At 37.4% G+C, this 115783-nt stretch overlaps 14 protein-coding genes and 1 pseudogene across 22 annotated transcripts; 6 read left to right on the top strand and 9 right to left on the bottom strand.

The window, feature by feature from the left end:
• Positions 1-846: 846 nt before the first annotated feature.
• Positions 847-2557, bottom strand: LOC126604206 (non-specific lipid transfer protein GPI-anchored 11-like). Its single transcript, XM_050271363.1, has 3 exons — positions 2041-2557; positions 1897-1923; positions 847-1287 (listed from the first exon to the last, which is right to left on the bottom strand). Exons 1-3 carry the CDS (start codon positions 2366-2368, stop codon positions 1091-1093), a joined length of 552 nt encoding a protein of 183 aa, XP_050127320.1. The 5' UTR covers positions 2369-2557; the 3' UTR covers positions 847-1090.
• Positions 2558-8482: 5925 nt separating this feature from the next.
• Positions 8483-16191, bottom strand: LOC126604198 (probable protein phosphatase 2C 62). Of its 2 annotated transcripts, XM_050271352.1 has the most exons (10): positions 15958-16191; positions 14928-15827; positions 13606-14492; positions 12010-12137; positions 11572-11638; positions 10800-10887; positions 10028-10197; positions 9491-9634; positions 9127-9255; positions 8483-8790 (listed from the first exon to the last, which is right to left on the bottom strand). In XM_050271352.1, the coding sequence occupies exons 1-10, from the start codon at positions 16142-16144 to the stop codon at positions 8608-8610; spliced, it is 2883 nt and encodes a 960-aa protein (XP_050127309.1). In that variant the 5' UTR covers positions 16145-16191; the 3' UTR covers positions 8483-8607. The 2 variants fall into 2 exon arrangements, with proteins under 2 accessions (XP_050127309.1, XP_050127308.1); XM_050271351.1 differs by having other exon boundaries at positions 13606-15827; positions 15958-16190.
• A 1186-nt stretch (positions 16192-17377) lies between these two features.
• LOC126604204 (chlorophyll a-b binding protein CP24 10A, chloroplastic-like) lies at positions 17378-18407 on the top strand. The gene is made up of 2 exons (XM_050271361.1): positions 17378-17715; positions 17801-18407. The coding sequence occupies exons 1-2, from the start codon at positions 17492-17494 to the stop codon at positions 18348-18350; spliced, it is 774 nt and encodes a 257-aa protein (XP_050127318.1). The 5' UTR covers positions 17378-17491; the 3' UTR covers positions 18351-18407.
• A 62-nt stretch (positions 18408-18469) lies between these two features.
• Positions 18470-22349, bottom strand: LOC126604205 (uncharacterized). The gene is made up of 4 exons (XM_050271362.1): positions 21981-22349; positions 21834-21894; positions 21577-21721; positions 18470-18910 (listed from the first exon to the last, which is right to left on the bottom strand). The coding sequence occupies exons 1-4, from the start codon at positions 22186-22188 to the stop codon at positions 18653-18655; spliced, it is 672 nt and encodes a 223-aa protein (XP_050127319.1). The 5' UTR covers positions 22189-22349; the 3' UTR covers positions 18470-18652.
• Positions 22350-24488: 2139 nt separating this feature from the next.
• On the bottom strand, positions 24489-28508 carry LOC126604201 (protein disulfide-isomerase 5-2-like). The gene is made up of 5 exons (XM_050271357.1): positions 28157-28508; positions 27900-28003; positions 27434-27804; positions 26426-26733; positions 24489-25127 (listed from the first exon to the last, which is right to left on the bottom strand). Exons 1-5 carry the CDS (start codon positions 28373-28375, stop codon positions 24810-24812), a joined length of 1320 nt encoding a protein of 439 aa, XP_050127314.1. The 5' UTR covers positions 28376-28508; the 3' UTR covers positions 24489-24809.
• Positions 28509-33787: 5279 nt separating this feature from the next.
• Positions 33788-39785, top strand: LOC126604202 (alpha-(1,4)-fucosyltransferase-like). The gene is made up of 3 exons (XM_050271358.1): positions 33788-34385; positions 38789-38962; positions 39099-39785. Exons 1-3 carry the CDS (start codon positions 33924-33926, stop codon positions 39663-39665), a joined length of 1203 nt encoding a protein of 400 aa, XP_050127315.1. The 5' UTR covers positions 33788-33923; the 3' UTR covers positions 39666-39785.
• Positions 39786-51885: 12100 nt separating this feature from the next.
• On the bottom strand, positions 51886-53424 carry LOC126604203 (transcription repressor MYB6-like). Its single transcript, XM_050271359.1, has 3 exons — positions 53035-53424; positions 52800-52929; positions 51886-52716 (listed from the first exon to the last, which is right to left on the bottom strand). The coding sequence occupies exons 1-3, from the start codon at positions 53165-53167 to the stop codon at positions 52047-52049; spliced, it is 933 nt and encodes a 310-aa protein (XP_050127316.1). The 5' UTR covers positions 53168-53424; the 3' UTR covers positions 51886-52046.
• Positions 53425-55695: 2271 nt separating this feature from the next.
• LOC126604199 (O-fucosyltransferase 9-like) lies at positions 55696-63502 on the bottom strand. 4 transcript variants are annotated; one of them, XM_050271354.1, is made up of 11 exons: positions 63265-63498; positions 62879-63216; positions 62391-62463; positions 61734-61801; positions 61070-61158; positions 59572-59769; positions 59185-59389; positions 58910-59077; positions 57091-57258; positions 56703-56893; positions 55696-56161 (listed from the first exon to the last, which is right to left on the bottom strand). In XM_050271354.1, exons 2-11 carry the CDS (start codon positions 63041-63043, stop codon positions 56008-56010), a joined length of 1479 nt encoding a protein of 492 aa, XP_050127311.1. In that variant the 5' UTR covers positions 63044-63216; positions 63265-63498; the 3' UTR covers positions 55696-56007. The 4 variants fall into 4 exon arrangements, with proteins under 4 accessions (XP_050127311.1, XP_050127310.1, XP_050127313.1 ...); XM_050271353.1 differs by having other exon boundaries at positions 62879-63499; XM_050271356.1 differs by lacking the exon at positions 63265-63498 and having other exon boundaries at positions 62391-62504; positions 62879-63017.
• Positions 63503-64471: 969 nt separating this feature from the next.
• Positions 64472-67259, top strand: LOC126602259 (transcription factor IIIA-like). 4 transcript variants are annotated; one of them, XM_050269087.1, is made up of 7 exons: positions 64521-64669; positions 64853-64987; positions 65325-65487; positions 65574-65862; positions 66029-66264; positions 66467-66610; positions 66749-67259. In XM_050269087.1, the coding sequence occupies exons 2-7, from the start codon at positions 64878-64880 to the stop codon at positions 66923-66925; spliced, it is 1119 nt and encodes a 372-aa protein (XP_050125044.1). In that variant the 5' UTR covers positions 64521-64669; positions 64853-64877; the 3' UTR covers positions 66926-67259. The 4 variants fall into 4 exon arrangements, with proteins under 4 accessions (XP_050125045.1, XP_050125044.1, XP_050125046.1 ...); XM_050269088.1 differs by lacking the exon at positions 65325-65487 and having other exon boundaries at positions 64472-64669; XM_050269089.1 differs by lacking the exon at positions 64521-64669 and having other exon boundaries at positions 65333-65487.
• A 1074-nt stretch (positions 67260-68333) lies between these two features.
• On the top strand, positions 68334-69986 carry LOC126602264 (uncharacterized). Its single transcript, XM_050269094.1, has 2 exons — positions 68334-68564; positions 69482-69986. The coding sequence occupies exons 1-2, from the start codon at positions 68394-68396 to the stop codon at positions 69875-69877; spliced, it is 567 nt and encodes a 188-aa protein (XP_050125051.1). The 5' UTR covers positions 68334-68393; the 3' UTR covers positions 69878-69986.
• Positions 69987-71016: 1030 nt separating this feature from the next.
• LOC126602263 (NAD(P)H-quinone oxidoreductase subunit T, chloroplastic) lies at positions 71017-72559 on the bottom strand. Its single transcript, XM_050269093.1, has 2 exons — positions 72145-72559; positions 71017-71502 (listed from the first exon to the last, which is right to left on the bottom strand). The coding sequence occupies exons 1-2, from the start codon at positions 72501-72503 to the stop codon at positions 71079-71081; spliced, it is 783 nt and encodes a 260-aa protein (XP_050125050.1). The 5' UTR covers positions 72504-72559; the 3' UTR covers positions 71017-71078.
• Positions 72560-73439: 880 nt separating this feature from the next.
• Positions 73440-82891, bottom strand: LOC126602269 (uncharacterized; annotated as a pseudogene).
• A 4861-nt stretch (positions 82892-87752) lies between these two features.
• Positions 87753-92059, top strand: LOC126602248 (uncharacterized). 2 transcript variants are annotated; one of them, XM_050269075.1, is made up of 5 exons: positions 87753-88075; positions 88371-88946; positions 89448-90704; positions 90855-90925; positions 91485-92059. In XM_050269075.1, exons 1-5 carry the CDS (start codon positions 87953-87955, stop codon positions 91864-91866), a joined length of 2409 nt encoding a protein of 802 aa, XP_050125032.1. In that variant the 5' UTR covers positions 87753-87952; the 3' UTR covers positions 91867-92059. The 2 variants fall into 2 exon arrangements, with proteins under 2 accessions (XP_050125032.1, XP_050125033.1); XM_050269076.1 differs by having other exon boundaries at positions 87760-88075; positions 88386-88946.
• Positions 92001-93719, bottom strand: LOC126602252 (phloretin 4'-O-glucosyltransferase-like). Its single transcript, XM_050269082.1, has one exon. It carries the CDS (start codon positions 93603-93605, stop codon positions 92217-92219), a length of 1389 nt encoding a protein of 462 aa, XP_050125039.1. The 5' UTR covers positions 93606-93719; the 3' UTR covers positions 92001-92216.
• Positions 93720-95966: 2247 nt separating this feature from the next.
• On the top strand, positions 95967-104291 carry LOC126602253 (ran-binding protein M homolog). The gene is made up of 10 exons (XM_050269083.1): positions 95967-96532; positions 97364-97510; positions 97599-97685; positions 97831-97876; positions 99066-99142; positions 100172-100334; positions 101656-101724; positions 102463-102522; positions 103309-103395; positions 103726-104291. Exons 1-10 carry the CDS (start codon positions 96156-96158, stop codon positions 103993-103995), a joined length of 1383 nt encoding a protein of 460 aa, XP_050125040.1. The 5' UTR covers positions 95967-96155; the 3' UTR covers positions 103996-104291.
• The last annotated feature ends 11492 nt before the right edge of the window (positions 104292-115783 follow it).

Below are 115783 nucleotides of genomic sequence, written 5' to 3'. Positions count from 1 at the left end.
TGACGCGCCCCCACGCGCACGTGAACGGCACATGCCTAACACAAATTTTTTTAAATCGTGACTAACGTCAGCCTGATGTTAGCCTGGCATCACCTGGCCCTCAGGCTCTCGGGCTACTGATTCAAGCCGGGCCTCTCACTTGGGCCCCCCCTCAACCTACACGCTCGCATGGGCTAGAGGAAGCAATTTGGGCTATTGGGTAGGAAAAATCAAAGGTCCATCGGGCTATTGGTCCTGGTGGAGTTGTTCTTAAATTTACTCTCCCACCGCTCACCCTTGTTTTTCAGGATTTTCGACAAAAGTTGATATAAGAGATTATTTTCAGTAGCATAATTTTTATTTTCTTTTACTGTACTTTACTATGCTCTACCATCATATGTGAAATGAGTTCAATCTCGCTCACACGCACTCTTGTATTTAGTCACTTTTAAAATTTTATTTGATCTATATTTTTTACATCATTACACTTTAATACTTCGTCATCTTCTTAATGTCGACCATGATGGCTCAATTTCCAAGTCGGGATGTGTCAGTTTGATTCTCCTCTCTCAAATGCATACTACATCATGCATCTTACATTTCCTCTCCCAACCTGCTTTGGGCGGGGACATTGCAAACAGAATGATAAGAGGCTGACTTGCTAAAAGCTGACGAGAACCGCGGGCGTGTTCTTAAGAAGATTGAAACTGGGACATGGTTGTCAAGTGGAACCACAACCTAATGATTCTCAACATCTACAACATCATGCATCTTACATTTACCCTGCACCCTACGTTGCCCTCTCCTAATGCCGCGTTTGCGCAAAATGCGGCCACAACACGAGAAATGTTTCGTTCAAACGTCAAATTCAATGGGAAAGGGAGCACAAATGTACATAAATACTGAAATAGGATAGAGATTAATACATTAGGAAAACGTCGTCCAACCAACTAAGCCATCGAAACAGGTTTCGAGTGACCCCGAAAACAATGTTAAAACCTAGCTTAGTCACCCCTCAGAATGAACTAACTCCAATGGTAAAATAAACATAAGTGCCATATATCACATCATCCCTCTCTACTCACAAAAATGGCACCACCAAACTCGGCTCTCAGAAACAAGGGAATGATGCAATTACAAGACCAACAAGTAGGGATCCAACCGAACTAGCGAGCATAAAAGAACCTGAGCTTCCCTGAGGAGATGCAGCGGGTGTTTGCTCATTCCCTCCAGTAGTCGACGACGCTGGTGCACCACCAATGTCAGCACCTGACATTGGAGAAGGTGCCGGCGAGGTAGGTGCTCCACCTATATACATACAATTCATTAATCTCAAGGGACAAATCCACCAAAAGTTGAAATTAAAACAAGCATACGCACTTGTATAATATATAGTGAATTTGGACACTTCGGAGTTTGCAGTAATATGAATTCATCGAAGGAAAGTAATTTTCGCACACCGTTGATCTCTTCGCAATAAAAGAGACAGAAATAAAGAACCATGTGCAGAAATTGCTTTCCTTCATTAAATTATTATTCAAGATTAACACATGCGTTTAATTCTAAACAGTATCCTATAGTGTATAGATCAAGCAAAGTCCAGAAAGATAAAGAATGAGGATCATTCGTCAGATACGGTTTATATTCAATTTTAAATAAAAAAATTACAATAATTTCTGAACGTCCGATGAACGAATGTGATTGGCCGATCGGAAAATCCTCAAAAAGAAACCGTCGAAGAAAAATGCCCCAAAACAAATCAGCCAAAATAATAAATAATTAAATATAATATAAACTAAATACTTTAAATATTCTTGAGTGCTGTCCAGATCTAGGTATAATTAATAAAATAATTAAACAACAAACAAATAATTAAACAAATAGCAGAGCAGCATTAAGATAATAATATGAACATACCCGGAGCACCAGCAGGACTGAGAGATACTGAAAAAAAACAACAAAACAAATGTTAAAAAGGGGTTTACTCGTCAATCTTAATTCCCAAAAAAATCTAAAAAAAAATAAAAATAGATAAAAAGAGAAAAGAGAAGGAAGACAGACATCCACAGTTGGAGGCAGACGGAGCGGAGACTTTGCAAGCGGCGGGGAGGGAGATGGCCTTGGTGATGTTCAAAACGACGCCGAGTTGAGCACTGCTTTTGAAGGCCTCACAGAGGCAGGAAGCGTCGGCTTTGAGAACAGTCTTGAGGCCACTGCAGCAAGTCCCTGCAGGCTTCGTGTCCGTGCTCCCATTCGACACAAACGACAAGCAGTCCGCCATGTTCAAGATCAGGCTCGAGCAGTCCACCGCAGGAGCCGGCGCCGCGCAGTCCCCAAGTCCAAACAGCAGCACCGCCATCACCACCACCAGAGTCGTTGCTGCTCCCATTTTTACTTGTGGGATTGTGAAAACTCAAGAAGGAATGATGGCACAAAGTAGGAAGTGGGTTGGTGAGGGATGGGATTTTGTAGGATTAATATATAAGGGAGGGGATTAAGTGGCGAGGTGGGAAGGAATGATGGCACCAAGTGAAGAACTCTAACTCCCAACAAAAGATAATGGACTTTATCTCTCATCAAGGTAAAGTATATAGAGAGAGAGAGAGAGAGTGAGAGGACAGTGGGCGCAATCGGTAGTCGGTGCTATGAAGTGGGGCTCTATACGTGTATCGCATCGCGTGCTCCTTGTTTCATGCCATTAAATTTCAAAGGCCTCTTTTTCTATTTGAAATGATTTCTACGCATCTTTTTTTTTCTCTTGACCTAAATAAGTTAGGAAAGTTAATGAAGTAAATAGTATTATAATTAATTTTTTAATATAAAAATATAATTTTTCGTTAAAATAAACAGTACTAAAAATTTTTCGTTAAAATTCTCAAATAAGTTTTATTTTCTCAATGATTAAAAGTATATAGTCACTTATAGATTTGACATCAAATTCAACGGAAAGCGAGGGTGGCGATTATTATAGTATCAAAAAGAAATTATGTTTATCATTTTTAAATAAAAGATTAATTGGTAGTTTCATTTAAAAATAGAAAAGACTTACATAAGTATTTTTATTTTTCACTAAACAATGAAAATAGTTATGTTTATAAATCTTAGTATATGTTCCATTCTCACTAAACTACTTCTCCTCTTAAAAACTAATTATTTAATGGAGAGTGATCAAATTCTTTAATCATCATGTGAGCAAAGAAACATTTATGTGCCCTTTACACATTTTCTCTATTTTCTTGTGGTTCGATTGAATAAAATTAAAAATTAAAAAAATAGAATTATTATTGGCACTCCAAAAATCTTATTTTGCGCTTCTCATAAGTGTATATTCTTTCTAAATTTTGAAAATTTGGAGTATAAATTGAAAATTTTAGAATGCTAATAACAATAATTTAACAAGTTGACAAATTAAATGAAAAAAAAATCGTCAAATATTACTAATTAACCTTTTCATTTTATACTAATATTTCAGATCATTCAAAATTGAGATGCTTTAAACTTGAATTTCGTGGATAACAAGTTCATCCAAATTTATCATGATTGACCAATAACGTGGATGAGCTTAAATTCCTCCTAACACCTTAATGTAAATATACCCTTGTATTAAAAAGTAAAATGAAATTCATCCATCGAATTTCTCTTTCACTTACAAATGAAGAAAAGTACTACTAAACAATAGTAGTTCAGACAAATTTAAACTAAATATTAATTTTAATAAATGTTTTAAGAAAACTATCCTTTCCCATTCTATTTGAATAAGCCACAAATTGTGAGCAAATACGTATGTGAACGTTTATATTTTTGTTCTATTACACATGATCCACATGCCACCGGTGTAAATGCAACAAATTGTCGCCGGTCACCGTCATTGTGACTGATTTTTTTTCAACAGTCGGAAAATTTCAAATCAATGACTTTTATTTTTACAAATGATAGCGTTAACGGATTAAACTGTTCAACATTGAGTTAAAAAATAAGGATATTGATATCTACACACCCATTTTAGTTCCACACACCTCTCTCAATTTTTGGCAATCGAATCAAATGAAAATTTTTAACAAGGATGAGTGAGAGATAAAAATAAGTATGGAATAGCACCATCCAAAAATAATGCATGCAACTTTTTCATTTTATTATATTTTGATGTGTGAGTTAATTGTTCCTTTACACGTATACACAATAAAATTAGTAAAATTCATTATCAATATTCACATAATTGTTTGGTTGATTCTTTTTTCTTGAACAAACGATATTATCGACGGAAAAAATACGCTTAGCCTCACTAAAAGACAGAAAGAAAAAAATCTGATTTTGAGAAAGTTCATCACGGAAAAGCATATATCTCAAACGTAATATTATTGTCGTCATGTCATATGGGTCTCGTCCGTCATTCCACGTTCACAACTCCCATGTGTGGAGAAGTACCCAATTTAATTTCTCAGAGGGACCACAATTTTAATTTGTCCCCATCGATCGATCAAGCTAGGAATTCTCCAAGGAGAGGTTTCTTCACATGCCCACCAATTTACTTCACCACGATCTAGGTGTTCACACGGACCACGTTCGAGATTATATTTTAGAGAGTTTTAACAAAATATTTTCGGTATTGTTCAATTTTAACGAAAAATCACATTTATACATTTCTTTGGTACTATTCACTATACCTTTAAAAATGACTTTTCATTCAAAATGAAGTTTTTTTAGACTTTTCGTTAGTTTTCCTTATAATTTATACATCACATCTAAATCATTTATGTAATAGAGATGGAATCTAAATTCATATTTTTATTAGAGAGATGGTTTGTATATGGTTTGCAAAATTTAATGTTCTTAGCATCATAATTTTTCAAATTCTGCCTCTTTCGACATATGCCTCAATGTGTACATTATGGATGCAAATTTCGTCCAAGGGTAATTGATAAAATTACACCTATAAAACAATTAACATTGTTAGCCTAATTGACAAACACATGAGAAAATGGGAGAGCTTGTCAACCAAAGAGCCTCTGATGCCTAAGTAGGAAAATAGGAGAAGTCTTTGGTGGCAGGCCTATGGCAAGTGTATAGGGGTGGGTTCAAAAAACCGAAAACCGAAAAAAACCGAAAACCAAACCGAACCGAAACCGAAAAAACCGAACCGAACAAAAAAACCGAACCGAATTGAAAAAACCGAACCGAACCGAATTCTTTTGGTTCGGTTCGGTTTTAGTGATCTAGAAACCGAACCAAACCGAACCGAACCGAATTAATTAAATTAATTTTTTTATTTAATTATTTGTTTTGGATATTATTTTCTAAACCCAATTTGTAAGTTAAAATGTGCTAAACCCAATGTGTTGCCAAACTTTAAGCTCAAAATATTAAAAAAAAATCCTATAAAAACTCTAAACCCTAACCTATTATTTATCCCCCATATAAGGTTCCGGAGCCAAACCTCGTCCTGAAGTACCTACATCCATCTCCATAGCACTGTCTACTTCTGTCTCAGCTTTCTTTTCCAAATCTACTCTCATATAACATGTAACAGAATCCATAAACATTTATTTCGGGTAGATTACTCAGGGAATTTGTGATGGAAAAGAATCCAACACACACTAAATAAATCCACCCACGCATTTCTTTTACTAATCAAGTTGTCAACATGCAGTTACAAGCAAACAACCCTGATCTTTGAACAACATCATACAATTTAACTTTTCTAAGTCATTTGTACGATTTTTGTGTTGTGAGGTTGTTAGTTTGGACTTTGGAAGACTTGATTGATGATTTTAGTTCAACTTTAAATGTTTATTTTCATTGTCTTTGATTATAGTTAGAATGCTTATGTTATGATTGTGTTGGATACGTTAAAATTTAAAATTTCAATGTTTTTCATTTTTTGAAAGAAAAAATAAATAAAAAACCGAAACCGAACCGAAAAAACAGAAAAAAAAAAGAACCGAACCGATCTGAACCGAATTAAACCGAACCCACCCCTACAAGTGTATGCCTTGGAGAGCATGGCACTCAATAAAGACTTCGAATAGTTGACCTTTGCGGCCTTATTGAGTCGGGAAAGGCACGATGGCAGGAGAGGAATATCTTGGGTCCGAAGGGCGCTTTGATATGTGTATGAGTCCGCAGGCAAGCAGATGCTTAGCCCTTTAAGGTTTGGTGTGGTATGCTCGCAACTTCAATAATAAATCCGTCATATTAAGCTAAAAGTCTATATGTTGGTTTTTTATTTAATATAATTAATTTATGCCTTCATTACATTATAACCGTGTATTTGATGAAATACTTTCTTTTTTTTTTCAAGAAATGCTAAGGAGGCGATTTGTTGTATCCAGATCTAATCTCCCAAACCTCTTTTTTTTTCTTTTGGTTCTCCAATAAAACTTGGTTAAATACTTTTTAATCCTCTCAGTTGTGGGCGGGTGAACCCTAAGATTTAATGCTTTTATTATGCATATTAAATGAATAACAACGACTCCCGTTTGACCGACTTTTGTTTCCGTCCAAACTCAACTGTCGACAGTTGTACAAGAGTTTGACTCCGGATCTCGAGTACTAATTTGAAAAAAAAGAAAAGAAAAAGAGGAACTTATATAAAACAAATCTATCGTTATATAACGTTTTAATTTACCAAAATAATGATATGTGTTTAAAAATGTACTCAACTGCTAAAAATTTTACAAGACCTTGACTTTGAATCTTGACTATTACTTTGAAAAAAGAAAAGAGAGAGATAGTGATCAACCAACACAACTTATATAAAACGGGTCTATCGCAATATAACGTCTTAATTCACTAAAACAATGATATGTGTTTAAAAACGTGCTCAACTGGTAAAAAAATTTATAAGACTTTTGACTTTGAATCTCAACTACTATTTTGAAAAAAGAAAATAGAGAGAACTAAACATGAATGATACACAAGAACAATTTATATGAAACGAGTTTATTGTTACATACTTTCTCGACGTGCTAAAACAATGATCTGTTAAAAAACGTACACATACCAAGGTTTTATTAGAATGGAACGCTACAGTAGTGCTAAACCCGTTTCATATAAGCTCCATGAGAAGGATACTTAATGTTGTTCTGAACATCAAATATATGTTGGCATTGAATGTATACAATTACTCAAGAAAATCGGTGCAGATGGAGATGATGAGTTGTGAAAGAAAGCCAGCAATATCATAGGAAAAAAGGTGTTGCCATTTGCCAAATGATGATCTTCATAGGCTGCCGTTGTTTATAAAGTTGGGCATAAAATCATGAGCTTCCTTCCTTTTTCCTTTTCATCTTTTTGCCTGGCAAGCATGGCGCTTTCCGGCATAATTGCGCTTGATTGAGAGCTCCTAAGAAAATCACCCTACACACTTTTTAATCACAATCATCGCAGTCAATCAAATGTTCAAACAGCCGAGAACCGCCAAGAAAGGCCGCTTTTGTACGTTCAACTCCAAATTCAAAGAAACGGTGTAAAAAAACTGAAAGCTAATGAGCCGTTGTGATGATCATTTTATTTTCGGTTTTTTATTTTTTATTTTTTTTAAAATCAAAATTTTTGGGATGGTTATCGAACGAGTTTTCAGTTTTCAAAATAATGAAAACTAAATACTAACCCAAAAAAACTAAAAATTGAACTAAAAACAAAATAATTATCAAACAGTCTCTAAATTAACCGAGCGCTAAAATAACTTTTGGAGTCCAATACTAGCTATTTGTTCTAGTAGTGGCAAGCTTACCCACTTCCGTCGTAAGATTTACTCAACTTTGTTGAACCTGACTTCTGAAGAGGGCAGATTTTGGGCAAACATGACAATAACACCATCCGCCGACCCTTAGGCCAAACACCAATATTTCAATTTTCGTTTACATTCTATTTTTCTCTCTCCTTCACAGATTCTACGACAAGAAACGTATTTCACACTCTAGTCTCAATACTACGTCATAAAATGAGTGTGCAAAAATCATTTTCTTTTAGAAATCAAATGCGTGGAATACTTTCCCGCTCTACATGCATATATACACACAAGCCGTAGATTTTCATTTAAAAGAGAAATTCAAAGCTTCCACATTAGCTACTCACTGACATAATCAAGGGCCAAAACTTTGACATCACAATTGCTTTAGATATACTATTTTATTCAAATTTTACTAGCATATGAGCACACACAAAGTGTGAGAAAAATTTTTATTTTTGTTTTTTAAATAGAAGGAGAGAGGAAGAGAGTGATAGAAAATGTGGGAGTGGAAAGTTTTTTTTTATTTTTTTTATTTTTTTTAATTAGAGATATGTTAGAATTACATGTAGATGAGGCTTTGGAAAAAAAAACAAAATTTGATAAAAAAATAATGTTACGGAAACCAAATTTGCCCTCCCGATACTTCGCAATTGAAACAAATGATAAAAAATAAAAAATAAATAAATACACGAGCGTGAGGTCACAAGCACACATATATATATGAATAATGTTACGGAAACCAAATTTGCAAACCAAATAATGTGTCACAAATAAGAAATAAGCACGTTAATCAACATTTAAGTAATAATCTAATTATCAACATCCTTATCATTTAGTTTATAAAATTTAATTTAAAATTTTAGTATCCCTAGCATTACTCTATATACATGGACATATTACTTACGTAAGTTACCGACGGGTTTCTTTTCTACATATGACAGGATAACGACCACGTCGTCAAGCTTGCCGCCGCTATATCCGGCATACCCAGATGCCTTGGCTGCATCAGCAAATGGGCTCCTTGTAGATTTAGATCGCCCCAGCTCTTGTGCACTAGTGGCCAAAAACTCTGCTATGTCCTTTGAATAGTTGCACACACAGACAACCAAAAGAAAATGCATATAAGAAACCACTACAAAGTACTTAAAAACTAAAGCTGTCTGTTTTACCAGCAATCATGGTTTTCCTAGCTCAAGTATTTTGCCAATAAAATCGGAAATTATAAGTATGAAAGTCATTGAACGAAAAGATATGGCACCACCACCATCGAGCCATGTATGTTTCGTCGAAATGCCCTTTTCTGCAATGTCTACGGCACCTTTAAGCGAATGCATGACAGTTTTTCTTGTTCGGTTTCCTTTTCAAAGAAAGCTTACGGGAAAGAAATATATCAAGAAAACATTGAGACTATGCACCTGTAGTTCCAATCCCGTTTGCAGTGACTTCAATACAATTGAGGTGATCTCTTGCTCGTACAAGTTATCGAAGAGGCCATCTGTTGCAGTAACAACCACATCTCCCTCATCCAAATCAATTCGGTATTTCTGAAAACAGATTATTCTTGTTAGCATGATCTCTCTCATTGTGTAAAACAAGCAAGTTGCAAGAAAGAGTTGGTAAAATAAAAATAAAAATATACTGTTTCTGCCATCATCTTCCACGGATAAGGGAGGTAAAAAGTTCAAATCTACTTCTTACGAATGATAATATGTCAGGAGCTAGCATTATGGAAAATTTGTTTGGGCACACGATATGGTGATAAATTTATAATACACGTACCTCTATAAGTTCTGAGGGATCATCACCTCTTTCAACCCGTACTGGAAAATTGAATTCGTGAACCATTGGTGATGATTTTTTAAAGACAGCACCATTTCTAATAACGATAAATCCCGAGTTTCCAATGTTGGCCACATGAAGAGCCTGCAAAAGCAAATTTTCATTACCCTTGAACTTGAAATCAAAATTTTCAAACATTACATTTTAAGGTTGTCATATGCAATAACCAAACCATGGTTCACGAAAGAACACTCCGTAATGCTATATGAGGAAGAAAAAAATGAGATAATTAGTAATACCACCCTCATGGGATTAAAAAAATAAGTAGAACTGCATGAATGTTAATATATAACACGAAATAAAATCCGTCTCTAACCTTTGTATACTTGGGCACATATAAAAGTAAACCAGCACTTGTTTAAGGTATTAGCACGTTAATTTTGGATTCAACCAACTCTCCCCTCTAGTTCCTTTCTTGTGGGTACTTCTTTTACGGAAGACCAGAAATAATAATCTTAGTTAAGGAAAACTTCATACCTGACCATCAAAATAAGCAACCAGAACCGTGGATGATCCAGGAGATTTTGTATATGATGAACCTTTAATAAGGACTTCTTCTGGTTCAGTCAATGGTAAACCTTTGCAATTGGATATGAACCTTTCACAATTCTCCATGAGTTCACGAGCATATAGTCCAGGATTAACCCCTGAATATATCAGGAGCAAAGTATAACAAATTTAGCCTAGATTTTGTCTAAACAGAGGGTTTAGGGTTTAAGGCATATTGCACAAATAAGAAGAAACATTTGACTTTTGCCGTTGCCCATGGAAAAAAGATTATTTAACAAATGGAGATTGAGATATAAGTATGGCTATCAGGCTATAAATTATTCCAGTTCAACTTCCATGCTACGTAGCATTATATGCTATGACCATCGGATGGTCTGGATTCACAGGACCACAATAAAAACAATAATCCAAACCAATTTAGGCCATCCAATACTCGTAGCATAGAAGAATTTTCCCAAATATTTAACAATTATGGGAACACTAAACCAAAAACGTGTACACAAAAAAGACACAAGGATGCACCCACATACAAACAAGTTTAACTTCATATTGCGTAATCAGAAGTGAATAATTTAACGGATAAATATGTAAAATATTTTGGCTTCACCGTTGAAATAAGTGGGTTAACTATAGCATTTGGAAAATAATCTGGTAGTCTATGATGCTGAGATATAGGTATGGCCATCCCATATTCCTAACAGTATTTATCGTGCAAAATTAAACTTCAAGGTGGCGATACCTTCTAGTGACCACTGACCTACTCCATCGGCCACACCTAACCAATTTTGGCAACCAACAAAGTAAGCATCCTCCCCACCTGTCAATGCCTGGAATTTATTAATTCGTAAATTATTTACAGTTATGCTAAATGCAACCGTAAGGTCAAGTAAGTATGGTGTGTGTGCACACAGGTTTGTATGCATGTGTGTGTGTGTGTGTGTGTGTGTGTGTCTACCTGCGTATAAACAAACAAGAGAGAATTCAAGACCAACCGAACATAAAGCTCGTTTATGCAAATGTGCATCTGTGGGTTAGATGTGTGTATCTGTCTACCTACATACAATTGAATGCATTGATAGATGCCAAACTGCTATTAGGCAATACGAGTTATGTCCACTTCAAAAGGATAAATTTTGGTACTCTGCTAGCAATTTTAGCTAAAAAATTTAGAATTTTTCTACGTTTTTTACTTCAAATGGGGCATAATGAAAGTTAATAGGGCATGTATCATATAATTTTGAAAGGGAATTCATGAGACCAAAGTCAGACTGAAACTTTGTTTTCTTGTAAAAGTATAACATATTGAATACAAAACAAACTTGTTTGTCAACATTACATGCAAAAATGTTGGCAGATGAGTTAGTGTAGCATTCAGTATGTCCCCCCTCACCGTTTTGAGTTTCTTATCAAAAAAGAAAATAAACGTTTACAATATTAGGCACCACTCTAAATTATCCAAAAGTTATATAAAGTGTGTACTAAAACATTACATTGTAAACTTGAGAAGATACCTTTGAGGGATGGGGTAATAAAGCAGCACTAGAAGATAGTTGAAGAACGGCAGCAGATACGTCCTCCCTGTGGAAGAAAGAACGGGTAAGCTGTCCTAGTGCGCTTTATTGACGAAAAATCCTCAGCAATAGACAAACAACATGGTGTAGGAAAACAAAGCATGAACGAAAACATCAACCAGGCTTTTCCCGAAATCTAATCCTTTCACCACCATTACCAAGAACCGATTTTGTATAACAAATAAACTCATGCCATCCTTGTCCGTGCACCTATTGTACACAGACAGCTGCACCATTTTTTAACTCCTCAGGTGAATTCTATTGTCCTTTCATTTTTCAAACAGAAAATTATATCTTAGAAGAAGATGGACTTCAAAAGCAGAAAAAGTATATTATTTATTAGAGGTATATCAAGATTCAAGAGAAAAACTAGCATACCCATCAGAAGCGCCTTCAACTGTATTGAATTCCACTATCCTAGAAGTTGATATTCCTGAAACATCTGTTGTAGCTTTACCCTCTGTGAATTCATCTTCTGGATTTGTGTAAGGGGCATTCTCAGCTAACTATGTACAATACAAAACAAAAGCATGTGACCCTTAATATTAAAGAACTGTGTGATGTGCCAGACTGAAAAATAAAAGTAACTGTATGCCCAAGGAGCCAGCTGCCAAGTTTAGTTAAAGGTCAAGCTATAAATTAAGAAGACATGTAAAACATGTGTGCAGGAGTGCGGGTGTGCACGTATGTGCAGATTCAAATTCAAGACTTTTGGAAATTTAATCTAGTTGTCTCTTGGGGTCTTATAAAACAAAATACAGATCCCCCACTGCTAAGTTATCATGTATCTGCTAGTGCAATGGACACGTTTCTAGTAATAACTAATTCATAAAAAGGCACCAAGCAGGATTGCGGGTGTGTAATGTACACCATTGGTAGTTGGTACAAATCTCCGTAAGAGCTTAACTGCTAACACATTGGACCTTCATATTTCAATCATAAAGAGGAAAGGAACAGCCATCCAGATCATCAGGATATATAAATTATCATCCAATTTGCAGGGGCTTCGGTTGTAACCCCTCTAATTGATGCAGAAGTCCCAGTGACAAAGTTAATAAACATAATATAAAAATGAACCTCGAGTGCAATTCCGCCTTTCTTAAACTTCCAACTCTTCCACCATGTTTACTATTAAGTCCGAAAAATCAGTAGCTTTATTTAAAATTTAGAACAAAACAATAAAGAACCAAACACATATCTATTATTCATGTCCATTAGTAGCCTCTATCATTGCATCTTTAAATTCTTGTAATTATTGTGTATTCCAGACAAAAATGAGAAGAAAGAAGTGGTAAACCCTTGTAGGGTGTTGAAAGCATACTGAACACAAAATCCAAATTAGAACTAGCTCCATGCCCTCAATCGCTTTAACTGGTCTATTTCAAGTTATACCTTGTAGGTTTGAGAACAGTACGGAAAATACAGCCAAATAACCATCTGAAATATTTGAAATTGATCTCAGCAAAACAATGCTGCACTTGTAAAAATGCCTCCTCTCAACCACCAAAGACGAAAAAGGAAAAAGGGAGCAGCCCCGGAAACCTTACTAGTAAGTAGTAACTAGCATATTTCTTGACAAAAGTCCCATGCTAACCAGCCTTAGACACTCCTTGCACTAGATTCCACAAGTCCCATCTAGAAAACTGAAAGACTCTCAGTTGTTGAAATATTCACATATAGCATCTCTAACCCCATTCAAGCATCCTTTCTAGTCATTAGACATTTTTTTTTTTTTTTTGAGAAAAAACAATAACAATTTATTAAAACAATATCATGAATTACAAAATAGTGGATAATCATGATATGATATCTATCTATGTATCTATCTATCCACGATACGAATCCATGTGTGCCTGTGTTGGTGTGGGTGTAGTAGTCTAAATTTCGACTAGGATTGCGAAATAGCTGACCAATTCAAAATTTCTTAAAAAGGTGAGGCAAGGCAAGAATCAAGACTTAATTAGCTTTACTAACCACTGGTGAGACTTGAGTTTCATCTGATGTTGTGGTTGTTGTGGCCGTGGTTGTGATTGTAGTTGTGGTTTCTTCACCGCCACCACTAGTTGCATTGTTGGAGATCGTCACTGAAACCGCATCAACAGCATTCTCCTCAGCCTGAACATGAATGTCATTACTGACTTGAGTTTTATCTGTTGTGGTTGTGGTTGTAGTTATGGTTTCTTGGCCACCACCGCTACTGCCACCAGTCACAATGTTGGTGCTCGCCACTGAAACCGCATCAACAGCATTCTCCTCGGCCTCCACGCCGCTAATTGCTGGAAAAGCAAAAATTTCATTGCTGACTTGAGTTTCATCTGTTGTGGTTCTGGTTGTAGTTGTGGTTTCTTCACCTCCACCACTACCGCCACCAGTCGCAATGCCCGTGCTCATCACTGAAACCGCATCAACAGCATTCTCCTCGGCCTTGGCGCCGCCATTTGCTGGAAAAGCATGAATGTCATTGCTGACTTGAGTTTCTTCTGTTGTGGTTGTGGTTGCAGTTGTGGTTTCTTCACCACTACCACTACCGCCACCCTTCTCAATGCCCGTGCTCGTCGCTGAAACCGCATCAACAGCATTCTCCTCGGCCCCGGCGCTGCTAATTGCTGGGAAAACATCAATTTCATTGCTGACTTGAGTTTCTTCTGTTGTGGTTGTGGTTGTAGTTGTGGTTTCTTCAGCACCACCTCTACCGCCACCAGTCGCAATGCTCGTGCTCGTCACTGAAACCGCGTCAACAGCATTCTCCTCGGTCTCAGCATGAATGTCATTGGTGACTTGAGTTTCATATGTTGTGGTTGTAATTGTGGTTGTGGTTTCTTCCCCACCACCACTACCGCCACCAGTACTGGTGCTCGTCACTGAAACCGCATCAACAGCATTCTCCTCGGCCTCGGCGCCACCAATATCTGGAAAAGCATGAATTTCATTGCTAACTTGAGTTTCATCTGTTGTGGTTGTGGTTGTGGTTTCTTCACCACCACCAGTCGCAATGCCCGTGCTCATCACTGAAACCGCATCAACAGCATTCTCCTCGGCCTTGGCGCCGCCATTTGCTGGAAAAGCATGAATTTCATTGCTGACTTGAGTTTCTTCAGTTGTGGTTGTAGTTGTGGTTTCTTCGCCACCAGTCGCCATGGTGGTGCTTGTCACTGAAACCGCATCAGCAGCATTCTCCTCGCCCTCAGCATGAATGTCATTGCTGACTTGAGTTTCAACTGTTGTGGTTGTTCTTGTTCTTGTAGTTGTGGTTTCTTCACCACCACCACTACCGCCACCAGTGACAATGTCAGTACTCGTCACTGAAACCGCATCAACAGCATTCTCCTCAGCCTCGGCGCCGCCAATTGCTGGAAAAGCATGAATTTCATCGCTGACTTGAGTTTCATCTGTTATGGTTGCGGTTGTAATTGTGGTTGTAGTTGTGGTTTCTTCACCACCGCCACTACCACCACCACCAATCGCAATGTTGGTGCTCGTCACTGAAACTGCATCAACAACATTCTCCTTGGCCTCAGCGGCAGCTGTGCCAATTGCCGGAAAAGCACGAATTTCTTTGCTGACTTGAGTTTCATTTGTTCTGGTTGTGGTTTCTTCACCACCACCACTGCCGCCACCAGTCGCAATGCCCGTGCCCGTCAACGAAACCGCATCAACAGCATTCTCCTCAGCCTCGGTGCCGCCAATTGATGGAAAAACAGGAATTTCATTGCTGATTTCAGTTCCATCCGCTGTGGTGGTGGTTGTGGTTTTTTCACCACCATCACCGCGGCCAGTCGCACTGCTGGTGCTCGTCATTGAAACCACATCAACAGCATTCTCCTTGGCCTCAGCGGCGGCGGTGCCAATCGCTGGAAAAGCATGAATTTCATTGCTGAGTTGAGTTTTATCTTCTGTGGTTGTGGTTATGGTTGTGATTGTGGTTATGGACCTTGTGGTTGTGGTTTCTTCGCCACCGCCGCCAGTGGCACTGTCGGTGGTCGTCGCTGAATGCGCATCAACAGTCTCATCGGCCTCAGCGGCAGCACCACCACCACCGCCACCACCACTCCCTCTTCTTCCCAACAATGTTTGGCTCAGTTTTGAATCTTGCACGGGATCCTCCAGATGACTTTGAGCATCAGTTGCTGTTTCAGTGGTAACAGATTTCTCGCTCTCGTCCCCAAAGCGGAAGAGAAGGCTGCCATCCCACGACTCTGTCACACACAAGTCAAAAGCAATCAAATAAATAATGCTAGTAACTGATACTCGCACTCACACATACACTCTGTTTGTTTCCTCAGAAAATTGTGTTTATTTCCTGAGAAAATTGGGGGCCAAACATACCGGTTGTGGAAATGATGTCAAAGTTTGAGGAGGAGGAGGATGAGTGCGGCGGAAGCGTCCGGCGGTGCTTCGGAAATCCAATCGGAATCCTAGTGAGGAGTGTTTCGTGCAGGGGGGGTTTAAGTGGCGGAAGAATGCTGGTTGGAAAGGAGAAGCTCAATCCGCTTCTCGCGAACGGATTACCCATTTTCCTGATTTTTATTATTATTACGTCATCGTATAAGGCAATCTACACATGCAATTGCCTTTTTTTTCCCTTTATATTGGTTTTTTCGTGAATTAGAGAGAGAGATTTAGCGACTGAAAGACGTTAAAGATATTACAGTTTATTTTTAACGAAAAATCATATTTTTATCTTTTTTTTATATTATTTACTATATCTTTATTTATTATTTTTTATTAAAACTAAACTTTTTTTCTAACTTTTTATTAGTTTTCTTTTGACAATATCAATACAGGTAGAAATATCAATAAATATATTATTAGTGATATCAATTGACTTTAATGGAAATTATAGATATTTTCAATCGGAGGTTATCAACTTATTCAGATTAATTGATTGATATTAGAGAAAAAAAATTCAAAATTTTAAAATCTGCAATGGGTTTTGACAAATTGAAGTTTTCATTTCACCTTATCTCCATAGCGATCACTGATTTTTTTTGGATATTTCAACGAAAATATCGAAATCTTCTTGAATATTTTAAACAAATCGGGGCAAGAATGTTTAATGGAGAAAGATTTACATGGTATATACCGTCAAAGCTGTATTTTGTGCAAATAAATAAAAGTATGTGTAAGTTTTAAACTCAAATATGTACAGTGGAACGGATGGTATAATTCTAAAGAAAACTAATGAAAATGGTTTGAAAATTTTGAGTTTTAACAAATAAAGACAAAATAAAGGATAAAATGAATAGTACTATAATTGACTTTTTAGTGTAAAAATGTAGTTTTTCGTTAAAATAAACAGTACCAGAAACTTTTCATTAAAGTTCCCATAATTCTATCGTTGTACAACGACCTGAATGAGGAACCTCTTCGGATCCTCTTTGTGAGGATCCTCTCCGAATACTCTTTGATTCCGGAAATTCATGTTTATTCATGATACATCGTATGGCCAATTTGTCAGATACTATTTATATTCAATTTTAAATAAAATAATTTTTAATCACACGAGTAGATACAATTAAAAGATAAATCTGGGGAGGATCCTCATTCCAAGGGCCTCGATGATATTTTGTACCCTTAGCCTATATGGCTAGTCCACGTGGTTGGAGGGAATATATGGATGCGGATGGAGGTCCAGTTCCCATTGGTCCGAAATCTATCTAATACAACCAAGTCGGATTTCATTATCCTAGTTGGCTACTCCCAACGCCACCCTTTAGATTCTCTCTCTCCAACTCAATGCTGATAAAACACCACCCAAACAAACAACTCTCAACCTCAAACATTCATTGCCACCAGAAACACTCTCTGAGTCTCTGTTTTTGCTCGTTCTAGAGAGGAGAGAGAGAGAGGAGAGAGAGAGATGGCGGCAACCACCGGTGCAGTGCTCCACGGGTTGAACTCGGCAGCTTTCTTATGCGGAGGCAAGAGAAGTCAGGCCTTGCTCTCCGCTGCCACTGTCGGAAGCAGGGCTGGAGGTCCTGCTCCTAAGAGGTTAATTGTGGTTGCTGCTGCCGCAAAGAAGTCTTGGATCCCGGGGGTTAAAGCCGGCGGCAACTTCACCAATCCCGAGTGGCTCGATGGCTCGTGAGTTTCATATATTATCAACCATATTGTAATTCTAAGTTTGTCACACATACACATATGAATCTGATCCGATATATGCGTGCAGGCTTCCAGGGGACTACGGCTTTGACCCACTAGGACTCGGCAGGGACCCGGCGTTCCTCAAGTGGTACAGAGAGGCGGAGCTCATCCACGGCCGGTGGGCAATGACCGCGGTCGTCGGCATCCTTGTTGGCCAGGCCTGGAGCGGTGTCCCATGGTTCCAAGCCGGAGCTGACCCTGGCGCCATAGCACCCTTCTCCTTCGGCACACTGCTGGGCACTCAGCTCTTGCTCATGGGTTGGGTGGAAAGCAAAAGATGGGTGGACTTCTACAACCCCGAGTCCCAGTCCGTCGAGTGGGCGACACCTTGGTCCAAGACTGCGGAGAACTTTGCCAACGCCACCGGAGAGCAAGGCTACCCGGGAGGCAAGTTCTTCGACCCCTTGGGGCTTGCCGGCTCCATCCAGGACGGGGTGTACGTTCCCGATAGCGAAAAGTTGGAGAGACTGAAACTGGCTGAGATTAAGCATGCAAGGATTGCTATGTTGGCTATGCTTATATTCTACTTTGAAGCTGGACAAGGAAAGACACCCCTTGGTGCTCTTGGCTTGTAAACCATTTGGCATTTACTTTTTAATATGTAGATATAATTAATTACCCAATTTTTTTTATCCTTTCCAGCACAAGGACTAGCAATCTGTTTATAACCAATCCGATAGTTCAATTTAATCGCTACTTAAGTGTCGTTACCGACATCTTGTCTTCATAATCATGGCAAGAATTAACCATAAAAATCTCTTTAACAAACTCTTAACTGCCAAAAAACGCTTACACGAAAGAGAGGATCAAAATGAAAGAGAAGAAAAAATAGTACACGAAACCAACTTTAGCAATGAGATTACCGAAGAAAATGTGATCAGTCGCCACCGGTACCAGTAGCCATCAAAAACTCCCCCTCACATACGACTTCACCTCCAACGTAGGCCTTGCCTTCCATCTTCGCAATTCCAAAGCGTTTCTGCAACTTAATAAGCGTCATTCTCATCACTAACGTGTCGCCGGCAATCACTGGTTTCCTGAATCGAACTTTGTCGATTCCAGCGAAAAAGAAAGTGTCACGAGAGCCTCCCACTTCTGGTTGCAGCATAACCAAGCCACCGACCTGTGCCATTGCCTAGATACAACAAGCATTGACATATATCATTACTAATCCAAACAGAACGGCCAAGTGTTAACGGGAAATTTAGTCGACTGCAGCAATATGCATTATCTTGTTGTGAAGCATACATTTGCTCTGAACTTTTCTTAAGAAGCATCAATCAAAGATATGATTAGGTGCTCGGGAATGATATAACAAATGACTACACAAAAACCACTGAAGAATGGATCGACAAATGGTGCGTCAGGTACAACCAAATCCCAAAAACTAAACTAAGCGAAAAACAGAACCCTTAACCCACAAAATTGGACCATGGAATGAGGCAAGCATAGCAAAATTCCAGAGTATAGCACTTTTTTTTATCTCCTTTCCCCAGGCCAAATTCAGTCAGAAAATAATAGTGGTTCCTTGAAGCTACCTGGTCCAAACCAAAGGCCCTAACTTACCTGTTCCAAATCAATATCATGAAGGCGCATTGCAAAAATGTGTTCAGAAGATTCAGCCATACCTTTTCAGAGTAGACATCAATTACGATATAATTTAGCATAGGGCCTCGTCTTCCGAAGCATATCACATGAATTGATATTGCAATGAAGTATCAGCCAAAGAAAAACAACTATAATGGGAACCCAGACTTCCAAATAAACTTGTCAGGACCAAAGATGGATGGTTTGGGTTATCGAGTAAAGAAAGACAGAAAGACTTGCAAGAAAAAACCCAGAATCTTGGATAGCCCAGACACTTCAATCAAGAAGAGAGGATGCAAGACAACATTAATAATCCACCCAAACCAGACTCGTTGACCGGAAAGAAGTCGTTGACATTGAGGTTCATTAGGAATCAAATTATATAGGTCAAACTAGTACAATAATCGTCGACTCTACTGCACAGACTCTGGGAAAAATGTCGAGATCTTCCATAACCACTTCCCTGCAATTCTTAAAAACCGCCAAATAGATGCTGTCCAGTCCAAATGATTTCTTATGGCCACACTCAAAAATTGCACTAGCAAACTCTTCCTTCAAATGATCGTTCTGACCAAGCTTCCTTCTCAATTATAGGACTCCAATCTACATGCTCTAGTTTAGAAACTCGCTCCAAATTCTTTCAAAAAAGCCAAAATGCCAACTCAAGGATGTTGCAGCAGAGTTCATAAGACTAGAAATAGTGTTATATGAAAGTTGAAACCTTAGATATATTGTAAAGCCTGGGAAATAGATAGTGTAAACGTTTTTCACCCAGCCACCCTAAATTCAATTTCATCGTCCCCTCCAAGTATAAAATGACAACACCCCAAAGCAGAATAGAACCCTGATAAATTTCTCTCCAATGACTACAATTTGAGCCATTCAGAAATATCTTGAGTTCTTGACTAGTTTAAGCTGCAACACATATATATTCTTTCCATTGCAAATTGCACAAATACATGCTTTTTCTCCACTATGTGGGATTTCAGTTTTAGGAGAAATCTTAGAGAAAATATGGTGGTGGAGATGACAAACTTATTGAGGCTGCACAAGGTGATGATATTATTTCCATACAGAAAGGATGCAAGAAGATGGTGCGTAGAGACTTCTTTGAACACCTTATTTAAATGGGTTAAGCTTATAAATGGAAAGTATGGGAAAGAACCTGATAGCTTAGAAATAGTTGCAAAGTTAGCATGATCAACGAAAAATATTTTGTAAATGTACCTAGGGTTAACAAATAAATGTATTGCAATTTTCTCAAGCCCCCACTCACAACTCTGTGAATGTACCAATAAAGGAATATAGTAGAAGGAAATACAGGTTATAACAGTTTCATCAATCTCACTGATGAGCCACCACAGTTAAACTGACATTTCTCCATCACGATTTTCATGCATCACAGCAATTCATAACTTAGTAACAGAGGCTGAGCTAGAAGCCTAGAAGAGGCCCTGACATACCAAGGTGCTAGTTGAGGAAATGATTACGATTAGAAACTTAGAATAGGTCAAGTATTTGATCCACGCATAACCAGTTGATAGACAATCTGGTTCAACTTTAAGTGGACTTTTCAAACCCTTGATATGTATTAATGCAGGGATTTTGATGCGGAAAGAAAGATAACTTGGTCAACTTTCAGTTGCTGATCAATTGGCATAGCCACCAGGCAATCGCCAAACATTAAACCAAATGCCAGTACAAGTTTGTTGCTCAGTTCTATCCGACAAGTCGCGTAAATATGGTATTTACACAAATGTCTTCTATCTTTTTCAATAATTACAAGTTAAAACACATACAATCACACAAAACAGAAAACTCAAGAAAAAAGAAGTGAAATCTACTCCCATGTTTTCATGTTACTGTCACTCAGTGACACCATCTCAGTGAGTAGCATTGACATGTCCTTGACTTAGGAAAGACAAAAAGCTTAAAATTGTGCAGAAAGGACCATGTAACTGGACATGCGTGTTTTTGTACGGGTGTTTCCTAACATTCATTATTAATTTTAGTTTTAACATATTACTCGTGTTATTATTTTCGCTAGCTGTAGATCAGTACTCTAGATGGATTAGCGGAAATCGTGTCCCCTGTTTTGTAAGTTTCATATGCTTCTTCTATTAACGAAAGCACGTTTATTCTAATATATGCGTATATAGTACACAAACACACACACTCATGTATCTTTTAGTACGATAACGAAAAAATGATTACCTCAACCATGAGAACACCAGGCATAATCGGCCTCTCGGGGAAATGCCCAGGAAAGAAATTATCATTGATGGTGACATTCTTGATTGCAACAGCTGAAACTCCAGCATTGTATTCAATCACTCGATCCACTAACAGAAACGGAAACCTAAACCCCCAGAAACCCAATCAAACAAACAAAATGTAGACTCAAATTAGTTCAAATGATTTGGAAAAGAAACCGAAATTTCGCAGGAAATGGTGCAGAAAAAGGCACTGACCGGTGAGGCAAAATTTCACGAATTTGATTGATGTCCATGACGGTAGGAAAAGCCTCATATCCTGCAGAGGAGATGGAAGTTGTGATGAGGTATGATCAAAGAAATCAAAGAACAGAAAAGCAGAAATCAGTACAGTTCAGTTCTTACTGAGCTCAATGGGAGTGGAGTCTTTGTCTTTCGCAGCGTCGGCGGAGCAATAGGTGGTGGTTGAGTTCCTCCTCTTAGTTTTCAAATGGGGCAACGGCGGCAGAGATCTGGGAATCGCGACGGCGACAGAGATTCGGGAGGGAGCATTTGGGCGGTGAAGGAGCGGGGAGTGGCAAGTGAGAGAGGCTGAGGAAGCTGCTGTCGACATATCTTAGGGCTTACGACTTAGGACTTAGGATTTAGGTGTGATCTGTGTCTCTCTGCGAAGGAGCATTTAAGACGAAGGAGGACGACAGTAACGAGGGTGGTTGTGTGAGAAGAAATCGTCAATCGCTTGGTTTCGGATTTCAATGGCGGAGATTACTATGAACTGTTTTCAATTAAGACATTTTGGTGAAAGTGTCATTGCGTAAATATTTTGTCAACCGAACTAAATTTGTAAATTAAATGATATCACCAATAGAAAATACGCACTTTTATTAACGTTTAAATAATAATTTAACTATTAAGTTTCATATCATTTAGTTTACAAAATTTGATCTGCAAATATAGTTTTCCTAACATTACTCAAATACTTTTGGAAGAAGTACTGAAGAAATTAAATGTGAGATTTTTCATATTGCTGGAAACAGTCCAGTAGGAAGTGTAGTAATGTAATTGGTTGGTAATTTGAAAAAAAAAAAAAGTTATCAACTAATTATATTATGACATTTGACGTATACAGTCGTGTGCCCGGTATATTAAAAATCTATCTTCGTCAACAATGCTAAATGGTTCCAATCCTCTAAATTGTCAGTAAAACTCATAATTTTTTAGAGAGTGCAATCAACGTTAGCACTAATCTTTGCATTTTGATCTTTTCACTTTAACAAATGATACATGTCATTGTTTTTTTTTTAAGAAACTTTAATGCATTTGGTTAAGAATTAAAGATGAAAGATAAAAAAATAATAGGTTTTTTTTAGCTAAAATGGTTCTTGAGATTTGCATTACTCCTCACTTTGATCCCTGAGATTTGAAATTGATTGAATTGGTCCCTGAATTTTGTTCACAATTAATAATTTTGGTCATTCCGTGAAAAATCTCCCTAAAATAAAGATAAAATAACAAAAATACCCTTCATTTTTATATAATCATTATGGCATATTGTTTATTATATTGAATGTAATTTGTCATTTTGATCTTATTTAACATAATTTTTTCACCGAATGACCAAAATAATTGATGGTAGACAATCTCACGGACTACTTCTATTGATTTCAAATATCAGGGACCAAAGTGAGGAGTTAGGCAAATCTCAGTGATCATTTTGGCTAAAAAGCCAAAATAATATTTAAAGGCATTAAATATGTATTGACACATGTCATTTTTTAAAAGGCTTAAATGTTAAAATGGTTCATGTGTGGTTTGGTACTGAGGTGCTTTTATAAAAAGTGGGTATAAAAAAAATTGAGCTCAAAAAGGTGTTTGGTAAACACTTAAAAACAGCTTATTTTCATAGTTTTTGGTAAAAAAAAGCTAAAAACGTGAAGCAAAAAAAATGAGCTTATTCTCAGATAACAACAGAAACAATTTTTTTTCAAAGCGCATCAATACCAAACTAGCCATTAGTTGGGTCAATTTAGTCTTTGTGTTTTTAATTTGGTCAATTTGGTCATTGTGTTTATCTCTGTTAAAATGAAATAAAATTAAAAATTAAAAGAAAAATTATTCTCCTCCCAATTTTCCGACCTCCTTCCTAACATTACCCCCTCCCTTTTCTATGTCACAACCTTAATCATTTTTTAGATTGAAAGTTTTATTTCTTATATGTGTTATTTCTCATTAATTTGCATTTTTCTGTAAGAGAAATGATAATTATTTTTCATATTATTTTTCTTATGAATTTTTTTTAAAGATTGAATTAAATGTTCTTAATTGGCTAACAAAGACAAACACGATGACTAAATTAGTCAAATAGAAAACACAGATACTAAATTGATCATATAGCTATAACACATGGATCATTTTAACCTTTAAACCCTTTTAAAAATAAAAAGTTACTAGCATTCTCTTAATTCTTCAACATATTCATGAATTCTCGTTAAAAAGACCAAAGTGCCACATAAGTAAAACTAACGGTTAAAACCTCACATCCTCCAACCACATCCCTTGAAATCAAAAAGGTGCTTTTGGAACCGCAGTTTGCAGACATATTAGAAAGTTTGTGCAAGAGACACGGTTACGAAGTACACATAAACACCTCTCCCATTAAATGAAGTTTTAACGAAACACTCCTGTTATTTTTACTTTAAAAAATCACTCTATTTACTTACAACACATTATTGTTCTATTGATTTAAAACTCAAAGTTTTCAAGTCATTTTCATTACTTTTCATCCTGTTTAAATTCCCCGTAACGACCGAGGGCAGATGACCATGAGAGACATGCACATCATTAAGATCATTCAGGATCAGGAGAGCTCGACGCTCGATATAGGTGGTCTTAGCATAAACCCAAGAAAAAGCATACAAAACAGAATCAACAGCACAAATTCATGAGTTCAAGTTTGCCACAAATTAAGCACATACACAAGGAAAAAGAGACGCTGTGTTTATCGTGGTTCGCCACAAATTAAGACACTACACACAAGCTGAATTTCTGTAAGGCGTACGCATAACAGTGCGCGGGAATTCATCATTCTCTAGTCTCTACAAAATCATGGATGTTTCATACTCCACACTGCAACTTTCCGGCAAACTGCACAGTTGCGTTTAAGCGTTAACTCTTGTTTTTCTCTGGCAGGCAGCTACCCCAGTCAGATCTGGTTATAAGTCCAAAAGGCCAGCTCTAATCTTCCTTTTCTCCAGACCTATGCTCTCTGCTTTCAGCCTCAGTGGAAGAGCTTGTAGCGTGATCAATCTGGTCTGCAGTATGAACAACAGGAGGTTCGTCGTCTTCTTTACTGATTGATCTAATAAGCATCGTTACTATAACCAAAAAAACCATTATGTATACAGTTCGCATCCCTAAAAATGAATTCATAACACTCCCAAATGACGGACCGCCAATTCTTTTCTTTATTATTCTTCCTTCCTTGTATCCTTGGAGGAACTGTGAGACTTGAGATGCCTGATCTTCCTCGTCAATGCTTTCTGAACCATTTACCTATTTTACAAAATAATGTCAAGAAACATGTAAACATTATAAACAGAAACACAAGGAATACAAGAAGCATGGACAAGTAATCCGGGAAACAAGAAACACATTAGAAGCGCACAAAAACACAGAAAAACCACAACACCAACCCAGAGAGCTCTCGATACAGAGCACCTGCAATCACAAAATCCACACAAAAAGAAATATTCTTGACCTATTTTGACAGGGAACATAGAGATATACACACCACCAAAGTGATAGAACACATCTCCACAAAGTGAGCACCTTCTTATGAGCCCGCTTAATCAAACAACCTTCTGACAACACCATACTGCAGTTTCTTCAGCAAACCCACCTCAAACCAAACAACCCCAAAACAAAATCTGTCACCAGTGCAAAACTAAATGTTTCACCCGCTCCCCCTCCTCTTTACACAACACACACCAATGAGTAGATAAACAAGGAAAGAGAGATCTTTCTGGAACAAGTCACAGGTATTAATCTTGAGGTTTTCTATTTAAACACCACACATGTATAAGAACACTCACCAAAGTTCCTTTCTCTTATTTACCCCTTCATAAAAACCAAAAGAAAAAAACATAAAACATACAACAGAAACCTAGCACCGGCCTCTTGCTGCCAGCTCCTCACCCATGTCAGGCTGAGGGACGCCATTGTTTTCAGTCTTCTCCATCAGCCCCATCTTTTTTGGATTTTCACTCTCTATTGTGTACTGATCCTTCTAAGTTATTAATCAAATAGATAATTAATTAATTAGTTGTGGATATTGTGTATTTTCATCTTAATTTTCGATCCATCCAACAGACATCTGCTTTAGTCTTCCAAAATTAAATTCTCTCTCTCCTCAAAATAATCCATCCCCAAGAGAGCCACCACTCCCAATCACAACTTATATCTTCTATGCATCATTACCAAAATCCGAAAGCAAAAACTAGAAGAAGACCCACATGGCATTGAGGTCATGACCATTAGGATGAGAAGGCTATGAATCATAGAGAGAGAGAGAGCAAGGCTTGGGGGACATCAACGGTGGCCAGTCCGCGAGAGAGAGGGGGGTTGGGGTGGCATCTTCCCAAACATATTCCCATTACCAACCACAAATTTTCATCAAAACTGAACTTATATATATTATGAATTTCATAAGGCACTGATGGTCACATATTATTTACTCAAATATATGAAACATAGATTCACCCAAAAAAAATCAGCAACCATATACCATTGTCTATACTAAATTTAGCATGGAGACCTAATAACATATGTCTTTCTAATAACTAATCACTTACTGTAAAGTACTCCTCCATTCGATCCCAGACAACCATTTTTGGTAGTTTTGTCTTCTTGGTGGCTCCAAAAGTATCCGCAAAGTCTTCCCACTGTTTGATCCCAACATAACCAAATACAAAGTCCCGATTTGCCGATGCAGCTGATTTCAAAATCTTGATAAGTTTCTTTGACTTCTCTTCATCCTCATCTTCCACAATTGCCAAAACAATTTTTCTTTCATCATCACTCAATGACTTTAATGTCTCATAATTTATGGGCATGGCCAAAGGGAACAAACTTTGTTTTATAAAATCTTCCAAAAAATCCTCTGCACATTCAAAAAAAAAAGTAAGAGACACAGAAGTTGGCTGAACATAGATGAGTCGTGTTTGAGCTTTACTTAATGATGGTTAGCCTTACAATGCACAAAACACTTCCTTCAACACCATGTCATATGGTATGCTTAAATTTGAGAAAGTTTAACTTTGGGATAAAATTCAGCGGCAACTTCTAAATTCACCACACATCTAACTCTAAATAAAAGAGATAGCCACCATTGTCTCCTAGGTAAGCATGAACCATATAGCTCAGTTCATTATAAGGAACTAGCATAAGCTAATAGGTAAATAAACTAAAACTAGCATACGAAGAGCTAAATCGATTCATTCAAGTGTATTATTAAAAATGAAAATTCTATTAGCCTGCCCTTATTTCATTTAGAATCACTTCACAAGCAATGGGTTTTTGTCCACATCTCAAGCACAAAAGGAACTAGGCAAGAAAAGGGTGCTAACAAGATGGCATGAAAAGCAATCTCATAAAGCTTACTCGACCACATCTATGACTTCACGTACCTTATGAAAAGACGGGTCCTAAAAACAGTGCAAGTTGAAGAAATACTGTAAATTTGTGAATTTATGATATGATGTATCATTATGACTCAGAAAAAGGTGTCACACTAACATACTATATACATATTTGAACGCACTTAGCGGTGAACTAGGACTGATCAACCAAAACAACCTAACCTTCAAAGGGGCCATAGAAGATGTTGCGCTCATCGTACGTTGGATGAAGGGATGCCAAAGCAGGAACATTGTCAAAATCATACAACACCATTACATCCTCGGAGAAATCCTTTGCAACCGAAAACCAGGCCTTCTTTTTGTACTTTATGGCTAACTTTGATATCAGCAACTCGTCCAAGCCAAAACCAATATATATAGGAAAGTAAGTGCCAGCTGCTTCGACAAATTCACTAATAGCAGAGTCTGATTCAAGTATGGAAACATCGGGAGCTGCAAATTTCTTCAGATAGCGAACTAGCGATTCCGCTTTCCTGGGTCCATTATATTCTATGGGGACGCCGTGCATAAACAGTTTGAGGGTAGGATATGCACTATATAAATAATGAAAACAAAATTACAAATTAAAATTAAATAAAATTCTGACTGGAAATGGACATAAAAGAGGTTTGAAGAAACGGGATCATACTCGATTTCGTATTTCCGAGCTACAGAGGTGAATTTGTCAGCATTAAGTTTTGCAATCGCTACTGGGTGTTTCAACCCAGCAAGCAAGGGGGCAGCTGCATCCAACTACAGAAATTAATTTTGTTAAAATGTAAATAAATAACAATTTCTAGTTACAATCTGTTAATTAATCATCAAAATTAACATGGATGGATCATGGATGGATGGAGATGGATCTTAGATGATCGTTGAAAATTAGGATTCTAGAGAGAGAGAGACCTGAGGAGAGAGACGCTTGCAGTGGCCGCACCAGGGGGCGTAGAAATCAACCAAGACCAAGTCCAAGGCGGAGATGGCGGAATCGAAGTTGGAATCGTCGAGCTCCAACACCGTCCCGTCCACCGTCCACGACGACGACGCTGCTACTGCAGGCCAATCGGGTGCTGTTGATAATATCAGAAGCACCCAACAACACACGCGCATGCCCATCGTCGTCATAGTCTTCTCTCACTTTCTCTTCCTTTCTTGTTTATTTGATTTCAATTTTGCAGTCCTTTTTCTTTTCGCTAAGGATTTCAGTCCTTCAGTCAGTTCAGAGACGCTTGTATTCTGTCCATTACATTCGTTTTTAAATCGTGTCATGTAAAAGTAAACTGTCGATTTGCCCCCTGAACTATCACCCAACTTTCGATTTGCCCCCAGAACTTTTTAATTGGAAAATTAAGGACTTAAACTAATTTTTTTGGCCGATTTCCCCCCTACCGTTAGTTTTTCATAAATTTCATCCAAATTAACGTTAACTCTTATCATGTGCAAACCACGTAACTCTCATTTGTGGACAAAAGCGTCATTTCACTAGACCTTCAGACAAAAAAGCTATAGAATCACACATATTTGCATAGGTTTATATTTTAGAAATCTAAGGTTTTCAATTATTTTAAAGAATGAAGTGACCGAACTACCCACACATGTTGTGCATATGCTTCCATTTAACAGAAATTTGGATGGAATGAATGAAAAATTAACAGCAGGGGGCAAATCGGCCAAAAAAATTAGTTTAAGTCCTTAATTTTCCAATTAAAAAGTTCAGGGGGCAAATCGAAAGTTGGGTGATAGTTCAGGGGGTAAATCGACAGTTTACTCTGTCATGTAATGGTCACTACTAGTAGCGTTTCTTTTTACTTGAAAATGCGAGGATTTAGTTTTGAATTTCGTGGTTAGCGAATTTGATACTAAATTAAGTTATTTATTGTGTGGCTTAACTGAACTTCCTTTTTCCTTAATGTAAAAATACCAATGCACTCGAAAAAAAGTAATAATAATAATTCGTGTCTTGTAATGAATGGTTTCATACCAGCAATTAAAATTGGAGGAACTAAATAGAGAAGAATTCAAATTCAAATTTCATTATAAATTATTTACTAAAATATTCTGAAATCAGAGTAAAAATAAAATTGATTACATAAAGAGTTCGTTTAGATGTGCTTTTAAAATGACTAAAAGCGTTTTTAATAAAAATGTTTTTGGAACCAAGCCTTAGTAAAAATGTATGCAAATCTTAGAAAAACATTTAAAGTGCTTCCTAGAAGAAGCACATAACTGGAGGTTCTTGTAGAAACCACTTCAAATGTTTTTGGAACCTAAAAATATTTTCTCTAAAAACACTTCCAGTAATTTTGAAAGCACATCCAAACGAGTCCAAAATTGTTTATTAATTTAGTAGAATTGTAATACCATCATTTCTAAATTGCCTAGGCCCAAATCAAATATTTATATGCTTGGTTTTTTAATAAAATTTTATATGCCCTTGTACCTCTCTGTAAATTTGGTGAGAGCTGCGGCTTAGGAGAAAGTGATACAGCCCTTTTAATGGGTTAATACGAAGGGCAATTTTGAAATTTAAAAAATAAATGAGCTCATAATGGAAGGAAAAAAAAGTCCATTTCGATTACCCCACGATCGGGGATCCAAATACCATCAAATTGTATGGATCTATTTCTATCAAATTTTGGAGTTGAAATTTAAAATATGCGGGAGTTACATGTAATGTTAGATTTTCAAATATTTGATAAACACAAGAGTATTTCGCAATCGAAGTTCAACGCTTTGCTTTTATTTTGGTTACTTTCATGTAAACGTGCCATAAATTTAAATAGAAAATGCTCTAATGTATCACCGTTCCATTTCAAAGTGAATGAAATACTGGTATGACATAGGTTACGAAGTCTTTGATATCCAAGGCATATGAATGAACATTGACTAAACTAGCATCACACTCATGACACAATCATTTGATTAGAACTCGAATAAATAGACACAAACACAAGAAACTAATCCTAATGTTTCTTGCGTGTTGGCAACATCCAATGATGGCACGTCCGCGAAAAACACTTTCACTCTCGAGCACCCGTCTTGGTACAAAGAGCAAAGGCACACTATAACATCAGTTCTACTCATGGCACGATCATTTAGTTAAAAGCTGAATACCATTCGTTGGAAGAAGATGATGAGAGGGAGAAAGAAGGAACCAATTCTCTACATAGTGCCGTTAGTGTTGCCTTCATTGCAAATGAATATTTGGAAACTTAGATGAAAATGATCAAAACTTGTATCAAGATAGAAGTTGCAAGTACTGGCTCTATTAGACATTGTGGGGAAAAAATGCACAAAAACATACTTGTACCATGCCTACATTTCTGAAATAATGTTTTGTTAACTGCAATGTAGTGAAGTCAAAGAAATATCCATCTTAATAAAATGGTTTTTTTTTTCTTTTTTTGTTTTTTTCTTTGCTACAAACGCTATGCATTAGTGGGTTAAATTGTTAGTTGTTAGAAAGATCAGTGGAGATCGAACCTACACCAGGATGCATATATAGGATTATCGTCCGCCGCTGCAATAAAGCGTTATCTGTAAAGAAATAAAATATCTATCAAATTTGTTTGCTCTCTCTCTCTCTCTCTATCAAAATGAAAGAAAAAAGATCCTTAGTTAGCTCTAATGATGTACAACATTATGCAGACATAAATTTATTCAAATTGACTTGAATAGTGTACTCTTCCATTGCATCTGAGTTTCAATATCGTCCTCGTATCCCAGGTCATATAGTTTTCTTCATTTGTTGTAAGCAAATGTTAAAAGGAAATGCATTGATGATGACAAATAATCTAACATCAAGTTATTTTTTTCTCTATCAAATATGGCTTTAGTAATCTGTGTGTCGATTTAGTTCCTGAATTATTACCCTAATGAAAATTAGATCTCTAAATAAATAAAAAATCAGTCTTCAATGAGTTTAATGACTTATTTTTGTCAGAAAAAAAATTAGATCTCTAAACACAAGAGTATTTGTCAAAGAAAAATCATACTTGTACCATGCCTACATTTCTGCAATAATGTTTTGTTAGCTGCAATGTAGTGAAGTCAAAGAAATATCCATCTTAATAAAAATGGTTTTTTTCTTTTTTTTTTCTTTTCTACAAACGCTATGCGTTAGTAGGTTAAATTGTTAGTTGTTAGAAAGATCGGTAGAGATCAAACCTACACCATGATGCATATATAGGATTATCGTCTGCCACTGCAATAAAGCGTTATCTGCAAAAAAAAAAAATATCTATCGAATTTGTTTGCTGTGTCTCTCTCTCTTAAAAGAAAGAAAAAAGATCCTTAGTTAGCTCTAATGAAGTACATCATTATGCAGACATAAATTTATTCAAATTGACTTGAATAGTGTACTCTTCCACTGCATCTGAGTTTCAATATCGTCATCGTATCCCATGTCATATGGTTTTCTTCATTTGTTATAAGCAAATATTAAAAGGAAATGCATTGATGATGACAAATAATCTAACACCAAGTTATTTTTTTCCTCTATCAAATATGGCTTTAGTAATCTGTGTGTCCATTTAGTTCCTGAATTATTACCTTAGTAAAAATTAGATCTCTAAATAATTTTTTTTTCTCAAAAAAATCAGTCTTCAATGAGTTTAATGACTTATTTTTGTCAGAAAAAAAATGTACAGAGTTAACTTTGTTTGATAAATTAGAAATTAGATTCGCAACCAATATGCAACATTAAACTGGTTGCAGCCAACTAACCTTGGAGCCTCATCATCAGCACAGATGCTATCAAACAAGTTATGGTCCAGGTTGTGGAATGCAAATGTCCCACCAAAAGTTAAGGTATGTTTATGGAGACTCATCAATGATTTCATACCTGCCCGAGCAATCCTGGCAAAGCGGCATATATCACTACATATTTGGGATGTGTCCTTATGGAAGAAGGCCCTTTTGCAAAATGTGCTTGGTTGGCTTCAAGTCTTTGACCTTTATTGAGGAATACCCAACATCCTAACTTCCTGTTGTGGATGGATGATGTTGCGAGGTTAGTTCCAAAGAAATTTTTTGATCTTTTCCTCATGATTTGTAGGTCTTTGTGGGGAGCAAGGAGCGGCAAACTATGGAATGATAGGACCGACCCTCCTGATGTATGTGTAACTCGAGCTACATAGTGGTGGCATGCGTTTGTTAGAACTTCGGCGCCAGGTCTTGCGGCTCAGGTGCCAGTTTTTCCAAGTGGATTGCTCCACCATCAGGACACCTCAAACTGAACATTGATGGGGCTTGGAACGGGGAACGCAATATGGCAGGCTTTGGTGCCATTGTTCGTGACGGAATAGGGAATTTTGTGGCAGCTAAATGTGGTGGGGAAGATGATGTTTTCTCTCATCTCCAAGCAGAAGCGATGGCCTTAAGGGCAAGTTTGTCTTGGGCAGTTGACTGGGGATTTCAATATATGTTATTTGACTGCGATTCACTTCAAATTGTCGAGGCATCGTGCGATCTTTCTCTAAATTTGTTGTCGATTGGCCAAATTATGGAAGATATCAAGGTGCTTCTCTATTCAATTACTGAAGGTAAAATTACCCACACTCAACGTCAAGCAAACTCGATTGGCCATTGCCTTGCATGAATTGGTCTTTCGGTGCAACAAGACTGTATATGGAATGTGACTCCCCCAAGTATTGTCACCGACTTACTTGTGGAGGATAATGCAATACCATGATTCTTATAAGTAAATACCGTATCTTTTTTCCAAAAAAAAAAAAAAAAAAAAAAAAAAAAAACTTACTTAAAGGCGAGAAAATGATGGTATTACCCTTCAAAATGTGTTGTGACTTGAGTTGATGAAAAATTAGATAGAATAACTTTGAATACAATAATAGGGATGAAATTAGCATTTTTTTTTATGAATTTAGGGACTTTATCAAAAAAATAAGTTAAGTACCTAATTTTCACTCAAATTATAATTCAAAATCTAAATTGGCAATTCACCCATAATTTTTTTTTCACATCTCTACACCCAACTACGAATCTACATTCCTTTAATTTAGTGTCGAATATTATTTGTATAAGAAAATTATTTTCTCTTTGTCATATATTTTTTTGTAAACTTTCGTTTGACCTCTTGAACTATTACCCTTTTTTTTGGTAAAGTAAACTCCTAAATTATTTGAAATTAGCCTTTCGTTTAACCATTCACCATAAAATTCGATGAAATTTTATCTACTTTGCTGTCAAATATTGGCACGTGACCAGCACACGATTCACTCTTGAGTGTAAAGTTGTGTCAGTATTAAATGACAAAGTGGACGAAATTTATCGCAGTTGATAATAAGAGGTTTTAGTTGGCTGATTTCAAATAGGTTAGGGGTTAATTTACTAAAAAAAAATAGTTCAAACCGTCAACTTAAGTCTTAAACTGAACTAATAGTTAATTTGTTTAGGGATTAAACGGTAATTTACTATATATTTTTATATGTTCGGTAAACGCTCACCACCCGGTCTTGGTTACTAAACTGGAAAATAATTTAAAAACGGGGAGAAAAGAGAGACTGTGCTGGTCAAGACGCCTCATGCACCAGATGGACCGTCTCATCTGCCTCTCTTTCCGGCGATAGAGAGAGAGAGAGAGAGAGAGAGAGAGGGGGAGGGAGGGAGGGAGAGAGCAACTGCTAAAATCGCCGCCGATCGGGACCAACCCAGTATGCAGTTAAAGCCCTTCAACTCCTTCAGCATCGCCTTCATGATGAGCGGCGCACTCTTGCTCGTTTTCTTCTGCAGCTTCCTCGAATTCCCTTTTCTATCAACCTCAATCAAACCCATCAACGATCCGACCAAGTTCACACCCGAGCCCTTTACCAACTTGATCGGCGCCTTCAGGAAGTGGGATGCCCAAGTGGGTTGCTCTCGTTTCAGAGAGAAGCACAAGCTGCAGATGTTGCAGAACAAGTCTTCTTCTCTGCAACAAATTCGCGGCGAATCGGAGTGTGGGGAGGCAAAATCGGAGCATGTTAGCGTGCTGGTGAAAGGGTGGACTTGGATTCCTGATAATTTGGATAGTTTGTATTCATGCTCGTGTGGGTTGAGCTGTTTGTGGACTAAATCTCCTGTTCTTGCTGACAAGCCTGATGCTTTGCTGTTTGAGACTACTACACCTCCCCTTCAGGTACTCCATTTTCTTTCTAAATGTTGTAACTTTCATTGATTTCAATTAATTCGTATTATATGTATATGTGTGTTTTTACATTATAGCTTGGTTTCTTCGGATCATGATTTATTGATAGAATGTGGTTAAATCTCCAAGAATTTTCTTTTTAATTTTAGAACACATTTATAGGGCGAGCATTTGGAATGATAAACGGAAATATAGCAGACAGTGGCAGATCTAGGAATTTTTCCTCGTGAGTCCGAAATTATGCCCCAATTTTTACTTTCCTTAGGAAAGTTGCTTCTTTGAGCTTTTTTCTTTTTTTTTTTCTTTCTGTAAACATTTCGGGGGAGAACACTGGAAATTAAAGGGAAAATACCTTAAAAGTACAATGCGAAGAGATTGAACTGGTGCGGTCGCTTGACTACATTCCGTTCCATTTTTGATCCACCACAGTAGGAAGAAGACTCCGCTTCCCCACTTTTTCTGTGTTGAGGTTATGGGAGGGAGTAGTAAAAGACTATATTCAATGCAGGTCAAGAGCTATATATGTATCCAGTTTCTTCTGGTCCATGCTGTTACATGATTAACTCGTATTTAAGAGCTACTTGATTCTTTTACTTGGAAAGTGCACGAGGCTTACTACTACAAGATAGGGAAAGGAGCTAGACCTCTATGGTTACTGCCTTGCGATAGCACTTTGCACTCCCATTATATACTTGCGGTAGCATTATGTAAATTCCCTTGAGTACTTGTGGCAACAGTTCATAATGTCACTCTAGTGTCTTGCAACTTTACAATAGGATTTTTTATTGGTTGGTACATGCAATAGGAGTTTGAGTTCTGCAAACGCTTTACCAATGTTTTCGTTGTTAATTCACTAGGATAAGTAGGCTTCTCCTCTTACTTTCCTCCTGAAGATGAGGGATTCTTCATACAATAGAAAGCTAGGACCTGTGAGAACCTACCTTAATGATAGATTGAAGAGTGCGCTTGTGAAACTAGAGTGGAACTAGAGAATTTTCTCCTGTTTTCTGTGTTTGTACAGCATGTAACTCGTATTGGAATTACAGCCCCAACCGTTTTCATATGAAAAAGGTTACTGCACTACCAGGTGTTCTTAGTGTAGCATGCTTGGACCAGACTAGATGAGTGATGTTCTAAGAAGTCTTTTTGTTCAGTTGCAGTTCTTTGTATCTTCATTGTGGCAATCTGCTGATTTACCATAAAATGCTCCTACTCTAGGAAAATTAATGTCTCAAATATATAATGAAACTAGTACACAATATGCACAATGCATGGGTTTCTATAAAGAGAAGTACAAGAGGTAAAATTATATTTTGCGCTTGAGGTAATGATCTAGCTAATGAGGTTCTAACTGTGGCGAGTTTATTGCTGGAATAAAGAGAAGTAAAAGCCTCTACGTTGCATTTCAAGCATACAAGTCATATAAATGATAAATATAAAGGTCGTACCCAGTGCACAAGGCTCCCGCTTTACGCAGGGTCTGGGAGAGGTGAATGTCGGCTAGCCTTACCCCCATTTATGGAGAGGCTGCTCCCAAGTCTCGAACCCGAGACCTACCACTCATGGGCGAAGGCACTTGCCATCGCATCAAGTGCGACCTCTATATAAATGATAAATATGTTCTCTAAAAATCAAAGAATGAAATAAGTTCCTCAAAGCTGGAAGTGGATACTTTTTTTTTCTTTTCTGATAGGAAATACAAGTCATATTCGTAAAAGTTGAAGGGGTAAAAATGTCCAGTAGGATGGAAATTTTTGTATATTTTATAGTCTATGAAACTGAAGGGTTGCCTTTCTGATCTTTCTTTTACCTCAGGAGCTAGTGCTTGCCATCTTAGAATTTCTTTTCATCAATTCTTTGATGTTTTCATCCCACTATGCTCCTGTGTCCTGCCAAAGACATCTGCGCAAACAATCAATTTCAATTACCCATTGATGGGGGGACCTGCAAGGGGATGCTCATGCATGTAGCCTGAATGATTGAGATGTTACTATGCTAAGCATTTCTCTGAACGTATATAATGAGTTTGGAAGATATTTGGACCTTTAATAGTTACTGTGCTTTGATATTATGGAGCAAACTGTTGAGTAAAGCAAAGTTAATTTGGGATCTACATTTGGTTCTCTTACTTTGATGCGTGTCATTGTAGAGTGAGATGTGACGGTAATCTTGAGGGTTATTTGGTAGAGCTGAATGAGAGGATCTTCGAAACTTATGTGATGGGTGGGGTTTGATCACCTCACTTGAGGGTAGAGTTCAGTTTTGGACAATCTTTGTGGTCATTTTAAATCATAGTTGATGTTATTCACTGTTCCATCTGGAAAATATACTTCGGAGTTTTAATGACATAATCTATGGGACCAAGTACATTAATCTTGTTACATACGGAGACTCAAAGACAATGAATCTACATATACATTTTGTAAACTGCATTTATTGCATAAGAAACTTGAGAGACCCTTATTTCTTGTCCTTTTCAACCTGGCTTCTGCATCAAAACTGAAAGTGAGGCTTGTAGTTTTTCTTCCTCATAGTCGGTAAGTCATTCAGTGTTTAAGAAATACAGTAGTTTCTTTTTCTTTTCTTTTTTATTGTTCAAGATGGAATGAGTTACTATCAGCTTAGGGCCCAACTTCAAGGTAAGGGGTTTATATGATAGTGTTATAAAATTTATCTATCTTGCTACAAGTATGAAAACCGTGACATTTTCTATGGATTTTGTGTTTATACAATATCACTATTTTTGAAGTTAGACAAGTCTATTGAAATGTTTTGGGGTTTATCCAGATTGATATATGGATGTATGGACTTTGAGATTATTTATGAAGCATGAGAACTTCACTGATGTGTTATTTGAGGGGATAAAAGTGCCATGTGGGGACGTAAAGCAGTGAAGTGATTTAGGCGTAAGTGGAAGTCTCACCCTGTGAGGCGATTTAGGTGCACGTAGTGGCCCCATATTATGAAGTTAACATAAATATAAAAAGACAATGTAATATAGGGATGTAAGGCAGTGAAGAAATTCTGGGGACGTAAGGCAGTAAAGCGGTTTAGGTGTAGGTGGCGATCTCATGTTTTGAAGTTAAAAGTGCTGTGTGGGGACAACATAAACCAGCAAAATGATTTAGGTGCGTGTGGCAGTCCCATGTTATGAAGTTATTCTAAATATAAAGGGATAATGTACTATGATACAGTGTGATTTATACTTTAAGATAAATATGAAATTCTTTAGCGTGTAAAATGACTCTGCTTGACTAGGAGATACAAAGAATACTCACTTGGCCCATTGATGCTCACCCTCCAGGCTTGTTATGGGCAGGACAAGTTAGGCCAAATGAGATTTTAGATATTTTCGGATAAGTTTTCACTTTCTGTACCTGTAGAGAATTCACTTATTTCTATTGAAAAATACACTTTTTGCGTTATTTTAAGAGGTCGCACTTGGTGCGATGGCAAGTGCCTTCGCCCATGAGCAGTAGGTCTCGGGTTCGAGACTTGGGAGCAGCCTCTCCATAAATGGGGGTAAGGCTAGCTGACATTCATCTCTCCCAGACCCTGCGTAAAGCGGGAGCCTTGTGCACTGGGTACGACGACATGCTAGATTGTGGAAATATAAATTTACAGAAAGGAAAGATTAAAAGGAAGTTTGGAGAAAATTAATTAAAAAAGGTGAATATTTATTAATTTGTTGTGTAAGAAAAGTTTTATTTTTTAGAGATAGGTATGCATCATTTTACGTTAATGTAGGTTTAATTATCAAAATGCCTCATGAAGTATCACGACTGTATCACTTTCGCCCTTTCTTTTGCAACCATATCACTTTTCCCCTGGATTTCATTCCCTATTCCAGAATACTCAGTCTGTACAATTAACTTGCTCCATGATATCGACATAATCATGATGTCAATAATATGGATGACATATTTCCGACATATCGAGAATCTAGTAATCAAACGTTAAACAGTAAATGGAAGGAGTTGACAAACTCGGGTAATGTGAGACACAAAGTGAAAGTTCAGGGGGGAAAAGTGATTAAGGTTCAAAAGCAGGGAGTAAAGTGATAAGTCGGGGGTATGTTCCGGGGGAGTTTTGATAAATAAGCTTTTAGTTTATATGACCTTTTTATTTAGTTCATCTTTCGTTCATTTTTTGTACTTTGGTTTTGGACTTCTTTTTCTTACTTTTCTGGCATTATATTTGTGGTCCTCTTCGTTTTATTTCATTTTTTATTTCATTAGTACTCCTTGTTCTGTTTATTTTGTACCGGGTTAGAAAGCTAACATGGGCAGTAATCTTGCTACAGCCTTATCTTGCGCATTATCTATGTACATTGTCTTGGTATGTTGTTTTCTAGGTCTACTTCATTGCCTTAATACTTTTTTTGGTTTTGTTAGAGACACAGTGGAGATCCACTTCGTGTGTACATGGATCTTGAGGCTGGCAGGAAGCGATCTGGTGTTGAGGATATATTTATAAGTTATCACGCCAAAGATGATGTGCAGTCCACCTATGCCGGTGCACTCTTTCACAATGGTCGAAATTATCACGTGTCTCCCTATAAAAACAATGTAAGTACTTGGCTTCTTGTTCTTTCTGTGTTCTTTGCATACTGTTTTGCTTATTTCTGTTCATCTCTGTCGCATGATGTACATTTTCAAATATATACCGCTAGTCGTATGACTCTATCTGAAATTCTAATTGAAGGACACACTTGTTTATTGGTCATCATCACGCTGTCTGTCTCAAAGAAATATTCTTGCCCATAAGCTTCTCAGCTTACTACCTCACCATTCATTCGGCAAGTGCTTGAACAACGTCGGTGGCTTGGACATGGCCCTTTCTTTCTACCCCGATTGCGCCGGTGATACGGCCACCCAAAAATGGTGGGACCATTTGCATTGTGCCATGTCTCACTATAAGTTTGTTCTTGCTATCGAAAACACAATGACAGAGAGTTACGTGACGGAGAAGCTATTTTATGCCCTAGATTCCGGTTCAGTTCCAATCTACTTTGGTGCCCCTAATGTCTGGGACTTTGTTCCTCCCCATTCGATAATCGATGGCACTAAATTTAAGAGCTTGGAGGAATTGGCGTCTTACGTGAAGTCCCTCGCCAACGACCCAGTTGCGTATGCCGAGTACCATGCGTGGCGAAGATGCGGGGTAATGGCGAATTACGTCAAAACCCGCGCATTGAGCCTCGACACATTACCGTGCAGACTCTGCGAAGCTGTTAGCAGAAAAGGTGGGAGAAATGGAAGAACCAAGTGAAATTTTTATGTTTTATGTATAATTTGTATACAAGCACAGCTGATACATGTATTAGTGAAAAGAAGAGAGAACTGGGAATTGATTAGAAATGAAATTAACGGACAATTTTTGTCGAATTTATTTTCTAGTGTTGATCTTTCTTGTATTACAAGTTATAATTAGCAAAAGTGTCTGTGCGATGTTGCGTGTTTAAATTTTTTTGAAAATACATACATAATGAAAACAGATGTTATAGAAGGTGGACTCATAATTATCAAAAGCTTGGCAGTGCTCAACTACTCATTGCTTAAAAGATAGAGATACTATGAAGGTTAGATTTATGTACATTAGTTCATAGTTATCAGAAGATTGGCAGTGTTCAACTGCTCATATTGTTTAAAACACAGAGATGCTACAAAAGCTAAATTTATGTACCTAAGTTGCAATGTTCAAAAGATAAAGATGTTACATACACGTCTATAGTTATTAGAAAGTTGGCACTGTTCAAGTACATAGTTTGACGACCTTACTTTGGAGATCTTGGTTCTTTCCACCCGTATCAAACAGAAGGAGAATAAGACTACAAACATAATCCGACGATCAAACTTTTATGTGTAGTTTGTCTTGCCCAATCTTTCATAGTCTCACTGATCTCTTGAATGTGTTACAATTTAGCATTCTCTATCCTACTATTAATAAATATAATCGTCAAATCCTACCCAGTGGTTAAACAGTAAAATGATTAAAAATCCATTGAGTCGGCCCCAAATGTCTGTTATTTGCCATGCCCATAACAGTTGGCATATATTAGATATAGGTTGTGTCACGGTCCTCTGTCTTGAAGCCAAATGCCACAAGATTTAGGTGCAAGTGACGCGGCTTTATCCCTGTCTTTTCAGAAGACAGAGGACCGCACTTACTATTTAGGAAGTAAAATGGTAAAACAGAAAGAGCCAAAAGCTGGCACAAATGGGAAGTGGCCCCAGAAACGCCCAACGATTTGATGAATTCGAAGGACAAATGGGCAGACAATCCATGTCCGAATTGGAAAGGGAAACACAGGTAGTTGCCCTTTCCAACGTCACCTCTCTACCAACCACTACCAACCATGCAATTACATGCACTCTCTCTCCCTCCCTCTCCCCCTCTGTCTCTCTCTCATAGTCATTCATGTGCATGCCTATTGGAGTTCATTCGAAGCTGGTAGAGTTGTATATCCCTTTGTGCTTGTTATCATATTGTTGCTTCTTGTCCCACCTCGAAAGCCCACATGGAAATGAGTAGGTACGCAGCTCTTTCTTTAATTTATTGTTTTTATATACACATGTTAGGTACTGGTATCGTCTATCACCATCTAAAGATTAGTTCTCCACAAATTAATTAAATCATAAATCGTTTGATTGTTTGAGTGAAGTTACTAAAATTTCGGTTTTTAAAAACACATAGTTCGTCTATTTATCGAATAATCATGAATAACTAAATAATTTTGAATTTAGCTATTTTTGTAAAAATGATCATAAATTTTTTTCTAGAAAATAAATTTTTTTATTATCTAACAACAATATAAAAAGAGAAAGTAGAATGAAAAAATCGAAATAAAAAGGTTGCTAACGTTCTCTTATTAATTTTAGATAAATAAAAGAAAAATTAAAAGCAGTCAATCAATTTGACAAAAGAGGACACTAAATCAAAGGGGGCTGATATGAGGTCGAGGTTACGTACGAACCTCTAAAGAGAAAGAAACTGAAAATTAGGGTTTGAGCGGCTGCATGGTTTCGTGTACTACTCTCTCTACGTTAGTAAAGTCAATCAGAGCACCGGCAATGAAGGGCTGGATTTCTCTGCAATTTAATGATCCATCCTCATGATGGAAGAAAAATCCTTTATTTTGTTTTTTTTGGTCAAGGAAAAATCCTTTATTATGATTTAACAGTCGCCGGACAAGGTTTTAAATATCTGTTGTGTATGAAATCATCGATAGCCTAATTGATGAATATATCGATAAATATTTTGATATCGACATAAAAAACTATTTGTGAAAATAATAAAAACGTTATTCAAACTTTGAAAATAATGACCAAAGGTTGTAATATTATTTACTGAACTTTTTTGGAGTATTGTTTGCACTTTCTCTTATCATTTGGTGTAAGATTGATGTAAAATATCATGTAATGTATTTTTAACGATCGACTATTTATTTTTTATGTCTAACATAAAAGATCATATATATTGCCACTTAGTACTACGGTCTAATGGTATTCATTTTCACTTGTAAGTGAGATGTCTTAGAACCACATTATTACTAGCCAATTGTGAGACTAATCTCACCCTTTAGTGTTGATAATATTGTTTGTTAAAAAAAAAATCATGTCAATTAGAAATTACCTAGATTCAAAATCATATAACTGTTGGATTAAATTTAATATTTCTTTATAGTACTGTATTCATTCATTTTCACTACAAATGAATGTCTTAATGATTTTAAATTTGTTTAATTTATAAATGATGTGCTAAAATATAGATGATCCGGATCATTGAAATACACTATGTAGTGACTTAACAAAATATGTGTCAAAAGTCTATCCCTGGATCGTAGTTTTTTATAATAGCATATACACCACATATAAACATCACATAATTTGACAATTGATTTATAAACTCTTGTCAATAATAATTTTATCTCGTCAGATGTTGATTAAATATACTACTTTATGCATCACACTCTCTGACATTAAAATGGGAAAATGTTAGAGAGACTAAATTCGTGAATTAAATTTTCAAATTAAATGATATGTTACTAGTAAGAAATAAGTACGTTAATCAACGCTTAAGTAATAATTCAATCATCAACTTCCGTGTCAATTAGTTTACAAAATTTAGTCTCTCTAATATTACCCTTAAGATGTAGTTGAAAGTTAAAACACTCAACTCATCATTTTGGTCTGACATCTCTCTCTTTGTTTTCTCACAATTTGATCAATTTATTATAGAGAATTAACGTACAATATTAAAACTTCTATACGTGGAAAAGGGTTTGGAAGTTCTTTTAAAAAGATTGAAAACATTTTTGGTGAAAATGGTTTTGGAATCAATTCTTAGTAGAAGTACAAGTGAATCTTGGAACAGAATTTGAAGTGCTTTTGAAGCCTAAAAATATCTCTAAAAGGCTTTCAGTCATTTTTAAAAATATTTCCAAAAGAGCCCCTTAATCTAAAATTTTCAGTGAGGAAATGCTAAGGATCTCTCTCAAAAGTGAAACATTATATGAACTATCTACTACCTTACAATTTAACGTCAATTATCATGCCAATAATATAAAATATTATGCAAAAAGATGAGATGACAGAGAATCCCGTTTTTAAAATATTACAATTAGCATTTCACATTAATGCAGGAATCCCATACCCTCACTGTACGTGCACATGCAAATTTGCGACAAGATCTCTCTTTGAGTGATATGAGTCACGCCACCACTACCAAACTCTTAACTAACGAACCAACTGTTTATTTGTAGGGGTGTGATATACACACACCCCTTTTTACTTATCTCATGTCTTTTTTGTTTTCGACCGTCGGATCGGATCAATTGAATAAGATTACGGATAAAAATTAATAAGGGATGTGTGGATAGCACATCCCTATTTTTATTATATTTCTTTCCCGCTAGGTTCTTGTATTAAATATGGGAGATGGCTTACCTACCTTCTGAACATGGAACATGGAACATGGAACATGTCACATGCATATATGTGCATCTTCTTCTTCCGTTTTCCTTCTCTTCCCACTAGAATTTTATATTCATAATCATTCTATCATGCTTTCTGGTTAGCCAAATAAATCCTAACCACTCGGACCCACTTTCTTAACCGATAAATGTTATATAGCACCAATTAATCCTTTTGAGTTTGGATCCTCACCCCCTCTCATATTTTTAACGGGAAGCGTTATTCAAACATTTTTTTTTACTTTTTACGTACTTTTATTAATTTTTATTTATTGATCTTATTCAGTTATTTAATTTGATGCCATAAATTAAAAGTGATGTGCAAGAGGTAAAAAACAATATTAAATTCAAGATTGAGCAATTATTCCTTAGTTTTTTATTTCATTGGTCGAAGTTTTATTTATTTATTTATTTTTATTTTTTTTAAGTTTTATCCACGTTATTATTTAAGAATAAAATATTTACAAATCATCATATTTGAATATTATGGATAAATATTGTTTAACTATTTTTAAATATATTTATTTATATTTAGTGTTAAAAACGTTATATTTGATGTATTTATATTTTATGTCCAATAATTGTATCATATATTTTTAATTTATACACATTTTTAATTTGCAACTTTTTAAAACATTTGTACCAACTGTTTTTAGTTTTAATTTATACCCATATTCTTGAGAAAGAATTCCTCCTAGGGGAGCCATTCCCCACAGATCATGTCCCCACTCCAAATAGGGTTTATATCACAAATGGTCATTGAAATTCACCCACACCATTAAGATGGTCCCTAAAATTGAAAATTGATTAATGTAGTCTATGAAAATAGATGTCACAAATCAATGTGGTACTTCCGTCATAATTCTGTTAAAATTTCTGTTATGGGCTAATGTGGCACATAAATGGGGCCCACAAGATGTAAGAGTTCTAATCACAAATGATCCATGAGATTGACCCACACAAACATGATGGTCTTTGAAATTGAAAATTGATCAATGTAGTCCCTGAAAATAGGTTTCTCAAATTAATGTGATCATTTCGTCTCAATTTTGTCACAAATTATGTTATTTGCTGATGTGAGTTTAATAATTAATTTAAAAAGTTGGCAAAACACCTTTTTGCATAGTGAGATTATCTCAAGGCAGAGCTTGCCGTTCTCCGTGTCACCAAGATCACTGGGGGAGAGCCCAACAAGCTCTCTAAGATTAAGGTTGTGAAGTTGTCAATCGCCCAAATGTTGACGGAGTCACAAAAATCATCACCAATCTAAACCGTCACCAAATGTGGTCTTGATCCTAATCCATTTGATGAGGGATGTAAAGATGGGTGTGTTGAGATTTTTTTTTTCTTTTTCCAAATAATAAACGAGCGAAGGCTACCATAGATGGAGGTAGAGGAGTATGGGGTGGATCATAGGTGATTGCGGGACCGAGTTTCTGGGTTGACAACTTTTTAAATTAATTATTAAATTATTAGACCTATTTCTAATTTATTTTTTATTTAGTTAGACTTGTGGGTCCATTTATATGCCACATCAATAACTAACAAAAAATTAGACAGAGTTACGAAGAAAGGAGCACATTGATTTGTGAATTAATTAAAACATAAGTAATCAAAATGAATAAGTTCGAAACGAGACTTAAGTTAGTTTTGGACTTAATAGCCGAATGAGCCTTGATCCGTCAAACTCAATAAGTTAAATGGTTTAACAAACTCATATCTTCTTCATATCTCTCCTTGGTGTGGAGAAATTAGAGGTTTCTTATCTTGGGAACTTGGAGATTCTTATTCCACCATCTAAATCCAAGAAGCTTAGGAGCAAATGTAAAAAGGCCTCCATTGGGTGAAGCCTTTGAAAATGTAAAGAGGATCTATAAAGGCATAATGGATTCTCAACCCTCTCTTGTAAATTTGAGTTTGGTCATGGTTCACCACACAACTAGGCTTTGAATTTCATGGTTGAGATTTGTTTTTTAGTCCATGTGTACTAGCTATTGGAATTTAGGATTATTTTATTGTTTGAATTTGGGCTTAGCCCGTTAGTATTAGGGTTTCGTTTTCTTGCTGATTAGGGTTAGGTTAGTTCTCTATATATATGATGATTTGTAGCTCGTAGAATATTAAGTTAGTCAAGATGTAGCCTCTTCAGTTTATGTAACCTTCTTGGCAATTCAATTTAATAAAGTTTTATATTCAGTTAGTTCATTTATTCGTTGTTTACTCTGATATTTAACTTGGTATCAGAGCAGGTTTGATCCTTCAGGGTTGAATCTGTTCTTGGTAGCTAGTTTTTTTGTCTTGTCACGTTCCTCTTCTTCGTTGTGGTTTGTCGTTGTGCCCTAGTTAAGGTTTTGTTGCTTAAAAAAAGGGAGAAAAAAATTGAATCTGTTTGCTACATCAAGTCATCGTCTTGCCACCCAATGACACATGCACGAATTGGCCGTCACACTTGTTGTTACAACATGTACCGTCTGAATCGATTCGCACCGCCGCTACCTGACAACTTTTTGAAGCCAAGATCAAAACCCATTGCTACCCATAATCCGTTGAACCCACCTGGGACCATTGCTGCCCATACTTGTAACTTGATGTCGTATCATAACCGCACCTAAAGATGAACTTGCTTGCTCTACCCAGCCACCGCCGCACAGAAAGCAAAGGAAACAAAAAGTTTGTTGACCCGTGAAAAGTTGCTAGTGGAAAAGAGTTGGTAAGTAGCATTTGTTGCTTTTTGTTGGGGCAAACGTGTTGTTGCTATTGTGTTTGTGTTTGGAACTTGTTGCTTACCACAACGACTACTCAAGTGCTTGGATTTATGACCACTTGAGCGACGTTGTACACTTGGTTAGTAATTGGATCGTTTACCGAAATCCGCTTACTCGCCTACTCGCTTGGATTGTTTGTTTGTTCACTTGATTGCCCGCTTGCCTTGCCTTGTCGTATCCGCCTAACGGAGTTTACCTTGTCGTGTCCGCCTAACGGAGCTTGTCTTGTCGTGTCCGCCTAACGGAGCTTGCATCCACATCTTCTTGTTGCAAACCCTTGCCGTGTACCGCCATGAGTTTGACGGGGGTGTTGGAATTTATGATTATTTTATTGTTTGAATTTGGGCTTAGCCCGTTAGTATTAGGGTTTTGTTTTCTTGCTTATTAGGGTTAGATTAGTTCTCTATATATATGATGATTTGTAGCTCGTAGAATATTAAGTCAGTCAAGATGTAGCCTCTTCAGTTTATGTAGCCTTCTTGGCAATTCAATTTAATAAAGTTTTATATTCAGTTAGTTCATTTGTTCGTTACGTACTCTGATATTCAACTCTTCCGCACTTTAATTGTTAAGTACTCAATGTATGTTGCTCAAATGATCTTCATTTAGCTAAAGTTTTCCTTCAATTCATCCTACAACATCGTGAGTGATCTTTGCCTTTGGTAGTGGATGAATCGGCACATGCATTTGTTGTGCTTGTTGATTCTCCACGAGCTTGATGAAGAGTACGAGTGTTTGGGTGTTTGGTGTTTGCTTTGGCCAGAGAGGGTTGAGCTTGCTTCGTTCTTCTAAAGTCCGTCTCTTGAAAATGAGCCTAGTATTTATAGGCGAGCGATTGAGTTTGTGGGATTTATTTTTTGATTTGAGCTAAGTATTTAATTTAGCTCTTAACTAAATTAAACCTCAATTGATATAATTTGATCAAATTAAGGTTATTTTGTTCCCTTTTGTACTTGATTTTATTTGTTTGACGGAGGTTTTAGGTAAACTCTTGACAACTCATCCAGTTTTTTATGAGTTTCATCTCCCTTTTGTGCAATTTATACCATGGTGTGCACCACGTAAGTCCTTGCAAGTCAAAATTTGATTTGTTGATAAAATTGGCAAACGTTTATTTCATCAAAACTTACATGTAGTAATCACTATTCAGTAATCATGATACTATAATGTTCTGTAAAAAAAAAATCATGATATAGTATTTTGTATAAATCACCATGGAAATAATAGCACTAAATTTATAGCAATATCTTACCTCTAAAAAGTTCTAAAGCATATATTAGCACATGGAATAGTGAACAATCGACAATTAAATCTTAGTTTAGCTTATTTTGTTGTATGATTTAGGGTTTTTTTGAGAGTCAACTTGAAGTCCTCTTTTCATTGAAGCCCACAAGAATTAAAACAAAAATCCTATTAAACAATATTTTCTACTTTTTTTTGGTTAATTTAGTTAATTAGTTGGACTTGGCACTCTAAATACGCATATACAAGAAGTACAAAAAAAAATTATTATTCTTACCAAACATTTAATCAAGAGTTGAAGAAATGTTTTTATTTTATTTATTATTATCCTTATCAAAAAAAAAAATTACTTGTCAAGCTTGAACAACAAGCTTAGCTCAAGCCTTCCCTCAAGTTGTTTCAGAAAAACTTTAGAGCAACTCATGAGCTTTATGAGCCAAACACACCAATGCTCAAACTTGACTTGTTTCTTGATTGAGTCAAACTAGGCTTGGCTTGATTTTTTCATGAGTCAAACACGAGCCGGACCCGAGGTGAGCTCCAATTGTTTCGAGCCAGCTTACATCCCTAACCATAACAAAAGGGAACTACTATTGATACTTTAAAATTTTAATTTTGTACTTCTCATAAGTTTATTTTTCATTGTAAATATAAAAAATTTAAAGTGTACAATTGAATTTTTAAAGTGTCAATAAACAATGTCTTAAAAAAATAACGATCAAAATAATAATAAGAAAATTAATAGAAGGTAGGCATAATTAGTTAGTTAGAAGATGTAAGCAAATATATGCCACATCTCTCTTTCTGTCCAGGTGTGATATAAAGTGATAAACGGTAGCTGCCAAAGCTAGTTAGGTCAGGTGGTGTCCCATAAATAAATAAAAATATTCATTACTTATTGTACTATGGTCTGGTGGATGTTAGGTTCTTACAGTTTTCAGTTGAAAAAATGAAAAGAAAAAATGAAAAGAAAAAGAGAATATGGTATCATCAATGATAATCCTTACCTAAATCTACCCAAAATTGGTTACATGCAAGTCAGTTTGTTTGATGATTTATTCTAAGTAGTAGAATTTTGATTGATTGACAAGTTCATAATCCTAAAAACATGTAAATATAACTATCACGATGTGGTCCAGTGCATGGTTGGAAACAAATTTCAGACTCGTACTTAAGAGGGCACGTCTTGGGTTAAATTTATGATCCTGGTGAATTACACGATGATGAAGAGAGACGTTGAAATGTCCTTGTGACTCTTCCCAGCCCCAAAAGATAGACTATTGTGGCGAAACCACCAGTTGACCCCTTTAAAAAAGAAAAAAAATGTATAAATGCAGAAGTCATTGAATTGAGAATAATTGGTCTTAAATGAAGTAATGAGGAACTATTGGTACTTAATCAAAGGCGGAGTCGAGAATTTTCAATATGATGGGCTAGCTAAGTATACTTAACAATATTTAAGCATTTTTAATTTAATTGTAGTCTTTTGAAAATTGAATCTTAGTGTAATCGTATAATCAAATACAGCCTCTTAATTCATTTTAGCAAACTTTAACATGGATATTAAATAAATACATATTAAAAATGCATATTAAAAAAATTCATATTAAAAATGCACCCTATGGAAAGTTCATATTATTAAGGCCAAATCGGATAAATGATCATGTTATAAGATATTCAGAAGATAGTCAATGTGCTAAAAAAAACTCGGATTTAAACTCCTGCGGTGTACTCCGTTAACAAATTTAGTCCAAATGTGATTTTTCCGTTAACTATCTGTTAATACATGGGTAAAATTGTACTTTGACATGTGCACTTCCTCGTCTCTCTGCTCACTCATTGTTATTTTAGAATGCTACCCTTAATAGTGCACTCTTCCTCGTTCTGCTCTCTCATGCCCACCAATACCGCTTGAAGCAGGTTACTGAGACGCTGCTCCTTCACCTCACCCGGCAATAAATCATCAATCTCTTTCTCAATATCAAATACTATCTCATCAACTGGTGCATCCATATAATTTCTCATACTTGAAGCTGCATGGATGGTTGATTCTTTTAATTCATTCAGTCCCTTCAATACAAAAGTGTTTCAATTAAGGCACGATGATCACCTGGTAATGAATATCATCAAATGTTCTAAACTACGGCCTTCTTTCCATTGCAAATCAAAGCCACAGGTTTAATATATCAAAATATATATTCTTGTCATACTCGAGATGAGGCCTCCTGGTAAACCAAGGGTGTCTGCATTTGTCGATAGCCATCTTGCATATTTCCATACAGTTAGATAAAGAAAAGGTTTTGTGTGATTACCTGGTGTTTAAGATTAGCTAAACTCTTTGTATGCATTGGAGACTGTGGGATGACTCCATTTGATGGAGGAATTCCAAGCAGACCACACATTAAAGTCTGCCATGAAAAAGCTCCAATGATATAGAGGACTGGAACATTGAGCATGTCCTGCAAGAGGCCAGTCTTTCAAACCTTTCAATTCTTGCTGTTCGTAGAAAGCAACGAGAGGTGCCGATCTCAATGACAGCTTTCTCATAATTGGTTTTGTGAAAATTCAAATTACAGAGAGAGCAAAGAGACGAGGAAGAGTGCACATGTCAAAATACAATTTTACCCATGTATTAACAAATAATTAACTGAAAAATCACTTTTGGACTAAATTTGTTAACGGAGTACACCACAAGGGTTTAAATCCGAGTTTTTTTAGCATATGAGCTATCTTCCGAATACCTTATGACCACATAGATCACTTATCCGATTTGACCTATTATTAAACTCGATATAAACATATACAAAAATATATTATTTAGGAGTTATTGTTAATTAATTTTAATGTAGAACTTCAATTTTTTTCATAATACTATGTTATGAAGCGCTAATTCATTTTTGTAATCGTATTATCCAATCTTAATTTAATGTCACATCTTCCTATATCCTAAATGAAAGTATCGTTACTATCACACCGCATTTTTTTTTCCTCTGTCATATCAATTTCACATCTTTTGATGTAGTATGTGCAGAAGAATAAAATCTTACGTCGGGAATTCAACTAAGTGATACACACACATATATATATATATATATATATAATATATATATATATATATATAATTGATATATTGGTGTTTCCACCCTATTATCGAGATCTTTTGTAATAAAAATTTAACACCTAACAATAAGTGACTAAATTGAAACAATATGATTGATGATAGTAGTGAACCTCAAAGCATATCAGTGTTTACTTAAACCTTTGGCTTAATAAATAGGGTTTGCCTATTTCATAATTGTATCTTGATTTAATATAAGTGAATATAAGTACCCATACTATAGAGTATAGTCCACAAAAATAGTAACTTAAGGCTGGTTTGGTATACATGATTGGATTGAAATGACAAACTCACACATTTCAAAGTATATTAAACGTGGAAGTGAATGATTTTTTATTTAGAGAGGATTAGAGGAGGATCAGCTATGTAGAAAATTAAACCCTTCCGACCCTACCATATTAAGGAGGATAGGAATGGATAAATTTTCTTCATGAGTAATCCATTTTCTATCCTCTAGGTGATCATAATTTTAGGGTAGTGTTATTCACATACTCATTTTTACTTCTCACACACCATTTTCAATTGTCAGCTGTCAGCTGTTAGATCGAATGAATTGAAGAATATCAATTTCAAAATTTAACAAAAGTGTGTGAGAGGTACAAAAATAAGTGTGTGAATCTACTATCCTAATTTTATCATTCTCTTTTTAACCTACCTTTTATTTAGTAGGTTATCCATCCTAATCTAATTCTATGTACCAAACACGAGCCTTAGCTATCCACCCCATATAAGATTTTTCATTTATTGGTGAAACCAGTATATATGATTTGATGTATGGAATTTAAGAACCCGAATAATGCCGGTTGCCAAACACAACGACAGCTCACTAGAGAGACTTTAACCGAACATATCCACTCACAGTGTGCGTATACACATGCAATGTAAATGTGGTAGGATAAGCTTTTGCATATGCAAATAACATTTATTGAATGACCAAAACTTAAGTCAGTCGTAGCATGACCTCTCAAAATTTTCACAAGATGTGACGTGTAAGCCACATTTGTATCCTGTTGACAAAAAAAAACTCGGCAATTTAGGGAGGATTAGACATTCAAGGAGATAAAAAATGTAACTTAATACACTTCCAAACATTCAAGATGCAATGCGAGAAAATTGAAACATCACGGCTCATTTTAAAGATCATCTCAAATTTAAAGCTTGTAAAATATATTTATTACATTTTTCAGAAGTAAGCCTCACTACTTGAAAGCGAAACTAAATGAAATTTCAAATATGCACCTTTCCACTACTAGCGCAATTCATGAAACGTGTTGTCATGTGACAAAAATCAATTTACACATGATATTATTTGATTGAAACATTACGGTAACAATTCCATATAAGTCATCCTAAACCACTAGAGTAGAAAAATTCACATTAAATGCCCACAAATGCAACCAAATATGTAAATGTCGATTTCCAAACGATTATTGTTCTTTCAAATTCTACGTCCGTACAATACAAGATCCAGAAAGTAATAAATTCGAAAGTGAAGGTATTAACTTATGTGTATTTAAGAAGAGAAAAAAGAAAATAATTATAATAAAATGGTGCTATGGATTCAAAGCAGGTCTGTGAAATCTGTAGAAGCCATTGTAACTGGTGCACTGACAATTGCTGCATGCCTCACTGCTTTGAAATCCAACCTGGCAGCACACACACACCGCCTGAGCCACCGCCACCGCCTGAGTCGACTGCACTTTCCCAAAAAACTGATGATTATTATTACTATTAGAAGGAGCTATGATCCGCTGCAGTCTTGATTCGGCCGAGTTCCCAGACGATGCCCGAGTTGGCTCGGACTGAAACGGCTCTAGCCCAATTGAAAGATCCAAGTTGAGATCAGAACACTTGTACTTGTTCTGTTGTTTTTGGTCTTCATCGGTTGTGGTGCCGCTGCCGGTAGTGGTGCTGCAATTGGCCTCCGATTCTATATTGTAATTGTAGTACTCATGCTCCATCTTGGGGTGCTTCAACAATTCAAATTTGTTGTTTTTGATGGTTTTGTGATCAAATACCGCGGACGACGGCGAAGAACGATTTCTCAGGTCCAAGCGAGAGGCGGGCGTGGCGGCAGCAGCGGCGGTTGTGGTTTGGTTAAGCGGGCGGTGGGTTTGAGGGTCGAGGCCGCGGCTGATGAGCTTTCGCTTGATGTGTGTGTTCCAGTAGTTTTTGATCTCGTTGTCGGTTCTTCCCGGCAATCGGCCCGCAATCAATGACCATCTACACACGTACAATCAAATTACAAATCAATCGTACGTAGGCAATCCACCGCTTGAAGAAAAGTGGGTGATTTGGTTACTTACTTGTTTCCAAGCAAGCTATGAAGCTTGATGATGAGTTCATCTTCTTCTTGTGTGAAATTGCCGCGCTTGAGGTCAGGGCGGAGGTAGTTTATCCATCTCAACCTGCAACTCTTGCCGCACCTGAGCAACCCTATAAAATTAACATGAACAAAAATCGATTTTTTTAAACGATATAGATCATAGATGGAGGAATATTGAATTGAAACTGAATTGCTTGATGGATGAATATACGTACCGGCGGCTTTAGGGAGGGAGCGCCAGCAGCCCTCGCCGTGCTGGCGGATGTGGTCGATGAGGCGCTGGTCCTCCTCCTTCGTCCATGCCCCTTTGTTGGTATGAGATTTCTCACAACAAGGTGCTCTCCCCATCTGTTTCTTCTTCTGGATCAGATATTATACAACAGTAACTCTCTGTATGTATAGGTATATAGATATATATATATATATAGAGAGAGAGAGAGAGAGAGAGAGAGAGAGAGAGAGAGAGATAGAGTTTGTGGTGTGTTGTTTGAAGAGGTGAAAGAGATAAGAAGCAAGAGAGAGGCAGAGAGAGTTTTGGTTGTGGAAATAGCAGGGAAGCAAAGAGATTTATATGTAAGAAGACAGACAGATTACTCATAGGAGAGAGGGAGAGAGAGAGAGAGTCGGAGGGTTTGATTTATGAGGTGGGGAGGGAAGGATTTGACCGAGTTGGTGAAAAAGACGAGTGGTTAGTGGTTACAGATATGGCTCCATTTTGGTAGGTAGCTCTACTTTTACGTCACATTCCTATTTCCTTCCCTTTGTGGGATTTTCTTTTTCTATTCATAATTCAAATCATATTTCCTTTTATGAAATTTTATGACGTGGGATGGAACTACGTTTATTAACGGCTAACAGATACTCATAAGTACGAATCAGAATTTCAAATCAATCAAACATTTCAACTGCTTCCACATCGGTGTTTTATTTCTCCAATTATATTTGTTTTACTAACAAATACGATATTAATTTGAAGCATTCTGATTTACAGTCAATGGTTTATAAACTCAAGTGGTACATTACTTTAGTCCAGACTAACCGGTTCAATTCTCATTTTACTATTTACGAAACTATCTAATTAATAATATGTGCATGACTTAAAAGCGGAAAAAGTCTTTCTCATCAAGAGTAAATACTCTCATTATTTGTACTCACTTAAATGCACTTTATTTATAAGAAAATAACGTGAAAGATAGATTCGTTGCATGAAAGGTTTTTTCCATAGAAAGAAAACACTGCATTAGGACAATTGCTGAATTGCCCGCCTAAAATTATATTTCCTGTGGGCTGAGGTTTCCTTATGGTGGTGCCTTACTCGAGGGGTATGTTTGTCTTTTAGCCAACAGTCTTATCTCACTGTGTACCATAATTTTAAAATTTGGGAACAAATTAAAGAGGAATTTTCCGAGTCATATATGTTATGCTATTCCCTTCCAATAGTAACTATATTTTGAAAAGGGTACTCAAAAAGTATAGAAGGATTTTGTTTTGTGAAAAGGAGGATGAAAAAGGTATCATGGTGAATAATATTGGATATTGGCGAAGGATATCAATTAGGGAAGAGTATCTGGGTATGTATAGCAAGAAGAATAATGTTAATCTTATCACATTTCATATCACGTATAGTATCGCATAATATGGCAAGTATGTGCAATGTTATACATGGTATTCTATTGAATATTTACCGAAAGAAAAATGCTAGCGGATCTTTGGTGGTTTGCCAAACTGTGGTCTCCCTATTCTTATCGAATAAATCACATGTTACATCATGTGGTATTGAAATTGGTAAAAACCATAGCGCGAATAACAAAAGAACAATAACAAACAAATCATGAAACAAACCAACTACAAGAACTGAAAATAATTTTTTTTTTATTGAAAAGAATTGTCATGGCGATTACATACCAAATGATTATATTTTTTCTGACTTGTATCTCATACTAAAATACAAGCTATATTAGAAACCTAAAATATAAAACATTAAAAGTACCATAATACAAAATCGAATCAAATATAAAATTAACTTCCTAAATAAACTAATAAATTTCAACACTCCCCATCAAACTCAGGTGGTAAAAAACATGAGTTTGCCAACAAAAAAAATTGACAAGCAGATGTAGGCGTTGTTAGGCAAACAGATAGATGTATTACAGATTTAGGCATATGCAGATGCCGAAATTAGATGTAGATTGCCGATGCAGGATGCCAAAGCCATGCAGATTCTCGATGCAGAAAGATTTAGATGCAAAAATTACAGTAACAGAATATGTTATTGTTAATCGGAGCACTGTTCATCGACACTATTTATCGATTTTTTATTTTTTTAAATTTTGAAAGAAAAAATTCCATTAAATCTAAGGAAAACGAATGAAAAAAACTTGAAAATTTTGAGTTTTAATGATAAGGACAAAATAAAGGATAAAGTAAATAATATCAGAATTGACTTTTTAGTGTAAAAATATGATTTTTCGTTAAAATAAACAATACCAGAAGCTTTTCGTTAAAATTCTCAATCTAAGAAACACAACTCTTATCAAGACAAAAAACGAACAGCGGTTGACAAGAATGAAAGCGGAAACCTTATGATGCAGTCCATGACCCAAGACGAAACCAAGATATACACAATATCCACAAACCTAAATTATACAGACCAACAAAGTAATACCACAAGAGCGGATTAAACTCTGAAGGATCAAACCCGCTTTGTTAAACACAAGGTAAAAAGTTAGATTGTGAAGAACAAAAGAAGAAAAACAAACTATGTATCAAATAGAGGAACAAATCGACAACAAAAACTAAATAAAATTTTATATAAGTAAAAATAAAAATTGTCACGATGACTACATGACATTGCACCATTATATCGGAAAGCCATATGACAGTGAACCTGTTTTATGTAAGTTGCTCTGAAAAATTACATCAATTCAATTATCTTTCCAATACAAATTCTAAATTCTAAACCTAACATCCCAAATAAGAAATGCTTAACTAGGACCATCTAAAGTAATCTCATTGATACAAAAGAATTTTCACTTGATCTTTTATTGTACATATACAACGAATTGAGTAACAAACTACATGATACACTATTTTTCTAATCAAACAATTTTAATGATACAATAAATTACAGGTGAACAAAGGATCGGAACTAGTGAACAATTTTATGTATTCAAATCAGTCTTGTTTGTTTAGTTACCGCTTTCATTTCTGGCGTCTGCTTCTTTACACATACAATCTGGCATGGGAAATGTATACAGCGACGCACTGGGTTTTTTCAATTCAACACCCTTTTGGTCACTGTGGCGAAGCATGTCTTGCATCTGCCGTTTGAAATCTTCCCATCTGCAGTATACGAATTAGGGATGAATATAAATGTTAAAGTTGTTTGTCTATGATGCGTTCTAGTGCAAACAAACAACCACTCAGCGGAAGTAATCAATCCATGTCGTTTTGTGTATATATATATCATTGTTGCCCCATTTTTATTAGCTAGTTTAATCTGGATGTACTAAGGAAGCGACAACCATACCGAAACCATTACAGAAAACACTGAGGTGCTTGGAGTTAACAAAGGTCAAAAAGATAAGCAATGCATGGTAACAATACACATTCCTAGCCCACCACAAAGAGAAACAAAATGTTAGAATTGTACAACTATTCAGATTGTTTTTGCATTTTCAATCGAGTTTTAACGTCTGCAACATGCACAAGTCAAAATGTAGAAAGACAAAGAAAGCAAAGACGTGCCTTAGAAAACTATTCAACAGAGTTTAAAATAATGTGGCCTTTTTGTTTTTTTAGTTACCGCTACATGTTTTAGGTTGCATGGATGAAACTGAACTGATGAAGTCAAATTTAACTTGACACTTTGACCACACGTTACCTGATATTGGGATTATCAAACAAAAGTGCTAATTTTCTTTTATCAGGCTTGATTGTCTTTGAATGTCCTCCATAGAGATACCGCCTGTGACCCATCAAGAAGTGGGGGAAATTTCCTCCCTGAGTGGTGACAAATACTTCACTATGGAGGCAAACCGTGTAATCAAGAGCCGCCAACCTAGATAAGTGACCCTACATCAGAAAATTTAGCAATGAAAAAATTAACTTGAGCTAAGTCTATCATTATATGAAAAGGAGTAAAATTAGATGAATGGACCTCCTGCGGAAATGGTATAATAAATATTTCACTAGTTTGAAGCTAATGTTTGCTTTTGTTCTATGTGACTGATGCGTACTTTGTTGGAGATGTAATTGCATTCAAACAATACCTTAAAAGGAGCAAGTTCTTCTGCGGTTGCCAGTGTATCTTTCATTTCCAAGAGTGGAAACATCTGTTTAAGAGGAGCCATGTACTTCTCTGCTTTATAAATTTTTCCAGCTGCAACGTAAACTGAGGTGGTATTATCAAATCCCATACCCCTGAGCATCATTCCTACCTACAGCACCAGATACTTCATTAGTCACTAAGCTTGAGAAAGAATTCAATACTAATCCTTATTACGATGAACTTTAGCTTTATGTTCTGTTGTACTTGGTCCAGCCACGGCCAGACCAGCTGTTGAACAAAATTTGACCATGTTCATCCAAAATAAAAATCAACAAAAAATGTATTAGTCAAAACAATAATGATGATGCGACATTAACATTTGTCCATTTAAACAGAAATACAAAACCTTCAGAGGGGAAAAAAAAGTCCCCATGCCCCTCCCGCCAAAACCCTCTCTTTCCCACCACCTCCACCAAAAGCAAAACCACCGTCCAGCAAAAGAGACGCAATCTATCTAAACTGCACAACCTTTTTTTTCTCAAGAACTTGCAAAATATGGGGCCTTGACCCTCAACCTCAAACCTACCCATCCACACCATCTTGCTGCTCCCAAGTCCCACCACTCCATAGTTTCTCTCATCCTACCCAACCCAGACCCCACAAAGATGGTGATTCCGCCAAACACTCATCTTCCAGAGAGCAAAACTTTCCAGGAACCTAAGATTCTAAACCAACGCCAAGCTGTCAAGAATGCTGTTTCGCAAGTCAGCTACGCTAACTGCGAAATTCATGGGATTTTGAAAACCCACAAAAGCAGAAAAAGACTACCAAGATTTGGAAGTACAGAGTAGGTGAAGTGCAAAATGACGATAAACGACCCTTTTTGAAGGGAAGAGATTTGACTAGTAAACCCTATTTACAGCTACAACCACAGTTCTCATATTTTAAGTTAAACACCACAAATTGTTAAATAGACTCCAATCTCTTTTGTGTCAACCCCAATTGCTTTCAAGCTCATATCCTACTACACCACCAAAAGAAAGATAAACAGCATCAAAATGGTCAATCATATCCAGCATTGCAATCACAACTTAATAATTAACATCAAACCTACAATTCATGAAGATGCTTTGATCAGCAACATTCGTAATTATATTCACAGGGAAGTCATAGAAAAAGGAAAGGCACTAAAGCTGAGGACTAAGTCATAAAAAAAGGTAAGCCACTAGAGCTGAAGACTGAAGTCCTGGTCCTAATCATGCACGACCACAACAAAAGTTGGCAACTAGGGGTACAAATAAGCCAAGCCTTGCAAGCAACTTGAAAACCACTCACCAAGAGCTATAATTACCTCTAGACCATTTGAAGACTAGATAAGCTAAAAAAATCTAGCTTAAGCTAAGGTCCTGAGCATGTTCTTTGGAGTATTTTGACTCTGACAGATATATGCATAAGAGGCCAATACATTCAAGTGTTTGTGCTTTCCTAAAATATAATATTTACACGTATTTGCGCTTTGGAGGATATTGACTATGACGGATATATGCATGAGAGCCCAACACAAATTTGTTTGCATTTTCCTTAAATAAAATATTTACAAGTGGTTCACAAGCCTCTTAAGATTTTGCCAAGCCAGACCGACCCCTATAAATATTAAATTAGCAAAAGTAGAAATTATCAGCAAAAGATATCTGAACACTGAACAAGAGTTTTCTTTTAAAGAAACTTAGTTATCCACGTTTTAAAATATTTTTCAAAAACCCAAGTAGCAGAAGGATTCACAGCTTAAACTGAAAGAGAAATAAAGAATAGCATTATACCTCTAATGGAGTTAAAGGGCACTTCCCATCCACACGATTTGCACCTGGCCTTATTACTCTACCCCTTTTCCTGAATTTTCCTCTCCAACTTCTTTCTCGAGCAATATCCATTTCGTGTTTCTCTTCCTCCCCACCATCATATTCACAGCACGAAAATGCTACCATGTCCTTTGACAAAGAGATATAAAAAGTTAGAAATTGTTCATTTAAAAGATATTATAGTCACAGAAGAAATCAGAAACGATTCATTTATAAGGATAGCAAAAATTACACACCTCTTCAAATCGAAGATGCACTGAAACATATTTTCCCCCTCTGTGGGAGCTATTTTTAACCATTCTTTCAACCATTTTATCAGCAAGGGTTCTTATAGAATTTGAAAACCTCAGTGTTTCAAAATTTGCTAAGCATCTAAGCCTTTGGACCTTTGAAGGAACTGCATAAGCCAATCTGTTGGAAAAAGGTGCAATTCGCACGGCCCTGCAAAACGGATTGAGAGAAACTATATATAGCTGTCACATACAATGTAATGCAAGCACATTTCTCAAAATTAAAAAATTAAAAGGTAAAACACATTATAATATAGATATAGAAAGATAGAAAGAAAGAAAGAAAATGGGAGAAAAACTAACTACAAACAACAATACAGGCAAGACACATACCCCATTTGTTCCAACTTTGGGAGGACCTTTTGAAGATAGTAAGCTGGACTTGACCAACCTTTCACTCTCAGATTCACAATGTTGCTTATATTATTGTCAAATCGCTCAAGTATATCCCCTGGGAGCTCCCTAACCACATTCACATGATTTCTGAGAGCATGAATGAAGAAATCTTCATCAAATATGTTCCCAAAGTGGCTGCAACGAGTATAAAATAAAATGGTCAATACCTTAAACATCAAAACATGACAAGTTTTTAATATTTTAGATTTTTACTGCCATGCTTTACATATACTCTCAGTGGTCAAATTTCAAAGCTTAGGATCTCCTAGACAACCATGCACCAATGAAGAGGCTGCCAGGTCAAATTGTATGCTGCATCCAATACACATGCAAGCACTTTTTCATCAACTACCTCCATTATAAGCCACTATATGGTGTTATTCTTTTTGGCTGAAAGAAGACCAAGGTCTAAGTGGGAGGGGGATCACAGTTGAGCTCTCCCTCTATATGAGGTTTGCTAGAACTCAAGCCATAAGTAACTAATAATTTTTTACATGAATCAAGGAGGGCCAAAAGACCTACACAGAATCACAAGGATCCAATTATTAAACTTAAATCAAATTCATTTAAAAAAAAAAATTGGAGAAGGAAAAACACTGAATTGCAGTGTTAGGTTTTTGGTTCGTCAAGTATGTCCTAATTGGTTTAGGATTGTTTAGGAAAATTAGAGGTATACCGATTCTTGTCCTAGAGGGATTAGGAAAGAATTTCAGTTTTCCTTATTCAATTTAGGTTTGGATTTCTAGAAGTCTATTTGGATTTGGATAAGTGTAATTTCCTAGTCCACTTAGAAATAGAAATTCAATCAGCCTTGGGACATGTAAGCCTACCCTATGCCTATAAATAGGGTGCGGCAAGGCTTAATTTTCTGAGAAAAAAGAAAACAGCCAGACAGCAGAGAGTTTTGAGATTAGTTCTAGGGTTTGCAAAAGTTCTGTAATCTCTATTATTAATCAAAGGAGCGGTGATTTCTCTAGAGAAATCACCACTGGACGTAGGCAAAAGTTCTGCCGAACCAATATAATTCTTGTGTGTTTCTAAGTTTTCTAATATTTAATAGTTTAGTCTATTACCGTTGGTTACATTGAAGAACAAGTGGGCGTTTTTCATCACAGTGAGAATAACTCCCTCACTTGCAGCCTACACAGACTTCAAACGAAGAATTCCCATTTGCTAAGTTTTATTTTTATTCAAAAATGTGCATCAGCCAAAATTTGGCAACTCATATCTAACCAAATTGTTTGGATAAGGCTTTTTTGCAGTTGTCAACTTGTCGTGGCTGATGTAGAAATTAAATTAACCTAGTTATACCTTTCTGAACTAATCATGCTAAACTATTTAGAACGATGAATAAAATAAAAATCTACATGTATGTGGTAATGCAGCTGATGATGATTAGATCAGAATCTTAATGGTACAAAAATCTAGTAATCACCTCGAGTCTTTCCAGACACTATTTAGATGAAAAATTGGAATCAGAAGCGTTGCATTCAATAGTCCAGCCACAGCAACTGCATCACAAATCTATTGAGGCCATGAAGAAAACTGTCAGAGAAAAAGAAAGGAAAAATCGGATCCACAAGACATGTTTTTTGACACAAGTTTCTATTGTCAGCTATTCATGAATTTCATGCAGAATCCTTTTGTCCAAGTCCAAATGTAATTTGATGGAACAAATAACAATTGGACACTGAAAATTACAATAACAAGGATGGCTTTGGTCTCACATGAATATAATATAAACAAATGAGTTGAAATACACATGTATATAAAGGAAAATGTAAGTTTGGTGGACAGTCCAGAATGTTATGTTGGCAGACTGATATTTAGGGAATTGATCATGTAGATTCTTGTTCGAATGCCTGGTTCAAATTCAAAGCAACTCGGTGATTGATATCTTTATGCAAAGATCAAAATCACAAAAACAATGACAAAATGCATTCAAAGCCACCCAACCAATTAAAAATAGAATCCAACTGCAACACACAGATAGCAAACTCTAACCAGGGCAGCCACCCAAGTCCAAGAAAAATTGATAATAAATCAACAAGCCATACCAATCAAGAAAATGAATTCCAGTTATACGTAATCACACCTACCGACAAACGTTGCTGGTTCAATCCACCATTTGCTTCAATTATAAAGAAACCATTTGACTTTGGTAGTCCTGTAATCCGTCCAAATATTTAAAACACAGCACTTAGTTATTCATTTAGTTTTTAACAACCACATAATTATTCATTCTATTTTCCAATAATCAGAATAACAGAAATTTAGATTTAAAATTCCTCCCAAGTTAACTTACTGAAAACATACCATATTTTGTTTCAAACACTTTTTATTAAGTACTTTGCCACACGGCATAAACATGGTGTTAAAATGGTGTGTAGCTGAAGTATAATGTCTTGGGAAACATGTGTGTGTAGTTGTGTGCGCACAACAGCAGGTAGCAGGGTGTTTTCATTTTCGAACAAATCCTGTTTATTACTTTTTATGCACCCACTCCACCATTTATCGAGTATGTGTGGTGATAGACTCTTTACAGGCATTTGCAATCCATATTAATTCTGAAGCATCATCTCTAAACAATTTGAAAGTGCAGTTTAGTGTGTATTGGTAACAGAGTCTGCAAAACCCACCACATGCTGAGTTTGAATAACAACATTCTGGGTAGCAAGTATGATAAATGTATCCATTCGATATTTTAAATACGTAATTCTCAGTTTAATTGTGATCTTCAAATGAAAATTCCAAACCTTCATTTGAAACATCGTTGCTAATACAAGGCTTCCAAACTTGCCGCACTTTTGAATTCCACACCGACATCAACTGCATCGTTTTCATATCAGCATACAGTCAATTCACATTGTCTGTAACCAACAAATTTGCAGAAGTGCATAAGTAACTACCTAAGTGAGTCCCCCATAAGAAGTTACTCTAGAGAGCAACCTATCACAGCGATTTCATATAAAGACATTACATTTATATACCAAGAGTGATTCGATTGATGAGCACACCGTCCTTTTCCGTATTCCGATTAAACTATGTGTTCCTTTTCAATACTAGTACAGTCAGAACAAATTTACCCAAATCAGTAGTAAACCCCAAACTTAACACAAGCATGCACATAGATTGGTATAATGCTCTAAATTTGCCATGAATTTACCAGATAGAGAACAAAATGGTGCACTTAGAATCCCCCACCCAATGGAATCGAATCGAAAGTTTGCAAGAATTCACTCACCAAATTGTGAGTGTGATTGCTCTCAGCCTGCATATGAGGCCAAAGCTTGTGAAAAACCTGAGGGCTCCTATACACTGAGCCCGGAGGCGACCGCTTACTAACCACAACAACCGCATTTTTCAAGCTAACTACATCAAAGTTCACGGTGCCCATATACAGCAACATCCCCGAAAGGTACAACAATGGCGCGAACAAAAGCACGGCGCGGCGCTTAAAAACGACCGAGATGAGCAAGACCACAACCTTCTCCAGAATGCTCTGCTTGGGCCCTCGGCGGCCGGCGGCGTTCTTGTTGCGGCCGTGGCGGCAGCGGGGGGAGGACGGCGGGGACCCCGCGGCTCGGGGATTGCCGAGCCGGCTGTAGCCGTGCATTGAGGAGCAGAGACCTCGGGTTCTAGAGATTGGGGGAGAGAGGGGAGTCGAGATCTGATCGCGGGAGCTGAGGAGGCGGCGACATTACTGATTACGTACCATGAGAGAGAGAGAGTGTGTCAGTGGGAGATGAGGTTTTGGGTGGGTGGGGGAATGAGAGCGAGGGGATAATAAAGAAGAGCGCGTGGGAGGGGCGGGCGGCTGGCTGCAATCACGGGCACGGAGATGCCAAACCTGATTTGATTTGATGACAGTGTCACTGTGTCAGTGTGCGGCTGTGGTTTTAGGTGAAAGAAATATAATACACTTTCTTTTTATTTTTTAATTTTTTTAATTTTTTGTTTTCCAAATATTAAGCATTTTTCTTGTCTTGAGAATACTGTATGATTCCCAAGTGAGGCCAAAGCTTCACATTTAGAGTATCTCAAATTTTGGATGCTCTAATTCATGGATGTAAATAAGAAAGTTGTAAATAAATATGTGGGTTTCATGTTGATTTTGATATAGCCAATGTCTGTCAAATTTACATTTGAGCCTCCTTAGCTTTAGTCTTTTTCATAATCGTATTTCCCTTAATTTTTTTCTCTCTGCACAACCATTCATTCACCACCATCTCTACTGTCTCACCACCACTGTCGCCACCGCTGCTACTGCCACCACATTTTCCACGATCCTTAACACCATGATCCTCACCACCTCTCAAACCAACGTTACCACAATCATGCCTCACAACTTCCGTTAACACAACCACCATGTACCACAATTGCTATTGCCACCACCACCATCGGTCCCACCAACATTGCCTCTTACCTCGTTGTTGCCACCAGCACTTTACCCCGTCATCTTAAAATTTATTTTACAAAAGTATTTACTAACAAACACTAATTTATTATTTTTCTGATATTTTAGATATTAAAACCAGATATTTTTAATATAATTTTTTCTCAAGTATCATTATCGGAATAAACTATCAAATGCATTCTCAAATCATAAAACTGCAAAATCCTAAATGTAGAACAAAAGAGATTAAAAAATCGTTTTTCAAAACGCAACCGTACGGGGTCTTAACAACGGCCCCAATATAATCGGCCGTTTTCACACACTGGACTGGTCCAGCAAGGAAAGCCCATTAAGGAAAGTAAAGAATTGTCAAATCCAAGTTCAACTGAAAAGGGTAGAATCGACAATATGAAGGTATGAAAACCCTAATGTAAACACTGCGCTCATTGCCTTTTAGAAACCAGTCAGTCCCCAAACTCCAAACTCCAAACCCCGAACGCCGTGGTGAAGATGGATAAAGGGGCAGGAGAGAAGGAGGGGCCTATTGTCAGAGACATAAGGCGGCATTACTGCGACTACTGTGGCATCTGCAGGTCCAAGAAGTCTCTCATTGCTTCTCACATTCTCTCACACCACAAGGTTTTTACTCCTTCTTCTTCTTCTCCTTAATCTTGATTCTTTTCGGTCGAATTATGAATTTTGATGAATTGGGTCTGTATTTTTGACAGCTTTTCTGTTGTGGGTTCACTTTGTTTTGCCTCTAAAACCAAAATTACAAGTTGGGTCTGTTAAAGTTTTTAATTTTTTGAATTTTTGATGCAGGAGGAGATGGAAATGGCTGACGGTGATGGAGGTGGGGATGTTGGGGAAGAAAATTCCAATACTTGTGAAGAATGTGGTACCACTTTCAAGAAACCTGCACATCTCAAGCAGCACCTGCAAAGTCATTCCCTTGAGGTATTGTTTGCTTTTATCTATAGGTCTCGCCTGATTAAAACAAGCTGAGATTTATAAGCGTGGTTGAGTTCGATTCTGCGTGTTGCGATTAATGCCTTGTCAGCTGACTATAAATCTTCCATGGACTACTTGCGATGAAATCTTTCGAGGGATTGTGTTATTCTCTCACGAGTTGTCAGTAAACCGGCAGCAGGTTTTAATGTATATTTGTATCAGTGTGATATGATATGAGTCCGATGACGCATTTAACAATTGCTGATTATGCGAATAACTGTCTGCAATTTCTGGATGAAGTTTGTGTAATCTTTGCATCGATTGAATCGTTTAAAGATATAAGTTTTGCAGGAATCAACATTTATGAAAAATATACAATGGATAGCGTGAAGCATTGGATCCCACACAAAGAACTCCAAAATGCGATAAGGTTCGGACTTGATGGACTAGTACCAGGTGGGAGACCTCCTGTGAAGCTCCATCAAGCGAACCTGAGTCACGCACTGGTTGGTTTGACGTTTGATGACTGTTCAAGTGTATTCTGAAATTATTTTTATGAGTTCATCAATTTATTTTAGCTTATTGATTTCAGAGGCCATACATTTGTTCAGTGGATGACTGCCATTCCAGCTACAGACGAAAGGACCACTTGACCCGCCATCTACTTCAGCACCAAGGGAAACTTTTTAAGTGTCCAGTTGAGAACTGCAATCGTGAATTTGTTTTCCAAGGTAACATTAAGAGGCATGTCAATGAACTTCACATTGAGGATTGCCCTTCAGCTGATGGTGGAGCGCAGAAGCAGCATGTATGCCAGGAAATTGGTTGTGGAAAGGAGTTTAGATATGCTTCAAGGCTGCGGAAGCATGAGGAATCCCATGGTAGCTTTTGTTTCCAAATTCTATTTTTCTTTTTAAGTTTTGTAGTGTGTTGTTTGTGAATGCAATGAAATAATGCAGATACATATAGATACACTTTTTTTTGCTTCAAAATGAGAAAATGTGTTGTTGTTATCCTAACCGCTGATGATACCCTTCCGTAATGCAGTTAAGCTAGATACAGTGGAGGCATTCTGCTTTGAACCAGGCTGTATGAAACACTTTACCAATGATCAATGCCTTAAGGTCCATATCCAGTCCTGCCACCAACATACTACCTGCGAGATATGTGGGGCCAAGCAGCTGAGACAAAATATGAAAAGGCATCTTCTCACACATGAAGGGAGAGGTTCAATAGAAAGAATTAAATGCGATTATAAGGGTTGTCTTCGCACTTTTACAACTGTAAGTCGTTGACTAACTTTGAAAAGAGAGATATTTGATAACATGATTTCTTTTAGTCAAGTGATCGGTGAACAAGGAAAACTATTATTTATACCGGTGAATAGATTGATCATAAAATGATTGTTGACCAATAAATTTTGTTATTTTCATATGTAAAATATTGTGTAGAATTCTGTGCTGACATTTGGTTTTATGTATGCAGAAATCGAATCTCTCTAAACATGTGAAAGCTGTACACCTTGAGCATAAACCTTTTGTCTGTAGCTTCTCGGGTTGTGGCATGAGATTTGCATACAAGCATGTGAGAGATAACCATGAGAAGACTGGATGTCACGTCTATACCCATGTAAGATTTGCTCTTGAATCTTCACTTCCCTCATGTGTTGCATTTTTGCATTTTCGCATTTTCGTTTGAGCAAGTATATGTTAAGGCAGTGTTACAATATCTATTCACATGGATGACATCAATTGCTTTGAGTTTCAGGGGGATTTTGAAGAGGCTGATGAGCAATTCCGGTCAAGGCCAAGGGGTGGGCGTAAGAGACAGTGCCCCGACATACCAATGTTGGTTCGGAAAAGGGTAACTCCACCAAATCGGTCAGCCCAGGAGTCTGTGTACCTATCCTGGTTGCGATCACAAGAGGACGGGGACGAGCATTGAGTCATCCCTATGTAATGGATGTGGTTTAAACATTATTCCACTACGAAAATGGAAGTTCATTGTGAATACGAATCTGAATACTCTGATGTATAGTAGGAAATTTTGATGGTCTCTGGATCCGTTCATCGTCAAAGCGCTCGAGTGTTTAGGTTCTGTAGTTTTGGAAAGGTAGTCTGGATTACACTGTTTGAGTTGGCATGTAGTACGACCTCTGAATACTATTTAGGAGAAAGAAGAACAAATTTGTGATACTATATCAGCATTATTCTATACAATCTTGTACGAACATTAATTAATTATGAAATTTATACGGTGAAGATACATTACGCTCTAAGTGTGCGTTTGGGGTGCGTTTGGTACGTGGGACGGGACGGGACGGAACGGGACGAGGCGTTCCGTCCCGCGTTTGGTGCGCCAAAAATGGGTGGAACGGGCTGTTCCACGGGACAGATTTTGAGTGTTTTTGCGTTCCACCTCCCCCCCTGGAACGGGTTTGTTCCACGTTTGTGGAACGCAATGTTTTACCATTTTAAGACAAATATACCCCATGTCTTTTTCAAAAATTACACCTTCGTCCCGTCCCGTCCCGTCCCGTTCCGTCCCGTCCCGTTCCGTTCCGTTCCGTCTGCGTACCAAACGCGGGACGGAACGAAGGTGTAATTTTTGAAAAAGACATGGGGTATATTTGTCTTAAAATGGTAAAACATTGTGTTCCACAGACGTGGAACAAACCCGTTCCAGGGGGGGCAGGTGGGACGCAAAAACACCCAAAATCTGTCCCGTGGAACAGCCCGTTCCACCCATTTTTGGCGCACCAAACGCGGGACGGAACGCCTCGTCCCATCCCGTCCCACGTACCAAACGCACCCTTAAAAGGGAACAATTTATCAATAAGGTATTGAAATTGTCATTTGTAGAGAGTCGAATCAAAATTTGCAAGGGTTTTTTTTGGAGTACATCGATATTTTTACATTAAGGGAAGAGAAAGTTCGTCTAAGTCATATAATAAGCAATCTAATTTGGTATTAAATTCGCCATTCACGAGATTTGAAAGAATGTTACTTCAACTATCCGTTCCACTTGTGTGCTAGAGAAAATGGGGTTCGAACCCCTTCCCAATTACGAATAAGATTAGGAGGAGCCCAAAAGCCCCCCAATCAAGTACGGAAACATAAGCCTTTCGACTCACTTTGCATCTTGCCATTTCCGTTTTTGACTCCGTGACGCGGAAGTCCGTATTACATTTCCTTTAGACTACTCCGTGCTACGGACTTTCACATCACGTTTCCACTAGACTATAATATTAGGCAACAACTGCTCAAATTGGTTTAGTTTGGTCGATGTGACCGGGTTGAACCCGGTTTTTTCAGTTTTTGTTTTTTTAATAAAGACGGCCCCTTCTCCCCAGTATGTTTCTGAACAAGTAGAGAAACATTAGCCATTAGTTGCAGTGCGAGAGTGCCGAGAGATGGTGACAATAATATCTTGTTCAGCAGCTCCTCCATCAAGCGTGTGTGGGTCGCTCAGCCTCTCCTCCTCCGGGTTACTTACAACTCGGTCGACTCAGCTTTCATGGGTTTCTTCCTTTCCTCTGATTAACATCTCCATTGCAGACCCTCCCACTCCCGCACTGAGCAGGGTAAGCAACACACTCACTCACTTATTCTCCCAATTTTCAATACCAAATACAGTAACTCACTTTCTTCTTCAAATTCCTCCATATCTCTTTAGAGTTTAGATAAAGTAAGGAAGATATCGATTTTAATTTTGATTTCTGGATAAGGGTAGATTTTGCAAGTGAGGAAGGAATCACCCCCAATAATGGTGGAACTTAAAAATTTTTTTTCAGTCAAAATGGTCCCTGAGATTGGCTAACTCCTCAGTTTGGTCCATGACATTGAAAATTGATAGAAGTAGTCCTTGAGGTTCTCCACCTTAAATCATTATGGTCGTTTCGTGAAAAATCTGTCAATATCCTCGTTAAGTGGAGAGGTTGGTTTGACAAATATCGATTTTCAATGGCATGTACCAAAGTGAGGAGTTATGCCAATTCTAGGGACCATTTTGGCTGAAAAGCCAACTTAAAATTGTGGTTGTATGAGTAGTGACATCTAACTGAGGAGAAAACGATTAGTCGGATACTTGGTATCAAAACTATAGTCTATGATGCATCAAATTTTCTTTTCTTGTAAACAAGGAAGGATTGTCTTGGTTTATATGTCACTAGAATCTTGTGTCTAAACTTGGTAAACTCAATTAACTCCGTACTACCAAAAATCCTCTATCCAGCAAAACCTTTGTGTGGAAGGGTCTACCAGCAGCATATATATACTGCTGATTATCCCTTTCCTGACTCGGCGAAAGAAAATTTTGAAGGTTCTTCAATGTAATTTAAAACCGAGGAAAAAATCTTTGGATGTCGGGCAGTTGTGGTATATATTTGTCATGTGCCAATTCCTTTCTTAATAATCCTTGCACTTCTGTTTGGACAATCTCTTCCTGTTGTTTTTGGGCATCTTTCTCTCACACTCACTTTCTGTTTACCTGTGATTTTAGAATTCTGTTGTTCGAGCTGCATGGACCCGGAGATCTCGAGGTGAAGCTGCAAAGAAGCCTAACAGGAAATCCTGGAAACAGAAGACTGATATGTATATGAGGCCATTCTTACTAAATGTTTTCTTTTCGAAAAAATTTATCCACGCAAAAGTGATGCATCGGGGAACCAGCAAAGTGATATCAGTTGCTACCACCAATGCCAAGGATCTTCGGAGCAACTTACCTTCACTCACAGATCACAACGCGTGCAGAGTTATAGGGCGGCTTATTGCTGAGCGGTCCAAGGAAGCTGATGTATATGCATTGTCTTATGAGGCCCGAAAAGGTGAACGGATTGAAGGTAAGCTTGGGATTGTTCTTGATACCATTAAAGAGAACGGGATCATGTTTGTTTAGAGATATAAGTTTATATTCTTTCAGCCATGTTAACTGCAGAAGAAACTAAGATGTAGAATGTTTATCGTTTGACCAACAAATAGATATCTCACAAATTTATTTGTGTCAAGGCTTTCTCTTGTTAGTTTTGTGCACTCTTGATCCACCACCACGTCTTAGTGTATATATATCTTTTGGCTAGTGCTATCAACACACACATTTTTACAACTCACATACCATCTAAATTTCGGCTTTCAGATCAATGAACAAAAATTAAAAAGGGTGTGTGGGAGGTAAATAGGTGTGTGTAAATAGCATTACCCTGTCTTTTATGCCCGATCTAATTGACTATTCTTCATTAAATTGATGATTGGTGGACGCGTGACCCCTTAGACGTTCAAACATAAGGATGGTATAGACAAATATAATTTCAAAACCTCATGGTCCAATGTTAAGAAAAATAGAACCCATGTTCCATTTTGAAAACCACCCCAAACCTGAGGGTGTAAAATATAATTTCCACAAATTACTCTAAGAAAAGACTTAGAGTACTTGGATCTAACGGAGGGCATGACACAAAACCGAGCGCAATGGCGTTCTAGGATTCATATAGCCGACCCCACTTAGTGGGAAAAGGCTTTGTTGTTGTTGTTGTTGTTGTTGTGGTCAATCCTTCCTAGCATCCATGTTTCATAACCAACTACAAATAAACCTACTAGCCTTTAGGTATTTTTCTCTCTTTGTTGATTTTTTTTTTTTTTTTTTTTTTTTGCAATTTATGTAAGAAATTTTTATTGGCACTCAAAAATTCTTATTTTGCAGTCCAAATATTTATATTTAGAAAGAAAAATACTACTACTCTAAACTCCAAATGAGGAGTGCATAATTAAATTTTTAGAGTGTCAATAACAGTTTCCTTAAGTCTTTATTAAGTTTTTGTTGTACGATACTACTACTCTAATTACATTAAGGAAAGGAAGAGAATTTGAACTCGAAACGCAATTGAAGATGAAGACCCTAACATTAAGGCAATTTTCCACTTGCGTGCTATGTTGAGTTAGGAAAACCGAGATGATCTCTGGTGCAACAATTATCTTCCAGCAAAGGTAGAGCTTGTAACGAAGAAAAGAAAACGAGGTGGGGAGCGAAGAAAGAAGCAGTTTAAATGTACATTGTAGTATATTTTTTCTGTGTTACTTGATTGTCAAGCTAGCTTGTAGTACTAGTAGTATGGCTCTTTGAAGAAGATGACATATGTGATGCAACAAATAGCAAAAACGATGATCAAAACATCGATGGTGAGGGCTGTCATCGCTTGATCGCCCAGCGCCATGTTCTTTCCACCAAGACGATCAACCATGTCCGGGACAGGTTTATACGTCTCTACTGCTTTCACGTAAGGATCCTCCAACTTCATTCGCATTATTTCCGCTTGGCGGCTTGCAGCCTCTTGAGCGAGGGTCCAGTTGTAAAACTTACGGCTCTCTTCGTTGCTCAACACATCATAAATTTCTCGTAGCCTCACAAACTTGTCGGACGCAGTCTTGAGGGGAAGAGAAGTGGTGTCCGGATGGTACTCTTTGGATAGTCTTCGATATGCGGCTTTGATTTCTTCTAAATCAGCTTCTGCAGATACCCCTAAGAACCTGAAAATATTTTTGGTGTCAATTGACAATGAATCAGAAGAGTATTAAGTAGTAAGAAACTCAAAAATTTACATTTGTTTGATATCCCACTATACTGCATTGCTATAGAGAGAAAGGGTAATATATCATTCATCGACTTGTTCGGAATTGCTTTTAAAATGATTGAACCCGCTTGAAAAAAAAAAAAAAACTTTTTGGGTTTAAAAACACTTAAAGCGCTTCTTGCCAAAAACATCAGTTATGTGCTTTTTACTAAGAATTGATTCCAAAAGCATTTTCATCAAAAATGGTTTCTATCGTTTTAAAAACATTGCCAAACGAGTTCATATGCACTAAAGAGTAGGAAATACTTTTCTAACACAACAAAGCCTTGACAAAATTTTCCATGTAGTAACTTTGAGAATTTTTATATACATGCGATATTTTACACTAATCTATATTAAACGGATAGACAAAGATTGCATCCGGAATGCCGAAGAATCTAATCGTCATGACAATCCACCATAATGTAACGGAAGTGGTAAAAGATAATCTATTTTACGTGTAAATTCCACGTCAATTAATAATTTACAATTATAGCACTAAAACATAAAGAAATTGAATTTAAAAATGAGTGGAAGGGAGAAAAGAAGAAAGACTGACTGGTAATGGGAATCAGAAATGGAGTCATTGAGCAAATCAGCAAACTTGTCTCCCAAGAGATTGCTCTGCCTCTGACTCTTCTGCTGCTCCGACTCCGGCTCTTGCTCCGCCTGCTCTTTCCTGCTGCTGCTTCCTCCAATCCAACCTTCATCGTCATTTTCCCAATGGATTCTTGTATCAACTCCTGGCGGGGCCCTCTCGCGGTCGCTCGGCCCCTGAGATGCGTGCACGTGTACACTCACATGGCTTCTTGTTCTTCTTGTTGTGGTTGATGTTCTTGCTCTTGTAGTTGTTGTTGCTGGTGGGCTTCTGAGGAACAAAGTGTGTGAAGCCTGAGGAGGAGCAGCTGTGAAAGCCATGGAAGACACACAGGAACAGTCGTGTGGTTTTGATTATTTTGTATTTGCCTGCGACTTTTATGTATTTTGTTGATGATTTTTTTATGTGGTCCAGTTTAAAAGCCAAGCCATTAACCAGGTTGATATTTTTCTTTCTTTTTTTGACAAATAACCAAGTTCTCATGATTTTTTATTTTATTTTAAACCACTTAATATGGTCTAATTTTATTTATTTTTATTTAAAAGTGAGAAATTTTAAGTTTGACTTTATTATAACGAATTCATAACCAAATTATTATGGATAACTTATTATGTGATGTAGCCTGAATCCTCCAATCTTTAGTTTAAATGCTCAAACTCTATCCATTGGGGTATGCAACTCCACATTGTAATTATATGATCTAAATCATTCAATTTTTTAAGGAAATTCATTTCCAAGATAGATTAGTTTTTGGGATAAGTTACAATTTGTTCTTTTAAGTTTGTGTTCAATTGCAATCTCATACATCATCTTTTAAACATTACAATAAAATTGTAAGTTTGTATATGAGATTGTAATGTTTTGAAAATAATGATGCGATTGCAATTAAACACAAACTTGATGGGCAAGCAGTCATTTACCCCAGTTTTTTTTTTTCAATAAAGAAGGAAAATAGTCTCATACATAATTAACCTGATTCAGTTGATTTTTTACAACGGCGATCCGTAAATGAGAACTCATGGAGATAAAGAGCAAGATACATATGCTTTGGTATTTGGTAATGAACATCCTTTACCTACCCAGCACCCAATTCTTTAATGGAGTAGTTCTCTGTCCTCCAAATTTCCCTTCCCTCCAGCCCCGTCTTATTTGAACGGCCACAATTAAGCCGCATCATCTTATGTTGACTTCACTGCAGAAAAAAAAATATAGGGAGGTGCGAGTAGATGGAAGGAGAGAGAATATTACTCCTTAACTAATCAAACTATGACTACATTTCAATTCAAATCTGAGTTAAGATTGACAACATGCTTTGTTATGAAATGTATAAACATTCTGAACATTCCGAAACACTATTCATCAAAAATTCCGAACCACATTGAGATCGGGAGCTGAACATTTCCACATGAAACATTTCACAAGGCCACCAACCAAGCGAAACACAATATTCCTCTATGAAATTGAATTTAACTAAACTTTGACATAGAGTTTTTACTCGAACCAACCTCTATAAACTATCGTTCGTTAAAGCCACTATAGACACCGCACCAAGGTCCATGGTGAGGAATGCTTCAACTGTGAAGGCACTGGTATAGAGCTCACAAATATGCCAACATTAACCCACACTCTTCACTCGACTTTGATGATTTTTCTTCTACGTAATGGCTCTTGAACGATGCTTCCTGGGGCACTGTGGGCCTTCCTCTTCTCGTGCTTCTTTCTCTGAGATTCATTTTGTTCACGAATTTGCTTACCTGCCTTGTATATTGGTTTTGGTAGGTGCCTGTGCCTACACAATCACCATTCAGAACAACAGATAGATGAGAAACAGAGGCTAAAAATGATTAAACCATTTTACATTTCAAATACAATTCATTATTTTAATAAGAAATAACGAATAACAGCAGGCATCATCCTTTTATACCTCACAATACGCTTGACTTCAGGAAGGTGCTTGTAGCGGTTTTTGACAGCCTCATGATACTCATGCTTTTTCTGTTCCCTTGGAAGAAGCTGGATGACGATAATTAAAAGTTTATATCTGTGAGTTTCATGCCTGTTTGGTGATGGTGATAGCGTGCATGGTAAGAACAAAATTCTGTGGTCAAACCAATTTATGCATTCTTTCTTTTCTAAGAGAAAAAAGGTTACCCAACAAAATAAAAAAAATGCTCACAAAAGCTCTGTCAGGTGTAATGTAATATACAAGGATATAATGAGTGCATATCAGATACAGGTAATGGAAGAATAACTCCCGAGTACCAAGGTAAAAACCGTGCTGTAATCCTAAGGCAACAAAAACATGAGGTAAAGAAGAGATTTCTTACAACTCCCAATTGTTCCGATGCTTTAGACTTCCAAAGCCTAAGATTAGTGTCATCACTCCCGGAAATAACATAACTACCATCGCAGCTGTACTTGACACAAAACACCCTACATAAAAAGAAGGACGAGGGAAACAAAAGAGTCAGAATATCTAAGTTGATCAACATAAAGTTATAGTGCTGTGATTGGCATATGAAAGCTAATAACATATGTTCAACAAATATGAGCATCCAAATAAGGGAAGGAATGCTTGAAAGCCAAACCTTTGCATTCTCTTTGTATGATATATCTCCCGTTTGTGACCAGCATTATACGGGAAAATCATCACCTGCAAAGGAATTTTTTTAAGAGGACTAAGGCTATATTCACACAAACAAAGATGAAATGGAGTTTAATCATATGCAAAAGGGAACTCACAGTTCTATCATAAGACCCAGTGACAAATTCTCGACCAGTTGGAGAATAATCAATATCCTCCTGAGAAACAAAAGAATGGAACTTTGGTACACAATACTAAACTTTACACACTGAATATTCCAATTGCAAAATTATCAACTTACACAGCAGAAACATGATCCATGTGAACACACGTAGCTTCACCAAACTTTCTACAATCAAAGCTATAACAGTTGGAATCCTCATTTGCCTATAATTGAGGAATTAGATTAGCACCTTCACAGAATAGAATAAGAAATGCTACACGAAGAAGAAGAAAGCCAACATATTTGAGCATTGGCGTCTCTAAAACCACTGGTAAGGGTAACAAAAGGTCGTACCCAGTGCACAAGGCTCCCGCTTTACGCAGGGTCTGGGAGAGGTGAATGTCGGCTAACCTTACCCCCATTTATGGAGAGGCTGCTCCCAAGTCTCGAACCCGAGACCTACCGCTCATGGGCGAAGGCACTTGCCATCGCACCAAGTGCGACCTCTTGGTAAGAGTAACAAACATAAGTAAAAAAAAAAATTTACTTACATTGATTACAAGATTTTTTACAAAGAGGAATTTGCTCCAAGGACCAAATCATTATTATCATATTACCAAGTTGCATTCGGTAGAGTTAAAGTTTTATTCCGGAACTCAACTCTCAGGCTTAAATGTGATGGTTAAACATCCTAAAACAATGAAAAGGATGCACAGAGATAGCCTGGAGCAAATCCCTTATACAAAGATTACAAATAAAAAATTCTTAATTTACATCCTTACAGCAGTGAAGTTGATTGGCTCCATTGGGTTCCAACAAATGGAATTGGTTCTCGTCTGTCAAAATAAAATGCAAGTTAGAAATACCATTAAGAGACAGCAACAAATATTGCTATTTTCTAAGCTCTCATAAGTTTAAAATCAAAACTGTAAATAAATTAAAGGGATGAACTAGACAGAGATGATTTGGTATCAATACCCTCATTATAAACTTTGATGTTGGTTTTCCCATGCGCAGGTCATATAGTGCTATGCTACGATTGCTGCAACAGAAATCATATATTACTTTCTATCCTAAAATACGATACTATATAATTTGTTAGAAACGAAGCAAACAATATGGAAAGATGAAATAAAATCATTGCAGTATGAACAAATAAAAAAAAAAAAAAAATTATGTTGTTGTAACAGACAATAATTACAGAATTTCTTTGACACGAATGCATTTGTTTTCCCAAGATAGTTTTTATTAGTTCCATTCTTATTAAATAAAACAAATGTAACAGAATACTAAATTAGAAAACAAGGTATCCAGAACCAAAAACCAGAATGAGCAAGCACATTGTATCTAATCTGTTTACTGTACAAGTTTTTATTACTAGTATTGTTATACATATCTTATCTATGAGCATCAAAACATACCTTGCAGATGTTGCCAAGATATCTGGCTCTCCAGGATTAAATCGAACAGATACAACTGTGTCTGTGCCCCATTGGTAACTCTGCTCTGGTGCAGACCTATGCATCAAAATAAATAAACAATAAAAAATATTTATCCACTTATGAGGGATATAAATTATAGTTTTCTTTACTTGATAGAAGAATAACTAGGCCAGATCAAAACCTGTTGTGGTTCCATATATCTACTCCAGCTCCACCCGTAGCAAACCGATCAGAATTCCACTGGTGATCAACAGACCTTCAAATGAGAATGTAAACCTAAATATTAGGAACTTTGACAATCATAGGACATATCAATCAATTTGTAAGATCAACTAATAAGTGTCGTCTCTAAAAATTCAATTAGAAACTTACCGAAACGCGTTCTTCCAAACATAAGTTTCCCGCGGTGTATAACTAGTTATGTAGGTATAATGTGGACAACTCATTTATTGGAAAGACACATGACAGTATTAGGAAGGCAATACCTCAGCAGATTTATCAGATGAGACATCTTCCTCCAGGAGATTAGAAACAGGTACACCCCAGAGCCTAACACTGAAAAGGGAAGATAGTGAGTCCATCATGGACAAATCTTCATTAATGGTACAAGAACTTAAGTTTGTAGAGGGGACAAGGGTATAAACCCAGAAGGTTATGACTTACGTGCTATCAGTTCCACAAGAAACAAGAACGCACCCATCTGTAGATGCTGTTAAACCTTGGACACCTTTGTGACCAGGAAACCGACAAACTGTCCGCCTTTTTTTGGTTCAATAATTATAGCAAATATAATAATTTCAATTGTTTATGAAGTACGAAAATAACGAAAGGATCTAATTTATATATATATATACAATGATTCAAAACCAGGGACACCTGGTCCAAGTCTCAATCACTTCATATAATACTCCACATGAGAAAACCATAAAGACTGATTACCTGGAAGCTAAATTCCAGAGCCGAATTTCTGCCAAAAAAAAAAAAATACACGTGAATACTAATATGAATCAAGAAACTAAAACATATTCAAACTCTGAAAGTTTAGTACCATGTTATATTTAGCAAATACCAAACTTAATATAAGGAATAAGGCAAGTAGATCCACAAATTTGAATATGGATAATAAAACACTCCTGATTGTGAATGATGCAACAAATATTGCAGTTAAATCAAGCCACAAGATTACAGTTTGGAGTAAATCAATTCAAGGTATACTTTAAAATACATTAACACCTAGAGAAGTCAACGGCCCATAGTTGCCAGATACAGAGTACGGTTCTAGTTCGCGGCTTGGGTACGGAATTTGCTAGTAACCCATAGTACCATTCGCCAGAGAGTAGACAGACACTACGAATTAAAAAAATGTAAATTGTTTTAATTATAAAAATACTTATAATTATACATTCTTGTTGTAAGCTATTATTTGTGTGCATTCTAATAAGGTGTTTAATGATTTTAATATGATCCACATGCATCAAAATAAAAACAAAAATAACAGTTAGGGATAAGCCTTACAAAATACATGTAAGAAAACAAATGGTTTAATATAATTGGGTACACACATCGAAATAAAAACAAACAGATCATTAGGATCCTTATGGATATGCGTTACAAAATAAATGTAACGTAAAAAACAAATATAGGTATAAATTTGTGTTTGTGCACGGTTATTGTTCATAAATCATCCAATTGCAAAAAATCCATAGTTAAACCTCAAGAAAAAAAAATATTCTAAGATAGTTTTCGGCAAAAGGAGAGAATAACCACATTTCCCTAGGCATGATATCAATTCAATCTCATCCAATGAGAACAAAGAATATGATTGTATTGAAGTGCCACAATCAAATGAAATATATACGAGTGAACCTAATTATCCAAAAGGACTTTGTCACCTAATCATCCAAAAGGACTCTGTCGCAAGCTTCATGGCCCAAAATTTTCAAAACAGGGTGAAACCACTAATAGTAAGTGATGTTACTTTAGATAATTCGGGAGGGACAAAGTAGTGGAAGTGCAATCATTACAAGAAGCCATACAAATATTCTACTCCTCGCACTAGTTATCATCTAATAGGTATAGTATTATGTTATAAAAATTATTAGTAATTTTTTTATTAATTGTTTATAATATAATAATAATATACAAATTTAATAAAAAAACAAAATTAATAAAAAAATATGTCTTATAATATAATATTAGTACCTAGTAAATGATAACTGATACAAGTATTCGGATATTTGTATGACTTCTTGCAATGATTGCATCTTCACTGCTTTGTCACCCAACAACAACAACAACAACAACAACAACAAAGCCTTTTCCCACTAAGTGGGGTCGGCTATATGAATCCTAGAACGCCATGCGCTCGGTTTTGTGTCATGTCCTCCGTTAGATCCAAGTACTCAAGTCTTTTCTTAGGGTCTCTTCCAAAGTTTTCCTAGGTCTTCCTCTACCCCTTCGGCCCTGAACCTCTGTCCCGTAGTCACATTTTCGAACCGGAGCGTCAGTAGGCCTTCTTTGCACATGTCCAAACCACCGGAACCGATTTTCTCTCATATTTCCTTCAATTTTGGCTACTCCTACTTTACCTCGGATATCCTCATTCCCAATCTTATCCTTTCTCGTGTGCCCATACATCCCACGAAGCATCCTCATCTCCGCTACACCCATTTTGTGTACGTGTTCATGCTTCACCGCCCAACATTCTGTGTCATACAACATCGCTGGCCTTATTGCCGTCCTATAAAATTTTCTCTTGAGCTTCAGTGGCCTACGACGGTCACACAACACGCCGATGCACTCTTACACTTCATCCATCCAGCTTGTATTCTATGGTTGAGATCTCCATCTAATTCTTCGTTCTCTTGCAAGATAGATCCTAGGTAGCGAAAACGGTCACTTTTTGTGATCTTCGCTGGATTGCTCCGGTCATTAGTGTGGATAAGTATATAAATGGATAGAGATAGGAAAGCAAACACAAGATGTACGTGATTCACCCAGATTGGCTACGTCCACAGAATAGAGGAGTTCTCATTAATTGTGAAGGGTTTACACAAGTACATAGGTTCAAGCTCTCCTTTAGTGAGTACAAGTGAATGATTTAGTACAAATGATATTAGGAAATATTGTGGGAGAATGATCTCGTAACCACGAAACTTCTAAGTACCGGAGTGTGGTATCGTCTTGACTTGCCTTATCTGTCTCATAGGTAGATGTGGCATCTTCTCTGGAAGTACTCTTCCTCCATCCAGGGGTGGTATCTGTAACTGATGGAGATGCACAAGGTAATGTATCAATTTCACTTAAAGCTTACTTGTAGTTTCAGGCTTGGTCAAGCGCGATACAAACCATGTAGTAGGAGTCCCCCAAGTCGCCGAGCTAGGGGGTCTGCTCGAAGAGGTGACAGACAAGGTAAGCAATCAGAGCTCCGGCTGATTGTTCACATTCTCCCAATCTTGCAGGCAGCATGAAGGATAAAGAGAAGAAAAATGAGAAGAGATAATATGGGATACTTTTGCTTTTGAAGAAGTAACTTTCCACAGGCTTATTCTTGAACTGGGCTGGAGGGTTTTCTGGTTTCCTCCAGAGTATAAGGCCGACTGAAGAATTTGAGGGTCAAAACAAGTCCATCAAATCACTACTTTGTCACCCGACTTCTCTAAAATAACTTTACTTACCAGTAGCAATCTCACCCTTGTTCTAACATTTTCAAGCAACAAAGCTTACGACAGAATCCTTCTGAATGATTGAGGTTGACTCGTGAATATTTCATTTGATTATTGCACTTAAATACAATCATCTTCCTCATTCTCATTGGATGAAATGGAGTTGATATTATGTTGGGGTAGTTGTGATATTTCTTTTCTACTTTTGCTTAAACTATGTTAAAATAATTTTTTTTGTGAGGTTTTGCTATGGATTTTTTGTACTTTAATGATTTCTAAAAAACTGTGCACAAAATTATACTTATATTTGTTTCTTAGGTTATATGTATTTTGTAACGCATATCCCTAATGATCCTAGTTATCTGTTTGTTTTTATTTCGATGCATGTACTCAACCATATTAAACCATCTATTTTCTTACATATCCGGGGTAAAGCAGGAGTAGCCAAAATTGAAGGAAATATGAGAGAAAATCGGTTACAGTGGTTTGGACATGTGAAACGAAGGCCTAGTGACACTTTGGTTAGAAGATGAGATTACGGGATAGAGGTTCAGGGCCGAAAGGATAGAGGAAGACTTTGGAAGAGACTCTAAGAAAAGACTTAGAGTACTTGGATCTAACGGAAGATGTGACACAGAACCGAGCGCAATGGCGTTCTAGAATTCATATAGCTGACCCTACTTAGTGGGAAAATGCTTTGTTGTTGTTGTTTGCATGTCCCTAACCATTTTTTTTTTTTTTTGTTTTATTTAGATACATGTTAAACATATTAAAACCACCAAACACATTCTTAGAATGCACACAAATAAGCAACTGTATAAAACTCAATAATTGCTTAAAATAAGTAATAACTACAAAATTTAATTGTAAAAGAAAAATAATCAAACCAATTATGAATTTAGAACGAATCAAACTGAATATTGTACTATCTATGTCTACTCTCTAGCAAACAGTACTATCAGCTACTAGCAAATTCCGTACCCAAACCGGGCCGCATACTCGAATAGTACTTCGTCTCTGTTAACTGTAGGAGAGAGAGTTGCCCGCTAGCGGAGTGGCATATGGGGTTGGGCATGGGTGGCAAGGGAGAGAGAGATCGAAGAACATAATCTTGAAATGAAATCCTTGGGGTGAGATGGGATTCTTTTTGGTTTTTGTTATATGTACTTCATGCTCTCAAATCAACAAAATCCACATCTTAATTGTATACTACCAAATCTTTGAATTTTTTTTTATTACACCTAGATAACAAGCACTCTAAAAATGTCTATCCAAATCTCAATTTACTACACTAAGAATTACATGCATTCTAAAAAAGTCATTTAAAATCCTAGTTGATTACACCAATATTTTAAAGTCTTTTAAAATGCTAATTTGACTACACCTCCATTCTAAAAAAAGTCTTTTCAAATCCTAATTGACCGCACCAAGATTTTAAAGTCTTTCAAAATCTTGGTGTAGTCAATTAGGATTTTAAATGATTTTGTTAGAATGCATGTAAATCTTAGGGGGTGTACTCAAATTAAGATTTGATAGGATTTTAAAAGATTTTAAACTCACAGAGTAGTCAACCAAGATTTTAAAATACTTTTAAAGAGTTCATCCAAATGCAAAAGTAGTCAATTAAGATTTTAAACACTTCTAACAATTCATACAAATCTATAGGTGTTAAAAAAGTCACAGATTTTCAAGGATTTCATTGAATGAAATATTTTGTAGGATTTGAGAGCATAAGATAAGCATAAAAAAGGCTATAAGAATCCCAACTCCACTCATAGGATTTCATTTCAAGCTACTTTCTCTCTCCATGCCAACTTTACCCAACCCATTCCCTCTTATCTCTCTTATCCCTCTTCTTCTATTGTATCTTCAATCTTCACCAGCCCCACTTTTCGTACCCTAGACCTGGCCTTTTATTGCAATCACTTAACCACAATAGCCTTGGAAAGGTGATTAATTTTTCTTTATCAGCGAATGTTTTTCTTTTTTTGGTTAAAAGAAGATTGTTATTTCAATAAAAACTATAAAAGAAAGTGATTTGAAGGAAGTGGGGGTGGTATTGCGTTTATGTAAATAAAAAATTATCTGAATAAAAAGAAAATTGGTTTGAAGTCTTTCAGAATCTATCAAAATCTCTAAAGAGATGTCCACATAAATAGCTAGGAATAAATACGAAAAGGAAATCCAAAATTTGAGAGGAACAAAGTACCTCCATCCATTGAACCAGAAAATATTCCTGTCAAGTGGTTTGGATTCTTTGCCATGCAGGAAATGGAATCGATATGTCCCTCCATTGCTCCAACAAACGGCCTCGCAAAAATCTAAATTACCCACAAAAAATACAAACAAAATTCAAACAAACGTAGATGCACAATTATCCAATGCAGTCCGAAATCCAAAATTTCAAAACGCAATTGAAATCAATCCCAAATCATACCTTGTCTAATTTTGCGGCGTTTTGTGCCCGGACATACTCGACAGCTTTCTCTTGGGTTCGGATGCTGGGGTCAAAATTACGGAATACCCTCTGCGGAGATCGAACCAGAAACCCTACCATCAGAATTTAGAGAGAGAAATAGGGACGAAAGGCTCCGAGGAGAGAGAGGAGAAAAACTCACCTGGAGGTCTTGGCTTCGTTCTTTGGTGAATTCACCTGCTGATCGAGATATTACTTTCACCTTCATCGTAATACAGACCTGCTCTGAATTTTACAGAATCATAAACCCTAATTTTGTATAAATTGGGGATGGAGATAAACCAGAGTGAGAATTTGAAGCTAAAACCCTAGGCAAGACTGAAGAGAGCCGCCAAATTGCCTAAACCCTGGTTTTGCTTTTGCCGCTATGATTTTGCAGTCTCCTGCCCACGTCAAGTCACAAGTTTACGCTTTAAACCTAAATATATTTTTTTCAAGTATAATAATTGTTTTTGTGAAAGAAAAATTATGATAATCTTCTGCCTCTAAATATAAAATCATCCAATGAAAGTAGCTTCGTGAGAGATGTAACTCAGTTAAAAATATTTAAAAAATTATAAAAATTTCTCGGAAAACTTTTTTTATCATAAATTTTTAAACAATTTTCTTTATCATTATTAAGGACATTTTTTATTATTATTAAGGATAGGTTTTTTAATTCAAAACCTTCACAAAGTGTGGTTTTTTTGTTTTTTTTGTTTTTTTGTCCTTGTAATGCACACAAATGTCTTTAAAAAACAAAAAGTTGTCTAGGCTTATGTAAAATACTTTTTATTAGTTCTCCCTAAAAGCATTCATCTCTTTATTAGAGGTTATGAATACAAATTACTGTATAAAAAATGAGAGAAGATGTTGAAAATATTGGTGATGTGGATGTTATTTCAACTATAAGAAATCACATAAAATTTATATTAGTACATGATAATTTGTATTGCCACAGTTTATTAAATAACATAAACAAAGTAAGATAAAATTCTTATATTTTGTAAGTATAAAAGGCTCTTTGTTCACTTATTAGAATAAGATTTTAGGATGATGCGTGTAAGTTCATTGTCCTATTTCTATAATTTGAATTTATTTCCACAAAATGTCAAAAATAAAGTGAGATATACACAAAGGAAAATAGATGCGAAAAAATCATTAGTGTTGTAATAATTATCTTATTACTATTTTTTCATATAAATATCTATTTACACCAAAGGGTGGAGAAATAAATTGAGGGCTCGTTTGTAAGGGCTTTTAAAATGATTGAAAATGTTTTTGATGAAAATATTTTTTGAACCAATCTTTAATAAAAATACAAGTGAATCATGATAAAATAATTGAAGTGTTTGTTGCAAGAAGCACTTTAAGTGCTTTTGGAATTGGAACCTAATAATATTTTCTCTAAAAACGGCTTTTAGTCATTTTAAAAGAACTTCTAAACGAGCCGTGATCCGAACTCATCATTCACCAGATTCAAACACAAGGCATTTCAGCTACGACTACCACTAGATCACAATACTAAGCGACAACTTTTTTGTATTTTTAGAGCAGCTCCAGTGTAGGAAAGGCCCCCCCAGGGCAACTGGCTATTGAATCCCCTCAAATAAATAGTAACTGCCTTTAATGAAAAGTAATTGTCTTTTGCATCTCCACCCCTAAACTGAATAGTCATGGTGACACACCTCGACCGAGATCAAGGTATGTTGGTCGTCACGTGAGGGTGACGTCATGTGCATAATGCGGAAGCATTAAGGATAAGAAATATACAAATAATTAAAAACCGAAACTATTAGAGTGCACTAGCACAATAAGTGTTAGGAGTAAGATACAAAAGTAAGTACTCCTAATCAGAGCATAGAAAGTCTATGTGCAGTCCAGTAGGACAAGTACTAGATATACCATAAGATGTCCTACAATTATTTTGATATGTCAGAACCGCCGAAATTCTCAAGGCCACCAACAACAAGCTTACCTAAAACCTGGAGGGGCACAAAACAAAAAACATGAGTGGGGAAACCAATTCATTTATCAACATTTCTAACCCTTCGTTGTAAAACACATATAATTTTCCCCAGAATCAAAATATAAGCATATACATAAATATATATGTAAATATCTCAATTCAATTCATGCTTCACATAATCATATTCATATGTATGCCATGCCAAAATATAACAGAGTAAGTAATTCAGGTGAGAATAATTTCATAGAAATGTAATATATTAGCCGGAACCCATGTGGTAGTCTGTACGGCATGTCAAGATATAACAGAGTAAGTAATTTAGGTGAGAATAATTTCATAAAAATGTAATATATTAGTCGGAACCCCTATGGTATTTTGTACGGTTGAATTCATAGCTCAAAGGTCGATCTTGCCGGAGTCACTATAATAACCTATACGGCACTATACTGCATAAGAGTCAGAACCAAATGAAAAGGTTTGTACGACAATACTGGGTGTAATATAATTATGCTTAATACTACTCTTACATAATAGCTGGGCGATAAAGCACCGATCACCTACAAGTCGGAACCATAGTAAAGGTCTGTACGACAAGACTGTGCACCTAAATTGGATCCAATATGAGCATATGGTGCGGGATGTGACATTTTAAACAGGCATGTGTCATATCTCTGGCTAAATCACTATCACCCTAGGTACAGTTTTATGAGCTTAACGTTATTCAGTCACATATCACATCATCGATAATTCATATAATCAAACATAACTCACCTGAGCTTACCTGAGCATCCACAGCACCACAATTATATATATAATGCCTCATATATCAATTCATATACGAATTATAAATTTATATGCATGGCATTCAAGGCATACTCTTATTTAAACATATTTTATGGGAAAATATCAAGTATATTAATATATACTAAAAACCAAAAGCCCATTCACTGATATGTCGAAGGGTCGTAGTCCCCAAGTCGCCTTTGAACACGCTCGTCCTCGGGATAAGTCTCACCTATATACGAATTAACTATAAAAACGTTATTTAAAGCACATAGGCAAAACTAGCTAATAACTTCTCATACAATGCTCAAATTGGGGTGTTTGAATATACCAATGTGATCTACACAACTCCACGAACATCCCCATATTTTTAGAATAATTTTTTGACCACTCACGCAGGGGCAGGTGCCTGGCACACTAACGGCAATAGTGACGCCGTTAGGAATATTCCGTTAAATAGTAACAGAAACCGTTAAAGTTAACTGACGTCATGGAATATTCCGTCATCCCTAACCTCAAACCTCCAGTGACCGTCACCGGCGCCAGAAATTGGGCAAAACTTGCAACCTTGATATCTCACTCGATATTCAACCAAATTTCACGAATTTTATGTCAAAATGAAGCTTAGAACAATTATAACAAACCCATACCAGTTTTAGGACCTAAATCCCACGAGATTCGCCGGAAAACTCCTCGATATTCCGACCAAAACCTACAACTCGCCGTTCTCGCTCTTCCGACATCCAATTTCTTCCAACGAACCAATCCTAGCCTCGTGATGACCTCCTTAAGCTACCTATAAGCTCCAAATTCCCCAAAACATAACATTTTACGTTTGCATGAATAGTGCCATAATCGGAGATCAAGGAAACTACGGTTTTCGAATGAGTCCTTACCTAGAAATGGTACCATTCAACTCGTATGAACCTCAAGAACACAATGGTGTCCTTTAAACCTTTGATCTACAAGTTTTCTTCTGAATTTGATGTTGTCCGTACATGAGGGAAGGAGAAAGAGAGTGAGTCTGAGAGAGGAAAGAGCACGGGAGAGAAGAGAGAGGAAGGGTGTGTGTGTGTGAGTGGTCCACATGGTTCACCAACCAAAACCACATAAACTTAGTCCAATTTTTGTCCAAAGATTAAGGAGAAATGCAAGTTTGAACCACCCCTATCATGCATAATACACACCACAACACTCACGTTCAAGGGTATCATAGTCAATTCACATTGTCAGAATTAAATATTCGGGACGGGTTGTGACACATGACAATATGCAATAAAATATTAGTATTTTTTTTTATAAAATAATAAAAATTAATTTTATTTCAAATTTCGGATATGATTTTTAATCGATCTCGTTGTACCACGTTTCATTAAATAAGAAATTACAACCCAAAGTATTTGAGAAAATATAAAATTGTGGTGTAATGTGGAAGATAATGATAAGATATTTATAGAAAAATTAAATCTTTTTTTTTTAAAATTTTTTTTTTGGATTTTTTATTAATTGTTTACTTTTTAAATTTTTTTTTTTACATTTTTATTGCTTTTTTACATTTTTATTAATTTATTAATTTATTACCTTTTTATTAATTTTATAATGTGGTTGACGTTAGGATGACGTCAGCCTTGCATCAACTAGGCCTAAGGCACACGGGTCTACGATTCGAGCTCGCCCTCTCACTCGGGCCCCCCTCAACCCAATCGACTGCATGGGCTGGAGCAAGGAGCTAGGGCAATTGGATAGAAAAAGCAGTCGGTCCATCGGGCTACTACAAACGCTGGACTTGCTCTTAGTTATTGATAATTTTAGAGACCTCTATTTTCTTCCTTAGACTAACTCTAACCCTTGGGTTAGAACCTAAAATTTAAGTTCTAAATCTCTCACTAACTCGCTCCAACCTTAGACCAAAAATCAGTTTTGGGTAAGCGAAGAAACCGGCCAAAGTGAATGGTCTGGGGCACAACCTGCGCGTGAACTCGCGAGAAAATAGGAAGCAAATGAAAAGCTATGCTCCGAACGCAATGGAACGAGCCAAAAGCAAGGCAAAGGGGACAAGACCCGATTTCTCTGCCCTCCCACTTCCCATACACTCTCATCCCTTCCTATTTTGTGCGGTCACGGTTAAGCCACGTCAACATTTTATATTGATTTTTTTATAGAGATAATAAGACAAAAATCAATAGTAATATAAAATGTTGACGTGGCTTAACCGTGACCACACAAATAGGAGGGGATGAGAGTGTATGGGAAGTGAGAGGGCAGAGAAGCCAGATCCAAAGGGACATTGCTGTGCAGAAGTGGGCCCAACTTGTTGAGATTATAGGCCACCCATGTGCAATCCCAATGACTCTATTTTGATTGAACGATGTTAAGAAGAAAACTTTAATTAGAAAGGTTGGAGAAGAAAAATTATTTCTGGTTAAAACTTAAATTTTTTGTATTTAAAATTTTTATATTTTAATTCAAAGGTTGGAGATTTTCTTACAAGTATTTTTTATTTATTTTTAATTGTTTGATTGAAGAAAATAAAAGTAAATCAAATGGCTGAAATTAATAGGGTGCGGGAAAAAATATAAGAGCTTTTTGAACTATCGAATTCTTAGGTTTTCATATTTAGTCTTCCGAAAGTGGTGTCGGTTTGGCGCCCATTTGTAAGCGAAAGCCGATAATTTCTGAGATTCCGTGCGTTTCTGCAGAACGTAGAGATGGGTTCGAAGAGCAAGAGGCACAGAAAGCGCCGCAGCCCTGCAATGGAAGAAGCCCCAACTCCCAATCACACTCCCCCTCTCAACTTCCAAACCCTAATCTCTGCAATTCAATCCCCTGAGGTACTCCATCTCCATCTTACATTGCATTGTTGTTTCATATTCTCTTTTAGGTCGTATGGCTCACCTGTCACTTCTGCATTTATGGTTTTGTTTGGATAGAGACTGCCCAGGGTCATAATTTTGTAGAATCAGAGGCGAATTGTAAGAGGATTGAGAAGGAAATTGGGAAATTCATTTCCGCCGAAACGAGTGTAGCCTCAGTGTTGCTTTGTTGTAGAACATTGATGGATGTTTGTGTCATTTGTGGACATAGGAACTTATATTTACGTAGATAAACGCGTTGATTGATTCTTAGTGTGTTCAATTTCAGGGTCTGAAGATGCCTCTTTTGAAAAGATTGTGCTTTCTACTTGCTCCGCTGTTGCGAAATGAAACAATGCACTTTTCTAACTTTGAAGGTGCTCTCAATAATGGCGGGGTTGAAGTGAAACTTGGAGATACACAAAGTCTCATTTATGTTTTGTACAAAGAGCTAGATAGGAGGTTTAAACTGTTCTTTTCTGCTTTATGTGATGTATCTGCAACAAGGGGACCGAGGCACGTTGATTCCCACACAGATATGTCAGCCGCTCCTGATGAACTACCGCTGCTTCTGAGATGTTGCATCCTAGTCTTGACCTTGGCTGACCCTACTATCCTAGTGGAGAAAACCCAATTTCTTCTCTCTGTACTACGGAAATTGATTTCTTTGGTTACAAGCGGAGGAGATGAGAAAAACAACTCTGTCACCTTTCAGAAGTTTGTTTCTTCCAGATGCACGTTCACTGATGCTGTTGGTTCTTCTACTACTGTTTCCGAAGATTTTGTTTCTTCCTTATGTTTGATAGAGGTTTCTGATCCATGGTGTCCAGCACTATCTGCCGTGCTCGAGGTAAACATTCAATAACTTTTAACCTTTAGAGCTATTGGAATGTCAGCTATGCTTTCAACCCATACAGTGATATGATATGGTGGTGTTTGCATTTCTTCTCATACTGGTCTTGAAAGTATACATAGTAACACATTATAACTTGTTTGTTGGATATGAATTTCTCTGTTTCGTCTTCCTTCTATTTTGTTTTACTTAATATGATATTGATTGCTATTAGATAGTAAGTACAATATAAATTTACCAAATTACCAATATTATATATTTACAAGATTAGGATATGAATAAACATATTGAATACTTTGGGGACAATCTTGCAATTGTTGGCTGTATATATATATATATATATATATATTTTTTTTTTTTGGCAGTTCAAGAAGAATTCCATTTCAAATATCCTTTGTGTCATTCTTCCATGTGAAGTTCTCACGCCATTCTAAAATAAGTACTTTTGTAAGAGTTATTGCATCTATACACAACTGATGGTAGCATAATTGTATTTAGATATTTGCAGATGAACTTGTAATGTGTAGATTGCTGAGAGAGTACCTTATTCTTGTTGATTCTTCTTCTTGCACAACTGAAATGCTATTTCGGTGCCACGCTGTCAAAGGTGATATTGGAAGTGTTCTGGAGGTGATTTCTGCCCATTTTATCTTGTCAGTTTATGGAAAGCGAGCATATAGGAACTTCCTCAAAAGATTATTCTGTGATTTCGGGAAGCATTGTAGAGTTCCCGAACTGAGCCTGAAAGCTACAGTGATATTGCTTCTCAACCCCATCATGCTGTCAGCACCCAAAATGTTGCAGACACATTTGTTTTTATTGGTTTCTGAATCTATTGATGTAGACATGTCTTTGAATGCTAGACCAGATCTTAGACTTATGGACTGCTACCTAACAGCATTTGAAAGGTCTGTCCTTTTATATACCAGCCACATGTCTAGTTCACTTATGGATTTCCATCGTTTGGGTGTTAAATGTTCTTCTTCTTCTTCTACCGGTTCATGTATGCTAGGGAGAAGTTGTCAACCTTCATTTGAATCGTATATTCAACAAGTTACGAGAGATAAAATGTGTGATCTAGTTACCCATTCTGATTTGTTATGGGACTCGTATTTGTGCGATATGTTCTGTGGAACAAAATCTGACCTGATGGATTCTGCTGTTGCATACATAAATGAGAGCCAACATGTTTTTGATGAATCATGTAAAGATGATATAGTGTCCGTCTTGCGAAGCATAATACATGGAAGTTTTTCTTGTGGTGTTGGTGATAGTGTGCTGTATAGAAAAGGGGATACGAGTCCCCAAGATATTTATCTTCTTGCTTCCATTTTGAAGTTAATGAGTACTTCGTTGTTGAAAGCTATTTGGTGTCTAAGGCATGGTGGGCATTTGGGCTCTCCAAAAACCTTAAAAGACGCTTCTTCAAAGGAATATGATTTCATAGTGGGTGTCATTGGCTGTTTTCACCAGTTCAATGTGTCTCTACCTAATCAAAAGTTCTTATTAGACATGATGAACACCCACCCGTCGATGCATAAGGCTTCCAAGTGGATGCTTCTGCACTTTTCAGGCTTGCTGTCCTTGGGTTTTGGTAGTGGGATTGATTTCTTAGTTAAGGGCTGCATATCTACAATCATGTCACTATTAAATCTATATGTTTACGAAGATGGTGATATAGTTGCACTCAGCTCACTTCTACTCTCTGGCTCACGAACTTCTTCATCTGGATTGCCTTCAGACAAGATTACAGGGGTGAGCTTTGTTTTTCTTTTATGACCTTTTCGAGTTTAATTGATGTGTGTTTGTTTCATTCTCGATACTGGTAAGACAAAAAATGATAAATGTTTTAATTCTTTGAACTTATTATGTACATTTAAAAATGACATATGTTACACTATGCAGGGCTTGGCGAAAAAGAAATCTACCAGAAGAGTTGCATCGAAATTTCAGAAAATTCAAACACTTCACTTGAGGTACAAAATAATATTGTGCACCATATAGCATAGTTCTGTATTAAGTTTTTTAACACCAGCGACAAAATATTTCTGCCATACAAATATTTTCTCGCCAAATCAAACAGAAATTTGGGGGGGGGTCGCATCTAGTTGACTGTAAATATGCTCGACTCTTCTCAATTTAAACCAGAAAAACATAACGAGATCATATGTAGCCGTCATTAGATTTCAGTAGCGGCTAGCTGAGCAGGTTTTTATATTTTTTTTTAGATTTTAGCTATGATATTCTCTGGCCATTGATTTCTGACATTTAGTGAACCATAATATTGGTAGTCCTTGGAGGCAAGGAATTTCATGCTATAGATCTGCAGTAATCCAGTAAAAGAAAAATGCTGCATCTGATCATAAAACATTCTGCTTTCGATAAAGAAAAGGAGGATTCGATAGTTTTAGCTTTATATATTGACAGACTTCTTGCAATCACTTGAATAAATTCAATTCAATTCAATCAAGTACTTTTGTCTGATGTTGGTTATCTCTTTCTCTTCAATTAAATCAATCTTCCCTCATTTTACAGCAAAGTTTCTCTCACAAACTCCCATCGGAGATCACAGAGCGAGGTAGCAGAAACTACGGAAAATGCATGCATCATGAGGTGCACAACGGAATCTAGTGATGGCATTGAAGAGAAAACAGAGGAAACCTGCAACGGGAAGGTTTTTCTCAATCTCTTACTAGGAAGATCCCAGGAATCCGAGATAGAGGAGTTAGCAGACTTCATTGCGTGCGAACCTGGGAGGGATTATTCTAGTTGGTTGAAGGATCTACAAAAGTATCGAGGGATGATGTATAAAAAAAAGAGAGCAGCAAGGTGGGAGAAGAGGAAATATGCTTGGAAATGTATGTTAAGAAAGAAATCAGCAAATGTGGTAAGAGCTGCTTCTACGTACTTGGTTTAAAAAAGTTGCTAGCTAGGCGCTAGGTGGATTAGCGAATTTAGTATTCTCAATATGTATATAGAGTTTTTGTGATATGACGATTCCCGCTAGTGTAAGTTTTGTGCAGTGTATAAAGGGTCGATGACATTTGTAGATTGCGTAAATGTAGAATACTTCATACATGTAATATATCTGACCCATTTCATCCTAAGAAGTTTTTAAGGAAATTAGAGATTACACGCTCGGATGAAGATATTAAGCAAAAACAAAAGAAAAGAGTAGAGTAGAAAGAAAGTTGGATAGGTGCAAGCGTGTGTGCACGCTGCCTCAACCGCCTCTGGCGCGCCCGCCCATAGGATAGGAGTTTTATTTCATCCCAACCCTGCAATGAAGTGCCTGAGATTGTAGTTATCTGCATTGAGAGCCTCATTAGCCAACCCTTTCCATTTTTGACAATTCCGTTTGATCTCTTCACCTCTCATCACAATCTCCAGGCACCTCTTGATCTCTCCACCTTCGGTCACTCCCTCGTGATTCGATTTGGCTCTCAGTCCAGTCCCCCACACCTCCTCCACCAGTTTCGCATTTGTGTTCTGGTCTGAAAATTGTGGGCAACCCACCATTGGAACCCCAGCTACCAAGCTCTCCAACGTCGAATTCCACCCACAATGCGTCACAAAACACCCGACTGACTTGTGCCCCAACACCTCCACCTGCGAACACCACGGCACCACTAACCCCTGCTCCTTACTCTTTAATCTCTCCTCTATCATCATCGTCATGCTCCGATCATCTCCATTCTCCGAAGTGCGAATAACCCATAAAAACTGGAGTCCGCTGTCGACCAGTCCATTCATCATCTCTTCAATTTGATCCCTCTTCAACACCACCATGCTCCCAAATGACACATAAACAACAGAGCAATCTGGTTTGGCATCCAGCCATTGTAGGTAATCGTCGTCCCCAGACTTGTCAAACAAGTCACAGCGAAAACCGGCATCACTGGAACTCGAAACCAATGGGCCAACCGCAACCGGAACCACATTCGCATTCTTCATTTGTGATCGGATCGCTTCCAATGCCGTCTCTTCCAAGGCATCGAAAGTATTGAGCAGCACGAAATTGGGGTACGGTTTGACATTGACCTGTTCGAGGGCCTGGATGTGTGCCTGAAAGGTAGGGACGATCGAAGCATGTGGACTGCTTGGGAGGAGGTAGGAAGGCAGTTCTTGGGGGGCAAAGGGGGGCAACCCATCAATTGTTATGGAGCTTGGAAATGAATGGCGCTTGTGAAAGTAAGTCAAGTAATGGTGGCAAAGTGCAAAGGAAGTGGTGGACTGTATACAGAAGAAAGCGGAGGGTATGCCGAGATCAGCTGCCACTTGAGCGGCCCAAGGGAGGAGGACGGCGTAGATGAGGAAAGTAACAGGCTCGCCGTCGCCGCCGTCGGAGGAGGCAGACAATTTTTGAATCAGGGCGGTTAGGGTGCGTGATCCCACGCGCTTAATCTTGGACATGATGAGGTCCTGGTCGTGGGTCGGTTCGACGCCGTCATCGAACCCGTCGGAGAAAGTAGCGAATGATAAGCCTTGGAGGGAAGGGAAGGATTTGATTTGGGTGAGGCCGCGGTCGGTGGTGGCGTAAGTGACACGTGTCCCTCCACGGGTTTGTATAAGAAGCTTGGCGAGCTGGAGAGTGGGGTTGACGTGGCCTTGGGAAGGGAATGATATGAGGAGGAAGTGATGCTTAGTATTGTTCATGGCTTACGGTCTGATCTCTTGTTTGGTTGGTTGGCTTAATCTGGGATTGATGGAATGGAATGGATTGGTAATCTTGTTCTAAGTAATGGAGGTAGTGATAATGCTCAAGTCTTGGGTTAGCCACCATTTTGGACTCTAAACTGAAATTCGGTGAATTACATACTGTCAAATTATCAAGGAGACAGTCAAAGATCAACTTTCAGTAAACTAATATTGTTTTGATAATTAATCTTGTTCTAAGTAATGGAGTAGTGATAATGCTCCAAGTCTAAGGTTAGCCACCATGTTGGACTTTTAGCTCAAATTAGGTGAATCACACCCTGTCAAATTATCAGATAGACGAGTCAAAGTCTACTTCCAACAATATTAATATTGTTCTTAACTTGTTAATTACCACTTGCATATGCCGTCAGGGACAAAACCAGAAATTTAATTAAGAGGGGGCACCTTAAAAATTTTGAGCTCATTTTTTGGACAAATAAAGCTATTTCTTTTACAAATGCTGAAAAAATTAATTACAAAATGCCTAATTTTATTACTCTATTGTCTAAGTTTGTCTTTAATTGTTGATAATCTAATGCTCATTTGTATTAATTAACTAAATACATGCAACTCAACAAGGTTTAAACATTAGTGCGTGAGAAAAATATACAGGAGGGAGGCGCATTTAAAAACTAAAAGAGGATTTTCACTATTTTACTATGATTAATTGAATAATCTGCAAAGCAAAAAAAATGGAAATGATTAATTGAATAATTTGTAGTGTAGAAAAAATGGGATGAGAGGGGGCATGTGCCCTCACCGGGCCTTACCTCCCTCCGTCCATGTATGCCATCATATGTGGGGTTTTATCACAAAAATGACTCGTATCAGTTGGAGTGCAGTTTGATATTAAATTCTTATTTTTTCCCTCATTCTACAAATGTGGTATATTTTAACATGCATCCTCACGTGGGATCCAATTAGTGAATCATACGTGGGTGATCCATAAGAGAGCACTGGGCTAAAAGCTCACTTCCAACAACATCGATATTGTCTATAACTCGTTAATTACCACCTGCACATACAGACAAATGTAATGTTTTATCACACAAGGGTCAAGGCATCAGTATAATTAAAATGAAGTTATGATATTTAAACTTTTATTTTTTCATCTGATGTAAAATATTTTAACACATACATCTAATAGTAACTCGAGGTCATTTCGAGTTTGAATAACTCGTCTGTAGTTCACTCGAGCTCAGATCGTATAGATTCGAGTCAAGACAAGTTTGGTTCTTTTAACAAACAAGCCAAATTTGAAGTTTTGCATGTTTGATTTGACACGTAAAACTTTTAAATAACTTTGTATTTTATTACTAGAGAATTTGAGATATTTGTTTCCATTGTTCTGTGTTAGAAATCAAATGCACGATCACGTGTATTTAATGGTATAATATTGACAATGACATCTCAACTTCGTTTGTATACACTTGGACGCAATTGAATGTAAATTATTCTACAAAGATGTGAAAAACATTTGTAATTGAAAAGATCTTATTCTTATAAAAAATGATTTTGAATTACGTTATTGCTAACTTATTGTGAGACTATGTCTACTTTTTATTATTTAATGTAGATAATATCATTTGTTTTTAAAAAAAAAAACCTCTTCGAATAAAAAGAAGATCTAAACTCAAAATAAAATGGTTTATAATCAGATCTAATATATAATGGCATGTTTATTTATTTGGAAACAGAATTGTTATCATTTTAGTTATTGATTTATTTACGTAAACTCATGAATATTATTTGACAAATAATTAATTAAGTTACACTAAATTAATCTAAATGATGAAGAAAAGAGACCTTTGATATCTTCTTTAATAATCTAATCTGACAATTAAAATTAAAAAATGTGAAAAAAATAAAAATGGATGTATGGAGCGCCACATTCTTTTTATTATTAGTTTACTTTTTAAATGGGCAAGGAGAACTTTTTGGCCCTATGTAGAAAAAATATTTGTGTGGGACTCGGCTTGTCGTTAGATTTACAAATCATGTGATGTGTCACTGATACGAAATAAATATGTTGGTTAACACTTAAGTAAGTATCCAATCATTAATAATCACATCATATGATTTACCAAATATTTTAAATTGAGAGAAATTTTAAGGAGACTCACACAAAAGTGGGATGTGAACTCTCTATCAGCTTATGTTTTTAGCATAATCTTTTATAATATTGATACGAAAATTAATATTAAACTGTAACAGTGAGGTACCAGAGAGTCTACGAAGAGTACGTACGAGAGTATCTTAGCATTTCTCTAAACCCAAGATGTAAGTTTGTGGGACCTAGTTTTCTTAAACAATAAAACTTGGAAAAAAATAGAACGAACAAAAAATGGAAAAAAAAAAATCTTGATTCTTTCCGTCTGCGTGCCGTAACAGATCATTCCCATTGCTCTTGCTCTCCTCCCTCCTAAGTCCCCAAATCGACGAAAAGGGTTTAGGTTTCTTCGTTTTCCACCAAATGATTGCTGAATTCCAGGGTTTCAGATTCAAACAATGAGCACCACCAACTCCAACAATGGTACAAACAACCACGCCGGCGACCGAGACCTCGGTTTGTCGTTCCTCGAGCAATCGCGGCTCCGCTCTGCTCGGGGGCTGACCAACATGGACGAGGACGAGGATGCCCCCACGGAGCTCAACACCATCAACAGCTCCGGCGGCTTCCTCGTCGTGTCCCCAGATAAGCTCTCCGCCAAGTACACCAACGTCAATCTTCACGGCCACGACGTCGGCATGGTTCAGGCTAACAAGCCGGCGCCGGTCAAGCGGCTGGTCTACTACTTCGAGATTTATGTCAAGGATGCCGGGACCAAGGGTCAGATTGCCATTGGATTTACTTCTGAGAGCTTCAAGATGCGGCGGCAGCCCGGGTGAGCCCTGTTGTTTTATTGGGTCTGTTTGGTTTCTCCTAAAATGAATGAAAATTAACTGTAACAGGTGTTAGTGGGGGGGGGGGTGTAATTTAAGGAATTTGGAAGTGTATAAAATTGTACAAACGGATGTATTGGGATTTTGTTGTGGATTCAAGTTGGTGCATTTCTTGGTGTTTGTGAGGATAGGATCCGAAAGATTCGAAATAGGAAATTAAAGTGATATTTTGTTTTAATCTGCAACTGGGAATTTGCAAGGTAAAGATTATCTTATGAAGTTATGGGATACAATCTTATTTTGGTTCTGTTGGTTCTATTTAGTTAGGTTAGTTAGTTGAAGGTCAATGTGAATAGGGCTTACTGGCAGATAAGTGATCGTTGACGAGTTTTCGCTTGCACAGTTGTTTCTGACCTTTGATTGTGTGAAGTGTGAATTGTCTGTTCTTAATTGGATTAATAATTGTATACCTGTGAACAGCTGCCAAATGGTGAAAAAACGATACAAAGCCTCACAGTAGAAGTTGAGAACCACAGAACTTTTGTGAATTGGGAGTTTATTTCTCCTCTGTGGGCAATACATGATAAACAGGCAGTGGTGAAAAGGTTTTAGTGGGTTGGTGTAAATTTTCAATCTTCCCTGTCTTAATTTTATTTTTTCGGGGAGGACCCGAGGGTAGAAACGAAGGATAAACCAAAAGAGGAAGCATTTTTTTTTCTGCATGTTGTGTTGTGTTTTACACTCTTTGTGAGATTTGAAAACTACTATTTGAATTGGCAAATTCTGTTATTCTAGTCATGATATTTGTGTTAATTATTTCCTCCATGAAGCAGATGGGAGGCAAATAGTTGTGGCTATCATGGCGATGATGGGCTACTTTATCGGGGACATGGAAGGGGAGAGGCGTTCGGCCCAACCTACACCTCTGGTGATATAGTTGGAGGTGGCATCAATTATGATTCACAGGAATTCTTTTTCACGTAAGACTTGTCTACTTTGTTTGGTTTTTCTTCTCTTGAGACTAGAGTGGTGTTTTATGTGATTTTGTTTCATTCATGTTGGTGCCAGTAAAAATGGTGCTGTGGTGGGAACAGTGCCCAAGGATATGAAGGGCCCCTTATTTCCTACCATTGCTGTACACAGCCAAAATGAGGAGTATGTAGTATCTTTTTTCTAATATTTTAGCTCTTCTGTTCATCTTTTGTAATTAGTCAATTGCTTGTGCATGTACATATCAGCTTCAGATGGTACAGATTCTTATTCTCATGTTATCAGATGTGTGCTTAATTTTAATCTGCAGGGTACAAGTTAACTTTGGGCAGCAACCATTTGCGTTTGATCTTAAGGCAAGATATACTTTTTCATTGCTTATCTATTCAAAGAACTATGATTCTTTTAATATGTCTTGTGTCGGTGTTCACAATCACAGTTATCCATCGGCAGTCTGTAAAATATTTCAATCGTAAATTTTGATTGAGATGAGTGATAATCATTTTTATTGTTTTTTTATATAAGGTCCAGTTTGTCTTAGTAAAGAGGCAAAAACCTTGATACCCTTCTATGTTCTTTAGCTGTCCATCATAGGCTAGCCCAGGGAATAGCTTCCCAGTGGAATGCTTTTTAACTTTTGTGAATAAAGGTTGGGTTTTGCTTTCTCATAGGCTACCAAACCCCACAAGATGTGGGTTTGTAAACCTAGAAGCTTTGGCAGTGTTGCTTTCCTTCTCTGAGGAATGAATTTTCATAACGTCTTTCAGTTTTATGGAATGAGTAAATATGCCACTGGTGTCCCTTCTTGCAATTAACTAAAGCTAGTAACTTTTGATTCTTATTCATGGAAAAATCAATCAACTGGAATAAGAAAAACTGCTTTGTTGATTCGGTTTGCCAGCATGTCCAAAGACACAGAGGGAAATAATTGCAACCAATAACCACAGAGTCCTATGATATTTATTCCACAACGTGAGCTTAGGATTCAGAAGATTCAGTTATGCGAAACAGGACCTTAAGGTTGTGGGCAACAGAAGTTGGACTATTGAGTTCATTTTCTTCTCTTTAACTTTTGGCCCCTCATTTTGAGATTTTTAAGAACTTTGTTGTGGACAAGTATGTGAGAAGAAAGGGTATAAAAATCCATCATGCATTATTTTTTTAACGGTTTAAATATGTGGGACCATTTGATTCATTGATTGCATTTAGTGGATAAAGGACTCGTAATTCTTAAGTGGAAAATTAATTTTTGAATGAAAGTATAGGCCAAGGAAAAGGGCTTTTTTAAGTGGAAAAATAAAAGAGACCCTAAATACTTATGTTGGATTAAGGGTTCCTTAATGAGTAACATTTATATGCTGCGCTGATTTGTTGCTTCTCTCATTCATTTCTGTTATATATATATATATATATTATGCTTTTCATTTTCATAAAGGATTATGCAGGTTATAATTGTGAAGATTCAATTACTTTGAAATAGTAATACTTGTGCAATATTATCTATATCATGTTGTCTAATCGAAATTTATTTTAACATCTGATTAGGAATTTGAAGCGCAAGAGAGGATGAAGCAACAAATGTCAATTGAAAAAATTTCGTTGCCAACTAATGTTAGTCATGGGTAAGTACACATTAGTTTTCAATATCTCGAATGAAGGCATCTAATTTATTTTGTCTTAGTCATATATGATATACCTTAAGGGGGAATGCTCTGATGTCACTGGTTAAATAGACACTCTGTAATTGATTTTAAAAATTGAATTTTGTGTTTTCTCGTGTACTTTATTATATGATTTGTTGTTTAGTTTTAGATTTTATTAAATTTTACTTGTGTGGCTGAGGGATTAGACACAGTTCAGTGATAGTTATAGCTAGATTAACACAACCCAAATCTTTTTGATATATTTTCTTTTAGGTCATCATTCTGCTCCTTGTCCTGAGTCCCTGATACTGAAATTTCAACCAGATTTTAAATAAACTTGGAATTTAGATAATTCAGGGTGTTAGAGGTGGTTGTGTTTTGCGGGTCGGTAAAATAAAAAGTAGCATTGATAACCTTGACAATTTGTACAAGACCTGCCTCCCCAGTTAATAGTGAAATTCCCTGAGGAGCCCCATATAAATGCTCTTTAATGAAACTTTAGCTTTAGCTGGTCGTGGACAAGAAAGCACCGGGTTGGTGGCCGGGAATGCCCGACAACTTGATTTATCTGGTAAACTACACGGGGCTTATGTAGCTCTTGCTGGATTAAGGAGCAATAGGTTACCTTGAGATCTTGAACTTCCCTGGACGGGGTACAGTTGGTAGAAAAACACAGTTCAAGCTCTGTAGCTTGAAATTTGAGTGAATACGTTACTTTAATGCTTAAGTAAGTTGCATTTCCTGCATTCTAATTTCTACATAGGCTGCAATTGGTGTCATAGGCCTGTCTATTCTGCTAATCAATATGAATTCAAAATTTTTAAGTTGAACTTGATGGATGCTAGGTTGTTGAGCTGGTGAGTTCCTTGTATTTCTAGCAACGTAATCAATATGAAGGTTTACCTGGGAATTGATGTTGTCACGATTTTACTGTTTATTTTATTTTTAAAATTTTATTTCCTTAAAGATTTGTGTCAATTGTTAATTTATTAATACTTTATTGACCAGAATTGTTCGCTCCTACTTACTACATTATGGATATGAAGATACGCTGAATTCATTTGACGTGGCTAGTAAAAGTACTGTTCCTCCAGTACATATAGCTCAAGAAAATGGTTTTGATGAGCAGGACATTGTGTTTGCACTAAATGAGAGAAAGACTCTTAGACAGGTATTGATTTATTTCAATTACAATCACTTTAAAGTAAATGATTGACTACTATAGTGTTCTGCTTTCTTTTCTTGTTTGGAACAAAGTCCTTTATGAGCTTCTCTCATATTTGCATAAAAGTTTTGGAATCCCAGTTGTTTGGATGAACTTAAAGGTTACAAGGAACCAGAATAAATGTGTGGCTGTTAGAGCAAGTCTAGCGGAAAGGACAAGGGCTAGGGTCTAGGGGCTTTATTGGCCTCTCAAAATGTCATTTTCATGAAATATATCCCCCTCAACATTTTGTTGTTCTAATGGTGTGAGAGGCTAGGGGCAAAAAAGTGTTAGGTGGCTAGTTTTCATTGGCTACCAGTTTCTTCCTATGTTGACCTTTCAAGAGCCTTGGGCAAGAGCCGACATTAAACTTGCCCCTTGAAGAGCCCTGGGCTATTTTACCCGAGACTAGATATGTCCCATTAGAAACTGAACTTTGTCATTTGGGACTAAATAAAACTTTTGCCTAGGCTAGTTTGCATGCATTAGATGGGCAACCATATTTTGGAGATGTGTAGTGTTTCATACAACTGTTCAACCACGGGACTTGATGAGATGAGCAAAGAATTGATGCGTACCTGACTTGGTGTTATAACCTATGTGCAGTTTCTTTGGATACTGATTTTAGCAATGCCTCTGAGTTGCAAAAGATTTATTTCTCATTTGTTGATATATTTACAATGACACAAAAATGATGATATGGATGAGATATACCATGGGTCTTTTTTTGGTTGCTTTTTGTAATTTCTTGTTTAAGTATTTGAAGATGTTGCATTATTACGTGGTTAACAACTTATCTGTGTAGAATAGTTTCATGTGAAATGTTAATGTGTGTCAGGTTTGCTTGAAATCGGCTATGAACGCATCTGCTTTTTTTTTACCCCCCAATTCATTTTGCAGATATATTTACCTGCTTGTGTTTTTTTAGCCAATCTTCTTATTCTACGTGTAAAGTATGCCAATCATTCACACGTTGCTTCTTTCCTTTTCTTTTACTCTTACCCTGAGTCTCTTGATTGGATGGCATTATTTATAGGAAAATTAATTTAATCAAATTATTTCAAAATGCTTTAATGTGATGGTAAAGAAATGTTTGTAGTGATGTATTACGAAACTATCTGCTCGGGAGTTCAGGAGCATTGCAGAATCAGTTCAATATATGGGTTTTTTGTTTTTGTTTTGTTTTGTTTGTTTTTGGGTCCTTTGTTGTACGTACTTGGTATCCGAGCTATTTTTCTTTTTAGTATAAGAGTTGCATCTGGCTGACCACTTTTATCTGCTTATGAAGCTCATTAGGAATGGGGAGATCGACTCTGCTCTTGGTAAACTCCGTGAATGGTATCCCCAAATTGTTCAGGTAGACTGTCTAATATTTCAAAATGAATTTTCGGTCGCCATCTTATTTTTTCTGTGACTCTTTGCTCTCGATGTTGAACAGATCTTGGCACATGCAGTCAATTCTGTAAAATGTGTGTCTGAAGAGGGTTAAAGTGTTTCCTAATTGTTTCATTTAATTGCAGATCCCCTACTTTACCTACTTAACATGTGAATTCCTATGTGTTTGATTGTGTCTTGTACTCTCTTTTTTCCACAAATTGGTGTCCTGTTATTTTTTGCAGAAAATGTTTTGAGAAATACACGAGGCCTCCTCATAGTTTCAATTTTCTATATTTTAAATTAACAAAGTACTTCTGCTAATAATGAATATAGTGTGTGATCATCTGGTCTTAACTAAACCAACTTTTGTTATGTAGCAGAAAAATCAATTGACGGTTGTGATAATATTTGATTACTCTAACATAAGTACGAATTCCAGTATATTTGACATGTTTATATGTTGACATTTTATGATTCTCCTGTTTTTATATGCAATGAGTTTCTTACTGCATCACAGATAAATTTACTTTTTACTTTTTTTGTAGGTGTATAGCAATGCATTTTATATGGTTTTGAATTTTGGCTTTATCTTATGTGCTATTTGATGAAGTTACTGTTCTTAACCATCTTAGGATCAATGCTTAAATTTTGTTATAATTAAATTTTGGTCATAATGCTTATTTTGCTAAGGTCATGACTTAAGTTTTGCTTTCTGCAGGATGATAAATCGGCTACATGCTTTCTGCTCCACTGTCAAAAGTTTATTGAACTTGTTCGGGTATGTTTTCCCCAATTTGCATGAGATTAGCTTTAGTATCACTTCAGATATATAAAAACGTGAATATTACGGATAAAATCATGACAATACTTAAGTTATTCTTTTTAAATGAATTGGAAGGATACAAGAAATTCTTGCATACCTGTTACATTTCAGTGTTGAAGCGTTGAAGGAAACCATTAAATCACAATTAGAAACATGGATTGAACTGTGTAACTTTGTTGATGCACAAAACCGGATGGTCTTGGTACAACGTAAATCCGACCGTGAATCTGCATGAAATGTAAATAACACAAGATGTATCGTGGTTCACCCCAAGGTTTGGGTTACGTCCACACTGATTGTATTGTATTTCTCTGTTGAAGAGGGAGAGAGAGAGCTTAGAGCTTAGGGGATGTGAAGAGGCCTTTTGTTTGTGAGGGTGAGGATGCCCTTTTATAGAATAAGGGCTCCTTCCCTAATTACATATTTGCCCATTCCTTTATTACATAATTACATTTAAGCCCCCCGAGTATTTATACGAGGCCCTAAATATGGTATAAACAAACTTCATTTCAGATGGCTATATATTATACTACTTTCAAGGGTTACCAAACTGGCTCATTAGATTTAGTGTTCACAAATAGCAGCTGCAGCCTGCATTATTCGCTTGACTTCTTTTAGGTCTTGGCTTATAAACAGGTTTTTGTTTATTTTATGGAGCATCGGATCGTCAGCTTTGGTGACCTTACCCGAATATGACAAAGTTCTTTGGTCTGCCTTGAGATACTTAAAATTGTTATGTAGGTCGGAGCGCTGGAGGAGGCTGTCAAATACGGGAGGATGGAATTGGCAAAGTTCTTTGGCTTGCCCGTGTTTGAGGACCTAGTTCAGGTAATAACAGAAAATTCCTTCAAACTATGGGATATTTATTTTGTTTGATGTATCTCTAGAACATATGGGAGATTCATTATTAGTAAAAACCTATGCGAGTTCGTAAGTATTTGTTAATTTTATAACTTTGCATTGAGGAACGAAAACACAGTGCCTAATGGCAAACTCATACTAATGGTGTTTTTTAGTCTGCATGTAGTATTGGGTTTGAGTTGCTACATGTTTCTCTGGTGCTTCTTTAGGAAGCAGCACAATAGAACTTCACCCATTCTATTTTTTATCATTGAAATTTAATGTTTTTATTGTTCATTACAACACCTCCATCTGTAGCACTTTGTTTCTCTGCTGGCATACGAACGGCCACGGGAATCATCAGTTGGATATCTGCTTGAAGAGTCTCAGCGTGAAGTTGTAGCAGACACAGTTAATGCAATGATCTTGTCAACAAATCCCAATCTGAAAGATTCTTCGCACGGTTGCTTGCATTCATATCTTGAGAGGTTACTCAGGCAGCTTACTGCTTGCTGTTTGGAGAGAAGGTTGTTGAGTGGGGATCAAGGAGAAGTGTTCCATCTGCAGAGAGTACTTAAACAGTTGTAAGAAAGCTAGGTGCTAGCCGATTATTCTCTACCTCTCGTCTCCGTCTGTTCATATGCACATAGGCCATTTTTTGAACCGCATCACCAACTGAGCAGATTGGCTTAGTATCCAGCACTAAATAGAGGCGACCATAATGTTAACCGTGAGCCTGAATGATACTAAATTTCTTGTATAGCATGGGATGTTCACTCTCTGTAAGCTTGTAACCCACCATCTAGCCGTCGAATCCGAAATTCAGTTGAACCGGCTTCTAGGAATGTTTACGTACTAGATTTCAATATATTCAGTTTACACTATAGGAGTCCTACAAATTTCGAAATCAATTTGGTGGGTTGCTACATATGTCAATTTACCATGGTAGTGAATTACTTGTCGAGGAAAATTGTAGTGGTTATAGTTGATATTTGTGTTTCTAAAATTCATGAACACAAGAGGCCCGTTCTCTTAGAACTAAATTACAGTCACTTGCTGTTTGATCTTTATCCAATGCTGGAGAAGAATACAACCAAAAAGTTGAACCCAACTCAATCAAGAAGCTGTTGTATTTAACTGCGAAAATTGGGTTCTTCAATTGAAATATTTCCAAAACATGTAATTGAAATATAAAATATTTCACATTTGAAAATTAGGTTAAATAGAACTCCGCCATGACAAAAAAGCAAGTTGGGGACCATGTTTATACGTGTCCTCCACTATGTGGTTGTCTCACGTAAGGGAGAATTTTGTAGGACAAGGATCCTCTCTTGAGCAGATGGAGAGGATCCTCCCGACCAGGCCCATCGGGCCGTTCATTTTTTATCCAACGGTTATAATTATTATAACTTTTAGAGGAGCTCCCTGTTTGTAGCCGTTGGATAACAAATGAACGGCCTGATGGGCCTGATCAGAAGGATCCTCTCCATCTGCTCAGGAGAGGATCCTGGTCCAATTTTGTAGTCCGGAAACCAGACCACGTGTTTTATATAGACCAAGATGCAAACAACAACATAACCCACTCGGGGAATTGTCATGCGAACTATGGCCCACAATTTAGTCTTCCCCTCCCACATATCCCTAATTCGAGTTCTGCACCCTATCCGCATAAGGGGGCATCTTAAAAAATTAAAGGGAATTACCTCAAAATGAGACAATTTCTTAATCTTGGGACATAAATAGGACAAACCGGACAAGCACAAGCTATGCACACCATGTACAAAATCGAAATTACTAAACTACCCACATATAAATGTGTTTTTCATTTCTCTCTCTTATTTTCTTTTTTTTTCTCTCTCTACTCTCTCTCCCTTCCTCAGATCTCTGAGCTCCGATTTTGAAGAGATGGAAGTCCAAAGAAAGGTGAGAAGAGTGAGCTGGGTTTTGTGTTCACCTCATAGCTCTGATTTCGAACAAAGGGATGCAAGAGAGAGGTGAGAAGAGTGAGATGAGTTTTGTACCGTATTTTCTATTTTGGCCGGAAAGTTCCATTTTTTTGGCGACTCAAGCTTCGGCAGGCATAATAAGGTAGGGTGTTTAGTTTCAAATTCCTTCATCAATGATTTATGGAGTAAATGGGGAATAAATGAGTTGTTTGTAAGATGAATTAATACTTAGAAGTTAAATTAGGGTTTGTGTTTCATGTTGGGGTATATGGGTTGTGGAATAAATTTCAAGTTTTAATGTGCTACAAGATTGGGATTGAACAATTTCTGGTTCAAGTGTCCAATTGCAGAAATTTGTGAATTTTTTTCCGTAATGTACATGTGATGTGCATATGGTGTGCATGGCTACATCTTAATATGAGAAGTGGGAATGTTCACTAGTTATGATGCACGTATGTTGTATCTCATAATTTGGCGAGTATTACCACAACCTAGTTGGCCTTGGCGAAAAACAAAATTAAGAAAAAACTTAGAGGACGTTAAGGGTCATGCATGTCCGTGAAATAACGATAACGAGTATCCTATTTTCCACATGCACGGTTAGGCGGTGGTTGATATACGTAACAAGATTTTTCAAACTGTCACTATAACCTTATATACATAAAAATTATGTTTTAATTGTATCCACTATACCAATATGTTGCCGTTAAAGTTTCTCTCGTTCTGTGCATATCATGTGCAAGTACTGTACATATTATGTGCATGTGTTGTGCATATAGTGTATTATGTGTAGATGGTGGATATTTACATCTTTAATACTCTTCGCATTAACGTAGTTTACTGCTTTTTCCTTTGATTTAGAGGCAAGCCCTGCAAATATGAAAAAAGCGAACGAGTTTGTGAAACAATTTCCTTTGATTCAGTTGGGTTCTTTCGTGCCCATTCAAATTGCAATTTTTTCAAATCCTTGAAATATTTGAACCCAATCAAATTTGATACCAAATTCAAATTAATGAATCTTCAATTCTTCATATAAAGTTTAGGGTCATTTATTTGATTTTGAAGAAAGAGCTGTGAGCTATGGGTTTTGGGTTGAGCTCAGATCTGTGAGCATAACATATGCATGTCATGTGCATGTCGTGTACATACAATGTACGAGCGAGCTTAATACGAAGAGAGCAACAATTTCGTCCATATCCTTCTCTCTTCCTTCTTTCCACTCTGATTTCTCTCTTTTCCCTCAAATTGATCTCTTCTCCAAAAGGCATCTGAACATTAATACATTTTTTTTTCATTTAATTGCAGCAAAAGCCAAACCCTATTTTAGTGCTTATAAATTTGGATCGAGAGAGGGATCAAAGGAAGGGAGAAGATAGAAGAAACGAAAACCCATATATAAATAAGAGAAATGATAAAAAATAAAAAATAAAAATGAAACGATTTGGGTCTCCTCCAAGAAACACCAAACCAATGAACTTCAACTCCAAAAATCCATTAACCAAAAAGCAAAATTAAGCAAACCCAGTTCACAAAACCTACGAATGAAAAGGTAAAAATCGAAGAAGATGAGTAGGTTAGAGAGAGCTCTTGTGCATATTCAAAATGGAGAGAGAGAGAGAGAGAGAGAGAGAGAGAGCTAGCTTGGATGAAGACGATGGGGGGTTAGAGAGAGCTCTTGGATAAGAAGATGGGTGGGTTAGGGTTCTTTGAACTAGAATTGGGGGAGAGAGATTTTTTCTCTCTCCTCTCTGTTTCTCTCTCTACAAAATGAGAAATGAGAGTTGAAATTTTTAGATGACCCATTTATATGGGAGGACAATTTGGTCATTTCAAGGTGTATGAAAAATCTTATTTCTGTTCGATTGTTGTGCATGTCCTGTGCATATTTGAAATGTCCTATTTCTGTCCCAAGATTAAGAAATTGTCCTATTTGTGGGTATTTTCCAAAATTAAAATGCCTTGTGCGAACAAAAAAATCCCACACTTCTCATTCTAGTAAATGGTACTTTAAAAGCTAGATGCGATATCAATGTGATTAATGATATCTAGGAAATTCGCAAAGAGCATTGGAAAACAAAATCGCTAATGAAAATGATTTGTTATTTCTCATAAAGAGAAAGTAGGGTCGAACTTGAGGGTGTACAAGTGGTGTCACCAATTTTATGGGTTCCATAGTGTTTGTACCATACTTGACCAATCCCGAAACTACTGAGCACCGGTCAATGTTATACCGTCAAAGACCCAGAAGAGCTTCCCTTCAACCAGGAGGCCAATCACAATGCGACACGTGTCGACATCAGCAGCCAATCACAGCTCGAAACGTGTCAGCATCAGAAGCCAATCACAACACGACACGTGTCAATGTTAGAACAAAACTAGAAACTCTCTTCTATAAATAGGGATCATTCTCCCACAATAATCTCTAATGTCATTTTGTACTAAACTATTCACTAGAACTCACAAAATGAGAGCTTGAACCTATGTATTTGTGTAAATCCTTCACAATTAATGAGAACTCCTCTACTCCGTGGACGTAGCCGATTTGGGTGAACCACGTACATCTTGTGTTTGCTTCCCTGTTCCTATTCATTTACGTACTTATCTTCACTAGTGATCGAAGCAACCAAGCGAAGGTCACAAACCTGACACTTTCTGTTGTACCAAAGTCCTCGCTGATTTTGTGCATCAACATTTGGCGCTGTCTGTGGGAACTGACACTTATTCCCACTCTCTTTAGCTTTGTCAAGCTAGTTTCCACTGCTCGTACACTCTCTTTTGGCCAAGCATCTCTCTCCGACATGGGGAGCGAAAGAAGCCATAGCACACAAAATGACACCCCCATTGGACCTAGTATGAAGCAACGAAAGCAGGAAGGAGATAGAGTTACTCTTCAAACTAAAGTCGATGAGTTAGAAGCTCAAAACAACAAGATAGTGATGAGGAAAGAGGTTATCCAAGAGCAATATGAAAAACTTTTCGAGATGCTTCACGAGGCTAGGCATGCTCAAGCACACAAGCTCGTCGCCCCTGCTGAGGTCAACAATCATCTGAATGCCCCCCAACACGGAGGGTCACCGATATCCAACACGGACATCCCTGATAAGGATCGAGCTACACATCAATGTGATAATCAACATGAGACTTCTCTCAACCCAGCTGCTTCAACCCGAAGCAGAAGGAGTAGAGGAAAACACATCCTCACAGAAGGAGTGGAAGGATCAAAAGCCGTCTATCGCGATTGTCGAGACTTCCTAAAGCAACGTCGAGAGAATCCCATCCACATAAGCTCGAAGATCAATGACCCAAGAGTTTCTGAAAGACTCGGTCCTCTCCCACGACCCAGGCCAGCAGTTAATCTAGGGAATGGGCAACAAGTCCCAGAAGAACATGAAGGTACAGGGGACTCGAAAATGTTCCGACATACTCACTCTAGGAGTCAGTGTGACGAGTCCAAGGAAAAATCACGCTATCTTGATCAAACTTTCCTACTTACAAGAGGCGATGGGGACTTACGGAAGAAACCTTCAGTGGTGCACGACTCCACTCAGGACCCCCTTGTCCTACAGCTCCTGGAGGAAGTAAACAAGTTGAAGGCTGAACGTCAAGCCGAGATACCTGACTGGAACCAACCCAGGCCTGGGCCCTTCACAAGAAGGATCCTCAACACCCCCCTCCAAGCAAAGACAAAGCAGAAGCTTGGCTTACAACTCTATACTGGAAAGGAAGACCCGATTGAACACCTTAACCTCTTTGAGTCCACCATGGTATACCGGAGACACACCGACGAAGAACGGTGCCTTCTCTTCCCCTCCACCCTCTCTGGCGGAGCTTTAAACTGGTATTGCCGTCTTCCGCCTGAGACAGTAGACTCATTTGAAGAGTTGAGGAAGCTGTTTGTCTCTCAACACATCTTCCAGACCGATCGCTTGCATTCCGCAGATGACTTGTACACTATTCGCCAGAAGCCAGACGAGTCATTACGAAAGTATGCTGGCCGCTTCAGCCATGAGTATTCTCGTTGCGCTGAGGCAGATGACAAGACCGCCCTCAAGGCTTTCACGGCAGGCTTACGTGACTGTTTATTCAAGTACATGATCAATGCCAACACTTGGAAGACTTACTCTAAGGTGATGGCACAAGCTTACAACCATGCCTCCGCCGAGGCAAGGACATATCAAGGGAAACCCCCTACAGTCACCCCTTATCAGCAAGTAGGGAGTGGATGCCAGATCCAACCGAATGAGAAGACCTCAACTTTCCAAACGGTAGCAGCACACCCCCTACCTCATTTAATGCTTCGCCAAGTCAACAGACATATCAATCCCAGGGCAAAAGGAAATATTTTCATCCTCACCAATCTCATTTTAATAAAAAGAATAAGGGGCACTATCGCGATAACTTAGGATATCGTCACAATAATGCCCGTCCCTAGGCAGTCAATGCAGTGGGCCAATCACGTGTCAAGACAGGCCCTACCCCGAGGTATGAGACATACACACCTTTGAACGCTACATGTGCGGCCATCTACCCTAGTATAGCTCATCTGATACCAAAGCCAAAGCCAAGACAGCCAGATTACAAGTCTACGAAAAACACGGGCATGTTTTGCTGCTACCACGAGTATAATGGCCATGATGGCGAGGAGTGCGTCATCCTCCGTGATCATATTGAAGCTTTGGCACGTGAAGGAAAAATTGATCAGTTCCTCCTTCACCCTCAAAGGGATAATCGTAACCAACGCCAGGTGAATGTGATATATTCTATAAGCGGTGGCACACCTATGTTTGAATCTTCCAATAGGGCCATGAAAAACAGTGAACGAACTTTGAGACCTGGCCATCAAGTGTTTCACGTGGAAGACATCAGGGGAGGCAAGTATCAAAAGCCTAACTGGGATCCAATATGTTTCTACCCTGAGGAAGAAAGAGGTATCATCTACCCTCACAACGACCCGCTGATCGTGGAAGCTCACATAGCAAATTTTGATGTGAAACGAATCCTGATAGACACAAGTGCTTCAGTCAATATCATGTTTGCTGAAGCTTTCAAGGCACTTAATGTAGCTGAACACTTGCTCGATAGCTCGATTTCTCCTCTGATAAGCTTCTCTGGCGATATCGTGCAACCTTTAGGGAGTATACACTTACCCTTCACCATTGGTACAGGCCCCTACACAGCTACTATTACCACTAACTTCCTAGTGGTCAATTGCCCGACAGCATACAATGTCATCTTTGGGCGCACATGCATCAATGATCTCAAGGCTATGGTATCCACACATATGTTGTTGATGAAGTTTCCAACCCCTTTCGGCAATGGATACATCAGGGGAGATCAACTTAGTGCTCGATCATGTTACAACACTTCAGTTAAGCAACAACACCTGCCTGTCCCCAAGGAGACCCTCTCTATACATAACCAGGTAGTAAAGACCAGTCCAGATGAAGCCAACTCAGATCTTCATGATGGCAACAGTCAACCCGACGACCCTCGTGATGACTCATTCACCCAGCAAGCACAACCCACTGAAGAGTTAGAGAATGTCTCTATCTCCAAAGACCATTCAGATCGCATGGTGAAGATTGGCACCACTTTGTCACCACCCCTTCGGTTGTCGCTGATCTCCTTTTTGCAAGAGAACGCCGAGGTCTTCACTTGGTCATATAAAGATATGCCGGGCATCTCTCCCGATATCATCTGTCACCACTTGAGTATTGATCCCAAGACCAAACCAGTAAAACAGAAGCGAAGATCTTATGATGTTGAACGATACGAGGCAATGAAAGCAGAAGTTGAAAAACTCAAGGACATAGGCTTCGTCCGTGAAGTCAATTACCCAACATGGGTAGCAAATGTTGTCCTTGTTAAGAAAAATCCGACCAAGGAAAGTCTCCTGCTTCAAAAGGTCTTGTGGAAAATGTGTGTTGACTACACCGACCTAAACAAAGGATGCCCAAAGGATAGTTTCCCCCTTCCTCTCATTGATAGACTTATAGACTCTACGGCAGGGTGTGAACTCTTGAGCTTCATGGACGCTTATTCAGGATACAACCAAATCCTCATGAACCCCTCAGACCAAGAACACACAGCCTTCACTACTGACAGGGGACTATATTGCTACAAAGTCATGCCCTTCGGTCTAAAGAATGCAGGAGCAACTTATCAGAGACTGGTCAATTCAATGTTCGCCGAACAGATTGGGAAGAACATGGAAGTTTACGTTGATGATATGTTAGTCAAGAGCAAACATGCTGACCAACACATCACCAACCTATATGAAACTTTCACCATTCTAAAGAGGTATCGAATGAGGTTGAACCCCAACAAATGTGCCTTCGGCGTGGGCTCTGGCAAATTCTTAGGCTTCATGATTAGCCAACGAGGCATTGAAGCTAACCCCGAAAAGATCAAAGCAATCCTCGACATGAAAGAGCCAGTAACTTCAAAAGACATCCAAAGCCTTACTGGCAAGGTGGCAGCCTTAACCAGATTCATCTCTAAGGCCACAAACAGATGTGCTCCTTTCTTCAAAGCACTCAAGGGAAATAAGAAGTACATTACATGGACGGAGGAATGTGCCAAGGCATTCAGGAACCTCAAAGAGTACATGAGTAAAGCCCATCTGCTCTCCAAACCAGAAGTTGGTGACACTCTCATTATCTATCTATCGGTTTCGGCTTCAGCAGTCAGTTCTGTTCTTATTCGAAATGACAGTGGTGTCGAACGGCCCGTCTACTATGCTAGCAAGGCCCTACAAGATGCGGAGACACGATACTCCAACATTGAGAAATTAGCTCTAGCATTGGTCATGTCTGCTCAAAAACTTCGCCCTTATTTCCAAGCACACGCCATCATCGTGCTTACCAATCACCTTCTTCGACAGATACTCCAGAATCCTGACACGTCTGGGCGAATGATCAAATGGGCGATAGCATTGGGTGAGTTTGACATCTCCTACCAACCAAAACCAGCCGAAAAGGGTCAAGCAGTAGCAGATTTCATCGCCGACTTCACATATCCTGTTGACATTGCTTCTACACCTGAAGCAATAGCTTCATTACCATCGGAAGCTCAGAAGATAGAATCAACAACCCCATCATGGAGTCTATATGTTGATGGCTCATCCAACTAACAGGGCTGCAGAGCAGGATTAGTCCTCACTACCCCTGACAAAGTGGCGATAGAATACGCTATTCGTTTCAAATTCAAGGCATCGAACAACGAGGCCGAATACGAAGCCCTTCTAGCAGGCTTACGTTTGGCCAACCATCTTGGAGTTAAACAAATTGATATCTTTAGTGACTCCCAATTAGTGGTCAACCAAGTCACGAACAACTTTGATGCTAAGGATAGCTCCATGGCAGCATATCTTGCGCAAACACGACTTTTGCTCAAGCACTTCCACTACAAGATCACCCAAGTTCCTCGAGCGGCAAACAGTCATACAGACGCTTTGGCCCGCCTCGCCTCGGCAGTGGAAGACAAGATTGGGAGAAAAATTCATGTCGAATTGTTGGCAGCACCAAGCACCATGGTCGCGGAAGTGTGCAATTTACAACAAGGAGATAGTTGGATCACCCCAATTTATAAATTCCTTGCCCATGGCACCCTCCCAAATGACAAAGTCCAAGCTAAGCAGATTCGATACAAGTCTGCTCGCTACCTGATCATTAATGACCAACTCTACAAGCGCGGTTTTACCCTGCCCTACCTAAGATGCCTTACACCTGCGGAGGCGGAAATTGTCCTTCGGGAAATACATGAAGGAGTCTGCGGAGATCATGCTGGGTCTCGATCCCTAGCACACAAGACTTTTCGCCAAGGATGCTATTGGCCAACACTCCACCAAGATGCCATCAGAATATCTCGCTCATGTGATAAGTGTCAACGCTACGCAACTATCCCTCACTCCCCTCCCGAGCCGCTCACTCCTATGATCAGCCCTTGGCCCTTCGCCCAATGGGGACTTGATTTGATCGGCCCAATGCCCGCAGGGAAGGGCAAGGTCCGCTATGCAATCGTTGCCGTTGACTACTTCACAAAGTGGGCTGAAGTAGAACCCTTGGCAACCATTACTGAGGGAAAAATAGAAGACTTCGTATGGAAGAACATCCTCTGTAGATTCGGCATTCCCAATGCGATAGTCACGGACAATGGGCGGCAGTTCGACAACAAGAAGTTCAAAATGTTCTGCTCTAAGTTCAACATCAACTTATGTTTTGCCTCTCCAACCCATCCCCAGTCTAATGGACAAGTCGAGGCCGTTAACAAAATAATCAAACGCACTCTGAAAACTAGCTTGGACAAAGCTAAAGGTTGTTGGCCAGAATTTGTACCCCAAGTGTTTTGGTCATACCGCACTTCATATCGGACTTCCACAGGAGAAACTCCATTCTCACTTGCTTTTGGTACAGAAGCAGTTGTCCCGGTTGAGCTTGAGCAACATACCGAATCCAGAATTACATGCAGAGTGAGAACGACAAACAACTCACCCTCAACCTGGATCTAGTCGAGGAACACAGAAATCAGGCTCACCTGAGGAATGTCGCCTACAAGCAGCGCATTTCCAACTACTACGACTCAAGGGTCAAACCTCGCTCTTTCAAAGTGGGAGACTGGGTACTGAAGAAAAGATTACTCTCTGATAGGGTCCCGAGTGAAGGAACACTCAGTCCTAACTGGGACGGACCGTTCGAGGTCTTCGGCATCAGCCGCCCTGGCTCCTACAAGCTCAGAAACTCCGACGGCAAGACCCTTGGCCATCCATGGAATGCTGACCACTTGAAGTACTATTACAAATAGACTCACATTGTACAAGTGTTAAGCTACAGCCATTTGGCATCCTATGTAACAAAGACCATTTGGTATGAATTCAATAAAGAGGTGATTTAGCCAACTCGGCCATAAACTCTTTTACATTCTGAGCAATGAAACACTCAAGTGTTGAAGCTTCAACGCAAATGTTTCCAATACAAAACAAAATCTAAGTATGTGTCAACAAGACTATACAAAGGATCTACATCATACATTCCAACACATTCATACATAAACATCATACATTCCAACACATTCATACATAAACATCATACATTCCAATACATTCATACATAAACATCATACATTCCAACACATTCATGCATAAACATCATACATTCCAACACATCCATACATAAGCCAACTGTGCTTCGAAAGGGTTCAACACACTTTGTGTCATTCGACATTTGCCACAATGTGCCTCGACACCTTGCCCTTATTCTCACCAACTAGGTGATGAAGGAACTCACCTTCGTACCACCAACTAGGTGATGAAATGTACAACCCGTACTCTAATATTATTTGGAAACTTGCCACCCTTATCACCAATCAGGTGAAGAAGGAACTCATCTTCATGCCACCAACCAGGTGATGAAATGTACAATGCGTACTTTCCTTCATGCCACCAACCAGGTGATGAAATGTACAACGCGTACTCTCCTTCATGTCACCAACCAGGTGATGAAATGTGATGAAAGGTGATTAAGGAATTCACATTCGTACCACCAACCAAGTGATGAAAGCAACCCACCATTCATTCCACTAACCAGAAGACGAGTGGTACAACTTGTACATGTGAACTCCTAGCATTCACAAATAATAAAAAACCATCAAGCTTTACAACTCAACTAGGGGAGCACTTATGCCTAACAAGAGCTATAGTCACCAACAAAGTCTTATTGCAAGCCAACAATGGCTTCAGTGCATGGTATACGAAGATCAAGCTCTTCAGCCCTCTTGCATCTGCTTTAGACATTTCTCCTCTGTAACAATGCAAACACTACAACTCATAGAAAGCTTCAAACGCTATTGATCAAGACTGTTTGAAGCAAATTCAATTTATATGGTTCATCCAAACCTTCGACTTCTACAAGATGTGGCTTGCATCACAATCTCTCGTTTAACAGTATGGAAGCAAAATTTGTATACGTTGTCTCTCCCACATTTTCAAATTTCTAGTTTTCCCAAAAAAAAAAAAAAAAAAAAAAAAAAAAAAAAAAAAAAAGAGGAAATTGGAAATTGGGAAATTCAACAAAGCTTCATCAATGGAACACAACTACAATCCTCAAAAGCTTTGCGCTATCTTCATCAAGATAGTGTGAAGCAAAATCAATTTATGGTGCCAACAAAAGCTTCATCAATGGAGGACAAATATCAATCTCAAAAGCTTTGCACTATCTTCATCAAGATAGTGTGAAGCAAAATTAATTTAGGTGCCAACAAAAGCTTCACCTATAAAGCTTCAACCCTTCAACACCAAAGCTTCACCTATAAAGCTTCAACACCAAAGCTTCACCTATAAAGCTTCAACACCAAAGCTTCACCTATCAAGCTTCAACCCCAAAGCTTCACCTACAATACAAAATTTCAACACCAAAACATATAAAAGCTTCACA

The sequence above is a fragment of the Malus sylvestris genome, chromosome 15 (assembly GCF_916048215.2).
Source record: "Malus sylvestris chromosome 15, drMalSylv7.2, whole genome shotgun sequence".
NCBI lineage: Eukaryota > Viridiplantae > Streptophyta > Magnoliopsida > Rosales > Rosaceae > Malus > Malus sylvestris.
Note: the sequence above shows the minus strand (reverse complement) of the source record. Positions and strands in the feature narration are given on the sequence as shown.

Coding starts and splice junctions, on each gene's coding strand:
- LOC126602259 (XM_050269087.1), top strand. CDS start 64,878: ATGGAGGTGGGGATGTTGGGGAAGAAAATTCCAATACTTGTGAAGAAT. Junction 64,988..65,324: donor TGCAAAGTCATTCCCTTGAG/GTATTGTTTGCT, acceptor TAAAGATATAAG/TTTTGCAGGAATCAACATTT. Junction 65,863..66,028: donor GAAGCATGAGGAATCCCATG/GTAGCTTTTGTT, acceptor TCCGTAATGCAG/TTAAGCTAGATACAGTGGAG.
- LOC126602263 (XM_050269093.1), bottom strand. CDS start 72,503: ATGGCTTTCACAGCTGCTCCTCCTCAGGCTTCACACACTTTGTTCCTC. Junction 71,503..72,144: donor ATTTCTGATTCCCATTACCA/GTCAGTCTTTCT, acceptor AAATATTTTCAG/GTTCTTAGGGGTATCTGCAG.
- LOC126604202 (XM_050271358.1), top strand. CDS start 33,924: ATGCAGTTAAAGCCCTTCAACTCCTTCAGCATCGCCTTCATGATGAGC. Junction 34,386..38,788: donor CTACTACACCTCCCCTTCAG/GTACTCCATTTT, acceptor TGGTTTTGTTAG/AGACACAGTGGAGATCCACT. Junction 38,963..39,098: donor TGTCTCCCTATAAAAACAAT/GTAAGTACTTGG, acceptor TTCTAATTGAAG/GACACACTTGTTTATTGGTC.
- LOC126604204 (XM_050271361.1), top strand. CDS start 17,492: ATGGCGGCAACCACCGGTGCAGTGCTCCACGGGTTGAACTCGGCAGCT. Junction 17,716..17,800: donor CCCGAGTGGCTCGATGGCTC/GTGAGTTTCATA, acceptor ATATGCGTGCAG/GCTTCCAGGGGACTACGGCT.
- LOC126604203 (XM_050271359.1), bottom strand. CDS start 53,167: ATGGGGAGAGCACCTTGTTGTGAGAAATCTCATACCAACAAAGGGGCA. Junction 52,930..53,034: donor CTCCCTCCCTAAAGCCGCCG/GTACGTATATTC, acceptor TTAATTTTATAG/GGTTGCTCAGGTGCGGCAAG. Junction 52,717..52,799: donor CATAGCTTGCTTGGAAACAA/GTAAGTAACCAA, acceptor GTACGTGTGTAG/ATGGTCATTGATTGCGGGCC.
- LOC126602264 (XM_050269094.1), top strand. CDS start 68,394: ATGGTGACAATAATATCTTGTTCAGCAGCTCCTCCATCAAGCGTGTGT. Junction 68,565..69,481: donor CCACTCCCGCACTGAGCAGG/GTAAGCAACACA, acceptor CTGTGATTTTAG/AATTCTGTTGTTCGAGCTGC.
- LOC126604199 (XM_050271353.1), bottom strand. CDS start 63,250: ATGCACGGCTACAGCCGGCTCGGCAATCCCCGAGCCGCGGGGTCCCCG. Junction 61,802..62,390: donor CAACGATGTTTCAAATGAAG/GTTTGGAATTTT, acceptor GACGGATTACAG/GACTACCAAAGTCAAATGGT. Junction 59,390..59,571: donor CCAAAGTTGGAACAAATGGG/GTATGTGTCTTG, acceptor TCCGTTTTGCAG/GGCCGTGCGAATTGCACCTT.
- LOC126602253 (XM_050269083.1), top strand. CDS start 96,156: ATGAGCACCACCAACTCCAACAATGGTACAAACAACCACGCCGGCGAC. Junction 97,511..97,598: donor TCACAGGAATTCTTTTTCAC/GTAAGACTTGTC, acceptor TGTTGGTGCCAG/TAAAAATGGTGCTGTGGTGG. Junction 99,143..100,171: donor CCAACTAATGTTAGTCATGG/GTAAGTACACAT, acceptor TTTATTGACCAG/AATTGTTCGCTCCTACTTAC.
- LOC126604198 (XM_050271351.1), bottom strand. CDS start 16,144: ATGGGTAATCCGTTCGCGAGAAGCGGATTGAGCTTCTCCTTTCCAACC. Junction 9,256..9,490: donor ATCCCTCAGAACTTATAGAG/GTACGTGTATTA, acceptor ATCTGTTTTCAG/AAATACCGAATTGATTTGGA. Junction 8,791..9,126: donor AAACGGGATTGGAACTACAG/GTGCATAGTCTC, acceptor AACTATTCAAAG/GACATAGCAGAGTTTTTGGC.
- LOC126604205 (XM_050271362.1), bottom strand. CDS start 22,188: ATGTCGACAGCAGCTTCCTCAGCCTCTCTCACTTGCCACTCCCCGCTC. Junction 21,895..21,980: donor CTCCACTCCCATTGAGCTCA/GTAAGAACTGAA, acceptor TCTCCTCTGCAG/GATATGAGGCTTTTCCTACC. Junction 18,911..21,576: donor CTGGTGTTCTCATGGTTGAG/GTAATCATTTTT, acceptor TGTTGTATCTAG/GCAATGGCACAGGTCGGTGG.
- LOC126602252 (XM_050269082.1), bottom strand. CDS start 93,605: ATGAACAATACTAAGCATCACTTCCTCCTCATATCATTCCCTTCCCAA.
- LOC126602248 (XM_050269075.1), top strand. CDS start 87,953: ATGGGTTCGAAGAGCAAGAGGCACAGAAAGCGCCGCAGCCCTGCAATG. Junction 88,076..88,370: donor CTGCAATTCAATCCCCTGAG/GTACTCCATCTC, acceptor ATTGATTCTTAG/TGTGTTCAATTTCAGGGTCT. Junction 90,926..91,484: donor ATTCAAACACTTCACTTGAG/GTACAAAATAAT, acceptor CTCATTTTACAG/CAAAGTTTCTCTCACAAACT.
- LOC126604206 (XM_050271363.1), bottom strand. CDS start 2,368: ATGGGAGCAGCAACGACTCTGGTGGTGGTGATGGCGGTGCTGCTGTTT. Junction 1,924..2,040: donor GTCTGCCTCCAACTGTGGAT/GTCTGTCTTCCT, acceptor GTTTTTTTTCAG/TATCTCTCAGTCCTGCTGGT. Junction 1,288..1,896: donor CAGTCCTGCTGGTGCTCCGG/GTATGTTCATAT, acceptor GTATGTATATAG/GTGGAGCACCTACCTCGCCG.
- LOC126604201 (XM_050271357.1), bottom strand. CDS start 28,375: ATGACGACGATGGGCATGCGCGTGTGTTGTTGGGTGCTTCTGATATTA. Junction 28,004..28,156: donor GCAAGCGTCTCTCTCCTCAG/GTCTCTCTCTCT, acceptor TAATTTCTGTAG/TTGGATGCAGCTGCCCCCTT. Junction 26,734..27,433: donor CTTCTATGGCCCCTTTGAAG/GTTAGGTTGTTT, acceptor TTGAATGTGCAG/AGGATTTTTTGGAAGATTTT.